Source organism: Pipra filicauda, unplaced genomic scaffold (genome assembly GCF_003945595.2).
Source record: "Pipra filicauda isolate LSUMZ 115617 unplaced genomic scaffold, ASM394559v2 scaffold406_size631624_pilon, whole genome shotgun sequence".
NCBI lineage: Eukaryota > Metazoa > Chordata > Aves > Passeriformes > Pipridae > Pipra > Pipra filicauda.
In genome coordinates, this window is record NW_024104539.1 from 371160 (window position 1) to 489375 (window position 118216).

The 118216-nt window shown below is 53.5% G+C and overlaps 3 protein-coding genes and 1 non-coding gene across 7 annotated transcripts; 1 reads left to right on the forward strand and 3 right to left on the reverse strand.

The window, feature by feature from the left end:
* Positions 1–17317: 17317 nt before the first annotated feature.
* UACA (uveal autoantigen with coiled-coil domains and ankyrin repeats) lies at positions 17318–45734 on the reverse strand. Of its 2 annotated transcripts, XM_027733945.2 has the most exons (19): positions 45634–45734; positions 33910–34043; positions 33330–33418; positions 32816–32880; positions 32403–32460; positions 31842–31912; positions 31630–31736; positions 30602–30783; positions 30120–30157; positions 29692–29778; positions 28489–28596; positions 27420–27452; positions 26836–26934; positions 26598–26634; positions 25644–25696; positions 21781–24459; positions 21025–21174; positions 19912–19977; positions 17318–19080 (listed from the first exon to the last, which is right to left on the reverse strand). In XM_027733945.2, exons 1-19 carry the CDS (start codon positions 45688–45690, stop codon positions 19009–19011), a joined length of 4185 nt encoding a protein of 1394 aa, XP_027589746.2. In that variant the 5' UTR covers positions 45691–45734; the 3' UTR covers positions 17318–19008. The 2 variants fall into 2 exon arrangements, with proteins under 2 accessions (XP_027589746.2, XP_027589747.2); XM_027733946.2 differs by lacking the exon at positions 27420–27452.
* Positions 45735–62449: 16715 nt separating this feature from the next.
* On the reverse strand, positions 62450–78994 carry MORF4L1 (mortality factor 4 like 1). 3 transcript variants are annotated; one of them, XM_039385349.1, is made up of 14 exons: positions 78869–78990; positions 76817–76863; positions 74448–74515; positions 72704–72730; positions 72194–72280; positions 71960–72040; positions 69842–69904; positions 67675–67700; positions 67024–67112; positions 66819–66920; positions 66255–66343; positions 64985–65157; positions 64594–64678; positions 62450–63101 (listed from the first exon to the last, which is right to left on the reverse strand). In XM_039385349.1, exons 1-14 carry the CDS (start codon positions 78906–78908, stop codon positions 63017–63019), a joined length of 1062 nt encoding a protein of 353 aa, XP_039241283.1. In that variant the 5' UTR covers positions 78909–78990; the 3' UTR covers positions 62450–63016. The 3 variants fall into 3 exon arrangements, with proteins under 3 accessions (XP_039241283.1, XP_027589750.1, XP_027589749.1); XM_027733949.2 differs by having other exon boundaries at positions 72704–72769; XM_027733948.2 differs by lacking the exon at positions 72704–72730 and having other exon boundaries at positions 78869–78994.
* A 172-nt stretch (positions 78995–79166) lies between these two features.
* On the reverse strand, positions 79167–79239 carry TRNAK-CUU. The gene has a single exon. It is a non-coding gene; the product is annotated as a tRNA-Lys (tRNA).
* Positions 79240–79910: 671 nt separating this feature from the next.
* Positions 79911–115366, forward strand: ADAMTS7 (ADAM metallopeptidase with thrombospondin type 1 motif 7; the record flags this gene model as incomplete). The annotated part of the gene is made up of 24 exons (XM_027733918.2): positions 79911–79977; positions 80776–81125; positions 82150–82321; positions 84268–84464; positions 85569–85652; positions 86354–86478; positions 87499–87648; positions 88436–88579; positions 92281–92425; positions 92572–92664; positions 93249–93394; positions 95275–95444; positions 95620–95753; positions 96448–96568; positions 96931–97175; positions 98388–98529; positions 99969–100095; positions 100625–100838; positions 103249–105075; positions 105359–105511; positions 105794–105967; positions 106403–106549; positions 106781–106940; positions 113841–115366. Coding segments are annotated over 24 exons (5442 nt in total), but the record flags the coding sequence as incomplete, so codon positions are not given.
* Between the last annotated feature and the right edge of the window lie 2850 nt (positions 115367–118216).

Genomic DNA, 118216 nt, shown 5'->3' on the forward strand with positions numbered 1-118216 from the left:
AATTATATGGCAGACGTGCATTTCTCTACAGCTCGTTTGTTTCTTCAGCACAAAAACTCCTCACTCTAGTGGACAAGGTGGCTCTCGGCATCCTCCTGCCTGGCCTGGGATGTGTCCTCCTGCTCCTGCTTGGCGCTGGGGCACCGCAGGGCCCTCTGAATCCCCAGACTCCTTCCCGCGCCCCACAGGAGCTGGACGGTGGATGTGAGGTGCTGGAAGGGACTCGGTCAGTTGGACAGGCGGGGCTGGCACTGAGGTGCCGAGCGGGAGCTCTGCAGGACGTTGTGCTGCCGTGGCTGTGAAGCCTCAACGAGCCCCACATTTCTTCTTTCTCGGCAGCCCGAGAGCCAAACGTCCTTCCCAGAACGGGAACAGCTATTTCGGTGTGACGCCGGGAATAGCTGCTCTCCCCGAATGTGACTCGACAAGCACAAGATCTTCCCCAGCCCTCCAGCAGCCTGAGCTGTAAAAGTCGATGCAGATATTGTGACCTTTTAAGAAGGCAGAGATCTGTGAGGTTTAAATAGCACGCCACGACGACTCCCAGGCACAGCCGCTGCCAGACAGCTCGTACAGGCCGGTTTCCAGGTCAGCAGAGCTGAAGCAGCACAGTGACCCCCCGGGAGCGAGCAGGGCGAGGGCGGCCGGGCCGGAGCCCCACGGCCTCGGGCACGGGGAGCTGGAGGCGCTGCCGCCGGGAAGCAGCCGCTGGAACAGCCCCGATCCGGGCTGTGAGTGTCACACAAACGGGCACCGTCTGATTTGCTACCGACGGTTTTGAGCTGCAAATTAGCAGCCAAAAACTGTTAAGTGCTTGAATTCAAGCACGGCAATCGGAAAGGGATGGGGACAGGGACGAGACACCCAGTCTGCTCCCCAAAGCACCCCATTAAGGCAGAATTAATGCATGTATGCGAGTCGGGTCATTAGAGGACAGGGATGTTTGCACTCCTCCTTTCCCACAGCCCGGCTGGTGGCTAAGCTGGAAAAATCCCCAAGATGGGCAAATGCCAACACACTAAACTGCGGTTTATGTCACCTAGAGCATTCTGCAAAGTCTCAGTGATCTGCAAATAATTAAAGGAGAAAGCAATCAATCTTGTTGTTCAAAACAGCGATTAGCCTGGGAGAACCCGGCATTGTAATTCCACCGGCACCCAGGGGGGAAGATGCCGCATGCATAATGATAGCTGCGAGTCCTCACAAGTTCAAGGACCACGGGGTGTTCTCCGGTTGTGATGGGAATTTCCTACGCGTCTCCGAGGCTGTGTCATCCTGTGTTTCACAAGCCCTTTGCCAAAGGAACAGAGGAACAGCTTTGCCGCTCGTCAGGCACAGCCCGGCTCGGCCTCCCCGAGGACAAGGGCACTTGTTCCTGGGTTTTCCCAGGACGTGACCCAGGAGTGATGCAGAGGGTGAGGTGCAGGAGGTACAAGAGCCAGGGCATCCCCCGGCCTGCAGACTGGCGACAGCTGAAGTGTCCACGTGTGTGGAGGGAGAGAGAGCTCTGGGAGAGGCCAGAACGCTGCACCTGGACAGGTGTGGCCGGCAATGGAAGCCCTGCCCCATTCCAGGGAATCATTTCAGTTGGAAAAGCCCTCTGAAGTCATCAAGTCCAGCCGTTCTCCCAGCATGGCCAAGGCCACACTAACCCATATCCCCAAGGGCCACATCCACATGGCTTTTAAAACCCTGAGGGGATGGGGACTCCACCACTGCCCCGGGCAGCCTGTTCCACTGGTCCTTCTATTCCAGGAAGGAATTTTCCCAATATCCAACCTGACCCTCCCCTGGCCCAGCTGGAGGCCGTTCCCTCTCCTCCTGTCCCTTGTTCCCTGGGAGCAGAGCCCGACCCCCCCCGGCTCCCCCCTCCTGTCAGGGGGCTGCAGAGCCAGAAGGTCCCCCCTGAGCCTCCTTTTCTCCAGCTGAGCCCCCCCAGCTCCCTCAGCTGCTCCTGCTGCTCCAGCCCCTTCCCAGCTCCATTCCCTTCCCTGGACATGCCCCAGCCCCTCCATGTCCTCCTTGTGAGGAGCACACAGAGATGGAGTGCCTCAGTCACACAGGGGCTGAGACCAGCACCAGCCCAGGGATCCAACCTGCCAGACCACCCTCGGGGCTTGCAGGGCGTTCAGTGACCACAGCCCTGTCCTGCCTTTGTCCCCACGTGTGACCAAAGCAAAGGTTGGGGAGTAGCACAAGCACAGCTGAGGGCAGACACACCAAGCAGCACTAACTCCATCTCCTCGAGGCCTGGCCACCCAACCTCCACCCAGCCCCACCCGTCCCTCAGCATGGCCAAAAGCCCAGCAGATCCCTGCAGGAACACCAGGATTACAGCTCTGCTGCTCCGTGACTGGGGGAAGAGGAGAAAGAAACCCTCTCCACGAGCAGCACACACACATATGTAGGGCTGTGTAGCACTTCCTACCCACCTTCTGTTGTGTGTTTGGATGTCAGACTCTGCATCTGTGGCTCAAGCAACCCACAGAGAGCTCGGAGGGATTGCACAGCGCTCGCTGGGGCGAGCTGGGGGTGTCTGTTTTGTGTATCCTCACGGCAAACACCAGCGGTTTCACAGCTCGGAGCTGCCTCACCACAAGGCCAAGAGGAAGTTGCAATTACTTGTTGATGGTTTTTTAAAGCCCTCATCCAAGCCCCATGCACAGGCAGCTCCCCTGAACCCGTGGCTTCCCAGAAGCTGCCACAGGAGCTCGTTGTTGCTGCTCCAGCACGTACCTGCTCCTCTCCAGCACGAGGAAACCCCCCCTGCCAAGCCAATTCCCAGGGCGGCTGTGGGAAGACTTGGCTCGGAAAAAAGTAACATTTCAAAACCAAAAATAAGGGAAAAGTCAGAAAACTTTTCCCTCAGCCCCCCCCCTTCCACATTCCAGGGCCGCTGTGGCTGTGAGGATACACCAGCCTGGAGAAGAGGGGATTTCCCAGCCCAGATGAAGTTTTCTGTGCCCAGAACTGAACTCCATGGAAGACAGAAGGAATTTCCATCAGCCTTTTCCAGAGGCTAGAGTTCATCCGTCTTCAGCACACCAGTGTGCTGCCCCAGGAACAGGGCATTAGATGCTATGGGAATATGTGGATAATTGAACTTGGAACCAAGTCTCACACGTTCATGTCCCTCTGGGGACTTTCCCTGTGTTCTGCAGCATTTGCTGCTGCTGGAGTGTCCCTGTTAGGGCAGGAAACAGAGTCACAGAATGGCTAAGGTTGGGAAATACCTCTAAGGTCATCAAGTCCAACCATAAACATGGACCAAGCCAGCAGCACAGCATGGGCAGGGCTGTCTTTGGCAGGACAGAGGCTCCTCACGATGGATTTCTTTATTCTACTCCATGAGGGACAAAAAGCCAAAAGAGATCTTTACCTGGAAGAAGTTTTACCTCCCGAATATCAAGACCTGGATCAAATAAAGGTTTTGTTGGGCTGATGCTCAACTCCACCTGTCCTTCAGAAGGACCTGCTGGTTGTTTCCAGCCAGCCAGCATGAACAGAAGATGGACAAAGCTCACCATTTAACAAACAAACATGGAACTCCTGAGTTTTGACTGGAGCTCAGAGCTCAGGGTTGAAACCCCAGAGCCCATCACGTGCACGGGGCTGTTGACACAGACCCAGAGCCAGCAAGTGATGCAGGAAATGGCTCTAAGGCAGCAGAGCTCCCAGTTAGTGGAGATATGAGTCAGCTCGAGCTCCACCACAGAGCTGTGGGCCAACCTCAGAGCTGCTCAGAACTCCTCACCCCAACAGACCTTCTGGCTCTGCAACCCCCTGACAGGAGGGGGGAGCCGGGGGGGGTCGGGCTCTGCTCCCGGGGAACAAGGGACAGGAGGAGAGGGAACGGCCTCCAGCTGTGCCAGGGGAGGCTCAGGTGGGACATCAGAAGGAATTTTCTCATGGAAGGGGTGGTCAGGCCTTGGCAGGGGCTGCCCAGGGAGGTTTGGAGTGCCCAGCCCTGGAGGTGTCCCAGGAAGGCCTGGCCGTGGCACTCAGTGCTCTGGGCTGGGGGACAGGGTGGGGATGGGGCACAGGGGGGATCCATGGGCTGGGAGGGCTTTTCCAACCCAAACGATCCCGTGATCCTGTGACAGTCCCAAAGTCTGGCTGCAGAGGTGGCTGCAGGGTCCGGGTATCCCTCAGCTGGCTCTGGGGACCATCACTCCCCTCTGCCCAGCTCCAGCCCCGCTGCCGGGCAGGGCGGGCAGCGCTGCCCGCGCACACAGGGAGGGATTTGCATCCGCGGCTGGAAGCGATGGGAGTGGCGCTGGGATTTCGCAGGAGGCGATGAGAGGGGCCGTCCCAGCGAGAGAGGCTCGGCTGCAATTAGGCAGACAATCTTCTGTAATGTTTTCCTTGGGAGGGTTTTACATGCCGATGGTCTCCGGAGGCGCAGCTCAGGCCTGTGAGGTTTTGCTTCTCAGCCCATCCCTTTGTGTGATACTTAGCCTAAGCTGTATCTGAAAGAATCAGCCTCACTTATTATCAAAGCCACAAACCATCTGGTTCCACTTTCCTGGGGAAAGGGAATGAGTGGAAATCTGGTTTCACTTGGGTTTTCCTTCCCTGGGTTATGGTTTGCTCCATGTTTAATGTTGTTACTGCAATACGATAGTTGGGCAGTGGGTGGCCCGGTTCCCCCATTTGAAACTAATTTACAGCTTTGTCTGGCAAAATTGTTGCTTCCAATCAATTAGCACTGACACAGAAATTAAACCATCCTGGGGTCTCGACACAAAGAAGCAGGTCCTGGTTTGTTGGGAGAAATTTGCTATTCAGGGGGGAATCTGGTGGCTCACCCTTCCCCTCTGCCAGGCTGAATTTGTATTTTTAAAGACCCAGACTGCGTTTTTTTAAGGAAGTTTCACAGGGAAGGTTGAGATCCCTGGTGGATGCTATTTTTGTTTTACAGCCATGACCTTGTTAAGGAGATGGACAAACCAGCCAGAAATGGAACATTAATAACCAAAGCCTGAACCCATCAAAACAGCCACCGCTGCCTCAATCATTCCTTCTCTGAAAACACCCCGGAGCGTTCCCCAGCACCTTCCTCTCCACCATTCCCTGCAGCCAGCTGGGACCAGCTCCTTCCCATCACACACATTTCAGCTCCTTTCCAGTGGCTCCAGATCCACGTGCCCTGTGGATGGAACCATGGAATGGTACCATGGAATGCACTATCCAGAGCTCCCCAGGTTCATCCTCCTCCCCTTCCTCTAATGTATTTTAGACACAAGCCCCCAGAAATACAGGTATTTTGAAGGGTGGAGAACAATTCACATCAGCATCGCTGAGCCGCAGCCCAAGCTTGTCCAAAACTCCCCTGGGGAAGGCTCAGCTCCCTTCAAAGGCAGCAATCCCAGCAAAGCCAGGGCTGAGCACCTGCAAAACTGGGAAATTCGTTGCTTTGTCTTCACTCCCTGGGCAGGGGGTCCAGCCCGAGGCCCTGGGTCACACCTGTGACAGGACAGGGCCTGGCAGGGGACAGGGGACCCTGGGCAGTCAGTTTGTCACATCACTTCTGCAAGTCCTGTGACTCTCCCTGCTGTGCCTCCCCCTGCCCCGGGTCAGATAGCTCCTTGAACAATCCCATCCCAATTCCAGGCAGAGTACCCCTCTGGCAATTCCAGAGAGCTGATGTTTGGAGCCAGGTCAGGACTCACGACCTCACCAGGCACATCTCTGGCCGAAGCTGAAGTCCCCCAGGTGAGCTCAGAGCCCCAGTGTCTGGCACAAGGAGAGCAGGACAGCAGGCTCCATGCAGCCCAGGAATCCAGGGATCTCTGGGAGACCAGCATCCCCCTGCCTTCCCCATGGGACAGGGGACTGAGGCCAGGGCTCTTTACAAGTGCACTGTCGGGGCTTTGGGGGGAAGGAGAACTTCCCTCAGGTGCTTTGCTGAACACCAGCCTTACCCTGAGCCCTTTGCCCTCCCCATCCCTCCTCCATCCCCACGAGCAGCCCGGCACAGGAGCCCAGTCCTGCTGCTCTGGGGCACTGCCACATGGCACAGACAGTCCTGCAAGAGCTCAGACCCAGCAGAGGCCGAAAACTGGAGTTTCTAAACCTTCCCCGAGCATGTGGACCCTCAGCAGTGCTGCAGGAGCGTGGGTTGTTTAGAACAAGCAAACACAACAAAAAAATGGAACCTTTCTCCCAACAGGAAGAAAAATATTTTTTAAAGCCTTGAAGTTTTTACAGCTGGTGAGAGACAGCACAGGGAAGGCTGGAGGGCAGCCCTGGCCAGCAAATTCCAGCCAAAGTAGGAGCATGGGAGAATACCAAACCAGACAGGAAGAAAAGAGATGAAGAAGAAGAAAGGAGATGAAGAAGCTGAGATAAAAACGAGATAGCTGACGGGCTGGTGCCCACAGAGCAGGGCACCAGAGCCTCGTGTCTGGAGATGCACCAGCTAGAGCTGGGAAAATTCCCTGGCTTTGAAGACCAGGTCTTCCTGGAGACAAACAGCTCTAATCCACACTCCTGAGTAATTCTCTCTTTGGCAACACATCATACCAGCATCGATTTAAACCTCAGGGCAGCTGCACTGGCTTTAATCTAGGTTTTATTTTTGTAAACTCCAGTTTCAAGGAGAAGGCTCGCAAAGCAGAGCCGGGGCTGGTGGCAGGGAGCAGAGCCAGAATCACTAATGTCTGCACTGGAAACACTTGAGCTTCTTCAAGTGCAGGGACCAAATGTGAAAAGCTTTGATCCTAAAAAGCTAACAGCCCTGTCAGGGAGGAACGGGGTCAACCTCCTCCACTTCTGCTGGGGCAGCTCCCTCTGCTGCCTTTGCTCACCAGCTGCTCCCAGGGAGGCAGGGCAGCTCCAGATGGGCTCCCAGCAGTGTCCCAGCAACACGTGGTCATTAGTCTCCTCTGTAAAGTTGTCACCTCTGCAGGAACAGAACCCAAAGTGGAGAAGGGAAGCGCCATCCCCGCGAGCTGCCCCGTCGGGGAACCAGCTGGATGGGCCACGGGAAATGAATCCCATCCAGTGGCTGCTGCAAAGGCAGAGGGGAGTCAGTCCCTGTCTCTACCATCCCTCTCACACGTGGCAGGACCAGCCACCAGCGTGGTGGACACATGTTATGGGGCAGGAACGTGTTTTCTCAAAGGAATGCACGTCCACAAAGGCTGGTTGGGTTCTGCCAGTTCACCAGTGCCACGAGTAGCAGCCACTTGGTCCCGGCTTCCTCCAAAGATGCTGCTCCTGCTCATCAGCAGGAAGAGGTCCTGGTCTTGGGGGACACGGCAGGAGGCTTCACCTCTTTCAGAAGAGAAAAATATACCCCCACAATTACAATTAAAAATTCCAATTAACACTTCCCTAACTGTGCTCAGCTGAGCAGGTCCACTGGTTCCAATATGAACAGAGCCCTTACTCCAGGCTTGTGCTGGAAGCAGCAGGAGGGACCAGGGATTTCTTTTATCAGGACCTGTAGCTGACCCCCAATTCTCACCAGCTACAAGTGCTTGTAACAGGAAAACAAACAGTCAGTGTGACATCTCTGGAAATGAAGAGATCAAGTGTTCCAGCCCTGTGATAGCTGTGAACCATGGCAGATCTCTGCTGCTCTCCAGACAGCCTTGTTTTCTCCATGAAAGAATAATTCAACAGCCTGCCTGACTGTCCTTATGGATTTTTAAACTGTGTGGAACACTGAGATTGAGAGATTAATAGCAGTGTCTCCAAGGATATTCAGAACCAGGGGAGATGCTCGTGGAGCAGCCAAAACACAGAAACACAGAATGATTAAGGGTGGAAGGGACGACCAGAGGGGTCAGTTGGTCCAACCTAAATAGAGACAGGATGGATAAGGGATCTGACATGAAACCTCTGGCACCTGAGACGGATGGCAGAGGTGCAGCTCCTTGAGATATTCTCCTTCACAGGGCACTGCAGAGCAAACCTTGGTGCTTCCATTGCATCCATCATCCCCCTCCCCATGGACGAGGTCCAGGATCAGACCTCCCCAGTGCTGGAACAGACACAATGCACAGTGATGAAGATAGAAAGAATTTTCATATACAGTGGGGGACCTTTTCCACATCTTAGTACCGTTTTCAGTGCTCCTCCTGCTCCAGGTAATATCCTCAGCCACCTAAAGCAGTTTTGTAACAGCTTTCCCTGAACTTTGGAACGCTCTCAGTGCAGATTTCTTCTCAATTTCCGTTCATTTCCCAGCGTTACCTCTGGATTCTCCCTGTGCTCCCCCAAAGCCGGGCTGGGGCAGCAGCTCCGCAGCACATCCCGCGCTCTTGTCCCTGTCTCTGGCACCATCTGGAGGTGGCAGCGCCATCGGCAGCACAATTCCCTCCCGAAGGAAGAGCTGAAGGACGCATGGGAAGCAGAAGGACCTTCAGACCGTGTGTTTAACCCCAGAAGAGCAGCGGGCTGATCCCCCCAGCCCAGCAATCCCTGAGGAATGCTCTGTCCTGTTCCCGTGCGAGTCCCCCCCGGGCTCGTTCAGGGAGGCAAAGGGAACCAGCAAGAGCATCTCTGGAAAGGGCAGCTTGGGGCTGTCAGCAGAGAGCTCTCCCTGAGCTCGGCCAGCCCCAATCCCATCACATCCAGCTCTCCAAAGATCTCCAGCGTGTTCCTCCTCCTGCCCCCGGAGCCGTGGGAGCACTTCCATTGTCAGCGCCCGGGTAGAGACAGAGCTGGGAGAGACCTGGGCACAAACCAGACCCTGCCTCAGCCAGCCCAAAACCCTCCCTCCCAGCTTCCCCCACACCATCCTCTGGGACAGAGAACCAGGGTGGCCTCTGCAGATCTCTCAGCACGGGGTAAATAAACGTTTCTAAGGCTTGAGGTGACTCGTGGGGCTCCCACACCCCCTCCTGGGCACACACCCAGCTCTCACCAGGGCTCAGCAGGAGCGTCCACAGGCCAAAACCTGCCCACGACAGGGTTTGTAAGTCAGGGCTGAAAGATGTCCCACGAGGTTCAGTCAGTGCCAGGAGGAGGAATGTACCCACTGACAGAGCCTCGAGTCCCAAATCAAGCCCAGGAAGGGTTTTTCCCCCCTCCCAGTAACGCTCTCTGTTCTCACGTCCAAGCTGCAAGTGAAAGGCCAAGTAGAAGAAAGGAGGGAAGAGAACATTTTGGGGAGAACAAGCCCATATAGCCCTCCCTTGGACCTTTCCTCCAGCTGCACATCCTGTGGCCAAGCCCACGGGCAACACTTGGATCTGAGCACGTCCAGGGGTCCCCAAGCCCACTCCATGGTCCCCCAGCCTGGCAGGTTCACCTGCTCCGTGGCAGATGCAGGCTCAGCCTCTTCCATGGAGCAGGGATGAGCTTTCCAGCGCCAGCTGGAGGCACATGGGAGCACGTGGGAAGCACCTTCCCTTCACTCACACCCTCGGCTGTCGCAGCCCCTGCTGACAAGCCACTTACTGCAGAGATCAGGTTTTGGCCCGAGCCCGGAGAGTTTATTTCTCATTCTTTGGAGAAGGAAACAGCTGTGAGAGCTCTGGGGAAGGAACTGTGGTGAAAGGCAACCGCCGGCACGGGGCTGGAGAGTTCAGGAGGTCGGAAGTGCTGGAAGGCCTGGTTTGCTCAGGTCTGGTGTGATCCAGGGCACCTGGCTGCCTGCCCTGGCACCGGGAAGCCCGGCAGCGGCACCGATCCAAGCCCACGGTGCGAGGCAGAGCCTTCACAGGCGCTTGAGCGGGCGCCAGGTCCGGCTCCCATTCCACGCTCCGGGTGGGAGAGGGGAATTCTTCCCTGCCTGGCTTATCTGAGAGCCCCGTGTGAGCCAGCCAGCACCTCCCACCGGGAAACACAAACACGGGCAGGCGCTGGAGAGCTCCTGGCTCCGCTTTTATCCTGGAATGTGCTGAAGGTTTAACAGTTCTAGTTCTGCTCTTCTGAACACCTGGAAGTGGTTCCTCAGGTATCTACTCAGCATAGCTCAGCACTGAGGAAATGCCATACCTGAGATCCACGTCGAGCCATCCTGCTCATCCAGGGCCTCCACCATGCATTAATTAATCCGTTAATTAGCTGTAGCAGCACAGATGCTGGTTACCAGTCTTAGAAGAGAAAGAACCCAAGCATGGGAATGAAGAAAGCCTTCATTCCACAGACTTCACCGGTGAAGAGATTCCAAACGCAGCATTCCCAGCAGGATGAGAGATGCTGCAGGATTGGCACATTTCCTTCCTGAAGATTTTGCAAAATATCCTTTTTTTTTTTTTTTTCTTTTCCCCTGCAGCAAAATCAAAGCCAGACTCGGCATCAAATGATTAAAGGTTAACTAAGACTTCAAACAAGCGTCACGCGATGGGTCGTTCTCCCAAGAATTATGGGACATGAACTGGGCTTGGGGTTTGGGATCTGCATTTAATTACGGCCGTGTCGGAGGGCGATGAGCAGGAAAAGATGAGCTTTGGTGCAGATGTGAGATTTGCTCTGGAAATTCTTCAGAAAGAAAAATATTGCTGCACCTGTTAGAGGCAAAATCCTGACCTGGGGAAGTGTCCCGAGTTTGGGGTGAAATGGAATTTGAGTTATTTTAAAATAAGATTCCACTGAAATACACTGGCTTTCTTCTTTTTTTTTTTTTTGGTTCTACGGAAAACAAGGTCTGCTGGCTCGGGATGTGAGGATGCAAACACAGAGCAGGCAGGAGGAGGTTCAGGCAGCTCTGGCTGCACTGCCAGAGGGTGGTTGGCACTGACCAGGCTCCCCAGGGCAGTGGGCACGGCCCCAAGGCTGCCAGAGCTCCAAGAGGGTTTGGACAATGCCCTCAGGGATGGGGGGGGGATTGTTGGGGTGTCTGTGCAGGGCCAGGGGTTGGACTGGATGGTCCCTGTGGGTCCCTCCCAGCTCAGGTTATTCTATGATTCTATGAGGTCAGATTCTCCTTGAGGAACTTGGCCTCTGGAAAACAAGAGCAGCAAACCCAGGGAAGAGGAACCCAACACCCCACACTGGGAACCAGCAGCTGCTTCCAGGCACATCCCTTTCACACTCCTCCCCATCCCTCACTGCAGCCTAATCACAGCAGCCTTTTAATTAAAAGAGGTGGCTCCGTGCACCTTTTTCCTATTGATCTGCAGTCAACAAGAACCCATAAAGCAAGAAATTAAAGCCATAATTTACAGCCCTTGGCCGGGCTGCCGGCGAGCTCTGGTTGCCATATTGTGCACGATGGTTTCCTGCCTCTGCCAGGACATAAAAACTTGATACAACAGCTCCAAAAGGAAAAAAAAAAAAATCCCTGCCCCCATTCCCCCGCTACACACACAGCCCTACAAGGCTTCCTCCAGGAACCGGCTCCGAGGATGGTTTTCACTCCCCCTGTGTCTGATGTGGGGCCAAGCCGTGGTTGCACTCCCAGCAGAGCGCAGGGAGATGAAAGGCCAGGCCCTGGCTCTCCCCATCCCCAGCCAGGTGTGCAGCTGGCACCGGGAGCCTCCCGGGGAACGCGGGCCAGGGGAGACATGTTAAAGCAATAAAGCCCAAACGAGGAACATGTGCCTGAGAACGTCGGCTCATTTCGCTTGTTCCTATAAACGAGTTTTCCCAGGGCGGAGTTTTGGGGTTTCTTTAGCGGCGCTCGGTGCCAGGAGCGTGACAGGGATTCCAACACGGCGTGGTGAGCCCTCGGAGAGGTTTGAAATGCCAGCCAGCAGCTCTCTCCGAAGCTAACAGCCTCTTATTTACAGTTGTGAGGGCTCAAACAGCTCACTGAAACCTTCGAATGACACAAACTCCTCGGAGGCAAGATGCCAGAGTTGAGCAAACAATTTGTACGGTATGTTAAGTGCAGGGGAAGCCACGGAGCTCGTAATGAAGCCGTGGCTGGTGTTTCCAATCAGGGCTGAACATGGCATGGGAAGCTACTGAGGGAACCAACAAACCACGGGGGCGGGAGGGGGACGGGGGGAGCAAGGCTGGGTTAAAATATTATTTTCTGTGGCTTGTTGAACAACGTGACGTAGTTACTGCTGGGGGTGGAGGGGGGGGAGCTGGCAGAGAGCAGGGAACAAGCTGCTGCTGCTGCTGCTCAGATTCCCAGGCAGGTTCCAGGATCCAGGTGTTCTGATGATTAAAGAAAAGGGTTTTTAAATAAAATCACTTTTATGCCTTTTGTGCGACCTTTATGCACAACCTGTCCACAAGTGCCTGGAATGACAGGAGAAGGTGGAATAGCCTTAAACTGAAGGAGAGGAGGTTTAGTTTGGGTATCCCTGTTCCAGCAGAGCCACGAGCCTCCCCCTGAGCTGGGAACACCCAGGGAAGCACATTCCTGGGAGTGCTCTGCAGGAGGCAGAGCCGGGGCCGGTTCCCTCCCCCTGCATTTGTTGTGCAGTTCAGGACTGGATCAGAGCGAACAGGGCAGAACAGGGCAATTAGGGCAGGCAGCTGGCAGGAGCAGCTCGGGGCCACAGGGCAGAGGAGCAGCTCTGCAGAGCCCACGGGCAGGAGCCGGGCGAGAACTCGGCAATTAACAGCGTCTAAACAATGGGGGAAGTCTGCCTCTTCCAGGGACAGATCCCATGGGAACTCAGATGTGACAAGGCAGGTGCCTTCTCCACACGACAGTCCAGCAGGCACACTTGCTGAGGAAGCAGCTTTGCTAGGCCAGGTCTAGCCCTTTCTAGTTCTTTATCTTGCCTAGAAATCCATACAACCTTCCTCCCCTCTCTCCCCAGGCCCCAGAAAGGATGTGGGGACAACTCTATCACCGAATAACCACGGGGCCAAACCCAAACCTGCACTGGAGAAACTGCCTCCAAACCTCTGAGAACAGAGATAAGCCAGCTTTGCAACTCAACAGCCAGAGATGGACACATTGGAGACCCTCTCTGAAGCGTTTAACTCCCCTCCCAGCCCGGAGGTGTCTGAGCCAGGATGGAAACGCTCCCAGAGCAGCCCAGAAGTGCTGATCCAGGATAAACTCCCTGAGCCAGCTCAAACACATTCCACGAGTGTCGGCACATCAGCTCTGCCCTGGCAGGCTCAGTGCCAGGGCAGGTAACCCCTGTCCTCACCCTGCTGCAGCTGAGGTGGTGCCAGGGCAGGTCCCAGCTCTGCTCCCACAGCTGGCCCGGGAAGCACAGTGGGAGCTGGGAACTGTTCCTGTTCCAGCGGCTCCGGGATCGGCGATGACGGGATTGCACTGGAGGCAAAGCTGCACTGCTAGGTGATCCCATGGCACGGGCACACTGCTGAGGATCCCTGTCCCAGAGCCAGGAACACCTGGGACACAGCCCCAGGAACACCTGGGACACGGCTCTGCTGCCAGCTCTGCTCAGCCCAGGAGCCAGGGACAAGGGACACCAGGACAAACAGGTACAGCTGCTGAGCCTGGAGGAGAGAAGGCTCCAAGGAGATCTTACAGCCCCTTCCTGGGCCTAAAGGGGCTCCAGGAGAGCTGGAGAGGGACTGGGGACAAGGGATGGAGGAACAGGACAATAGGGAATGGCTTCCCCCTGCCAGAGGACAGGGTTGGATGGGATACTGGGAAGGAATTCTTGGCTGTGAGGGTGGGGAGGCCCTGGCACAGGTTGCCCAGAGAAGCTGTGGCTGCCCCTGAATCCCTGGAATTTCTCAGGGCCAGGTTGGATGGGGCTTGGAGCAAAGGGACAAGTGCCCCAAGTGGCTCTTAGGAGACTTTTCCTTGCTTGCCCCTGCAGCCATGAGGGACCAAGAACAGACTCTCTCATCAGACCCCACAGCATGGGAGTGGGTTTTGCTCAGCTGACCTTAAAAAGAAAAAAAGGCAACAACTCAGTTAGAATGAATAAAAATACCCTTAAACACCCCAGCAGACAGTCAGTGTCGGTGTTTTCAAAGGCACAGGAGCACTTCAGAAACAGATTGGTTTATTTGTTCCACGTAATTTCCTTCCAAATGTGTCCCTGGATTCCCCATCCATTGCATCTGAGATACTGCAAAGGTGACCGGGGAAGTTTTTAAATCACGAGCTCCATCAGAGGCCACAAAGCATCAGCCACGCTGGGGGGGATGAGGGGCAGGGGCTGGGCTGGTGGGTTTAAATAATCCCACTGTGACCTTGGAAAGCCCCCGTTCCAGCTGGGAGCACAGTGACTGCTGCAGCCAGCCCTGGCTGGGAGGCTGAGGGAGCACCTGGGAAGTAGAACAAGGCAGACCTGTGTGATCTGGAGCTGGTGGAGCTCTACATGGCACCCTGGAATGGTTTGGGTTGGAAGGGATCTTAAAGCTCATCCAGTTCCACCTCTGCCATGGGCAGGGACACCTCCCACTAGCCCAGGTTGCTCCAAGCCCCGTCCAGCCTGGCCTTGGACACTTCCAGGGATCCAGGGGCAGCCACAGCTTCTCTGGGCAATCTTTGGACACCACAGAGTGTAGCAAATTATTCCCCCCTTCATAAGGACCAGCAGCCCTTTCCCTGTGGATACACCCCAGGCAATCTCCAGAGCCCTCTCCGTGCACGGGGGAGCTGTACCACCCTCCCCAGGTCTTTTTACATCCTCATTCTGCAGAGGAGAAAAATAGCAGACTGTCAGAATTCAAAGCTGCCCAAATTAATGTATTTTTGGACCTCTCTCCCTCTCCCCAAGAAACGCTGAAAACCCAGGAGAATCCTGTCACCCTTTTCCCAGGCCCTGCTCTCCCTCTCCTTAACCTCCTGCAAGGTTTTGCTTTTTGCCAAAGAACTCCCTCTTATCCCAGTGTGGCATTACTTAAATGCCCACTGATTTTTTATGGGTTTTTTCACCTTTTAGCAAGAGTAGGATGTGAGAGACTTCACTGCCTGGGGCTGCAGGAGACACCAGGAACAGGGTTATCCTATTCCTGCCTGATTTCTTGTCAAAAATAGGCAGGAACACCAAAGGTCCCGTGTTTTCCGAGTGCCTCACACCCACTCTGTGTCTGTGTGGAAGATTTCAGCACAGCACCTCCAAAAAAACCTCCAACAGCTTGAGAGTGTCAGCCTGGAGAGCTGAGCACACACAGAGCTGTCTTTTATCTGCATTTATGGGGGTTTGACAGCTCTGTGGAGCTCCAGCTCACAACAAGCTGCCAACAGCCCAGGGCTCCCCAGAGGAGACAAGGTCACCCCTTCCAGGCAAAGAGAACCTGGATGTCACCACTGGGAAATCCAGGCCCTGCTGCAGTCCATGCTGCAATTCCTGGCCCTTGGAAAATCAGCATTTAAAGGCCTTGCAGCATCAGCTACAGTTTATAAATTCTTGCTTTTTCTTGGTGAATTTCTCATTGACAAAAAGTCATCTACTTCACCTCTCCCATCCCTGCTCCCCTCAGAGGTTCCTTCTCGGATTCTTTCAGAGGAATCTGCAGGTTGGACTTGCAAATTCCTCCCTTTTTTCAGAGCTGGAACGTTTATAGACATGTTTTTTTTAAACCCAAGGCACAAACATTCCTATTTCTCAACTCCCAGGGCTTCCTGAAGACAAGAAGTCCCTTGTCCAAGCCTGTCATGACCAGACCCCACTACAACTTTACTCCCTTTCTACTCACCATTTGTGAGTTTGGCCATTGCTACAGAAGTCAAAACCTCACAGGACCTAAACTCCAGCAAGTTGTGTGAGGAGACAAGACCAAATAGAAGTGCCTCTGTACCCCAAATAATTCTTATCCCACTCCTGATCCTCCTCAGAAAGCTCCCACCTTACTCTGAAATTCCCCCTTAGATTATAAAACTCCAACTTGATGCCCTGCTGAGAATTTTTGAAGTCTTTTCCACTCTACTCTAAAAGTATATAAGCAAAATCCCCAACATTTAATGAAGTGTAAAACTAATTATTATGAAATAAAACTCGCTGTTCACCAAGTGGAAAAGCAGCACATTTTCCTCTCCTATTTTCCTTTACAATGTATTCCCTCCCCCTACTCTGCAAATGTAAAAATAAATATTCCTCTCAGCGTCGTGCTGCTTTGAAGGCTGTGAGCCCACCAATAAAAACCTGCACAGTTTAATGGCCCTTAAATGCTCAACATCTTTTTCACTTCATGTAAAACCCATCTGATCTAATGGCTGGGACAATTACATGTGTGGTTTTTCTATTCCAAGGTAATTTTCTGCGTTGGCAGAGCAACACAAGCACGAGATGACAAAAGCAGCAAACTCCAACTTTCCACACTCAGAGACACTTCCAAGTCAGCTACTCAAAACAAAGAGAGAAGTCAAAATTCCCTTTGAAAAGTGCTGTTACACAACAGAACACTGTGCCAGCAATCAGCTCCAGGCCCCATTACCTTGGTAATGCTGCTCTGCTGTTCCAGGGACAGATCCCAAGGACAGATCCCAAACGCCCTGGGAGGCCTCTCAGGTGCATTTCATTTATATTTGACATTTTGGGGCCCTCCCCTTTCTTCCTTTCACTCCTCAGCACTGTTGTCCATGGAAATGGAAAGCTTCCTTCCCTGGGGAGGGGACAGCTCCTGGGTGATTCTTCCAGCCACAGGGATCATCCCTGCCACGGGAATGTCACCGACACAGCCCAGGTTCTACCTTCACCTCCATGAGTCCATTCACCCCCACATTTTTATTCAGCATTGCCAAGGGACTCGTTCCTCTCTGAGCCTGGAGACACCCCCATTTGTACAGGATTTAGACAACCCACACCTATTAAAGCCCAAAGGTTTGCTCTCTCCACGCTGATTTTCCAGGATCACCCACACCGAGGGAACAGAAGAGTCTGAGCCACCAGGTGTCACCTGGAATAGTGAACTACAGCATTCCCAAGCAAATTCACCTTTGGTTTCTCATTTCTGTGACACCTCAGCTTGCATTGATTTCTAAAGTAGGACTTTCTTCTCAGTTGGGAAGAGATAATGGATGAGATAATCCGAATATCCCAAAACTGAATTCTGCTGATGGTGAAGTTACAGCCCTTCCCTTTCAGGTCCCAGCAAGTGAAGGGACTCTGGAGGTGCCAAGAAATTATTTGCAGACATGGCTCAGCACAGAACCAGCAGCAGGGTAAGTTCAGTGAATATTCTTTCATTAAAAGCAGTAACAAAACTTCCCTGGCTCACCCCCAGATCCAACAACTGACAGACAACTTGCCCTGTTTGGTGTAGAAGTGGCCAGAGTGGATTTACCCTGAAGAATTAACTTGTAGAAGTTCTGGGTCTTCACCAATGTCACCAAAATTTTACCAAAACTCACTCTGAAAACAGACAGAAAAGCACAATAGCCCCAACAGAATTTAAACCCCAAAGGTGTTACCTGGTATTTGGGATCATCCAGGCCACTTCAACACCCTTCACACCCAAACTACTTTGCCAAACTACTTCTGTTTCTTTACCTTTAAGAGAATTGACCACTACGATACCAAAATAAAAAGAAAAAACCAATTTATTGATGATGTAAAATGGGAGAGATTTAGAAAAACTTCCAGAGAACCCCCCGGCTAAGGAACATTTTGATACAATATCAAAATATGCCAGAGTTAGTATAACAAAACAAATCCTCTCCAAAAAGTTTCAAGTGATGCAATCATAAAAGAGTTTGGCTAAAAAGGAACATCTATACACTGAGATGTTTTCTGTAATAGTCCTCTAAGAAATTAAAGGAAAGCAGCAGCAGATCTGTTCAACTACAGACACATATTTAGTAAATATATTAAGTGTATTTCTAGAATAAAAACTGCCCTGCACATCCCTCACTGTCTGGAGCCTCCACGTGGCAGTTGCCTCTTCAATTCTACAAGACTCTGCCCAAAAAGGGATAAAATAAGGAAAGAAACATAATACTACTATAAAAAAGGGAGGCCTGGGAGGTGCAGCTGGCTGGGGAGCCCAGTTAAAACCAAGCAGGGAACTCTGCACTGTGACTTCAGTCCTTATTTTTGAGAACTATGGGAGAGGAAGAGTCTCCTCTGCCTCAGGATGCCAGATTCCCACCTGGTGGTTGTCAGCACAAGCTTTAGCCAAGTAGGCTGAGGTCAGCACAGGCCTTGCTCAGTTTAAAACAGCCCCATTCATTACCAGGCTCATTTTTCAATTACTTCCTTCAAACAGTCCCAAATTTCATGTTTTCTTTCATTAAACTTCCTCGTGGAAGCACCATCCTTCACTTAAAAATGCAGCCTTGTTTAATGGGTAGATTCCAAGCAATTAAAAATTCTCCTTGCATTAATCCTCACTATTGGCACCTTCCCCCATAAATAAGATTACAGTACATAATTTACACCTTAAAATTCCAGGAGCTGGCGTTTGAAAATCCAATACCTGAACTGTTGTGCAGCTTAATGAGCTGCTCAGCCTACACCCCCCAGGCCTAATGAAGGATGAAATCATCCAGCAGCAGGACTGTGGCACTGGAATCAAAACGCTGTTCCACAAACCAGGACACCCCAGTTCCACTCTTCCAGCCTGCAGGAATCAGTATTAAAGCACTCAGGAAAGATTTTGGGGGAGAGGGAAGAGGAGTATTAGTGTTCTGATGGAAACACCTGATTTTTAAGTCTTGTAAAAAGCAAAGGCACTAAATCTTAAGCTTATATATTAAATAAAGGCTGTAACTTGGCCAGCCAAGTTACAACAGACACCTAAACACCTTCTATCTACCTCTGCAGCTGACTTTGTGTCACAGCACACCCTGGCCAGCTAATGTGACCAATTAGCCACCTTCTCTTAATCATTAAAGGAGATACAGCCCCAATACTCAGCCACGCTCCTGTGAACAGTTTATTTTTAACCACACCACGAGAGTTCAAGTCAGAGGGTAAAGTGGAGGCTCTGGGTGTAGGCCTTGCTTTAGTAAGGGTCAATCAGACATTAAAATCATTTAGCTACTATGTCATCATTTTGACAGTCAGTTTGACACCAGTTTTAAAAGATGTTCTACATCTTTTATTCATTAATGCAAAAGGAGTCAGGCCTGAAATGGAGCCCTGTTTTAGTGTTTTACAAGAAGAAAATGCTTCAGCTTTGTAAGTTGTTTCATACTGGGAGGTTCTAATTGCAGCTATATCATCACCATTATATAAATGCCATGGAGGTTCTGCCTCCCACAGCCACAGCAGGTCAGCAAACCAGTCCCTGTCTCATCCGGATGATCTGGAGCAGAGCAGCCTGGACATCCTCATCCATGTGGCCCTGGAGAGGCAAACATTTAGTCAAAAATATTTAAAATCTCATCAAACACCAACCATCCATCACCAGCATTAGGAGACTCTTCAAAATCACCCCAAAGTCTTGACTTATTTCTGTGTTTTTACCACATGCTGGGAAATTCTGAAATACTTTGGGGATCCCATGTTTTTTCCCTTCATGGACCTCTCTGACACAGCAGTTTCCTTTATGAAAATATCATGTGGGAAAAAAATTACTGTCTCAAACCATTCCAGGATTCCCTGGGCTGGAGCAGAATTAAGAACACATCAGTAAGACTCACAAATGACATGGGTTTGGGTTTTTGTTGGATCAGTCCATTCTAAATTAAAACTCTCCACGTGAAAGCAGGCACTTGATGCCAGTTTCAAGTTTGAGGTGACAGAATCATGGAATATCCTGAGTTGGAAGGACCCAAAAGGACCATCCAGTCCAACCACTGGCCCTGCACAGACACCCCAACAATCCCCCCCCATCCCTGAGGGCATTGTCCAAACCCTCCTGGAGCTCTGGCAGCCTTGGGGCTGTGCCCACTGCCCTGGGGAGCCTGGGCAGTGCCCAACCAGCCTCTGGGGGAAAAACCTTGTCCTGAGATCCACCCTGACCCTGCCCTGGCACAGCTCCAGCCATTCCCTGGCTGCTGTCCCTGCTCCCAGAGCAGAGATGGAGCTGCAGCCCCAGCGAGTCCCCCTCAGCCTCCTCCAGCTGAACAAACCCAGTGTCCTCAGCCACCCAAGGGGTGCTGCAGTCAGAAACACCCCCAGGGCTGTCCCACAGCGAGGTGACAGAGCAGGGCACTGCCAGGGACAGTCCTACCTGCACAGCACTGAGAAGGTGCGTCCGATACACCGAAACCACCTCCTGGTGCTGCCTCTTGGCGTCCTGGGAGAGACAGGGAGAGGGGGAATCAGGCATTCAACATCTGCTCTTGCCCACTGCCAACTCTGGGCACTTGGTTTTGTGCCCTGACAGACCAGCCAAAGCTGAATTTCAAAGTTAAAGTTATATCCCCTCCATTAACCAAGAAAAAAAGTCTGCTTCTTTTTTTTTTTGTTATTTCTCACTTGCAGCAAACCAATTTTGCTGAGAGGCTGCCAGAGCCAGCCTGGGGGCTGAGATCACGGAATCACAGAATATCCCAGGTTGGAAGGGGCCTACTGGGACCATCAAAGTCCAACTCCTGGCCCTGCACACTTGTTTCACCACCAGCATCACCTGTTTGTTTAAAACCACCAAATTTAAGAACTCTTTGCCTTACAAGGGTCAACCCTGCAAATAGTATTAAAGATGTGTTTGTCAATCTGTACAGAAGAAGGATAACTAACTTTGCTCACACTCAGAGCTTTAATTATGAGTTCTACTGAAGTCACAGGGGCCAAAAACCTGCGTGTGCACCAAATCCCAGCACTGAGCAGGATGTGCTCCCCCTCACTGGCAGCACTTCATGATAAGCAACACTTCAGGGTTTGCAGCCAAGGGAACACAAGTAAAATCCATTACGAAAGGACCATCTCACTCGTTAAAAGTGAGAAAAAATACATGGCTGGGTTTCTGCAAGGAAGTGTTAAAACTGAGCTTGCATTCAGAAATGGTCCTGGTGTGAACTAGAGCAGAGCATCTTGTAGGCACAAATTCTCTCTCTAAGCACAAATTCTCTCTAAATTGTTTGTGTCCTTTTCACCTGGAAAAGCTCCCAAATGTTGCGACTCAAAATGCAGAAGAAAGCAAAAAATAAAAAAAAGATTAGAGAGAAGCAAGAACTCAGGGGAATTAAAAAAAAAAAAAAGAACAAAATGATGACTGCTGCAGTCGCAAAGCCTCAGCCTGCAGCCACCCCCCGCTCCAGCAGCCACAGCCACATCTCCCTGTTTATCCAAGGAACTGAGCACTGCTACTGCACGTCAGACAACACCTTGGGTGAGTACTTACAGCCAGCTGCTGCTGGAGTGCTTTCACTTGGTTCTGGAGCATTTCCACCTGCTGGTTCTGCCTCTTGGAGGGGATCCCGGTGTACGTGAGCTGAGACAGCCCGTTGAGAGCCTGTTTTAACCGCTCCACGTCGTTGAGCAGCTCCGTGATCTTTAAAGAGAGCACCAAAAACACCTCATTTAAGGATGTCTCACCAAAAACTGATGTTCTTTAATGTTCCTGGTAGTCTGATGAAGACCAGCAAGCGTTGAAGGGTCTTTGTCCCAGCTTGCTAAGAGACTTCACTGAGACAAAGGACTTTATTTTCACGACATGCTGGGTCACATTGTGCTTCCTGGCACTGAGATGTGTCAGGTATGGGCCCTGGAGGTCAGCCAGCAACAGAAGCGACAAAAAAAGTGAGTAGCTAAAGATATTCTAGGCCTAACTTCTAAACAGAACAGTGACCCATCTGAAGGCAAGCCAGAGATGCTCAACAAACACAGCTCCAATGGAAGAGTGACCTGATACCCCAAAAGTCTGAAGCTTTAATAGAATTTAAATACTACATGTGATGTCCAAAATATATGAGGGATTAAAAAAAAAAAAACAACAACTTAGTATAACGCAAAACCAGGACTTCATCTGATTTGGGCCTGTCCTGGGGACCTGATGCTCAGCACAAGGTCGTGCTGGAACACCTCGGGAGCTGCATTTGCAGCCTGATCCCTCCCTGCTGAACTGAGAACATCAGGAGCATTAACTGCCACATCCCACCTTGTTATCCTTGGCTTCCACCTGCTTTGCAGACTCCTGGATTCTCTTCTGCAGGTCAATAATGGTTGTCAGTGATTTATCACACCTTTCCTTCTGGTCTTTGATTTCCTGCTCGATGCTGCAGCTCCGCAGCTGGAGCAGCTCCTTCTCATCCTTCAGGGACAGCTCGCTCCTCCTCGCCTGCAGAGCCTCCTCACACGCCTCCTCGTACTTCTTACTCATGCTGGACAGATTTTCAGCTATGCTGCTGATCTGGGCCTCCAGAGAGCTCTTCATGGAGGTGTACTCTGCCATGCCAATCACTTCCCTGCTCCCCAGCTCCGCCAGGGCCTGTTGGCTCAGCTGGAGCTCAGCCTGCAGCTTCGACATTTCCTCGCTCTTCACTTGGTTTTCTCCCTCCTTTTCTTTCAAGCTGGCTTTGACTGCTGCCATTTCTCGTTCCAGCATTTCCTTCATCTGTGTATGTTCCACCAGAGGTATTGAAGACTTCTTCAGAGCTGACAGTTCCTGCTGCAGCTCTCCTACTTTTAGCGTTTGCTGCTCGTAACATTCCTTCTTACTCCTGAGGGCTTCCTTCAGGTCCTCCACGGTGTGACCCAGAGCCTCCTTCAAGGCCTCCATGTGTTCTCCTGAGAGGTGCTGAGGCTGCAGAGCCCTGGGCTCCTGCAGGTCCCCTCCCTGCTCCTCCTGCCCCGTGTATTTCCGTACCAACCCTCTCAGCTGCTCGTTCAGCTCCTCCATCCTGCTCGCAAACACCTTCTCCATCTCGTGGGATTTCTCAGCCAGGATGTAATTCTGCTGCAAGTCATTCTGGATGGACAAAAAGCCACTTTTGAGCTTTTCATTCTCCTCTTTGAACTTCTTGGTCTCCTCCTCGCTTTCCCTGCACTTCTGCTCCTGTTCCTGCAACTGTGCCCTCAATTCCTTCACTGTGGCTTCAAAGCTCTGCTCTCTGTCCTCAAAGGAGGCAACCGGGGCATATTTTGACTTTATGCACTCTTGAATTGTGTCCAGCTCCTTCTTTTGGGCCTCAATTTCCGCATGCAACTGTGAAATCTCCTCCTGCCCCCTGTGATACTCAGCCCTGACCGCAGCATTGCTCTCCTGCAGCTCGTGCACACTTTTATTTAAAGCACTTACTGTACTTTCGTGATCTTTTAAACTTATATACTCTGTTTTTAACTGATCCTGTAAGAGTTTCACCTTGTTTTTCAAAGCTCCATTTTCCTCGTTTACCTTCAGGAATTCATGCTTTATCTCCCCAATTTTCCCCTTCAGGTCTGACAGCTCCCCGTTGGTCTTTTCCAGGGTGTTGTTCAGGACTGATTTAACCTCCTCGTGTGTCGTAGCCGGCACATACTGATCCCTCAGGGTCTCCCTTATGACTGTGTTCTCAGACACCAGTTTGCACACTTTTGCCTGTTCATCATCATATTTTTTCTGAAGCTCAACGAGCTGCTTTTCAAGCTCGATCCCATTAGATTTCAAAGCTTCCACTTCTTTTTTGTGCTGCTCTGGAGACACATACACAGCTTGGAAGTGGCCAATATTCTCACTTAAGTTGTTCTTCTCTGCCAGCAGCTTTTCAGCTTCCACTTTGCTTTCATTGTACTTCTTTGTTAATTCAAACAGCTTTTTGGTCAGGTCCCCCACAGCCTGATCGTTTGTTTTCTTCAATTCTTCATGAATTTTTAAAGGTACATTCTGGCTTTTAATTTCAGTTTTTAGCACTTGGACTTGCTGCTTCAGCATCTTGTTATCAGCCTGCAACCTTTCGAGTTCCTTCTGCAGAGCCTCGTTCTTCTGCGACACCTCAGAAACCACCTTCCCGAGCTCCTGGTTCCTTTGCTCCAGCCCACTCCTCACGTGCTCGTGCTCCTCCGGCCTGACGTGCTGAGCCAGGGCAGCTTTCTGGCTCTCACATTCCCTCTTCAAAAGCACAGTCTCTGCCTGCAGTTTCTCCCGCTCTCCCTCCAGCTCTGATAACCTCCTGGCTTTCTCATTCACCTCGTTTGACAGCAAACTCTTCATGTTCTCAAACCTCTCTGCAGTCACAGACTGGGCCAGCTTGGCCGCCGCTTCTCTGAGCTGCCCTTCCAACTCCGTGACGTTCCTCCCCCTTTTATCTCGCTCCATCTCCAACTTGACAACTTCCTTCTGCAACCTCTTGTTTTCCTCCACCAGCCTTCCTTCGTCCCTCTTGAATTCTTCCACCAGCAATTCGTTCTGCTTAATCTGGTTCCTCAGTTTTCCCACTTCAGCAGAGGCCCCCTCGTACTTGGTTTTCATCTCCTTCAGCTGCTCCCTGAGCTCCTCTGCCACCCTGGTGCTCCCCGAGGCCACCTCGTTGGTCAGGTGGTCCTTCAGAGCCAGGAAGTGGCTCTGCATTTGCTTCACTTTGCCTTCAGAGTCAAACATCCTTTTCTGAACGTCTTTCAAAGCATCTTCCAGCTGCTTTATCTGCCCGTCAGATTCCACCTTGGTTCTCTCACACTCTGATGCCAAAGCTTTACACTCTGATGCCTTGAGGGACAGTTCCCTCTGCAGTTTGCTGATTTCTTCCTTGGCTGCCCCAAAGCAGCTCCTCAGGTTGTCAAGTTCTTTCTTTAAGGTTTCCTTCTCTGAACTGGGTGATTGGACTGGCAGGGACAGCTCCAGGGGCCTCAGCATAGACCTGGACTGGAGGGAAATTGGCACAAAAACCACATGTTTACAAGTCTGAAAAGTCATTTTCATGTGTTTATTGTTTATTACTATCACATTTTAATATGTGAATTGTCACATACAGAACTGTCTTAAATCCCTGTTCATCTGAGCATAACTTGTACAAGAGATTTCCTTCTCCCTTAAAATTGCACTAAGTTATTCTTGCCCATATTACAGAACAGGCATTTCAGCTTCTAACAGTAAAAATCTTGAATATAGCTCTACATTATTGTTTCCCAGCCCCAGGAAAGTTTGGGTTGGAAGGGACATTAAAGCCCATCTCATCCCACCACTGTCCCAGGTTGCTCCAAGCCCCGTCCAACCTGGCCTTGGACACTTCCAGGGATCCAGGGGCAGCCACAGCTTCTCTGGGCAACCTGTGCCAGGGCCCCCCCACCCTCACAGGGAAGGATCCCTTCCCAATATCTCATCTGAACCTAAATCCAAACTCATCAGACCCCACTGACATTAAAGTGCAGGTGTAGTGTATTCATTCCATTCCCCTTGTTATGCTATTCATATTTAATCACTCATCTGCCTGAACAAATTTAATTTATTAAGAGATTTCCCCCATCCCTCAAGCACGTGAAAATAATTTTATAAGGAACCAGAGCAGCGTATGCCATGGTTAACAGAACCCTCTTGCTGAAAAGACTGAGGAATACAGTCATTTGGAATTCTAGAGGAGCTTGGGTTGGGAAGGACATTAAAGACCATCTCGTTCCACCCCCAAGGGTCTGACGGGCCTTGTTTGCACTGGAATTGCTGCTTTAAAAAGTTGACAGCTACCAAACAGAATTGTCAGGAAATGATCACATAGCTGGCAGGAAAAAGAAATCTTCTGAATATTACCCAAATTTAAAGCAGGGAAAAATCATGGAGATGGAAACCCAATTGCACTTTACTCTGTGACAGTTGATCCGGGTTTGAGAAAGCTCATTACAGACCATTCAGCACCCAAATTCCCTAGTATTTAAAGCCTTGTCACAGACAGGACTCTAGAGGGCACCAGCAGTTAAAAATTAACATGGAAGAGTGAGGATGCCTCAAAATTTTGTGTTCAGAAGCAATGCTCAACAAACTTACATTTATGAGGACATTCAGCTTTCCCAGCATTACTATCTCAGAATTATCTCCAGTGGTAAAATATTTCTTACCTGTGATTCCATGGCAAATGCTTGGCCTTGTTTAACTACTGCATCTTCCTTTCCTAGATTTTCAGAGCAAATGGCATTTAGGTTCTGGTTAAAAACAGTAACACAATCACAAGAACTACGATTTTCCTTCCTAATTTCAGTCTGTCCAATGGGGCCATGCAAGGCTGAAGGTTGGTGTTTAAGTACTTGGTATTAAAACAATTCCTCCTTAATTGAGTCACATAAAAAGTCTGGACAAAGCCCTCCTAAGGAAAAGAAAACCTTGGAAAAATTACTGTTGTGCCAGGCTGGGTAAATTGTTCTGCAGAAGTGTCCTGGAAGCCACCTCTCCCCAGTTGCAGGTCTGCACATGAGCACACCAGGGAAAAGCATCTCCTTGCACTCCAAAGAAATGATTCCTCCTGACAGGCAGCCAAACAGCTCTCAAAATGTTATTTAATCTGTCATGAGCTGTTTAGTTACACAAGTGCAAGGCAGGTCTGTGACCAAGCTGGATGCAAAAGACTCCGGTTTGTGGAAATGGAATTATTTCTGACAGGAGTGTAAACTGAGGGCTTGTGATCTGAAGCCAAACCTGCTCCACTCAAGCCTTGCCACTGACCAGTTTGCTGGTGCTAAGCCAGACAGGAGCATTGTTTGAGGGATGAGGGATGGAAAGGGGAGCTCCACGGGGAGCAGGGATCTTGCTCAGCTTGTTTTTCACGTTATTAGGAGATGCAGCAGAGTCACAGTTCACATTTCACAAGGCCAGTCACTGTGAGACTGATGGCAGTGCCCTGGCACCCACCCACCAACACACCCGTGCCCAGCTCACTCTGCTCCAGGGCTCGGGGGGACACCATGCTTGGCTGATTTAAGGCCAACATTATGAAGAGATGACAAAAAAAACCCCTTTGTCTGTGTATTCTAACACTGCCCCAGGCATGGAAAGCTTTAATAATTTACTGTACTTACTAGTTCCAAAGTTACTTCCAGACCCCACAGAGTCCCCCTAAAATCAAACAGCAAGAAACGCAAAATGAAGCTGAAAATTTGCTTTAAACTTTTGGTATATGTTAAACTAGGGATTAAAGGGGAGGGAAGGGTCTTACAAGGCAATAACCACTTAGGACTTCCAACAGTTTGAAGTGTTTAAAGTATTTACTGCTGCACATATCAATTGCTCTATCACATTTCAAATCAATGAACGTACTTCATAATATTTGAGCTTGGCTTTGAGAGCCTCAATAGTCCTCAAGCTTTCCTCCTGCTGCTTCTCCTTGGCAGTGAGGATTTTCTTCAACTCTTCCTTCTGAAAGAGAAAGAAGTGCCAAATAGCCAAAGCCACAAGAAGGGACAGATTTGTAAGATCTCAAGCAACTTTTAAAAAGAGTTTAGGGAGAACTTCAACCAAGATCAGCACTGAGAGAACCCCTAAAATTTTATGTTGAAGCTCTTCCACAAGACTGCTTCTCTACAAGAGGAGTCTTGAAGAATGAGTCAAGAATGTGCACCAACATAATCTGCTGTTGCTTAATTTATTCACACTTATTAGTTTTGCATTACTGAAAGTCACTAGAGGTAATTATAACATTAATTTTGCTTTAAAGGTGCCACAGGAATGACATATATTATCTGTAGTACTAGAAATGCTGTGCAGCTGTACAAACTGACACAGAGCAGCAGATACTTCATTTAGCATTTTTAGACAGCTTTTATTTCCTCTATAGATTTAAATACATTACTGAAATGAGAGAGTTGCTTCCCCTATTTCCCAGTGCAGGTGACATATCGTACCTCATTCTCAAGATCATCTGCAAACATTTGCTCCTGTGAAAATAACAAAAAAAAATCCCCCCCAAATCATTTTGTCAATGATGTTTAAGGGGCTTGTACACAGTTCAACAGCTGAGAAATCCACCCCAGTTCCTAATGCTCCCCATCCAGCTTTATCTCCCCTGCCAGAGGTTAAACAGGAGTTAGGGATGTCTGACAGAGCTGTGTCCCCATAAACTGGAACATTCCTCAATTATCTGAATCAGACACCACTGAGGCAGAAAAGTACAACTTCAGAAGAAGTTTGCTGATTTTGGAAAGTGACTATTAAGAAGTTTATTTTATAAAGGCAATGCTGAAGAGAGAAGCTCAGACAAGGCAGTGATTCCAAGAAGAAATTCTTTCTATCCATGTGCTGCATTCAGGAAGAGCTGCACAAATGTACCTCTACAAAATGTACAAAATGTTTGTTTCAGTAAAGAAACAAACATGAGCCTCCACAAATAAAAAACCAGCAAAAAAAAATAATCCTGGCTTTATTTTCTTTCTGCTGGTCATGCTCAGCTCTAAGGTTTTTTTAAAAACCAAGGTTTTTAAAAAAAAAAAATTGTGTGAGAAATTCCCATTGAGAACTTTGGGTTTGTTTTCTTGCCAATTGAAGATTTTTTCCTCTCTGCTTCCACTTACAATAACAGCTGGAAAATCAGCAGATGGTAAAGTACTGCCACACACCACCTACATTTAATTGGGCAGATGAGGTTCAGTCTCCAAATTACAGCCTGCCAGGACACCCCGAGGCTCCTCCTGCACTGTGAGGCAGAGCCAGGAATGTTATTGCTCAAATTTGTGGGTATCAGTGAGTGATACTGCAACAGGTCTGCTCGCAGTTTGGATATTACTACAAGTCCTGAATATTACTACCAGACCAAAGGCTTTTGCAGCAGCAGAAAATGAGTGACACAGAGCAGTAATTCCCAGAAAAGGAATGAAGACCTCGTCCTAATTTCACGTACTTTTCTTTCTACTCCTACTGTCAGCACCAGGGGCTTATTCCAGCTTTCAAGTCAGGTTATTCCAAGCCCTGGTTTACCTCATTCAGCTGCATTTGTAGCCCACTGATTCTGTCCAGCAACATCCTTTGCTCCTCCTGCACTTCTCTCATCCGATCTTTCAAATCTTGGTTTTCCAGCTCCAAGTCCTTAAAAGTAAAACATGAGGTCAATAAATACATAAAGACCACCACACTGCACACACCTTGGGAAAGGTAAAGAACCTGAACCAGCAGTTTTAACAGCCACTAAAGGCTCCAAGCCTTGCCTAAGGAGTCCTCTGATGGTTCTGTGGCCTCTCTCCAGGTCAGGAGCGTTCTCAAGGTTTCCACAAGCACAAACTCCTGAGCCTTCAGGCCCCTGAGCTCCAGACAGCTCATTCCTGTCAGTGCACACACAGGTTGTGGAAGGAGGAGCAGAGTGGGGTCACCCTGGGTGCTGACAGCCCTCAAGAGCTGCTTATCTGTGTCTGTTAACACGTACAAACAGCTCCTGTTAAACCAGCTCCTGACACCAACCTCTGCAGCCAGAGGTGCCCTGGAAAAGCCTGTGCAGCAGAGCAGCCTTTCAGTGTGAAACTGTTCCAGCAGCCACCAGAACCACCCCAGTGACATCCAAATCCAACCCAGTGATGGGTCTTTGTGCCTCAGTCAGCCAGTGCTCACATGCCAACACAAAGCACCTTTAACTCTTGCCTGAAATCGCTGCCTTAACTGTGGAGCTGCTTCAGCCCCCCAGAGAACAGAGATCTTTATCCTCCCATTACAAAGCATTTCAGAGTGAAGGCCTCAGTTTTTCAGGGCTTTGTTCCCCATGGCTTAAAACGCTGTTTACCTTTTTGAAAACTGTAATGACATAGGAAGGGGATGGGAAATTAATGCTGGTTGGTAGAACTGTGACACAGATTACTCTGAGTATGACACAAACATACATCTCTTGAGAGTGCTGAAAAAATAAATCTTGCTGGTTTGTGACTCTGATGTTACTGCAGAGACAGAGGTAGGAAAGGTTATGGAGACTTGCAATTATTTATTACACAAAAAGTATTCTTCCTGAAAGAAGTTTACAGCTTATCTGCATAATTGCCACATTCCACAGTCAGGCAATTAAGTTTTAAGTAAACAGCAATATATGACCTTTCTTAATGGAATCATTAGTGCTTCCTTTGCAAGCTCATCTTTCTTTAGTTCATCTGGTTCATTATCCACGTGGGAACACCCAAGTCACAGGAATCCTCCTCTTACCTGAGCACTGTGTTCCTTCTGATACAGTTTGACATTCACCTCCTCCTGCACAAACCCCCGACTCCACTTCTGTGACATGTTGCTAATCTGTAAATACAGCAGTGAAACATGAATCTGTGCTCCTGTTGTGTCCTGCAGACACCCTTTTCTGGGGATAACAGGCTGCTCCCACACCCCTTTCAGCTTCCACGGGGAGCAATCCTACAACATTCCCATTTTGACAGCTTGCTTCACAACAAGAGGTCACCCATGATCTCATCCCCACACAAATGGGAGGCTTGTCAAAACTCTAATCCTGAATATGCACATCATGGAATATTTTTCACACAGAACCAGCCACACCATCTGATCCCAGCTACAGATAAAGTTTAGAATCATAAAATACTGAATAGTTTTGTATCACAGCACAATCCTAATCAGATACTTACCTTTTGCTCAGCCTGCCCTTTCTTCATGCTGTCTCTTCCTAAAAAAGCACCACAAAACCAGGAAGTTACAAAACACATTTCATTCAGATTCAGGCAACAATGCAACACATTCAGCTAATTCTATCCACTTGCCATGCTGGGAGGACATTTCAAAAAAAATAGTTCACCACCCCCCAGTTAATCAAACTTGGAAACATGCACAAAAGCAAATTTTTTCTATAAATAAGGCTGAAACCTCCAGTGATCAATCCTGCAATGCCAGGTTCAGCAACGTTAACCCCTCGAGGCATCAGAGCCTGCATTTACCTTAAAAGCTTTACTACAACCAAACACAAGCCCAAAACCTTTCTTTCCCCACCCAAAGAGGCAGTTTATCAGCTTTGTGGCCAAAGGACCACAGCAAAAGCAGTCCCTGCAGACACAGCAGTGGGGACACACAGTTCAACCCAAAGAGCAAAGTGGCACAACCAGGTTCCTCCTACCTTTGCCGGAGTCCTCAAGGGCAGCTTTTATTAAAGCCAAAATGTCAATATTGTCCCCAATCCTGGCATAGTAAGCACAGTCATGCCCAAGGCCATCAGTCAAACTCACATCCGCACCATTCCTGAGCAAAACCTCCACGGCATCCCTGCAGCCGTACTCACAGCCCAGCATGAGGGCAGTCCTGGGGGGAGAGAGGGGTGAGCTCTGGGGAGCCCTCGCTGGAGGGAGCAGCTCTTACACAGAGAATCCCTTGTGCTTTCGTGGCTAATCACAGCCAAGACACCTTCCCTCTATCCGGAGAGGAAACAGCTTTAAAAAGTCATTTAGCCAACGTTTAAATATTTGTTAAAAAGCAAACAAACCCACTACAATAACAGTATTTTCATGAAGGCAGCACAAATGTGCTGCCTCTGAGAGTCTCCCAGTGTTTTGAAAACTTTGGCTTCCTCTATTAGATACAAATCTCAACAGACACAACAAACATGAGCTGAGGAGTTTAGACAAAGTCTGGAGAGGGGAGCACCTGGGAGCCCTGGCAACGCTTCCCAAACACTTCCCAACTGCAGGATGTGCCATGGGAGTAGCCAGGCTTTGTCCCACGGCAGCCTCACGTCCCTCAGCCACCAGGCAGGAATCCTCCAAGAAATAACTGGCAGAAGCAGCAGCTACAAAGAGAAACCCCCTCCCCTGGCCCAGAAACAAACCCCTCAAGGCCCTGAGGTCCCTTCAGAGCTCCAGTGGACTCAGGAGTTCTTGACAAAGCCCCCCTTTTGTCATGACCCATTTTGCACATTGATCCCAAAGGGTGCAAGATGCAGCTTTGGACACAAACTCTCAAAACAACCACCTACAGGTTCTCTGCTGGCAGGAACAAGCCTGGGTGTGTTTTAGATGCAACGAGAAGCAATAAAATAAGGGTTCTTTCTCCCCAAATTTAGCACATGTATTCTGCAGCCTGAGAGCTAAGGGGCAGCTTTCCACCCTTCAAACACCAGCAGTTATTCCAGCACCCCTCCATGTGCCTTACCTGTTCTGTTTGTCCCTGGCATTGACATCTGCTCCTCTGTCTATCAGCAGCTGACAGACTGTGGGACGACACATCTGAGTGGCCAGCACCAGGGGTGTCCTCCCATCCTGGAGACAGGGAGGGGGAAAGACATGAGGAAAGGGAGAGGAAGCAGAGGAAGCACAAGAACTGCCCCAGGGTTTGTGCAGGAGAAGGGGGAGAGCAGGACTCACTCCGTCCTTGGAGTTCACCACGGCGCCGTGGTCGCACAGGAGCTGGATGCTGGAGGAGCAGTCTGACATGGCTTTGGAGAGAGACAGAGAGAGAGTCACACTGCTGAGAACAGCCCTGGGAACCCCAGACACCTCCCTGGGTGGACTGGGCTCACAAAACCTCACACAGCTCAGTTAAAGCACTGCAAGGCTCTGTAACTTTGTTCTCCCGCCCCCAAAGTGCCCGAAGGAAACCAAACCCTCCTGCCCCTGACACTGTGCAGCACCAGGAGGGGGCAGAAAACCCAGAGGGAAGGGATCTTATCCTCCTGACAGCTCTGCTCTGAAACTCTGCTCGTGATTCCTGCTGAGCATCATACTAGAAAATTCACAGGCAGCAGAAGAGACTCTCACACCTCCAGCCTCCAAGACTGTTAACTTCATCACTGAGGACAAATGTCACGAGAATATAAATCACCCTCTCCTACTACAGTCACCAAAACTAAAAGAATTCTGCCCATCTGAAAGTTAACCCATTAATTAAATCTTAGTTTCATATACTGCTACCAGAAAAACCTTCACCTGCATCATGAAGAGCAGTTCTTCCCTGGAGATCCACATTCTCCGTTGGACAATTGTACTGTTAAAATAAGAAAACGTGCCACTTATATCTGCATGGAGACGTGCATCAAATAAACAGAAGTTTAAAAGAACCCATTAAAAATTTAAAAAAAAAAAAAAAATCAAATGAGCATTAACTGACCAGGAATAAATGAAGCAAAAATAAATATCACACAAACCTAAGACAACACTCAATATTGTTTCATTAATGAAAGATTAAAGCTCTTTTCCCCATGACTGTCTTATTTTTTAAAAAGACTCTAATTGGTTAAAAAAGAAATCACAGAAGAAAGGCATATCCCAATTCTGAATCAGTATATTTAAAATCTCCTTTCCCCTCTAATTAATAAAAGACAAGCTGGATTTTTCAGTACCTGCAAGAGCTTCTGCAAACACAAGGCATGTCCATATTTTGCAGATAAATGCAACGCGTTTCTCCCTGAAAACAGATCAACAGCAATCCAGGATTTGTTTTGAATGGACTTTCGATGAATATTCACATCATTTTAGATACAACAGTCCCTCTGTGTCAGTCCCCCCCCCCATTGTCTATAACCAAGTCATCCCTTTTGTACACACCTCACTATTTGTCACAGTCTTTGCTTATTTTAGAGAAACTGCAACCACGGGTTCAAGTTCATTAGTGAGCTTAACCTCAAAATACTGCAAATGGCTCCACAAAAGCATTTCAAAAATAAATTGTCACATGAAAGGAGGAGGCCAGGTTAGTTCTGTAATTCTCCTGTTTTCAAGTCACACAGAAAATCAACTTTTTGCCAACTGTAGAAAGGAGAAAGATCTATCCTGTGGTTCAGCTTAACTCTATTCCAAATTAAACCCCAGGTGAGAACATTTTCAAGCAGCCCCTGGAGCCCTGAGGGAGCCCACCTGCAGCATCAGTGGCCGTGATATCAACTCCATGGACAAGGATGGTGTTCAAGCAGTCCAGGTTTCCCTTTGACGCTACAACATGGAATCTATAAAGGAGAAAACACCTTGCTTAAGCACAGCTGTTTTGTACATAAAAATGGCAATATTAGCCAGGAAAGCCAAAGCCAGCAGCTGCACACTGAAGGCATTACACAGCACAAACCCAGCTTTGGACAGTGTCCAAATCCAGGTGAGAGTTGTGCAGATATTACTTTAAGGAACAAGACAACTTTCTTGAGAAACAACCATTATTTATCTAATCAGTGAACCAGGTGAAAGATCAACGTGGCTTCAATTTCTCTTTAATATTCAGACCTGGCAAGAGCAAGTGTTTGAATACTGATCTTCACTTGGAAGCGAAGGCAGTTTGAGGATTTCCCGTCCGAGCCAGCTGGTGTTCCAGTTTAGTATGCTGGAATTGAACATGTGGTATTACACAGATTTAGGGATTCAAAAAAGCTTTCAGAGAAGCAGAAGATTGGGAATTGAGGAATTTTCAGTAGCTTCCAGCACCTCCTGGAGCACTGCAGTCACTTATGCGGATCTCCCCTCCACATCCAGCTTCGTGGGACTGACTCCTTTCTTGGCCAGGATGGATGAAACCTTCTCCACATCTCCCCTTTCAGCTGCTTTCATTAACCTGTCATCGTATTTGTTCCAGTCTGGGTTCAGCTGTGCAGGAGAGGAGCAGAAACGTGAGTTTGTGGGGCACCCTCAATCCACTGAGGGCACCTCCATAAGAGGCTGAACCTTAACACGAATGGGGGAGACAACAAAGCATTGCTTGGTCTGCAGAGGGAGTCACACCCATCAAACTGTTCACAGCTATTTGTGCACAACATCACTGGCACATTTCAATCAGCTCTTAGAACTGAACAGCGCTCAGAGGCAGCCTGGTTAAGCCACTTTTGTCCTAAAGGAGACCTTCAGGATCAAACTTCCTTTGGTTTTCCTCATCCTGCTTCATTCTTTGCTCAGTTTTCACATTTCAACAACAAATGGATGCTCTAAAACCATGCACCAGGACACAGCTTTTCCTGGCTGTGTCACACTGTGCAGTGGGGCAAGAATTACCCGAGTGTGATGGTCAAGAGAAGTGAGCTGTAGAAGAAAGAAATTCAAAGTTCAAAGCCTGCAATTCCCAAAGCAATGGAGAGGGCAAAGGAAGTCCAAGGCAGTTATAAATAGACCAGCACACATTCAGCCCCAGACAGTCGTCATCCCCCACTTTTCCCTTGTTTACTTCAAATTTAGAATTTCAGGCCACAGGCCAAGCCTCCCACCCCAAAATACAGAGTTTGTTCTCTTCACTGCCAAACCACCCCTCCTGACTGGCTTTGGGCTTTCCAGGAATTTCTGTTCTGTGACAGAAACCTCCCGGCCAAGCTGGACACTGAAGAACAAGACTAAAAAGGAGTATTATATTCAAATCTAACCCTGCACAGCAAAAGAATTTGTTGATAACAGTGAGACACAAGCAGCCTGTAGGTGCACAAAGTTACTTATCACTGTGGATCAGAATTTCCACACCTCACCAAATAAAGAACATTAAAACAGGTAACCCCAACCCAGGGTTTGACAGGGAAAAGAGGGTACACAAAAAAGAACAGAACCAAAAACCCACTGCCACCACCTGCAACTGTAGTGATTTGTACACTGGAACTGCACTCATGACCAGAGAAGGCTGAGAGGGGATCTCATCCATCCACACAAACATCTCCAAGGGTGCCAGAGGATGGTGCCAGACTCTTCAGTGGTGTCCACTGACAGGACAAGCAGCAATGGCCATAAACTAAACCACAAGAAGTTCCACCTCAACATGAGGAAGAACTTCCTTCCTTAAGGGTGGCAGAGCACTGGAACAGCTGCCCAGGGAGGGCGTGGGATCTCCCTCTCTGGAGAAATTCCAAACCCACCTGGATGAATTCCCGTGTCACCTGCTCTGGGTGACCCTGCCTTGGCAGGGGGTTGGACTGGATGATCTCCAGAGGGCCCTTCCAGCCCTAACGATTCTCTGTGATTATCTTTACTCCCCTTTCTCACAACAAACAAGATTACAGTAATCATGAAGGCTTAGCAACAGCTTACTCAGTACAACACTTGCTAAAAGCGACATGAGGTAATAAAAATAGACCACTAATGACATTACCACCAGTGTTGCCCAGCTGAAGTGCAGAACTGATTTGTCAATCAATTAAAACATCCATTAGCCTGAAAGCCAAGCCAGCCTGGCCTAATGAAGTCACAGTGTTGGTGACACCACCAGTCCCAGCAAACTCTGCCTGCACTGCCCGGGAATGCCGGTGTCCCTTCCCAGCTGGGACACTGTTCCTCTGCAAAGCCACCTCCTCAGGTTTAGGCTTTAATTTCAAACACCTCAGAGACTGGGCACACACAGCATCAAGCTCTGTGCCCTCTAAATTCTTCTGCACATGGCACATTCCCATCCTCCCAGGAAAGGAATCCCACCCTGAGTGTCTGTCACCGGGTCAGGACTGCCCAGCTGCATCTTTGCAGCTCACACCTGCCACCACAAACTCACCCAAATCTACAGAAAATCCTCCCCAGCCCCTCCCTGCTCCCATTTAATAAAACTTCTGACTAACAAATGCATTACTTTAAAAAGAAACCCAAACAAATCCATCACCTTCATATTTTTCCCCTTTGGTTATAACACTTCAGTAAATTCTATCCATGGCCTGTGATGTTCTACATTTACAGGGCCTGGAGTGCCAGGACGAGGGGGAATGGCTTCCCACTGCCAGAGGGCAGGGTTGGATGGGATAGTGGGAAGAAATTCTTCCCTGGGAGGGTGGGGAGGCCCTGGCACAGGTTGCCCAGAGAAGCTGTGGCTGCCCCTGGATCCCTGGAAGTGTCCAAGGCCAGGCTGGACGGGGCTTGGAGCAACTTGGGCTGGTGGGAGGTGTCCCTGCCCATGGCAGGGGGTGGGATGGGATGGGATGAGTTTAAAGTCCCTTCCAACCCAAACCATTCCATGATTAAATCATTACCCATTTAACAAATGCATCTCACATTTAAGGAAAATTCCTCACAGGAAAAGTTGTTTAAGAGATACAACACACATTAATTAAACAGTACCCGCTATAAAACATTTACACAATTCAAGCTTTCCCATTTTTGCAGTTGTAAATGACTGCCAGGGATATGAAAGCTCAGATACCTACAGTGTCTTTAGCTGCACAAGAAAACCAACAGATCATCCTGAACTCTGAGCCTGGTGCTGCCAAGAGGGATCAGTTTATCTCACATCAGCTCCCGCCGCTCACAGCGCCCCGAGCTCACACAGCCTGCTTCCAGAAACGGCTCCTCTCCACCGCCCTGGATTCATCCTGCTCCATCCCTCACTTAGCTTGGATCCCCGAGGATATTCTCCCCATCTTCAGGATCATCTTCAGACTTCATAACTCTTGGAAACCTCCCGGCCAGAGGAGCCGTGTGCGGGTCCGGCCGCGCTCGGGGCTCCCCAGAACCCTTCCAGAGCCCTGGGTCCTGTGGGACAAACTGCCAGAGCCACTGGGGCTCCCAGGGAAATACTGCCCAGACCCCGCAGATCTTGTAAACAATACGTAGACAGTCTCCTGAGGCTGATCTATTTTCTGATAGCCCAGTCCTTGCCAGGCAGGATAGAAGCGCTGGCTATTAGTGCATTCCCGGCGTGCCCCTGCCCTGAGTAATGCGGGGCAGGTTCGGTGTTAACTGAGGAGACAGGCACGCAGGAAACCCTACTGCGGTGTTGTTGTGCTCTGCAGACAGGCAAACACTCGCTCTAAAATAACAAACACGTTAGTCAAATTAACTGTGCACTGACATGGGGGGAAGGTCACGCTTATCACCACTAATAACACACGAGGACTGAAATACTCCCAGGAGTCACTTTTTCCCTATTCCACCAGGCCACAGAGCTGAAACCAGACTCAGGCTCAGACTTCAGACAGTTACAACTGCGGAGCAGATGGAATGCATGAGCCTATTTTGACAGAAATGTAACCCATTTCAAATTAGAAAACACACATGCCTCTGCTTTAAAAAAATTCTCCTTTTACAGCACTGAAACCCTTTCTGAATAGAACCTGGTTTCAGCTTACTGCTGCTGCCAGTCTGTCTCCCAACATGAGAAACGAGAGGAGTCACAGAGGTTGTGAAAACATTCAGTGACAGCGCAATGATTAACAGGAGGGGAGAAGGAGAGTCCCCTTTCACAAGTTTTAAATTTAAATGGAGATCTCCCAAGTGCCATATTTAGAGGAGTAGGTCAACAAGGCAAGCAATGCACTGTTTTGTCTGCAGGAGAAAAACCTGGTCCAGGGCCAGAAAATCCACACACACACACCCTGGAGGACACACAGGAGAGATTGCAAATAGCCTAATAAATGGATCTTCTCAGCAAAGAGGTTTAAAACCAATTGTTCATATTTGGCCTAATTCACTCCTTCCCAGTAATTCCTGAACTATCCCACATCCCCTGCTGTGAGCAGCAGCCTTTGCCTTGCAGCATCACTGTGTTTCCCAAAGAAAGCTCCAAGCCCTCTCTGCAGTTAGTACCCATGTGACAAAGCCACTCCAAAACAGGGCAGTGACTGTGTCGTCTTCTGACCAGAACCAAGTCTGTCTCCTCAAACTAAAAATGGCTTTTTTTGGGGGGGGAGGGAAAAAAATAAATACACTTCACAAGTGACAGCAACAGAAAAGGCCCATTTAACCAAAATCAGTTTGGTGAGAAGTGTAGGTAAGACTGTGGCTTCCAGGTGTACAGTCTTCTCCAAAGTATTTATCCCAAAGGTTTCACTTGTCTCCACTTTATCTGCCTGCAGGCATTCCTGTGACTCTGAGCTGCAGCCCCTTTGTGCTGGAGATCCTCCTGAGACAGTCCTGACCACAGGATTTAGGATTGCTAAACCACATTCCCCAGCCCTGCCCAGCTCCAGTCAGGCACAGAGCAGCTTCCACGGCTCCGTCAGCACCGAGCAGCACCAGGAAACAGCCCAGCTACAAACTCCCACTGACTAAACTGTTCTCCAAGGCACTGAAACCAGGGAGCTTGAAGGGTAGAAACAACTTAAACATGCTCATGTTGCGTTCTTTCAGTGTAACCAAAGTTTAGAGCCCGTTCAGAGTTGTTTATCAGAACAAAGACCAGAACCATCATCAGACACGAGCAGTGCAGATCCCTGGAGGTGCTACCCTGCCCACCACCCCACAGATGCCTGGCCAAGGCCAATATTACAGGGGTTTTATTAGCACAGAGCACCTGTTTTTTTAAGCTCAGACTGCCAGGAATCCTTCCCAACTCCAGGTCTCCAAAGATAAGGAGTATCCCACCTCCTCCATCTGCCAGGATCAGAAGCAGTCTCCTTCCCAGCAGTTTGCGTCTGGTGTGCCCTCGGTTTGAGGGATTTATCTGAAGCAGACATGCTGGGTGTCTGCACACTCTGTGCATCCATCTGGGATCCAACACCCTTGGGAGGGATGGAGAGACATCACAGGGTGTTCACACCACCCTGCTCAGAGAGAGAACATGAACTGAGCAGGAACAGGATACTGCTCCAAGTGCCCTCCTGGCTCTCAGGGAAAGACTGAAACTTCCAGGCTAGAGGGATTCTACCTACATGCCAATGATCCTGAACCAATCACTGTATTGACTTCTCCAGTTTTTCCTCAAGTCCAGGTGAGCTTTGAGCATCCTCGACAGCCCTGGGTAAGGAACTGTACAACTTAACTACATAACAACATGCAGTGACAGGACAAAGGGAGCGGCTTCACACTGAAAGAGAGGAGATTTAGATTAAGTATTAGGAAGAAATCCTTCCCTGGGAGGGTGGCGAGGTCCTGGCACAGGTTGCCCAGAGAAGCTGTGGCTGCCCCATCCCTGGAAGTGTCCAAGGCCAGGTTGGATGGGACTTGGAGCAACCTGGGCTGGTGGAAGGTGTCCCTGCCCAGGGCAGGGGGTGGCACTGGATGGGCTTTAAGGTCACCCAACCCAGTTCAGAAATACCAGCTGTAATTCAAAGCAGCTCTTAAGCCCTTCAGCCTGCAAGCTGGGCTAAAGCTGTGAAAGTGAGCCCTGTCCTGTCACAGCTGGGCTCAGCAGCTGATCCCATTCCCAGCAAACCCCAAACGGGACACGGCCCCGCTAATGCCATTAGTGGGTGACATAAGCACAGCACAGAGCACAGCTCTGGGGACACCCTGCCAGCACCACCACAGCAGGAACCCACAAACCTATCAACAGGCCTTTATAGAATCCCAGACTGGTTTGGGCTGGAAGGGATCAAAGCCCATCCAGTCCCACCCCTGCCATGGGCAGGGACACCTTCCCCTAGCCCAGGTTGCTCCAAGCCCCGTCCAATCTGGCCTGGGACAATTCCAGGGATCCAGGGGCAGCCACAGCTTCTCTGGGAAACCTGTGCCAGGGCCTCCCCACCCTCCCAGGGAAGGATTCCTTCCTCATGGCCAACCTAACCCTGCTGTGTCTCAGATGCCAGGGGCAGGCTCACACATCTGTCAGGCCGCACACTCTGATTTCCTGCTCCTTCTCCAGAGGTCAGAGTACATTTGTAATCAAAACTAAGGTCTGGCAGACACACCCTGCATTTCATACAGCACTAAGTGACAAATGCTTTTGAAGTAGTTTGATTTATTTGGAAACTGCACAGACTGACAGAATGAAAGGGTAAGTTAGACTAGTGAAACTATTTTTTTTTTTCAAAAGATGTTCAGCAGGTGCAGTTTCCCCTGCACTGCAGAGGCACTTCACTATTACCCATCTATTCTGCAGATTTTGCCTTACCTGCACTTGCCTAGAAAAATCCTGCACATACCAGCTACAAGGAGCAACAGGTCCCTCCCAGCATTGCCAGCCTCCCTTTTCCTCATGGCTGGGACAGGAGAAAATTCATCAGCACCAGCCACAAGAGCTCACAAGGTACAGTGGAAGTGTCAAAGGACTCTGCCTATAACCCTCGAAGGAGGCAAACCCTGATAAAAGAATTAAAAATAGTCTCAATTTTGTTTTGAAACAGCTTCCTCGTGTCTCATGGCCAACATACAACCACAGTGCACTTTACTGATAAAACAGCCTCGAATTCCCAGCCTTGAGACACAGACTGACTTGGACACCAACAAAAGTGATCAGAGCTGCTTATGCACTCTGCAAACAAAGCAATGGCTCTGCAGCTCCTTTTAAAACTCTGTCAAGTCCATTTTATGGTGACTGAGGCCAGCCTCACACACAGCAAAGCACATCACACCCTCTACAGTAAAGGAGAGCACCACAGCTCCCACCTCACAGGTACAGGAGCCCAGGTCCTGCTGCTCCATCCCAGCTTCACCCCACAGCTGCCCAGGGGAAAATATTTCCCTTTAAGCAGGGAGAAAGCAGGAGCAAGGTCAGAGTCCAGCTGCCTGCACTGCCAGGAAGGGCAGCACATCACCTGCCTTCCCAGGACTCCAGGCACAGCATTAGCTGGAATTATGAGCTCTCAGCAAGGCCCCATTGATTTGTGTGCTTCCATTTATTAACAAGGCATCAGGAAATATCAGGGGCTGATGAAACACAACGTGATTATTACACTGATACACAGGGATCAGCCCCAAGCACATGTGCCCAGGGAAGGGATAACACGCTGCAGCCTCAGCCCTGTTCTGTCACCACTAAGTGATGAGAACATGGAGACAGTATCAGCCTCAGATGTTCAAGCATTTGCTTGCTCATATTAATATTTAAATACTGACAAAGTATTCCACAAGTTGCTTCTACACCAAAGGTCAGATGAACTCAAACCAGATAAACCATGGAGCTTATCTGTGTCATTATGTCTGCAAATCAGCTCAGGGTATTGAACTCACAGGCACTCACTAAACCCCCACTCTTTTAAATATTTTTAATTGCTACATTCCAAAGTGATAAAGCATTAAAACTCTCTTCTACGGAGCCTGAAAATTACAATGCACCTGTAAACAGGCTGCACCACGAAGCTTTTGCTGGACCACAAATTGCCTGTTGTGTTCCTTCAGCATCAACCCCAAACATCACTGGAACAAACACCCAATTCCAGTTAACTAAATGCAGACGAATCACAAAGGGGTTTTTCCAAGGAGCACACACGTCAGCAGGAGCCTCAACAAAGCTTCCTGGAACCAAAGGTGCTGTGAAGAACAACCCCAGCCCGGCCAGGAACGCCACTGGAATATTGCAGTGCTGTGGGTTCTCCAAGATGCCACCACGGAGTCACCCCAGGCTGCCCGAGGGAGGCACAGGGACTGCTCTGGCCAAGAGCAGCAAGGCTGGAAAAACCCTCCTGCTGCCTCCCAGCGCTGTGAGCAGTGGCTCCCAAACTGCTCTGCCTTTGCACGGGGCAGTCACGACAAACCCCCCAAAATCTCGCTCCTGTACAAACCACCCCGTGCCACCAGCAGCACGAGGCTTGCCTGTGCTTTCAGAAGTGATCTTCAATCTTTAAAGGCTTAAAATTATCACACATCTATTTTTTATTTCATTCCTTCAGTTACCAGTGTGTGTTTGGCAGCACACTGGGGCTACAAAGCATTTTTAACACATTTCTGCTGCACATACAAAGAGATGGTGCTGCTGATGAATTAGCAAATTCAAACAGTATTCTTCATTCCCCTAATAAAATGGGTCAGACCAGAACAAGAGGTGGTACCTGCCCTCTCTGGTGCTGACAGGGCAGGAGTGGATGTGTAATTGTGTACTGGGTCACCCCACAAAGCTCCACTCCTTCCCTAGAGGAAAACTCATCCATTTAACAGAGCTGGGCAGCCTCCATGGGGAAAAAAACTGTTGACACAACCCTGAGCAAGTTCAGCTGTCACTAACTACAGAGCCTGTGCAGATATTAATTTAATAATCACAGATCATCATAGCAGGGCAAGTGTTCAGGTGTCCACCTTTGTTCCTTGCACAATGGTTTCCACTAATTATAGACAAGGTTCGGGTTCTCTTAATTAAACAAAACCCAGCATCACTTTTCCCAGAGGAGAAAGGATTGGTAGAAGCTTTCACAGGGTTTCATATCTGCTCACTGCCACCACGTGCAGGTGATTCCCATCTCTTGCAGGTGATTCCCATCTCTTGCAGGTGATTCCCATCTCTTGCAGGTGATTCCCATCTCTTGCAGCACTGCTGCTTTCTGAACCACCTGTGGGTCTCACACCAGCTCCACCTCACACCTTGGGATGCAACAATTCCAGAGGAAAAAAGACCTGCTGCTGCTCAGTGGCAGCTCTGCTCAAAGCACTGCCAGGAATCCCGTGTTTCCCAGGAACTCCAGGAGCCCCCTTCCCTAAATTCCAGGCCCCATCACAAAGGGCAGAAAGGTTAAAACCCCACACTAATGAGATAACACAGCTCAGATTTAACAGAACACCCCCACAGCTACTTCCCAAGTGTTCCCAAGGAAGCACCTCTTCCCCTGCAGAGCCACAGTCAGAACCTCACCACTGAAAGTCCATTTGCAAAGGTCTGAACCAAAAATAACGTTGTAGAACAACAAACCAAACTGTCCCCAACCATCTTCTCAAGAGGAGCCCACCAGTGAGCACTTCATTTGTACAGACAGCTGCACACACAACTTCTGACTCTGCTGGAAGAGCACATTTCCTAAACACAAACCAGGTCACAAACTCACATTTATAGCAGCAGGATGTATTTTGGAGCCTCAGAAACACGGGCAGTGTGTGCTGCTGTGGGCACCCAGTGGGACTGACTACATTAATTAAAGTCTTTTCTGTAACTGCTGGTGAAAGAGGCATCACCTCTGACCTCATGGCTTTGTGCTCCACAGAGTCTCACATTAAAGCTTCCAGCCTACACTCCTGCTAACGACAAGCATTTGTCTCACTATTCAGAGCACTGAACAGGCTGCTCAGATGATTTTCCAAGCACCATCAGCCAGCTGGAGTTGGCAAAACCAGGTGATTCCATTTCAGGCACAACGTTCTGGATAACTGTGGAATTGGTAATAACTATTGCTTTTGCTTTTTGCTGCTTTTTGTGGCTTCCCTCCATCAGGAGCCCAGTAATGAAGCCATTTCCAACAGATCTCCATCAGAAGGCACGTAATTATTCCCTTAACCTGGAGGAAAATTTCCAAAAGCAGCACGGATTAGGTTTCTCTCCACCCCCCAGGAAATAGCACTGGGTGGGGAGAGGAGAGAGGGATGAAGTTTCTCAAACAGGCAACTCTTTTACTCCCCTTTGAGCAGGATCTGTAAAGCTCCCGCTGGCAGGATTCCCACCCACTTCCCTCCTTCCCCAGCAGCAGAACAGAGACCCGGCTTCATCCCTTCGCCCCCCTTCAGCCTCACTGTTAACACCCCCACCCGCGGGGATGGATTCTTTCCCCCCACGTAGAAGGTTATAAGTTGGTATTTGATGAGCTGGTGGAGTGATCGTGTAACCAAACTATGTAATAAACAGGGGAAATGAGTTTATCATGGATACAAAGCCCCGTTTTTAAAGGATCTCGCTGAAAGCTATTTCCCTTCACATGTTTTAGAATAACTCCAGCTCTTAAAAGTATCAAAACTACTCAAACCTCCTTTGAAGACGAGGTTTGTTGAGCCCTCACCTGTGGAAGTGAAAGATCTCCATGCCTACTCAAAACAAATACGGGTGCTGTCGGTCTCTGTTGAGACTTAATTATCGTGGGCTAATTTGAGAATGACAAACAGCTCTGAAGTACAGGACAACTGATGAGCACAAGCCAGCGCCAGCCTACACATGACAAATCATCATAACTGCCCCGTGAATCACTGCCGTGCTCCGGGAATGCTCCGGAGCCCTCCCTGGCAGGGACCGCACTCAGCGCTTCCCAAACCTCGGGATTCACGCCTCTTTCCAACGAGTTGTTATTTGCAGGTAACAGCTTCGGATCCGAGGCAGATTTTAAAGACGGCCAATATCTCAGAGGACAGCCGATAAAAGGCAGCGTCCCACGTTCTCCTGCCCTTTTCCCGCTATCCCGCGGTGCCAGCGGCAAGTTGGGCAAAGGAAGGCAGGGACGAGCTCGGGAGCGCTGCCACGGCGGATGCCCGGGGAGGCGTCCGCGGAACGGGCACAATTAAAGGTGATTTACCACACAAAGCGATTTCCGAGCACAGCTTTCTCCGGTTACAAAGACCTCCCCCACCAAAAGTCATCAGCAGGGGCGACCGAAGTAAAAATAAAGCCCAGCAAAAAAGCCAGTTAACAGCAGCCCGCATTTGGGAAGACACAGAGAACGAGGCACAGACAACTGCACCATCGCAAAGGTGCATTTCCAGAGGTTCTGCCTCGCCCAGGCCCAGCATTCCAGCCCGGATGATCAGGAATCACAGCTGTGCAGTGACCAGCTGCCCTGAGAGCTTTTTGCCCACTTTCTAAGCAAATCCTGCTTCCCAAACGCTCCGGTTTCGCCACACGAATCACTCCGGCGGAGCTGCTGCCCGTGCCGTGCACACACGGGAGCCCCCGGGCTGGCTGCCAGCCGGGGCTGCACCGGCTCCAGGGGCTCCGCTGGAAAAGAGAGGTGTTAATTCCTGCCGGGGCCGGGCAGCAGAGCCCAAGGCAGCGCTAAATGCGCTCGCACGCCCGTGTTCCGAGCCGGGGGTCACGCCGGGCGGCCGGAATGAGAGCCGGGGGCAGGGAATGTCATCTCCCGGCTGCTGTGCCCCCTGCCCCGGCACAGCCCACCGCGGGGCCCTGCCCCCCAACCCCCGGGGCCCCGGGATCCTCCAGCGATCCCAGCCCACCAAAGTCGCTCCCTGCGCATAGCGGAGCCCCCGATGCCGGGGAGCCGGGACCCCCCCGCTGTGCCTTTCCATGAACCGGGACCTTCGTGCTTTGCCCCTCCAGGAGCCAGGACACCAGCACCCCCTCCCCGAGGAGCCGGGACCCTCCCGGGGAGACACAACCCCCGTGTTGTGCCCCTTCAAGAACCGGGACCACCCGAGCTCTGCCCCTCCACCAACCGGGACCCCCCGAGCTCTGCCCCTCCAAGAACTGGGATCCCCGAGCTCTGCCCCTCCAAGAACTGGGACCCCCGAGCTCTGTCCCTCCACCAACCGGGACCCCCCGAGCTCTGCCCCTCCACCAACCGGGACCCCCCGAGCTCTGCCCCTCCAAGAACCGGGACCCCCGAGCTCTGCCCCTCCAAGAACCGGGAGCCCCGTGCTCTGCTCACCCCGACCCGGGACCCTCCACAGCCCCCCGGGTGTCCCGCCGCCCCCTCCCTGCACCCACCGCGCTGCCCCCAATGACGGCTTCATGCTTCTTGAGGCGGGACTTGAGGCTCTTCATGTCGGGCCGGGGGCCCCGCTCGGCTCCGCTCCCGCTCCCGCCGCCGCCACGGCCGGACCGCGGCCCCGCCCACCCCAGCGGCGCCCCGCCTCCCGCCGGGCATGGCCAATCGCCGCCCGCCCGCGCGGGCCCCGCGACCAATCAGCGAGCGGGGCGGGGGGGAGGGACTTCCTCGCTTGAAAGGGGAGCGGTGGGGGCGTGGCCCGGCACGGAGCCGCCCGGCCGGCAGGGGGCGCGCTGCGGGCGGGGCAGGGCGCGCGGAGGGAGGGGCGGCGCTCTGGGCCGGGGCGGCCCCTCAGGACACCACAGAGACGGCGGGGGGGGGCTCCTGAGGGAGTGGGACAAGGACCGGGATAACTACCGGGATAACGACCCGGAGTGGTCCGGGCCCGGTGGACCTGGCCCCAGGAAGCCCTCGCCTCCGTCCGTGCGAGGGCAGAGCTCCCTGTGTCTGCGGGAGGGGCTCGGAACCCTCACGTCCGCCTCAGCGGGCAGTACAAACCCACGGCCGCAGTGCAGACATCCCCCTTAATGGCACTGATGTGCAAGAGAATAAAGGGATCGCACCAGAGCTGAGCAGAGGCAGCATATTAAACATCGCCATTCACTGCCAGCCTCGGCGTGTCCAAAGTGGAAGTTTCCATTCACTTTTGTTCATCCCGAGTCTCATTTACCATCACTTTCTCACCCTATTTTACTCACAGCCCTGCCACGCAACACTGGCCACTCAAGGTTTTTGGACTTACTTGAGACTCACTTAGTTCCAGCCCAGGAGCTGTGTTTAAAACCTTGCTTATTACAGCTGGAACGGGGCTGTTCCACCAGTGTATCTCCAATATAAGCCGGTCTGGAGATAAATGTCACTGCTTTTTAATCAAACCATGTTCAAACACTTCGGTTCCTCTACAGGTGGCTTGTTTAGAGGGAAAGAGAGTGGTGTCTTTGAACACAAACTCTCATTTTGTGCACATCGGGGTGGCTGGGGAGCACCAGCATGCTCTGAAATTAAACCCTTCTCAGAGGATCTGACCCCGACCTAAACTCATCTAAAGGGATTAATCCCAGATCCGGGCTCTTGGGAGGCACGTTCATGCCCTGAATGCCATTTAAAGCTTTTGGTGTTTTTCTCCCTAAAGAGCTGTGTTTCAGGCAGCCTCTGTCCCTTCAGGAGCCATTCCCCCAGGGATCCCTCTGTGCTTCCCAGGCACCGACAGAACCTCCAGCACCTCCTCAGAGCAGCTCCGACAGCTCCGGACACCCCTGTCCCTCAGCCAGGCAGTCCCACACGGCTCTCCTGGCTGTCAGTCCCCTGGGAACCCCAATTCCCACTGCTCCAGCCTGGCACTGCCACCCTGGCACAGACAATCTGAGCTGCCTGGCACAAAGCAAAGCCACTGCAGCAGCAGTGGAGATCAGGATTCCCTGGCTGTTTTCTACCCTGACAACACAAGTGGTTTCCTTTCTTCTTTCCTTCCTATTTCCAAAAGTATTGGACAAGCAAATTCCTCGAGCGCACCTGAGGCACAGCACGTCACAGGGGTGTTTGCCCAGGGATGTGCACAAACATGAGGCAGCAATGTTCACATCCACTCAGGAATCCATGGGAAAAGCCCAGCCCCAGCACCAGCCTAACCTGGGGCAGATGAACTGCTTTGAGTTGTTTGGATCAGAACCATTGTCTGCCGAGTTGTCACAGAAAATAGTTAGTTCATTAAAAATAAGCTTTTATTACAAAAGTTTCAGCTTAACAACATGTTGTCTGACTCTCAGGCCCAAGCTCACAGCAGTGGCTTTCTCCTCTTCCCACCAAATTTGTGCTGTTTAAAGGAAGCTCCTTCTGAGTCACCCCTCTACTGGGAAAGCAGAATCTTAAAAATAACTCCTTGCTCTCAAGTCAATGCCAAGAACTGCACACAGCAGTTCCAAGTGCTCGGCCAACTCCAGAGCCAATTCCATTATCCCTGTCCCCAGATAATCACACACATCCATGTGTTTGCCCCAGCTGGGTCTCTGTGCATTAAGAGGGTGGCATCTGCCTTGTGATCCAGCTCCCTCCCAACAGAGTCAATCCTGAGGGAAGCATGTCCCCGTCACACCACGGTTCTCACTGGCCAGCTCCAGGCAGGGTAGAGCCATCAGCCAGCTCAGCTGGAGCAAAGCATTCCCATGTTTTCCCTGCTGTCAAAGCTGAAGTTCCCTATCTGAACACCATTCTCCAGCCCTACCTGTCAGCACAAGAACAAGGTATTTCACGTTAAATTCCTGGAGCCTACCTGGTCTGTGTGAGTGGCACTCTGGCCCTGCAGCCTCAGGGAGCACAGATAACCCTCCTGGAGCTCCACCTCCAAGTCTCCATTCCAGCCCAGGCCAGACCAGTGCAGTCTGGACAGATGTCCCTGTCTGGCCCTTCCCTGACCACGGTGCCAGAACTATTCCCTCATCCTGGACACATCTCCTACGGGCCCTTTATCCACACTTCTCACTTTGCTCTCCAAATTAATTCAGGCTGCTGCTGCTCAGACTGTTGGCATGTAGTTCCCACTACATCACCCCTCTCCACATCCCATCCCCTCTCGCCTGTTAGCTAGAAATATAGAACCATGGAATCACAAACTGGTTTGGCTTGGAAGAGACCTTCAAGCTCATCCAGTCCCCCCTGCTGCCGTGGGCAGGGACACCTTCCACTATCCCAGGTTGCTCCAGGCCCCATCCAGCCTGGTCCCGGTGCTTGTGTTTTCCGCAGCGTGCTCACGCTCTCGACTCTCGCGCGGGTCGCATCTCATCCACTCCAGTCCCCCTGTTCTGGGCTCCTGTTTCCCCTCCATTGTCCTGGCCCAGACGTTCTTTCCCGACGCTCCCAGCTCTCTTGGAAGTGAGACGAGCCAATACAAGCCAACGTGCTGTGGCTCGCGTTTGCTGTGCGTGGGCACAAAGACCGGAGCACAACCTGAGGGTGGTGAGATAAGGTCACTTCACACTTCCCAAACAGAAACCTGGAGCTCCTGCTGGAGATTTGTACCCCCATCACCCCAGTTCTATGATTTCCTTCTCTGGATTTTCTCCTTCAACCCACGAGTGTCCTTGGAGCAGTGGCTGCCACTGCACATCTCCTGGTGCACCGACTCAGGGCACGGTGGCCGCTCGTGCCTCGGCGATTCCACGATCCCAGCAGCCGTGTCTGCAGGGATGGTGGGAGCTCTGGGCACGGCTGCCTGCACTAACACACACTTAGCGCCGTCCCAGCCACCAGGGCTGGGATCTATCTCAGCAAGCAGCTTATGCAGCTCCCAAACTATCACTCTCTGTCTGCTCACAGGGTTCATTTTTGTGACAACCTTCGCTTGCAGCAGCACAACAAAAGGGCTGCTTATCATGCAGTGTTTGCGTGATAAGTGCCGAGTTAATGGCACACGAAATTTGCTGGCTGGTCCTCTGCAGGCCTGGGATCTAATTAATCTCTGGCAAGTCCCCCTGAAATAGAAGCAGTGTTGGCCTGCACATGTAGCAGTCGAGACCAACTAATTGGAGCCAAACTGTACAGCGAGACAGGAGGGAGGACTCGCTGCAGCACGGTGGGGGTTTTCACAGTCACAGTGCTGCAGCCCGAGTTTCTGCTCCATTGGAAGAGCACCATTTGTGCCATTCTCCTACCCCAGTCAGAGCTCAAGAAATATTTGAGTCAGAGTCACAAACATCCTGCAGCCACACAGGAGCTGGCTGGGAAGCAACCTCCAGACAAATCACCCCGTGGCAACATCTGTCTCCAATAAGTCTTAACAAGCTTTGGTTCTCAGCAGTTTTATACAACAGAGAAGCAGATCAGCGTGACTATATTCCACTTTTCAAGGGGTTCCACTTATCGATCAGTTCATAATGGGCCATAAACATCAAACCCCAACAGGACTGAAAGGGAAACACACTCTTTGCTTTCTATTTCCACCGGGGTCATTAAATTACCCAGCCACCTCCTGCATCACTGGCTGCCTTAATCATCTGGATAAATTAATCCCCATGCCAGGCACACACACAGAGGAAGATATAATTTTATCTCCCTTTGCTCTTGGACCCATGAAGAGTCACAGTCTTCACTGCAAAGATATAGGAAAGCCTTGTTCTCTTGGGGTGTCTGACCCCCCACCTGTGCCCGAGGTCCCACTGGGGGCAGTGCCCCTGGCAGGGACACATCTCTGTCCGGTGCCTCCCTGACCCAGCTCCCAGGATCACACCAGGTACTCCCGGGAGCAGCGATGGCCACACGGAGCACACACACAGCCACTGTCCCACTCCCAGCCCCTGGAGCCTGGCTGGCTCCCTCCTTCCCTAGGGCAGCTCCTCCCCATCCCCAGGAGCACCAGCCAGGAGTGCACAAACCTGCCCACTCATCTCCTGCCCCTGTGCTGGGACAGGGAGGGACAGGGCTGCAGGGACCTACAAACAGGTGGGGGGAAGGCTTTAACAGCTCATAGCCAAAGCAATCTGCTGTCCAAGCTGTACAGAATAATGGAATTATAGAATTGCTGAGATTGGAAAAGACCTCTGAGATCATCGAGTCCAACAGTCAACCCAGCACCACCACCACGTTCACACCAAAGCTTGGCCTCAAGCGCCACATCCACGCGTTTTTTGAGCACTTCCAGGGACGGTGACTGCAGCACTGCCCTGAGCAGCCTGTGCCAGGAATAATACTTTTTCATAATGTCCAACCTAAACCTCCCTTGGCACAACTTGAGGCCATTTCCTCTTGTCCTGTCGCCTGTTCCTGGGGAGAGGGGCCTGACCCCCCACCTCACTCCACCCTCCTTTCACTCGATGCCTTTCACCCCAATTTTATTCTGCGTTCCCAGGAAGGGTGAAGGCAGGAAGCACGCTGAGGCGCAGTGTCCGTGCAGGCAGTGTTTGCACACTGTGCTCCCGGGCCTGCCCGGCCTGGCGCCGAGCCGGGCACAAACAAAGCGTGTGCCAGTCTCCTGGGAGCTGAACTCAGCCAGGGCTGCGCTGCCAACTTGGCTGCTCTCCCCGGCTCCTCGTGGCCGCTCCGGAGCAGCGCCCGGCAGGCACAGGGAGCGCCCAGCCCTGCGCCCGGAGCACAGTGCCCAGACCAGGCCTGGCATGGGCTCACGGGAGCTGCCAGTGTGCAGCCAGCGGGGCAGCGATGGGAACGGGAACAGGTGGGACACGACTTTCCAAAGCCGTATGTCAGGTCACAAGTGGGTGTAGAAAGTAGGGCTGGTGCCTGCTGCCAAGACAGCCCACAGAACAGGCTGTCCTGTGTATCACGGATTAAATCACACCCCAAAGGAAGAAAACACCCCAAAGGAAGGGAATCTGGTTTGGCAGCAAGAGAGGGGAAAACTCAGGTTGTGGATGAAGGCTGAAAACAGCTGCTCAGTTTTTCCCCACTCGCACGTGTTTTCAGGGAAATGGTGAATTTAATTTTCAGTGGACTCTGGTGCAGATGAGAGGGTAAAGTTCTGGAATGCCACTAGGGAAGATGTACAGTGAAGGCATCCTATCCTGGGGCCCTGAGCCTCGCCGAGCACCTCGGCTGCTGAGAGGCAGCAAATACACTTTCAGAGGAGTGAAGTTGTTGTGCTGAGGCAACAGCAGTGAGAGCCAGCCAGAAAACCTGTGCTGTAGCACTGTGGTCACAGCATCTGTGTGATAAATGATATTAATTAAGCAGCACATTCCAACAAGTACAAGGGAGCTGAACTTCCAAGAGAACCAAAGGCAGCGTGTCCCACACAGACTGCGGAGCCTGAACTCTGTAACACGTGCTGTGGTCGTACCCGAGGGTGGGAAGGAGAATTAGAAACAGAAGTGGGTGCAAGGAACATACCAAAAACTTCTCACATTCCCATCAGGAAATTGTTGCCATTAAATTCTGGTTCCCCACACCACAAAAAAAAAGTGGGGTTTGCTGCTGCCTTTGTTTCCCAGCAGGAGCAGGAAGGAGTTTCAATCAGATCATGCAGCTCCTGGAATGTGGGAGCAGAGGCAAAGGGAACCTCGGGCCAGGGCTTCTGGGGCTGCACCAAGTGACAGAGCAATGGCAGGAGAAACCCTCATCTCCCATGGACTGACTTGGTCACAGAGATAAAGCCTTACCATGAATATGGTCAATGGGAGGACAGACAAACAGAAGGGATAAGGAGAAGTGATAAGGAGCCTAAAGGAATGTGAGGATCAAAAGGAGCTTAACCAGAGCTGAATGCCTTCCTGCACAGAGCAGACCAGCCAGGGAGTGACCATGCTCCAGTTTAACTGTTTCATTTGCAGCAAGAGAGAGAAATGTGTCTCTGTGGGAACAGTGTGCAAATCCATCAGAACAGTGGCAGAGCTGCAGACAGGTCTTCAGAGAGACCATGCTTTGTCTGTGGGGAGCCAGCCCAGAAAACATCTCAAATAGCTGCTGCCATCAGCACGTCCCTGTCCATCCTCATGGATGGGCTGGCTGGCTGCACTGGAAACCAGAGCTCCCAGGCAACCCCGGCCGCACTTTCCAAAGCTTTAGAGTCAATAGCAAAGGCAAAGCTCTTCTTAAGCTTCTTATCCTTGTGTGTGATGTCTGGAGTTGGACCATCAACAGCTTGGAGCCTTGTTTAAGCTCAAATGGATCAACAGTGAAACCAGAGCCCCTTGACCTTCAGTAGCTCCCTCGCCCTCTGTCTCTTCTTGGGCACTCCTGTCGGCACCGGAGAGACGCTGCATTCATTTTTAGGTTGATGAGGGGCAAAGCAAGCAGGGTCCCAGGTTAGCAACCATCCAGGCATGCAGGATTTGCAATATTAGCAACCACAGCGTCTCCCACAGTAACCCCAACCAGCAGAGTCTCCTGCAGCCACAGAAACACCACACAGCTCTCCAGGCCTCACAAATTAACTTCGTTATCTTGGCCGTGCTTTCCCTGTTCTCCATCTGCTCTGAGCAGTGGGAAACCAGTGGGGTTTGAAGCCCTGCCTGCTGCTGAGGGAGCAGCTGGACCTGCAGCAGCCAAACCAGCCCGGGGCTCACAGGAGGAGCCAGAATGAGCTACAGCAGAGGAGAAGGAGGAGGAGGAGGAGGCTGGGGGATGAACAACCCCCAGGGAACCACAGGGGGAACAGGGTTCCTGGGGTCACCCGAGGCTGGTACATGACTGTCAGCTCACACCAGTTACTGCACCCCTGAGTTCGTGGTACTCCTGCAAAACAAATCCCGTGCCTGCCTCCCCTGCTCCCTCTTGGATGCTGGCCGATGGCAAGCGGGGTCTGAATTTCCTGTGAATGGGATTGGGTTCTGGAGAGCAGCTTTGGCTCGTGCTGGGCAGCAATCTGTGCCCAGATCCGGGAGCTGATGGAGCTGTGGAGCAGAGGCCTCAGCCCTTGGAGCAGTCCCAGAAGAAGGGGCAGGCTGTGTCCTACTGCCCCTGCAGAGTGCTGGACCCGGGCAGCAGGCAGCCAGGCAGCCAGGCTCCAGGATCACCTGCAGAGGGGTCGGCAGCTGGGAAACGTGAGCCGGCTCCCTGTGGATCTGCACTGCCAGGGCTATCCAAGGACAGGTTTTCTCAAAGTCTTGTCATTTCAAGAGAGGGGAAAAAATACCCGTGGGTCAAAGCATCCAAAGCCTGGGAACTACTCCAGGAGAGTCCTTTGCTCTGCCCTTTTGGAGTGCCCGGGTGCAGCACTGGGAGCAGACACCAGACACTGTCCCAGGATGGCACTGTCCCAGGTCTGCCCCTGGAGAGGATGTGTGCCCCCGGGCATCCCACCTGGGATCTCTGGGAGCTGGCTTCCCTGGCTGCATGGGCAGCTCCTGTCCTAAATCCAGGGCTTGTTTTAGCTGGTGAGGCTCCAGCCCTGCTGAGCAGTGTCTGTCTCCATCGTTCTGTTATTTGAATACACTTGTTTGCTCAAGTGCAGTGACCAATCTGCGTGGCAACTCCATCCACAAAATACTCTCTGTCCTGCTACAGGGCAGCTTCCACGCTCAAATTCCTCCTTGCATCCAATCTGGGAGGCATTCCAGAGTGGTCTGTGCTGCAAGAGCCTCTTGAACAATCAGCTGTAGAGCAGTGATCCCAGCGTGTGTGTGATTGCACACTCTGCTCCCTCCCCAGCCCCTGCAGGGCCCAGGCAGCCGTCCAGGAGTGTGGAAGTGGGGGAAGAAGCACAGCTAAATCCAAACCAGTTCCAGGTGTGCTGGAGTGGGGTGAACTCTGCCGTAGGGATTTCCCCCATGTCACACTCCACAGCATATCCCATCTAGCCCTGCCCTCTGGCAGTGGGAAGCCATTCCCTGTGTCCTGTCCCTCCATCCCTCGTCCCAAGTCTTTCTCCAGCTCTCTTGGAGCACCTTTAGGCCCTGGAAGGGACTCTCAAGTCTCCCTGGAGCCTTCTCTTCTCCAGGCAAACACCCCCAGCTGTCCCAGCCTGGCTCCAGAGGAAAACAGGAGAAGCTTGAGTTACTTCAGAAATATTATCTGTAAAAACTTCGTAAACAAGGGTCAGGATTAAGCAAGCAGGAAAAGCACTGAAACCAGGAACTGAATGGTCTGATACAAGGTAATACTGCATTAAACCCAAAAACCCAGGAGAGCCCATTCAGGCATGAAAAGCCAAAAATCCACAAAAGGTCCTTCAGGAGCCCCACCTGCCCCCCAGGCTGCCCTGCCCCTGCAGCCCCTCCCTGACACCAGTCCCTGGCTCAGGGAGTCCCGGGAGCAGAGCTTGGCCGGGATGTTTGTGCTCTCACTAATGAGCTGCTGCTTTCCTGTGTCCTCAGCAGAACATTCCAGGCTCCTGCACATCCCTGTGTCCTCGGCAGAGCGTTCCAGGCTCCTGCATACCCCGTGTGCTGAGTTACAGCTGCTCTGGGCTCTGACGTTTCTGGTGTTTGCGCTGACGAGGAAAGAAAATTACTTGGATTTTAAATTACAGCTTAAATCCTGGAGCACGAGACCCAAACATCAGGGAGGAGAGCCTGTTGCCAAGCCACCCTAATCCCAGCCCTTTCCTCCTCTGTGTTTAGCATTCCTGCTAATGGAATTTGGAGTATGGCTAATGCTGATTAACATTTCCATGTTAGTTATTTCACATAATCTTTTCTCCAGCTATGGCACAGGCTAGAAACACATCATTTATCCTTGTTCAGTCTCTGCTTCCCAAGCTCTTCCCAGACAAACCACTGGGAATGAAAGGCTGCTGTGTTTAACTGCTCCTAACATGGATCAATTCCTAAACTCAGGAATGGCGTCCTTTCCCTCTCAACCTCTGCCTGGATAACAAGATTTTGATTGCAGGCTAATCCTGGGGTGGGAACGGGGCAGTGGGTGATTGGGAGGCAGGAGTGAGGACACGAGCAGGACATTTTGGGGATGGAGCACTGGTAACCGCCAGCCCATAAATAATCGGGCTAATTTTACACCTGCACTCATTCCTCCCTGCAGGGAATCCAGCACGGATAGACCGACGCCTAAAATTAGAGCAGGTTACAGACATGATCTTTAACATGTTAAAAGTAGAAACATGCCAATGGATGCAGCACTCTGATCCCAGCACTCCAGCCTGTTTCCACTCGGGGCGGCAGGAACATTCCAGGCACCGCTCGGGCACCTCCCGAGTTTGGTTACAGCGCTCGGGCAGCCCCGGGGCAGCCCCGGCTGCCACTCGCGAGGGCAGGGGGTGTTGCGTGGCACAGGAAGGTGCCCAGGCTCTGAAGGTCAACCACCGAAACTTCCAGTCCCCTGTGTCAAACACCGGCTCTGCCGGGCCAACCTGCTGCGCTCCCGCCCCAGCTCCGCCTGCTCCCGGCATCCGGCACCGCGGGGAGGGAGGCAGGAGCCCTGGGATGGGGAGGCAGGAGTCCTGGGATGGGGGAGGCAGGAGCCCCGAGGTGGGGATGCAGGAGCCCTGGGATGGAGGAGGCAGGAGCCCTGGGATGGGGGAGGCAGGAGTCCTGGGATGGGGATGCAGGAGCCCTGGGATGGGGGAGGCAGGAGCCCTGGGATGGGGGAGGCAGGAGTCCTGGGATGGGGAGGCAGGAGCCCTGGGGTGGGGGTGCAGGAGCCGAGCTTGGCTGAGCAGGGATGAGAAGGTCCCCAAACTGACTGCTGGCAGCTCCCCAGGACATGAGCTCAGTCCTACTGCATGTTCTCCTCCACCTCCTCCTACCTCCATTTCCCCTGTTCCTGCAGTGCTGATTCCATCTCCTCCAAGGACTAGCTCAAGCACCAGCTTGGGATCATTCTAGGCTAACTGGGTTTTCTGTTGTTTAAAAACGAAATCCCACTTTGTGACACACCAGTTCTTAATCAAAATTAATTTTTCCGTATCATTAATTCTCCCAGGGTGAAAAAAAATATCACTAACTTGTGTGACTGCATCTGTTTGCAAAGTAAAATTAGAGCCCACTGTGATGTTGACTTTACAGAGGGAGCAGCACTTTATTCCCCTCAACCTGCAGCAGGTGAGGCTGCCCAGGCTCAGCTGGGGCAGGAGACACTTCCGAGCACATCACGGGGTGTCTTTCACAGCTTCTGCTGGGAAACTCCCGTGAGAAAGAAGGAGCACGAGGAGCTCCTCCCCAGCCGCTCCCAAGGGCTAATTGCTGAGTGCACTGGACCAAGGAGCACGCGAGGATGGCCCAAGTCAGTGATTATCCCTCCTGGAGCAGGATCCTCACCTCGCCCGCGGAGGGTTCCAGCGGGGGCTCGGGAGGTGCTCGGTCAGGGCTCCAGCACAGGGCTGGGCACTGCCAGTACGTGCCCTGGGCTGGTGGGGGCTGCCAGCAGCAGGAGGAGCTCAGCCAGCCCTGGATTCCTTACTCCCAGGGTACCCAGGGGTCCCACGCCATCACTCATGTACTGAGCAATCCGGGGAGCGAGCAGGGAGAAGTGGGAATCAGCACAGTGCAGTCCCTGCCCTGCAGCTCTCCTGCTCTGTCCTGGTGTCCCTCAGATGTCAGCGGGCACTGGAGCAGCAGTGCTGGGCAGGGAGGGCACCGGGAACCTGCCCTGCTGCTTTACAGCACCCACAGGTGAAGGGACAACCTGGCCCTTAAGGACAGAGCATCCTCTAAATCTGGGGAGAAGACAGGGGTGGGAACATACCCCCAGTCCGGGAAGAGGATATAGGGATCAGAGCAGGGAAGGGACAGGGATCGGAACATCCTCTCAGTCCAGGGAGGGAACAGCTGTTTTGGTGCCAACTCAGAGCCCCGAGGTCTGTCCCACCCCCGACAACACCAGCATGGCTGTGGGCTCATCCCGTTTCCATGGAGAGCTCAACGGAGAAGAGAAGAGATGGAGAGAGGGGTGGAAGCTTCATTAGTGAGATTCAGAGCTCTGGGGGCCTGGATAAGGAATCCCTCTTGTTTGTACGGAAAGGGGACGCCGGGTTTCCACTCCCCACCCAATTCCAAAACAAAGGCTGTGACCACAGCAGGACCGGGTGGTGACGCGGCTGCAGCTCCACAGGGAGCCTGTCCCGGCCCTGGAGCAGCACACACTGGGATCTCTGGGACACAGGCATGTTCCTCTTACCTCAGGTGCTCTAGAGGGCTGTCCCAGGGCCAGGAGCCAAGGCAGGAGCCAAGGCAGGAGCACTGCACCATCTCCCAGGAAGGGTTTCCCGGGTTCAGCTGTGCCCATGCCATGGACCCAGACGTGCTGTACTGGGAGCTGGGAAAGCCACACTGGGGCCAATGCACGGGGAAAGCACAGCAAGAGGAAGGCAGGCAGGAAAGGGGCCGTGTTCCATCCCAGACTCCAGCTCAGTGCTCCTGAGGAGCACAAGTCTGATTGTGCTGCAGCCTGAGAGCCTCAGGCTCGACAGCAACAGTAACAACACCCAGCAGCAACAAATGCAAAATATCCTCAAAACAGCAGCTTTGCCAGGACCTGGCCCCAGTCAGGGACCAGCCGGTGTGTTTGCTCCCAGAGCACACACTGACAGCACATCCATCCCCCTGTGCCCCTCTGCCAGGGGGCCTTGGCCACCAGCTGCCCTTCCCGGGCCACCACCAGCCTCTGCCCCATCCCAGCTGATGCCCATCTGGGCATTCAACTGCTGGCACAAACCACCTGGGACAGCACGGAGAGACACTGAGCCACAGACAGCCTTCCCATGGAGCCCCCCAGCCTCACCTGAACGTCCCCGGTGCACTGAGGGCTCCAGCGTGGGGGACAGGCAGCTCCAGTCTCAGGTGACACCAGCCCATGGCTTTATGGCAGTGTCTCTGCCAGCCCCAGGGTGGCCCAGAAGGCACCTGCCTCTTCCCTGTCTGCTGCCCCCAGTCCTCCCAGACGTGTTTCCAGGCAGGAGCAGAACAGGGTGGAGAGGGCAGGGACCCAAAGCTGAGGTTGCCCAAGGCATCGCTCCCAGCACACCCTGCCCTGGCTGGGAGGAGGACTGGCCTGCATGGAGCCTGGGCAGGGACACTGCATGGTTATGGAGTCCCCTGGCCAGCAACCTTTCCCAGCCCTCCTCGGGCATGGACACAGCCCCACAGGGACACACCTGAGCCGCTTCTCCCCCTCTCCTGGCTGGTGGCACCACAGAGGGCTGGGAGCAGGCAGGGTGGGCACACTGTGCAATCATCCCTGGCTGAGTCCACCTGGGTGAGGGGATGAACCAGGTCCACACCAAAATGGCACAATGCGAAACCAAGGCTGTTTGAGGGCACAGCAGCAGCTTGGGGGCTTTTCTGTCTTTTAAATCTCGTTTTGCTATTGAGGGAGCCAGGACTTCCTCAGCTGGATCCACGTTCACCAACTATAGCTCTAAAACCTCCAGCACAGCCCCTTCCCCACACTCTGCCTTCCTACAGGGAAGCATCCCCAAGCCCCTGGGGATGTGGGTGGACCCTACCCTGCTCCCCAGTTCCACCATCCCAGGAAGGAGCTCAGCTCTCCCACCTCTGCCACCACACCAGCTCCCTCCTTCCTGGGAATGGCAGCTGAATCCAGCACCCAAAATCCAGGTGGAAAACGGGCCGTGTCAGAGCACGAAGAGCAGCTGCCAGGAGAGGCCCAGACAGCCACGTGCCTGGCACAGCATCTCCTGCCCACGGAAAGGTTTGAGGCAGAGTCACAAGGCAAGCAGAGGAAGGAGAGGAATGTGGGCAGGTCGGGGCACCCAGAGCTTTCGGCAGCTCAACGCCCTCGGGAGCTGCTGCCCAGCCCCAGGTGCAGCCCAGAGCTCCTGGGAGCTGGAGTGAAACAGGGACGAGCTTTTACCTCCCCAAGGCTGCACAGAGGGAAAACATCTTGGCTTGTCTGCTGGTCCAGCTCTGCCGGGATTCCCACTCAGGAAGGTCCCAGGAGCCAAGTGCCTCTGGTGCTCTTGGAGCCTCATCCCTTGGTGCGGCTGGAGGGAGCGGGCACAGCTTTGTGTTTCCAGCTCCACTGCCTGACCCGATGCAGTAATGACATCCCTGTGCAGCCCTGGCAGAGGGAAGCCTTTCCCAGATGACTGAGTCGCTCCTGAAAGGCTCTTTTAAAGAATAAACTAATTAGGCAGCAGCCTTTGCTGCTGCAGTGAGCAGCCCCTCGGTGCAAATTAAAGGTGGCAGCGGTGTCTGAGCCAGAGCCGCTCCTTGGCCTCACCGCCCCGGCTGCTCCTCGAGCTCCTGCCAAGGGTGGGAGCTGTGTGGCTCCTGTGGGACTCCCACCCTCCACTCGCTCATGTTGCCAGCGGGGGCTGCCCGGCCAAGGACTCCCAGACCCACTGAGCAGCTGGTGGGGCTCGGGGGTGATGTGAGGCCATGGGAATACCATGGAAATCAAAACCTAACAGTGCCACCCAGCAGCAGCCGCTGGGTCCTTGAGGAGACACAGCTCCTGGCAGCCCCTCCCGGCCCAGAGCAGCTGCAGGAAGCTGATTTACCCCGAGAGAAGCTGATTACAGTTCCCTGACACCCAGGAAGGCCACGCAGGCAGCAGAGCCACGGCGGGGCTGGAGGCTTCAGAGCTGTGTTTGCTCCAGGGGCATCAGTGGGTCCTTCAGGAGATGGGCTGGGGGAGCATCCTCTGTGCTGCTCCTGCATCTCTGCCCCAGTCATCTCACTATTCCAGGCACTAATTAACAGCAATGAGTAGGCATGACCTTGGCATAATCCCAGTGTGGCAACAGAGCATGGAAAGCCCAGAGCACCTGCACTGCAAAGCCTATTGCAGGTAACAGGGAGTCACATGGAGACCTAATGGGCTTTGACTCCAGCCCCGCGGCAGGACCCATGAGCTCCTCATTCCCTGGGGTAAGCTCCTTATCTCTGCAGGGAGCTCCAGAACCCCTGGCAGCTCAGACAGCCCCGGCTCCTTCCCCTGGCCACAGCAGGGCCGAGCCCCCCACTCTGGCACAGCCCCAGGACCACCGTGTGATGTTCCTGCTCCACCACAGCAGAGCCCGGGAGGGCACAGGCTGCTCCTGGCACGTCCTAGAGCACCACGGCACGGGCAGGACACGGCCAGAGGGGACAGCAGGGAAGGGTTTCTGGGGGAGCACTCACCTGCACGGATGCCATGGCCCAGCCTGGGCAGGGATCACTCTGCTGCCTCCCCTCCGCCCCATCCATCCCGGGATTGGAGCAGGGCCGAGGCAGCCGAGCTCAGGGCGAGGGACCGGCCCGGGGATGGAGGAGCGTTGGGATCTCCTCTGGCACAAACACTGCTGTGCCCGGCAGGCTCTGAATGGCAGCAGAACAGGGCGAGGATGGACCCAGCCCTCCGCACCCCCCGGCACAGGAAATCACCCTCAGACGGGAACAGAGGAAGGAAAAAGGCGACCCAGCGCGGGGGGCAGGAGGCACAGCCGGGCTGCTGACACTGCCCAGCACCACCCTCCAGCCGGGACCACCCCGGGGGGACAGCCCAACCTCTGCCCAGCCACCACCTCCAAACAAAACTGTTTCTCACCTATAAATACACCTTCTGCAGGAGGAGCTTGGCCAGCCCAGGGCACCCACAGACCCCAAGTTCACCATCCACCTCTGCAGGGATACACGAACCAGCCCCACAGACACTGGCACAGCTCCGGGCACTCCATCCCACACCCAGCTCAGGAGACTTGGCTGAGGAGGGGATGAGTCCCCAGCATGATCCAGCCCTGGAGCTGTGAGGGACAGGCCACACTCGTCCTGCAGCACTGGGAGCAGAAGGAGCTTTCATGTGCTTGGGTACCAGGCAGGTGTTGTAGCCCCTCACCTTGCAGAGACACAGCCTGTTCTTCAGCAGGGCTTCACCTCTGAGCTTGGCACGGCAGGATGATTGGAGAGGCCTTTTCCAACCTAAAGGACTCTGGGAAATTGCTGCCTGGAAGCTGATGATTGATGCCTCAGACCATCAGGGGACACTTCACCCTTCCCAGGAGCTGGAAGGAGCAGAGGCCTCCCAGCTTGGAGAGGCCACACAGCACCAGGCACATCCCCTCCCTGGGGAGGCCGAGCATGGCAGGAGCAAAGCCCTCAGAATCTGCCACTCCTGCATCCAGAACACCCCTTGGCTGGGGAGGCAGAGACAGGACTGAGCCTCCCACTCCCTGCCTCACCTCCCTTCCCTGCCTGTGGACAGCCTGGAAAACAGAGCAGGTGGTGCCTCCTGAGCTCAGCAGAGGAGCAGCAGAGCAGGAAAGGAGGCCCAGCAAGTCCCTCCATGTGAGGGGAATGTGGCTGTGACCCCCCCAGGATACAGGCCTTGCCCAGGGGGCTGTGGGCTGGCACCACCTCCAGCTCCTGCTCCCACCCTCACCCTGGCTGTCCTGCTCTTGATTTTCCAGCAGGACACCAGGGAGCTTCCCACATAACAACAGGATCCCCAGAAGATCCATCCAGGTCTCGGTACAAACACCGTTCTCTGAACACAAGCACTGACAGCGAAAGGTTGTTTTCCCTCTTGGGGCAGCTGGCAAAGGATAAATCCATTGTTCAGCCCAGAACACGGTCCTGGCTCTGGCTAACACGGTGATAAATAACGAGCAGTAGCTAATTAACCTCATGAATCTGTGAAAGAGCAGACAGTGACTGGAACAGCCCCAGGAGCCAGAGAAGCACCCACCTTCCCAGGGCCTCAGGGCTGCTCCCTCTCAGCCCGGGGCTGGGCAGGGAAGGCACAGCCCCCATCCCTACTCTGCCTGCCCTGGGCAGGATTCCTGGCAGGAACCCACCTCGGAAGTGCTGCGGCAGCTCCCAGCCCTGCCTCAGTTTCCATGGCAACTTCCCCTCACATCATTGCTCAATATTGTTCTTTTTCCATTCAACAGCAGATCGTGCTGCTCTTTTGAACAGCTCGTTATCCTGCCGGACCGTCCCTGTCCTGGCCCCGCCCTGCACAGCTCAGCACCCGCTGGGTGGGTCTTTGTGCTCCGGTACAGGAGGGCACAGGGGCAGGGTGGGACACGACCCTGCTGGATTCCTGTCCAGGGAATCTGCTCACACCTTCCCTCAGCCCATCTTCACACACAGGCAGCTCCTGGGAAGGTGCAGCCCATGTCTGGGGACATGTGGGTGCAGGACCCTCCCGTTTCTCAGTCCCCACAGGAAGGGCACGATTCCACCCCACCCACACCAGAACAGCCCTTGGATCCCCAGATACTGTGATTTCCTGCAGTAACATCTGTGATTAAAACCTGGTGTTTTGCCTGGAAATAACAGCTACTCAGGCCAGAGCCAAGTCCTGCAACACCATTAATACACGTCCCCAAACCCCTCATTCCCTTGGCTCGTCCTGGCCAGGACACTCACGGGGCAGGGACTTGACAGGAACACAAACATCAGAAACAACATCTGAAATTAAAAAAAGTTTATTTGCAGCTCTGTAAAACAGCTCCATGAAAGACCAACATTTCCAAACACTACGAGATGAGAACACGTTTTCCTACTGTTAGAATATAAAAAAAAAGTCACAGTCCTTCAACTACCCCAAGAGAAGCGAACATTTACGGACCAAACATGGCACTTGCACCACCACCGAGTCACTGGGTCGAGTCAGACAGTCAATAGCACCAGCACAGGTGACACAGCCCCGGGGGTCTGTCGGACTATGGAATAAAGCAGGTTAGTGAGGCCAAGCCTCGTTCAGAGCAGCCCTACGAGCACGGAGTTCATACAGAGACACACCAAACACATTCCTTCACACCCCACCGACACAAACAGCGAGCCAGGAACAGCACAGAGCTCCAGGGAGCTCCGGGCGTCCACCTGGGACAGGAAATCTTCAGGACTTTACATGCCAGCTCCATTTCACACACACAACTTTGTTCACCTTATGTTTACAGGGCCTGTGCAAGAGCTGTGCAGTGGGGAGGTGAAGGACAGATGCAGAAGTGGACAGTTGCAGGGATCCAGACTGGGATTACACCGCTTTCCGGTGGTACTCCGGAGGGGCCACTTCATAGTCACTGGCACTGAACAATGCAGAGGAATTCTTTGCTAAATACCTACAGAAGTAATAAATAGATTAAATTACTCTCCTGCCCAAATTCTCCACCGTTCAGAACCGTGTGAGTCCTCAGGTGTTAGCCCAGAGCACACGACGGGATTTGAGCAGCACAAATCTCACACAGCTGTGTCAGGTTAACTCCACATTTGACAGCTCAGGCCAAAAAATCAATTAAAAACCAAAATCAATTCCAAGCAAGCTGTCAAACTGCTCTGGCTCCAGGTGAGGTCAAGATTAATAAGATGAAACAGCTGACATTTGAGGTTCAGGCAGCTGCAGTACATCCACTACTGACCTACTCAAAGGGAGAGGGAACAGGACCCCAGGGAGTTCTGTCTGCACAAACAGGGAACCTCAGGGGCTGAATGAATGATGGCAAAACAAGGGATGGCCAAAGATAAACGTTATGTGCCCCTCAAATCTCATCAAATGGATTCAGGGATTTCTGGTCACTGGCTTCACATTTCTGCCTTTACAGCCAAAGCTCTTCAGACCTGCATTCACCTCAGACTGACCCAAAAGACCAGGATCTACTCAAGGCTCTCAGGCTATTCCAAGGCAGCTTTTCCCTGGCTTTCAGGCTGATCCATTCCAAGCCCTGCTGCAGAGCCATCCTGGATTTACTGAAGGTTTTCTTTCAACGTCCAATTGCTTATCCAATCACATAATCCTGGAATGGTTTGGGTTGGAAGGGACCTTAAAGCTCATCTCATTTCACATTAAAGCCTTTTATTATCATTCAGGATGGTGTTTTCCTCCCAGATATCCCACAGCCACAGGGCTGCAGCACAAGCACACTAAAGCTCCAGTGACTGTCTGTCCCAGAAAAAACATCCATAAAGTTCATCAGTTTTTAAATATTTGCTCAATTGCTGTTGAGTAACTGTTGTGTAATTCAACAGCTTGCTGGAATTATCATCATCTGCTTTTTATAGCAACTAGAAATAAAAGTTGAAGCATTTATTTTGAAACAAGTAGCAGATTTGGGCAGTTTAGAAGTGCAGATTAACAGAATCCTGGAATGGTTTGCGTTGGAAGGGACTTTAAAGCTCATGCCATCTCACCCCCTGCCATGGGCAGGGACACCTCCCACTAGCCCAGGTTGCTCCAAGCCCCGTCCAACCTGGCCTTGGACACTTCAGGGATCCAGGGGCAGCCACAGCTTCTCTGCCCAACCTGTGCCAGGGCCTCCCCACCCTCATAGCCAGGAATTCCTTCCCAATATCCCATCTAACCCTGCCCTCTGGCAGTGGGAAGCCATTCCCCCTTGTGCTGGCACTAGCAATAATCTCAGTGTAACAGGAGAGATTTAAAACACAGTAGTGCTCCTGTACAGCAGTCAGAGCTTCACTGGGATCCAACACTTCACTGCGAAGATCCCACACACAGGCCCCAAATCATACAACTATTCACTGAAAACAGGCAGCAACACAACAGCCTGTGCTTCCTGAACTTTGCCTTTCTTGCTGCAAGACCTTCCCAGTACTTACTTTAAGAAGTCATGCAAATAGTTTAACAGCAAGGCCAGACTCTTCTCGTCCAGGGGCGTGTAGGCGAGCATGGCTCCGATCCGCACTGCTCCGAAGGAAGGAGCACTGGTTACTCACAGAACACCTTCACAAGGACTGCAGCACAGCCCACAACTTCACAGTAGCACAGAAAAGCAGCCCAGCAACCTACTCCAATATGCACAAGCTCAACGGGACTGTTAAAAGCCCATTTCCACCCCAAAGCCCCCAATGGCTCTGAGCATTTTGGATACGTGGAGTGAGGAAAGAGTGAACCCACGATCCAGAGCTGCCTGTCACAGACTCTAGAGGGGAAAAGAAGTATCTGAATCCTTCCAACTGCTCTTCCTCACCCTCCCACGGTGGTACTCACCAAACAGCCTCAGGAGGTGTGGGGCACCATAGACCTGAGACATGGGAGCATCCGGGTGATCCGCCAGGATTTCGGCGTATTGGGGCCTCTCGAACTTGTAGAGCAGCTGAGTTCCCAGCATGACGTTGAAATACTCCTTAATTCCAGCCACCACCTCGTTGACAGCGTATTCCCTGGGGACAGAGCACACTGCCAGCCTTGCTCCAAGGATGGGATGGACACAGGGGGAGCCCTGGCTTGGTGAGACCAGCAAAATCCTGAGGATCTTGGGCAGGCCTTCAGATCTTCCAAGGAAATTTGTCTGGAGACCTTACAATGTACAGCCACGGGGAGTGGTGCATTTCCAGACCTCCCTTGAAAATGGGCTGTTCTGAACTCAGGATTCAGGCAAACCAAGAGCAGCCTTGTTTTTAGTCACCCACTCAGAGAGATGAACTCTTGGAGCAGCCCTTCCAAAGGAACAGGCAGGATTTTAGGGACACTCACCAGCTCTTCTCTTTTCATCAAAGTTCATCCCAACTCACAACACTTTAAAAGTACAGTATTGAAGTAACTGGACTGAACTCCTGCTTAAAGAGAGGGACAGCCCCCAATATTTCAGGCACCTGATCCCTTCTTCCCAGACCTCTCCTGCCATATTCCTGCAGGCCTCCAAGTTCACCCTGCCTGGACAGGAATTGGTGACACTGAGCAGCCCAGCCCTCACTCCACCCTGCCAACACATTCAGAGCAGACATCGGGACAATTACAAAGGAGGTTAAAACACCCTGACAAGTCAACAATCTGCCTCCTCCTGAATGGCAGAAAATAACTTCCCCTTTCTGTTCTCTCTCCCTTTCAAACAGGAAAGCTTCCTTCAGAATAAACACACCTTGTTTTGGTCAGGGCTGACTGCTGGGGTAATTACAAATGAGTAATTAGCTCTGCTCATCTGAATGTTTTACCAGTCCTCATGCACCTCCCTGTCCCTGTGCCTGGGAGGGAGCCCAGCAGCTCTGAGCTCACCTACCAGGCAGCTCTTCTGGGCTCTTTGTATCATCTTCCCTCAGGAGAAGGCTTGGGAAAAGGGGGAGAAGCAGAAATAATACCCAGAAAGCAGAACTGCAGCCTGGAATTACCCCCTCAAGATTTCTCAACTCCTCCATCACCTTGGTCTTGGAACAGGATGCTGGACACTGGGCTGGGCCATGGTTCACAAGTTTACTTGATTTTTCCAAGTCCAACAACAACAGCAAAAGAAGTGTTTAAGGCTGGAAATGGCCACACTCACTTGTTATCAGTATTTCCTCGGGATTTTTTGTAGTTTGCATAATCCTCTAAAATGGAGTCAACATTCTTCTTGGCAGGAAGGTAGAAGAGCTGCAAAGAAGTAAAACAGAACAAATACAAGTTGCCTAATTTTTGCAGACATTTATACCTGGAAGCTGCATTGAAACCAATGCACACAAGGGCATTTTCTAGACTGAAAACAGCAGGTTAAGTGTTATGTGTTATTAAAGGAACACCCCAACTGTTTTAATGGACATACAAAACCCCAACCGACCTGAGCACCCTGGGCCATGGAAGGTGTCCCTGCCCATGGCAGGGAGTGGAATGAGACTGGCTTTCATGTCCCTTCCCACCCAAACCATCCCAGGATTCCAGGACTATATCCATGTTTCCATTTAACTCCTGTGCTGCTCAACAGCAACCTGATGATGAACTCCTGAATTAGAGTTAAATAAAGTCATGCCAAGAGTCACAGGTACACAGCAAGGCACACACGTGCCCCCCCAGACTGGACCATGAGTTTCACACCTCTGGGATGGCTCAAACTGTTCTCTTGCCCAGTCACCTGCTTCTGCCTGGTGATCAAATCCCAGTCATCTACCAGCCATGGCTTCAGCTCTTCTGGGATCTTCACCTTCACTTCAACTCTGTTCATAAATGTTTCTTCCTGAGAAAAGCAAAGCCACACTCATCACTCCCAGGTGCTAATGGTGAGCACAGCCCCCTTCCTGTTTTCCACCCAGATCCTGGGAGGGGATGGCAACACTCACACTTTCCACCGTGGGATCTACTCGAGCCCTTTTCTTCCTCGGGGGCTGGGGAGTCTCACTGGTGCTGCTCCCCTCTCCAATGCCTGGAGCTGTGCACAACACAGACTTCATCAGTGAGAAACACCAGGGAAGATTTACCAGAAGGATTTAAGACTCGGATTTCTCTCAGATCACCTTTTGGCTTGGTTGGTTTGTGTGTGACATGTTACTTGTGTGCTGGCAGTCCCACGTTTGGGGCACTTTAAACTGCACCAACACGTGCCTGAAGGTGGAGGTTTCTGCACTAAAACCAAACCAATGTGTCACTGTCTGTAATATTCTCTACCACAATTTTTGGGCCCAGCAGCTCAGCTTTGCAGCTGTGTCCCACCTCCAGCTCAGTAAGAAAACACAAGTCAGACTTAGGAAGTTATTTCCACAGATCCAGGGAGATCTCACTTGGCTTTTAATCTGCAAGAGGTCAAAAAATCCTGACAGACTGAAACAAGTAGATCTTGTGCAAAGCAGAAGAGTGTGCACCCCTCCTGGGCAGGGAGGGACTGAGGAGTGCAGGAGGGACAGCACAAGGGAACAGTAATTACAGATTTAAGGTCTTTCCAGCTAAGAATCCTTCACTAAGGGGATCCACTTATATACAAAATATATACTTACTTTTCTGCTTGTTCTTTTTTGTTTTCCTGCAAAGAGAACACAAATTATTGCAAATATGAAGAGAGTGGTACTTCAGGAAGCCAAAGCAGAAAGCCAGAACAATTGTCCACTAAGTTCAGTGCAAGGAGCAGATATTCCAGGGGCCTGGGGAGTGTTTAGATAAAAACACAGGAAAGAAATATCAGCTATGACTTCACAGTTATAATACTACAAGGTTTTTCATGTAACAGGTTAGAATTCACCTTTTCTTTGGATGTTTTGTCCTTCCCAAGTGCTCCTGGAGAACTACACTAGATTTGTAGGTGTTCTAATTCTGTATTTCAAACAGAATGTGGGACAAGGAAACAGAAGTGTTGGGAATTACCAGAGAAATCTCAGTCAACTGAATCAATTTCCAGTAAAATATTAAAAATCCCCCCAAGTTTTACCACTACAGCAGCAGAGGGAAGTTTCAGTAGTACTTTGTTTGCTACCCATTTTCATAAAGTTTTAACTGGAGTACGACCAGTCACGTCTCAGTTTTCTCCCTGCTAAGAGCAGGCCAGTTCAACTGCTCCAAAAGCAGTTTGTGTGGACAGAACTCATTACCAGTAAGAGATTATTTCCTTGCAAATTCACCACCACCTCAAGTGACTCATTTTCAGGCTCTGAGCTGGGTTTATCTGGGCCAGGAAAAAGGCAGAGTCCCCAGGAAGGGCTGAAGATAGGAAGAGTAAGGGTTGTTTGGTTTGTTTTTTTTTAAACTTCAAGTCAAACAAGCACTAGGCTGAAACTGGGGCCAGAATAAAGCTCATCTCTCCAGAAAGAAGGAGCAATGGCCAAGTGAAGCCACTGATAGTGGACTGGTGTATTGAAGAGAAAGGCTTTTCTTCCAAACCTAAAGTAAACAGGAGGAACAGGGAGTTCTTCCCAGAATTAAAATCACAAGATAAAAATTATGTTAAGCATTAGAATTGAAGCAGAGTTTTAACCACTGGAACAGAGGGGCAATATAATATAAATAATGTAAAGTCCTTATCAAATATAAAGCTGAACAGCACCAAGCAGGTGCCTCATGCTGCAGATAATCCTTTCCTGCAAGGACAAGTGGAATGCAAGTCCTGAAGGGACACAAGAGATTGAACTTACTTAGGACGGGTTAAACACATCCTTTTGTGCCACTTCACAGCCACATGGGAACAGAAGCCCCAAACTTGCACTGCCTTCTCTTTCCACAGCCCAGCTGTGCATTCCCCTCTTTCTCCCTGCACTGCCACTTTTCACTGAACTGGACAACAAAACTGAAAAGCACCATGGAAGCCTCAAAGAAGCTTCTGTGGAAAGAATTTTAATTAAAAGCCTGAACAGAGGTGGGAGGTGCTGAAGATCTCACAGCTCAAACTCAGAGGAGGAATGTGGTGGGGGGGTCACAACAGTGAAAGGTGAAGCCTGAAGAACTGAGCAATCTTTCCCCAAGACAGATGAAAAACACCAAAAAGCCCCAAAGCAGCAGACATTAAAATGACAGGAGTCATCCTCCTCCTTCCTCACCTCTTCAAAAAGAGAACAGGCTGCCACAAGATGATGGGGAGGCCAGAAGTCCAAAGGGTTCAGAAGTTACTGGATAAATATAAGACAGTCCCACACAGGGACATTAAACCATCACAGGGACACAGCCTCCAGCTCTGAGGCCCCTCAGTCACAGAGGGCTGGAAGCACAGAGGTGTTTGGGGAGAGCATCTCTGGCCCTGACTCACTGGTTCCCTCTGGGAATCCCTCTGGGCACACGTTACTGGTGGCCAGAGAGGAGGAGGGGAAGGAACCTCCAGCCTGAGCCAGTCCCAGAGCTGCCCCAGCCCTGCACAACTGGCAGGGTTTGGATGGTGTTTGGCATTTGGAGGGCCTGGAGTGCCTGGGAGAGCCACAAGCTGTGCCCAAGGGAGCAGGGGATGCCCCGAGCCAGGCAGACAACACACCTTGGCACGTTCAGGTCAACAACAAGACTTGTATTAGCAGAAAAAACAGCTAATGCTGGTTTTAAATAAACCCACCACCAAACCAATCCACTGCTGCCAAACCTACGTGACCCAGCTGAGGACTCTGAGAGTCTGTACAAGAAGTGTAGGGAAGCAAAGAGGTTTGGATTGCAGGACAGGCCCCCTGGTGTGACAGCACAGCCCTGACTCACCGTGTGGAGATGGCAGGGGTCTCCAGACAGCAAACAGTGTGGGCTCCATCCCGGCGGAAAAACCTGCGGGTAAGGACACAGTGTCAGACCTGGTGTTCAGCCTTCAACTGGGTCTAAGCATTTCCTCTCCCTCAACCTCCAAGAAGGGGAGAAAAATAGGGAGGCTTTGTTGGAAGCAGCACCGAGGGAAGCACTGGATGTGGTTTGAGCAGCAAGCTCAGTGTAACAACATGGGACCTGTTCTAACCCACCTCCCCCAGGCCAGGCTGCTGCTCCAACAACAGCTTCCCTCTCCCCCTTCACAACCCAAAATCCATCACCAAAGAATTAGTTTTTCCAATCAATGAAACAGAAGTCTCAGAGAACTACCTTATGTCTGCCTTGCTCTGCTGGAGACAGCCACAAGAGCTCAGGATAGTGGTGGCAGCAGAAAGCCAAGCCAGGCCCTTTCCAAAACTTGTTTCAACCAGGAATGAAGTCAGGCCTGGTAATGTCTGTAAAGCTTTACAGTTTCACAGGGGCTTAAACCAAAGTCATTTTTGCTGTTGGGTCTCCCTTGGACACAACATCAGGTGTGGGTGAGAGGATTAGCCCACGTCTGACTTTAAGCCCAGGTTAACACTTAGTGTTTACTCAGCCAGAAACAACTCCCCCCTGCTCCCAGCTGAGCTGCCTGGGTGACTCAGGCTGGAACCTACTCTGCAGTTACTCTTGCCATGCTCTCTGTAGTGCAAACTACACACTTACAACTGAGGCATCCCTGCCTCTGCCAGACTTACACCTGGGATTAACCCTCCTCCCACTGACTCACATGTGAGACGGCTCTGGTGTGACAGCCCCTTAAGCAGCCAAATTAGTAATGGTCATAATTTAGACCTGGTTTAATTAGACTTTAATGACAATCATTGTCAACTATCTACACAGAGAGGTGGGGTGGGCTTTTGTCACCCCCAGGAGAAGACAAGCAGTGCCTGGTCCCTGTCAGAGGCTGGTGCTGAGCTGACAGAGCACAACCTGAGCTGGTGCTGGAGCCCCTGGGAGCCCCCAGCAGAGCACAGGGGAGCACCCCCAGCACTGGGCATCAGCCAGATCCACTGGCTCCCCATCCCAGAGACCAGGAGCCAATTACAGCCTGGGCTGGGCTTTGCTAATCCCAAAGTGAAACTGCTTCAGGATGCAGAGCAAACACCAACTAACTGACCCCAGTACTGCTGCCTTCTCAAACCAGTGATTCACAGTTCATAACAAAGCTGCCCACAGGTGACACATGAAATCTCAGGCTGCTGCCAAATCCACTTCTGAAGAACTGATGCCATTTCAGCAGCTTCCTCATGAACACCAGAATCACAAAGGGAGTCAGGAATTCAAAACATCCCATTAGCAATGACCATCTTCATAATTAAGTGAAACACTGCCCCAAACAGAGGAGTTTGGTGACAACTGAGCAAAGCAGCAGAGCTGCACTGACTGTGTGAGAATCTACCACACCACCTCTTCTGAAAACCAAAAGGATGGAGTGAAAAGTCTGACAGTTACAGCCTCAAATTGATTTTTTCCAATAAATGTCTGAGCTTGCTTCTGGTCTCTTAAGATGCAAGCCCATTTTTAATAGAGTATGGGTTTAGTTTTGTCAAAACCAGCCAAGTAGACTCTTATAATGCAGTTTTGATAATTCTGCAGTGAGAAGGCATTGTAAGGATTTTATTCCCAAGTGCTTGCAGAGCCTGGAACAAGTGGGAAATTCTGTATGAAAACTGATTTCACTGAGATACACGAGACTTATGAGGAATCACCACTTTTTGAGTGTCAGGTCACCAACTCAAGAGGAACAGAGTGCAAAAAATGTAGGATGTGTTTACTCAGTACCCCCATTCAGTCCTGAACTCTTCACCATCTAAAGGTAGTTTAATAAAATACTTCAACAAAGGCCTTTTTGACATCATGTAACACAGCTTTTGCATGGGCTGTGTCACAGGAAATGGAGTTTAACCTGCAGGCCCATTCTAAAAAAAATCCTACAGATCAACAGTAAAACAGACAAGCAAAGGTTTAAGAGCTGCTTGGTGTGGGAGGTTGGGGGTTGTTTTGTGTGGTTTTTTTAAATAAAAACCTTCTTACACTTCAACATTCTTCTGCTGCAGACCAGAAGTTTTCTTGCCTGGAGCAGCTCCTCTCATCTTCCCCTCTGCATATTGTTCCCTTTAAAAAGAGGAAATTCATAAATGAGACTTTAATGGAAAAGAAGCTTGCTTTATTTTTTTTAAAACTCATTAACTTCCCTTGATATGTAGCTGTTGGATTGAAGCTCTTAAAAATATTTACTGAGAAGGATTTTCTACCAAAATTACTCACTGATTGGCCTTTTGAAGTTCTTTTTGTTTCTGCAGGTTGGTATCCACGTATTTGAGCACTCTGCTTTCTGGAACCCATTCATCCCAGCTGCAAAAAAGCCAAAATACCAGATGATCACTCAAAAACTTCAAGAACAATTGCATTCTACACACAACAGTCAATTCAAAACTTCACAGAATTTGGGACTAAACTGCTTTCGTGTCAAGTCATGGACTGGCACAACTCAAGGTGTGAGTTACCAAACACATTCCCCACTGACTGAAGCTGGAATGGTTTTTCTAGGGAAGTGTAACCCTCAGGCATTTCCAAAGAATTTCCCAAACTTGAAGATGGGCAATTCAGGAGGGAAAGGACTGACTTTAACTCAAAAGAAGCATCACAGGAAAAAAAAAATAATATTCCATGCTTACTAAATTACGGGACACCTGCAGCCATAATATATTAAGAAGCAAGTTTCCTTTATCTATTCCAACATTTTATAGGTTAACAAATTCAGCAATAAGATCTTACTGTAAGGAGAAGAGCTCTGATTTCTGTCTGTGAAGGAAACCAAGATGGAATGAATATTTGAAGAATCTGAACGATTTAAGAGAAGAGGTGTTGGGGAAATTGCCATTACGAGCAGCAGTTCCACTCTGACAAAGAGTGGGTCATCTGAGCAACCAGTTTATTTCAAATAAAACACATTAAAAGTGGCCAAGATATTCTAAAGTTAAAGCTCTTTCTATGGAGTTCTGTGTCATTTTCCAACAGCTGCCAGTGCTGGAGGGTGGAGTGGCCAAACCAACACTGCTACAGGAGTACCAGGGCTTCGGTGTGAAGACAAGGCAAGCTCAGCATCCAAAAATTACAGAAAAACCACTCCAGCTGTAACCAAAGCTCATGTTTTTAGGCAGTGCTTTGGTAGCTCTTTAACTCCCTCCCTCCTGCCTGTGGAGCTGCAGGAGACGTTCCCAAGGTGCTGTGTAACCAGGGGACACATTGCACATGGGCAAGAAACCTTTTTGTGTCCTGACTGCTGACACTGGCAAAAAGCTTAGGAAGTCAAGCAATTAGCAAAGGCCCACAGCCAGAGAAGCCCAAGTGAAGGGCTCACAGTGCCCCAGAGCTCCCTGGCTCTTGCAGCAACGCCACTTTTAATGCTGTTAATTGGAAGCTTGAAGGCAAAGGAACTCAGCACAAGCAAGAAAAGCGGGATCGGGACACCAGTTCTGGCCCCTCCCTCGGGGTAAACCAGGGGAGGAAGGACCAAATGTTTGCTGCCTCATTAACAGCCAGCACTGGAGCTGATTGTGCTCCTGGAGCCGTGCACACTGAGCCAGTCCTGTCCTCTAGCAGGAGGGTGAGCAGCTGCAATTAAAAGTTACACAGAAAACACCAAGTTCTGCTTTGAGTCACATCAGTGAGATCAGCAGAGCTGTGACTGAAAGTCTTCAGCACTGAGATGAAACAAAACCAAAGCAAACAGGAAACTGCTCCCTGAGACTTCCAAGGCTGAGGAGCTGAAGCTTTTAATCACTAAGGAAAAACTCCACTTTTCCTGAGTTCGAACTGAGTGGCAGAACATAATTCAAAAACAGGGAAAAAAGGGCACCAATACAACAGCCTCCTGAAGTTTTCACCTTTAATGGCCTCATCATTTATTTTACAGAGTCACCTTTCATTTTCAGCAACCCCTCAGCCAGAATCCTGTTATTTCTGCAGGAGGGAAAAGGATCTCCAAGTTTGCTTTATCAAGGGAGGCTGGAACCAAAGCACAGGCTACCCCTGCCCCGTGAAGAGCTAACCCAGCCAGCCCTCCCCTGCTGAACACAGCCCTCAGCAGGCTGTGCTTCCCCAAAATTTGCTGCCAGACGTGGTATAAGAGTCAAGCACAGGGTATCTGAGTGCAGTTTTGCTCCACCTCAGTAGAGTTGCCTCTTCTACCAACGCATAACAAGGAAGTTTTCACAACAGACATTTCTGCCAGGGAGGAATTACAGTAAGTATTTGCCCCCCTGAACAAACAGAATGCTACAGAGCATTCCCATCACTCTCCTGACACCCCAGGCTCTGCAGGAGATGGTTAGTTTGGCAATGTTTTCTTTGTGCTACTATAAATCATCAGCTCAGGTATAAAATCATTTAGGTTGGTCCCAGAGAACCTCCCCACACCAGGGGCATTGGCAGTGCTGGTCCACCCAGCTCACACTCAAACAAAGCATCCTCCTCTAAAGGACAAAGGAACTGTGCTTTCATTTTGTGCAATACTTACTTTTTATTCCAACCACTGTAATGGATAAAGTATTTCACTTGCTTGTCCTTTATGGCAACCTTTACACACTGGAAGAGAGAGGAAAGGTCAGTCAGCCCCAAAGAGAACAAGGAGACTGGAATGAGTTTTGGTTTTTTAGCTTTCAGTTTAAACAAAGATTTCCGTGCAAGCACCTGGAATCCTGGCAGCTATCCCACAGCAGACACTGCCCTCTAACCCACATTACTGCCCACTGAGGGACTGGGAAGGGCAAAGCAAAGCTCTCCAGAGGGATTCCTTCCTTCAGGAGCAGGACCAGAACCCCTGAGGATGCCCCAGGAGTAGCCAAGCAGCTGCTTCCCTGCTCCAGGTGAGCCAAAGCCATTCCCTGGAGCTCATTCCCATCCAGCCCCCCCTCACAGACAGGTCAGCTGCTGGAACACAGGAACATCCCAAGGTAAAATAAATAACAGGGGCGTCCCCAGCCACAGAGAGAGCCTTGTGTTCAGAGAGAGCTGCAGTAAGGGCTAGTTTTGGGTTAAGAATCTAAACAGGAGGTAAATAAGCACAGTTCTTTCCATCAGAAGACTGGCCTAGGGATACAGCTCAAGCAACCACAGCCACATTAAAAACCCAGCCAGGGGCAGGCCTCTTCCTGAAAAAACAGCCCAGAACAGAAAGTACATAACCCCAGCTAAGTCAGTCCCTGAACTTCTTGGCTATACAAATTAAATCCACCAAGTTCAGCACTTCACCCCCAGAGTCACAGTGGTGTTCTGGAGATGCTGAGACACAGGTGCCACTTGGCAGTGACAGAACAAGGGTGCTGTAAAACAGGAACAATGACCCTCTGTAGCTCCAGCTTTTAGTTGCCTTTTAAGGATTTTTTTCCCCATTGAAGTAAGAACTACTCAGAGAAGTTATAATTGCTGTTTCATTGCCATGCTGAATCACCCCTAAGTGTTATATAGTGTTCTGCTATACAACTCAAGAACGCAGTGTGATGTACCCTTTTTATTTAAAAAAACCTGCCAACAGAGAGGAACATCATATTCCAGTAACCATCTCCAAAATGCCACATATGGAACTTAAACTCAGGCTCACTAGACTTGCACCCAGGAGTAAGGTTATGCTGCTCCTGCTGGAGCCAGTCCTGCACCAGGGGCTCATTCTGACAGCCTGAAGTCAAACCCAGCCAAACACAGACTGTGCCCGTCTCTACTTGTCTTGAAGAACAAAAGGGCTGAGCACAAAGCAAAAGATGACTCAAGTACATTTCTGTACCAAAATATTCTTTTTGCTGGAGGTTAGAAGTGTTTTAAGTGACTCTCATTTAACTCTGCATTGTAGAGATGTACGAACAGTTCCCCTTTGCCACAACTCTTCACACTCCTCTAACACACACGAGTGCTTCCCTGACCATCCTGCTGTGGGACACCCCAGATGTGGTCAGGAACAAAACAACCCATGAATTGAGAGTCACTGAAGAAAAACAGATCAAAGGAACAGGAAGAAAACAAAGGTTATTATTAATTACTACTTACAAAGCACCTTTTAATATTAAATGCTTCTAAGTAAATAAAGAAAACATTTTGCAATTAAAATTCAAGTTTATTCTGCCAGGACAGGAACTCAGAAGGATCCACTCTTATACAAACAGCCAGCCAAAAGCTTCTTGCCCGCTGGGAAATCCCTTCCAGCACCAGGCTGGCAGAGCCAGACCCTGCTTAAATCCCACTCTGGATAAAGGAGAGGGACACATCATGGAGAAGACCAAGTGCTTCCCTGCCACCAGCCCTCTGAAGCTGCCCCATCAGTTAACATTCACTGACACTAAATCCTAATGGATTTAAATCCCTGTTTGAGGTGCCCCAGGAATTTCTGCAAGTCCTCTAACCCAGAGAGCTACAGCAGCCCTTTTTTCCATTTCAGCAGGCAAATCCAGAGCTGCACCTCCAGCAAACCTGAGGCAGCAGGTTAACCTCCACATCACAAATCTGCAATGCAGGTTCATGTGGTTAAAAAGCCAGAACTGGGAAGCAGAACTGGGAGTGCCACTTCCTTTAGGACTGTAACCCAGCAGCTCCAAGTCCTGCAGGTGCAAATGCTTCCCAGTGTTCTGGGAACACGGCTCTGTCGGATATTCCAACATGTGGAACCACCCAGCCTGTGGGAGTTTACCAGAATAACTGCAGCACCACTGGGCTTCCTGATTTTTTTCAATATTATAAAGCTCCAGGATTTAAAATTTCACACATCATCAGGTTTTCATTAATTTTCATTTCAGCCCTTGATCCCACCTAGTGAGGCACAGCAGGGAAACTAAAGCAATTCCTTATTTTCCTGGGGGGCAGTGAGAACCACCTGCAGCAACAAGCTGCCACACTTACCTTTGCTTCATAAAGGAGAGGTCCATGGAAACAAAGCACTCGCTCACCTGGAAGAAAGGTCCAGATAAACATCTTAGAACACCCCAGTGCCATCTCCATACCACGTGTCAGCCAGGCCAGCTGCACACAAACCACGGCCAGGCCTGCCCAGAGTGGGGCACAACAGCTGGGACTTTGGCAGGGAACTGCCACCAAAACTCACATCCCACACCCCACTGCAAGGCTGGCACACACGACTCCCTCAAAGCCTCCAGTTCTGGCTGCAGACCCCAAAACACACTGGCTCCATACAGCACACTGCAGTCCAAGTGCTCACACAGCACACAGGGAAAACTGCCTGGCTCTGAGGGATCCTTCAGTCCTCTGACACTACACTTTGGTCTCCACCAGGACATTAACTCTCCTGAGAGATCCCACCTCTGCACCTCAAGCTTCTGACACATGAAAGCCACTGTCACCTGTGCACCTTTCCCTGCAGGAAGAACAGCACCTGGTATTCCCAGTGCAGCGCAGTCAGGAAGAGACACCCCCCCACACTTCCCCATCTGATGTGTGGGATGGAACAGTGCTGGGTCTGTGGAAGAGCAACAAAAACTGTTCACTTTGAGGGTTTTATATAGGATGAGACTGTTCTTCACCCTGTTTTTTTTCTCCTCAATGGCAAGGCCTTACTGTGTGGTTACACTGTGGGAATTTCAATGTACTTCACAGGATACCTGAGCCCAGATGTTTCCTTCTGGAAGCTGCAGTGCCTCACATGTTTTGGGGAGATGAGCTGCAGAACTAGAAAATGCTTCTGTGCATCAAGAAAGCAAAAGATTTAGAAAGGTTCTCACAGAAGTGCCCATTTTGATACATGACATGGTCAGTACTTTTATTTAAAGAAAGCAAATGTCAGTATAATTAAGGCTGACAATCAGAGGTGACATTATTCTCCTCCTGTGTCACCGTGCTTACAAGTGCTGGTGGAAACACCTCTCTATTTCCATTGTTGCTCAGTGTTTTCTAGGTGAGATGTCCGCAGCTCCTGCGAAATACTTATTTTTGAAAATCACACAGCCGTTTGGCGTTCTTTGTTTCCGTGATAACCTGGCAGGCTCTCGCTCCCTCACTGCAGCCTCTGCCGTGAATCCCCCACACTGCAGCGACACAGCCACACCTATCCCTGATCCCAAAGGCCACCCCATCCCAGCGACACAGCCACACCTATCCCTGATCCCAAAGGCCACCCCATCCCAGCGACACAGCCACACCTATCCCTCATCCCAAAGGCCACCCCATCCCAGCGACACAGCCACACCTATCCCTGATCCCAAAGGCCACCCCATCCCAGCGACACAGCCACACCTATCCCTGATCCCAAAGGCCACCCCATCCCATCGCAGTCCTGCCCTGGCCAGGGCCACCTCCCACTGTCCCAGGCTGCTCCAAGCCCTGTCCAACCTGGCCCTGGACACTTCCAGGGATGGGGCAGCCACCTTCCTATATTATTTCTCTTATTTATATCACTACCAACAACAATCGTAAGCTAAAAATCGAAATACATGCGGGAAAAGCCTGGCAAGGAGCCCGATTCACCCTCGTTCCCCTCAAGCCCCGGTGCTTTGTGGCAAACATGGATTCCGGCCCAGCCGCGACCCCGGCGCTGCCTGCACGGATCCCCCTGCGCTGAGCTCCCTCTCGGGGAAAAACAAACCTTCCACGCGCGAGGAAACGATCCCCTGACAGCCCCGGGGATCGCAACAGTTTTAACGCCCAGGAAGGTCCAGGCCCTTCAAAGGGCGAGGAACCGAAGGGCCTTCAGAATAACAGGGGGTGGGAAGGGCCCGCGCGTCACTGGGAGGAAAGAGCAGGCACAGGAAGAGACAAAGACTGCGGGAATTCGGCTTTCCCACGAATTCCCAAATCCTCAGGGCTGAGCAGCGAGGGATTAGAGCGAGATCACCCTCAAGGCACGAGCACTGGGTGCAAATCGCCGCAGCGGGCAGCGACCGGCGGCCGCCACACCCCGGGCCCCTCGCAGGGCACCCCACCCGCTCCCCTCGCACTCACCCTCCTGGAATTTGGGCTTGGGATCCTGCTTGGGCGCCATTTATAAGGGCCGGTCCCTGCTCCGCCCGCTCCCCGCGGGGCCTCAGCGCCCGCGCCGCATCCCGGCCCGGCCCCGCCGCGCAGCCGCGCCCCGGGCATGGCGGGACATGGAGTCCGGGCCATCCCCGCCCCCGGCGCACGCCGTGCGGGGGCACAGCACAGCGCCGGGTGTGCAGTGGTGGCCGCCGGGGCCGCGAGCAGCGAGAAAGGGGGGAAAATAATGAAAAAAAAAAAAAGGAAAGAAGAGGAAAATTTCATGCGCCCAACGTGGGGCTCGAACCCACGACCCTGGGATTAAGAGTCCCATGCTCTACCGACTGAGCTAGCCGGGCGCTGTGTTATTCGTGCGCCGCCCTCGCCACTCGGCATAGCTCCGCGCGACCGGCGCTGCGGCCGCCAGGGGGCGCGCGCGGTCCCCGCTCGTTTGTATATTACGTCATCGCTTAATTAAATGTACATCTCCCTCTCAAGGCCGGCAGGGGCGGAGAAGAGGGAGACGCGGCCCTCCGGGGAAAGCTGCAGGGTGTGGGGGCCACGAGCGGCACCAGGAGGGGTGTTTAATGGCGCCAAGTTACCGCAGGTTTGCGCTCCCTGTTCGTTTTAACCTGAGAGGAAATAAAGAGAGGCAGCGAGGGGTAGCACCGGCTGGGGGGGGACACGGCAGCGTCAGCCAAGCACTCTTTCCCATTTTCAACGAAAATTCGCCGAAATGTTTCCTTTTCCACCGCAATCCCTGCGGCGGAGCACAGAGCGCAACGGGAGCGCCGCCAGGGGGCGCCCGAGCGCCGCGCCGAGCGCCGGCAGAGCGCGCTGCCCGCCCGGAGCCCCGCCCCCGATGCGCGTAGCCCCGCCCCGTGCTCGTAGCCCCGCCCCGTGCTCATAGCCCCGCCCCGTGCTCATAGCCCCGCCCCCGATGCTCATAGCCCCGCCCCCGCCGCCCCTGCCGGCGGGCTCCCCCAGCGCCGCAGCCATGGCGGCCCCGGCCGGGCTCCTGCCCCTGCTGCCCCTCCTGCCCCTCCTGCCCGGCCTGGCGCTGGCCGCGGGCACGGCCGCAGGGACCGCGGGGACAGGTCCGCGCGGGGACCGCGGGAGGGGCGCGCGGGGTGTCCGCGGGGATGCGCGGGGATGGATGCGGGATGTCCGCGGGACGCGGGGATGTCTGCGCGGATCCCCGCGGGATGTCCGTGCGCCGTGGGGATGTCCGCGGGGATGCGCGGGGTGCTCCGCGGGGCCGTAGCCGGGCACCACGGTGCCCCCCGCCGCTGCAGCCCTTCCCCGGCGGGCTGGGCAGGGTCGGACCCGGCTCCCCCCGGCACTCCCCGGTGCCCCCCGGCTCCCCCCGGCACTCCCCGGTGCCCCCCGGCTTCTCCCGGTTCTCCTGCGCTGCGCCCCAGCCGGGGAGGCTCCGGGGCGCTCAGTGCCCTGGGGTTGCTTTGCCCCCGGAGACGGCGTGCGAACACCGTTTCCAAGCTGGGATTTGATTTTTTGCGGGTTTTTTCGTTGTTTGGTTGGTGGTTTTTTTTACTGGCAGCTGGAGTTTAGCAGCGGGAGTGTGTGCATGGAAACCGGGACCAGCCCCGGCAGAGCGGAGCTCTGGAGCTGCCCGATCCCCCCCGTCCCTCCCCACCCGATCCCTGACCCTGACCATAACCCTGTCCCCATGGCAAACCCCAGCCCTGACCCCCCGGGGGCACGAGGGGCAGGTGGGGGCCCTGCTCTTCGCTGCTCCGTGCCGTCCCAGTGGACACCAGTGACCTGATCCAACTGGTGTTTGGGTCCCTGCCGCGGGAGTTCACCCAGCGGAAGGAAGGGGTGGGAGAGGACAGGTGAGGAGCCCTGCAGGTAACCCCTGCACCCCCTCTCCCCAGAGCCGCCCCCGCCGCCCCCGGGCAGCGACATCGTTCATCCCATCAAGGTTGACGAGAGCGGATCCTTCTTGTCCTACGACCTGACCCACCGAGCCCTTCACCGGAGGTCTCCTGCCTCCAGGAGCAAGTTCCCTGCCTTCTACGAGCTGCATTACAAAGGACAACCCCTGAAATTCAACCTGAGCCTCAACAGGAACCTCCTGGCCCCGGGCTTTGTCAGCGAGAGGCGGTTCGGGGGCATCGCCGGCGCCAAGATCCAGCCGCACACCTCCAACCCCTGCCACATGATCGGGGAGGTTCGGAGCCGGGCGGAGGGAGGGCTGGCTGCCCTCAGCACCTGCGATGGCCTGGTAAGTACAGCCCTGACCCATAACGATCCTTAATCCACAAGGAAACAGGAGGAGCCAAGTCCCCCTTTCTGCTGAAAGCGACGGCAAAACTCCCGGCGGCAGCAGGGTCAGGATCCCAGCACGTAGGGCTGATGTGGCCGTGGATGAGCTGACTGTAAATTTCCCATGGATTCCAGTGGTTTGGGAACCCTCCGGGGCTGTGTTTCCTTGTTTGTGTCCAAATTCCCAAAGACAGCAATTCTCTGCCTTCTAGTACATAACTGTGTGGTTGTGAGCACAGTGAGGGGCTCGGAGCTGGAGGTGTTAATGACAACACAGCTCGTGGGTACTGAAGCTACTCCCTGTTTCCTGAACTCTCCCCTGCCTTGTTCCAAAGGTGATAGTGTGGAAGAGTAACAGTTTTGGGGGAAGGGTGTAAAATCTCCCGTGGGTTCACAGAAGTGGTACCACGTAACTGGGGATGTGCAGATCCCCGTTCCCGAGGGGGCTATGGGATGATAGGGGCATTGGGGTTGGGAACCCCTCTGTGTCCCCAGCACGGGCACGGGACAGAGGGAGGGATCACCAGCAGTGCCTATGCTGGTGTCTCCCAGTTTGGAGGGATGACAACTCCATGGGATCCTTGGTCTGCTGCTGCTCTCAGGTGGGGGCTGTGTTTGCTTTTTGAGTTTTCTGTGTTTGAATAAACGGCTTTCCACTGCCAGAGGGCAGAGTTAGATGGGATATTGGGAAGGAATCCTTCCCTGGGAGGGTGGGGAGGCCCTGACACGAGTTGCCCAGAGAAGCTGTGGCTGCCCCATCCCTGGGAGTGTTCCAGGCCAAGTTGGACAGGGCGTGGAGCAACGTGGGCTAGTGGGAGGTGTCCCTGCCCATGGCAGGGAGTGGGATGGGGTGAGCTTTGAGATCCCTTCCATCCCAAGCCATTCCAGGATTCTGTGATTCTAATGGTCACTCCCAGGCCCTTCAGTGTAACCCTGTGCTCAATGCAGGTGCCTTCACAGTGCCCCCTTGTCTCTCCTGCCAGAAAGGCGTGTTCCGGCTCCTCAACGAGGACTATTTCATCGAGCCGGTGTCCAGCAGCCCCCGGGAGGACGGGGCAGCTCAGCCCCACAGGATATACAAGCGCCAGGCCCCCAAGGACGGGGCAGAGCAGGGCAGGAGCCCCCCACCCCCCCGGGAAACCTGCGGCGTGCCAGGTACTGCCCCTTCCTCTGGCAACGTTGGTGCCACCAGTGACTCAGTGTGTGCTGAACCCCTACGTGTGCCTCTCGCTCTCCTCTCCTCCCAGCCTGCTGCAAGCAGGGAGATGATGGGGAGGCTGAGCCTTTGCTTTCATTCCCTTGAAAACTTCAGTTTAGACCTGCTGGGGTGTTGGACTTCGGGAGTGAAGTCACTGCCCAGGGAGTTCCTGCTGCAGGCAGAAAGTGTGTGTGGCTCCTTCTCTGTCCAGAGCACATGGGTTGGATAAACTCCCAAATGCAGGATTTCAAGTGCTGAGGCTCTTGAGCTCAGCACCCCATCAGCTGAGGCATCCCCAGCAGCTCAAGGGCACTGTACTCCTCAGTGAAGCTGCACCTTCCAGGCAGCACATCTTGGTTTGCTATTTCCTGGAGCTCTCTGCTTTCAGTAACTGGGGGTTTTTTGCTATGATCAGATTATTTTCAGGCATTCTTCTGATAATCTAAATCAATTATTTAATCTGTAGTAATAATCTTAACGGCTTCTTCAAGTCTTTGAATTCTTTTCTTGACTCAAGTCTATTCTTGACTTTGAAGTGTATCCTTGAAAATTCATTTCTTGGGGTGTACTATGGCCCATGTGGATCTCCCTTGCAGTCAGGGCTAGCAGGGTGGATGTGCTGGGCATGCCCTGGAAAGGAATCCCAAAGTCTGTAGGATTTTAGTGACTGCCACCCTTCCATCCTGCCCTGATGTATTGCTGGTTTACTTTGCAAAGCATCACAACAGCCAGATGGTGCTGGGCTGCTGGGTGTTGTTTAGCTTCTGTCAGTACGTGGTACAGCCTGTCTGTACAGCTGGGCAAGTGTTTGAGAGGGATCATCCCAAAGGAAAATGCCCCACGAGCCCCCCGGGACCCCTGGGCACCCTCTGCTCTGCAGTACCCTCACGTCCTGGCTGGAAGCTCAGCAGCCAAGGACACAATGGAAACAAGCTCCAAGGAAGCCACTGCGATTAAACTGTCACAGTGGTATTAGCAATTCATCAAATTATCCAGATAGTTGGGATTTTTCAGGCTGGGGGATCAAACGCCCTTTCACAGCTAACGTACACTATAGTCCATAAAATGTAAAAGTCCATTGTTAGGGAAGAGAGGCTGAGCCTCCCAAACTGGTCGTGAAAGCGATTCCCACTGTGTGGGATGAGGTTTGTAAAGCCTTCACCCAGCTTGGGGCTGACCCTGACCTTGATCTTGGAGCAGCGTCACAGGGAAAGTCTCCACTGGAGAATTCCCAGTTGCTGGTGTGCGTGAGGAGCTCTCCTCCGCCTCCGGCCCCTGCTCAGCCCACTGAACATTCCCGTTGTTTCTCCTTGGGAAGGAGCAGAGTTCAGTCTCCATGTGCCTGAGGAAATCTCTGTGCTGTCCTGCCAGGTCTCGGCTCGCCCAGGGCACTGATGGCTGTGGGATTTGGCTCAAGACTTCAGTCCAGCTCTGGGGGCACAGAATTTATCCTGCTGGGAACTGTGCCTCCCTGAAAAATATAGATCTGGGATGATAATCCGAAATGTTGAGCCACCAGGGTTGTTTCTCAGGGTTTCTCAGGTTGTTTCTCAAGCATCTCTGCAGGGTTGCCTGTAAATTCCCGTGTCAGTACAAACCCTAAAACTCTGCTCTGGGAGGCTCCGTGTTCCTTGTGGAATATTGCAAGCCCTGTTCCAGTCAAAGAAATTACTTCAAATGCTTTGTTTGTTTTTCTATCATGCTCATGTGCAGCAGACTGAGCTCAGAGTCTTCTGGAGCACAGAGCACAGCAAAATGCACATAAGTTATGGGTCTAAGTGTGGAGTCTTCTCCACACCAAAGGTTATTCCTTTGAACTAAAAAAAAAAAATAAAATATTTTATCAAAATTGCAGACATTTCATCAAGAAAAAAAGACCTTTTTTCCCCGTCTAATCCCTCAGAATCTCAGGAAAGCCTGGAGCGGTCTGAGAGGCGCAGGGAACGGTGGGAGCAGAGGCAGCACAGGAGGAGAAGAATTAGGCAGCGCTCCATCAGCAGGGAGAAGTGGGTGGAAACACTGGTGGTGGCAGACACCAAGATGGTGGAGTTCCATGGCAGTGAGAACATCGAGAAGTACGTGCTGACCGTGATGAACATGGTGAGTCCTGGCCGGGCAGGGCAGAGCCATAGTGTGACACATGGAATCAGGGAATCAGGGAATGGTTGGGCTTGGAAGGGACCTCAGAGCTCATCCAGTTCTACCCCTCTGTGGGCAGGGACACCTTCCACCAGACCAGGTTGCCCCAAGCCCCGTCCAACCTGGCCTTGGACACTTCCAGGGATGGGGCAGCCACAGCTTCTCTGGGTAGAAGACCCCAGGGCTTGCCAGGACTCATCCCTGGTGGCACCTCAGCAAAGCTCTCACCACTCAGGCTCTTCCCACTCCCCTTGGCTTTGCTGCCCTGCTCAGTGCTCTGACCCCACGGGAGGACGGGTGGGTGGCAGCAAACCTGAGGGCAAAACCTCTGTGCAGGTGAGAGCAGCTCAGCCAACACCATTTCACCTTCCTGTGGGGCTCAAGGGCTGCTCCTTTCTGCTTCCCTCCATGGGATGGGTGAAGTGGCCTCCCAGGGAGGTCCCCCAAAGGGAGACATGCTCCAGGGAAGGGAGGTGGTTGGTGCCAGAGCTGGCACTGTCTGGGTTAGCAGGAGAGATGGGAACAGCTTTTCTGGGAAGGAGCACCAGATTGTGGTGGGAATGTGGAGGAGTCTGCTGGTGCCACAGAAGAAGCAGATAAGTCAGGGTGAGTTGGTTCAGTCTGTTCCCTCTTCTGCTGCCGGGGCAGCACCTCTTTGCATTCCAGAAGAGAGCTTTGGCTGATGCCAGGAAAGGGTGGGATTGGGCAGAGGACCTCAGGTAACATCCCTGGATTTCTGGGGGGTGGTGAAGGCACCCAGAGAGCACCGAATTCCTTTGAGATGTTAAACACATCTCTTGGTGAGAGCAGAGGGGTTCCCCAGGCGTTTCGGGATGAGTTCCAGCCTCTGCACAGATCATATCCAGTGCAAATGGAAATCATCACAGGCCTCGGTCCAGGCCCGTGTCTGTTCTTGCCTTGATTTGGGGAATTCCCCGAGATGTGTCAACAGCCTCCAGCAGCTTCCCCTGGAGCTCCTGTTCCTGCAGAGGGACGTGCCAGCAGCCGTGTCCCGGGGCTGGGCTCTGTCCTGAGCCGTGTTTCCTTGGCATTCCCGTGTCACAGGTGGCGGGGCTGTTCCACCACGCCAGCATCGGGAACCCCATCAACATCGCCATAGTGCGGCTCATCCTGCTGGAGCACGAGGAGGTGAGAGCGAACAGCGTGACTCGCCCGTCCTGGCAGCCAGGCTGGGATGCACTGGGAGCTGGCCTGGAAAGCCAGGCTGGGATGCACTGGGAGCTGGCCTGGAAAGCCAGGCTGGGATGCACTGGGAGCTGGCCTGGAAAGCCAGGCTGGGATGCACTGGGAGCTGGCCTGGAAAGCCAGGCTCCCTCCCGTGCCGTCTGCGTGGCCTGGAGGAGTTTGTGTAAGAGAAATCCAGCATTTGCGCCCTCGTCTTGGCCAGAGGAGTCAGGGACAGCGTGGCCAGAGGAGCTGCTGAGTCTGATTTTTAGGATGGTTTGTGCTAACTCAGCATGGGTGTGGGAGCAGAGGGCTGTGGGTCGCTGGGTGGCCGTGTCCCAGCTGCAGTGGTGGCTCTGAGGCCACTCAGACGGGCTCCCAGCTGTGTCCTTCGTCCCCAGCCAGGACGGGATATTTCCCTGCAGTGTTTCTTAACCCCCATTACTGGATGATTTCATGTTTTGGTTGAATCACAGATGAAAAGAAAGCAGGAAAAGGACTTTCTTCCCACCCGGCCTACAACCTATAAACATGGAGCAGTTCCATCTGGATGGCAGTCACTGCCGATTCCACTCCCATGTGTCTGAGATCAGACCCCTCCCCTCTCCACCCCAAAACCCAAACAGCTCCAGCAGTGATAGGACAGCAGGCTTCTTCTCTTTCAGGAGGACCTGAAGATCTCCCACCATGCAGACAACACCTTGAAAAGCTTTTGCAAGTGGCAGAAGAGCATCAATGTGAAAGGAGATTCCCATCCCCTGCACCACGACGTCGCCGTCCTGCTCACCAGGTATCGTGTCCTCCTGATGTGCTGCTGTAGGTGCTGCTCTGTCAGGAAGAACCTGCCCTGGCTGCAGGTAGAGGGGCAGGCAGAGGAACATCCCGGGGGGAGCTGGTGAAACCTCCCTGTCCACGCCTGAGCCCTGCCTGGACACCTGCACCTAAGATATGGAACATGAAATTGGGAGATATCTGGCTCCTAACGGCTGGAACTGTGCTGGAAGGTGTCCCTGCCCATGGCAGGGGGCTGGAATGAGATGAGCTTTAAGGTGCCTTCCGACCCAAACCATTCCAGGGCTCATTGATTCTATGAACTGGTCTCAAATCTCAGGTTTCCAGCTGAAGTTTCCAAACCAGGCCCTCTTGCCAAGCCCCAGAGCGGCTGGATCCTCCCAGGAGTTGTACACAGGGATTAACTCTCCTTTTTTTCCTGGAGGCTGGGCTTGGCAGAGGAGCCTCTGGGAAGCCCCTGACCTCCCATGGAGCCAACAGGAATTCATGGCTCTGGCCAAGTTTATATACCTTACAGTCAAGCCCTGCTCTGAGGGTTTCAGGCTGCCGTGCCTTGGCTTTTGGCAGCATTGTGGTGGTTTGGGTGATGATTCACAACCCACAACAGCTTTATCTTCTCTGGGAAGTTGCTTTGTAGCAGAAATGAGGCGCTTCAGGCCTTGTACTTAATGGAGTTGTTCCTCCTGGGTGGCTGGAGCCGCCCTGGACCACAGCACCCCTGGGCTGTGCTTCCCCATAGGAATTGCTTTATTATTCCAGCATCAGTTTTATTTATACAACGGAATAAACGCAGGCAGCAGTTCCCATTAATCAGGCTCAATAATGAGCTGGGGATACGGGGAGAGGAAAGGGGAAAGGAAAGGTCGTCAGTGTTTCCATTGTGGAGGCCGTTGGATGGCTCCATTCTCACTTCTGTCTGGCCGCTGTCCGTGTGTCTGGGCCGTGTCCCACACTCTGTCCTGCCGCCTTCCAACGCCCTCTCTGCTCTGTGTCTGTCTGTCTGTCCCTGTCGCCCAAGGAAGGACATCTGTGCTGCCATGAACAGGCCCTGTGAGACGCTGGGGCTGTCCCACGTGGCGGGGATGTGCCAACCCCACCGGAGCTGCAACATCAACGAGGACACGGGGCTGCCCCTGGCCTTCACCGTGGCCCACGAGCTCGGACACAGGTACCACCAGCTTCCTCCTCCTCCTCTTCCTCTGCGCTGCTCAGTCAGGGCTGGACAAGGCACGGGGGGAAGTTGGGAGAAGGTTCCCAGTGGTTCCTCACTGCTGCAACCTCTCCTTTCTCCCCCAGGGATTTCATTCCAGAGTTTAGTTTTTGGTTGCCCCATGTTTAATGAAAACCACATAATCCAAGGCAACCTGGACAAATTGTGTTTATGTATTACCCTGTGCTAGTTTGGGAAGGCTTTGGAGCAGCTTTAAAACAGGATCTGTCTGTAGAATCAGCAACAGATTTCAATCAAATTTTGACAAGATCACTTGAACACCATAGTTCCCAATAGACATCTGTGTGGGGGAAAACACCCACCAGTAAGTTTAATTAGATGATCTTGTTCAATATTCCTGAGTATTCAGTGGGAAATAAAAGCACAGGACAAAGTTGGGGGCAGTGTCCTTGGTATCAGTAAAACGTCCCCCAGGGCCAGGCCCCTGTCCCTGTCCCTGCCCATGTCCCCATGGTGCTGGATGCCCTGTCCCTGCCCATGTCCCCATGGTGCTGGATGCCCTGTCCCTGCCCTGTCCCTGGTGCTGGATGCCCTGTCCCTGCCCAGTCCCTGGTGCTGGATGCCCTGTCCCTGCCCTGTCCCTGGTGCTGGATGCCCTGTCCCTGCCCGTGTCCCCGGGGCTGTGCCGGGGCCGTGTCCGGTGTCGCGGTGCCGGGAGGCGGCGGCTGCATGGTTGTGGTGGCCGTGGCTCATCTCCCCTCTGTGGGACTATGCTCTTACACAGTTTTGGGATTCAGCATGATGGAAGCAGCAATGACTGTGAGCCAGTTGGGAAAAGACCTTTCATCATGTCTCCACAGCTCCTGTATGACACGTCCCCACTCACCTGGTCCCGCTGCAGCCGCGAGTACATCACACGGTTCCTCGAGTAAGTCCTTCCTCCTCTTCTTCCTCGCTGGGCGTGCTGGGGGAGCTCGGGGCCGGGGCACAGGGGGATGCTTTTACCTCTCAGAGTTTCTGTCTAAGAGCATCTGGGGGTCTTTTACCCAGAAAAGCTGTGGCTGCCCCATCCCTGTGAGTGTCCAAGGCCAGGTTGGACGGGGCTCGGAGCAACTTGGGCTGGTGGAAGGTGTCCCTGCCCATGGCAGGGGGTGGCACTGGATGGGCTTTAAGGTCTCTGCCAATCCAAACCATTCTATGATTCCATGACCTCCCTGGGCTGCCTCCCCCATGCTGTGGAGAGGGTTCAGGAGTGTTTGGGTGGCACAGGGGCTGTGGTTGCACAAGCAAAGCCAGAGTGGTTTCCTCGATGCTCTCGGCAGTCCCTGCACGGGCTGGATGTTGTCACCCTGAGGAGGCATCACGTGGGGAAACGAGACCCAGCCAGATTCCTCCCCGGGTTTGTTTATTTTTAGCACCCAGGACTGATTTTTCAGGCTGTTGTTATGAAGTTCCAAGGAACACAGCCCAGATATTTACGTCTGTCAGTAACTTGCACTGGAGGAACATTTTCCTTCCTTGCTACGGGAAGGTTTGAAAACAATGAGGAGCAGCAGTGGGAGAGCTGGATGAGGGGCTGGTGCTCCGTGGTGGGGAGGCTGCCAGGGCTGAACTCCTGCTCCTAAACCCCAGCCTGGGACATGTGGGCTTGGCCCCGTGCAGGGGGAATTATTGTTGATTTATGGCTTTCAGAGGAATGGAGCCTTTCTGTATCTGGAGTGCTCTTGGCCCTCTGCTTTTAACCTTCACTTTTGCATTTAGAATTTCCTGCTTGTGATGACCTTGGGTTGCTCTGAGCTGGGATGGGGGAGAGACAAAGCAGCTGGGTGCTCCTCTGGTTGGGTTTTGGTCTCTTTACCCCCCCAGAAGGGGCAGCTCTTCCTTCAGAAGGAAGCCAGCAGGCATCTGTCCCTGGCTGTGACATCCCCGAGGCCAGGGAGAGGCCAGGGGCCAGCACAGACATGAGTTGTTATGATGTGGTGTTGGCAGGAGGACAGGAAGGAGTGAGCCAGAAAATGGGACCCTGCTGACCTGGGGTTGCTGGCTGTGCTTGGAACAGGCCTCACGTTTGGAGAAAAGCCACTCTCAGATGATGATTATTATTCTTGTACAGAAGATTATTATTTTACAAGCACTGCTGAGTGTTTAAGGATCTCCAAGTGATTCCTGGCAGTGGCACAGCCCTGGCACTGCAGGGCAGCCAGGGCTGGAGACCCTCCTGGGTCAGGGTCTGCTCAGACACCCAGGGGCACTGGAAGAGGTCCCTTCCCTGCTGTGGCAGTGGTGTCCCCAGGGAAGGACCCTCCCTGGCTCAGGCTGATGTGGGATGCCAGCACAGGCAGCAGTTCTGGGATTTTCCCCTCTCCCCACTGCAGGATGCTGTAAGGCTCTTTGTTCCCCCCCTCACCATGGCACGAGCTCTTTCCCAGCCCAGCTGGTGGAACATCCTTGTCAAACAGGATCTGGTGTCTCATGGATGCCTTCCCTGCACCCTGATCCCGGGATGGATGGAGCAGCCTCCCTTCATTTCTGCAGCCCTGGCACAGCTGCAGTCTCTCCCTTCTCCCTTCAGTCTTTGCTCTGCATCAAACAACCAGTTTTTCAGCCTCTTTCCACAGTGCTGGAGCTCTTCTTCCATCATCTCCTCTTCCCAGGGCCTGGGGCTGGCTGCTCCTGCCAGCTCCACCAGCTCCTGGCTGTGCAGCTGATTCTGCCCAAGCTCCAATCGCTCCAATCCTTGCCTTTGTTTTTATTGAATTCTGTCCTGGCTCTTTCTAGACCCTTCCTCCAGTTCTTTCAGAGCTTTTGGAATTTTAATCCTGCTCTCAAATGTATCTGCAGATCCTCCCAGCCTGCTCACAGATGGGGATTTAATCATCCTTCCATCCACTCCATCATCCAGCTCGTTAGGGAAGGGCTGGAACAGGCAGAGGCAGCTCAGACCCCTGCGTGTTTCCCTGCGGAGTGGATTTACTGCAGATCCCTGCAAAGCCAGAGGGAAACTCAGGCCAACTTTTCCTGCCTTACAGATGTGTTTTGGCCAATTGAAGAGACCAGTAGAACAATTGTAAAGCATTTCATGAAGAAGTAGGTTCTGACCAGAGCACTGGAAAGCTGGTGCAGGTCTCAGTCACCCCCGGGTTGGACAGGGAGCACAGGGAGTGCCCTGAGCAGCTCAGGGGGCAGGAGGGTTGGGGCAGTCTGAGGGGGCCATGGGGTCCCATGTGGGACCCAAACAGGCACAGCAGCACCAGTGTCACACATGTGGCTCAACCAGGATGAAGTGCTTAAGCCTGGACTTCTCCTAGTACAGACACCATTCCTTCCATTTTTAAAGAAAATACTCCAAGTGTTTTCCACCAGCAGATAAAGAAAACAGGGCAAGGGAAAAGAAGACAGGACAAGAGAGAATGGCTTCCCAATGCCAGAGGGCAGGGATAGATGGGATATTGGGAAGGAATTCCTGTCTGTGAGGGTGGGGAGGCCCTGGCACAGGTTGCCCAGAGAAGCTGTGGCTGCCCCTGGATCCCTGGAAGTGTCCAAGGCCAGGCTGGACGGGGCTTGGAGCAACCTGGGCTGGTGGAAGGTGTCCCTGCCCATGGCAGGGGGTGGGATGGGATGGGCTTTAAGGTCCCTTCCCACCCAGACCATTTTGGGATTCTGGGATTCAATGGAAATAGCTGTGGGGGTGCCATGCAGTGACCCCCTGTGTGCCTGGAACAGGCTGCACCCTGACACTGTGTCCAGTTGCCCAATCCATGCCCAATCCATCTGGGCTCAGTCCTGCATTGCCCACTGCCATCCTTCCCTTCCCACTGGGCTGGGAGAGGCAGGATGCTCCTGCTGTTGGGAATCTGGAAATGAGGCTCTCAAGCCTCTGGGCTGCTGAAATCAACCTGTTTCCTGAATTTTCCAATAGGGACATACAAGCATTTTGCAGTAAGGATATACATGGGACGTTAGGGGGCTGCCTCCAGCCGTGTGAGCTGTTTGCAGGTGTCCAGCGTGGAACTCACTGGGTGGGATGGGAAAGGGAGGAGGGGGTGCTGGTTCTGCCTGGCATCGCCCCATGGCTCTGCCAGCACCCCAGAGCAGGAGCTCTCCCGTGCTTCCAGCCCTTGTTTCCGTGTTGTTGGTTTGGGTTAAAAAGGAATCTCGTTTCCAGTTAATTCAGAGCCGTTCCCAATCACAACAAACCCGAGTAATCTAATCTGCCCCGGCCTCGCCAGAGGCTTTGCCTTGCTGGAAACGGGTTTGTTTAAATCAGCACTGAAGGCTGAACTGGTGACAACTCCGTGCATGTTTGGGAAGTATCGCAGCAGAAGCGGCAGGAGCGGAGGGAGGCACCAGCCCAGGGAGAAGCCGCTGCCTTTGTCCCTTCTCCTTCCCGCTGTCCTGCCAAACCCGGGGGACGCGGGGTGATCACTCTGGGGGGCTCCCGCCCCCAAAATCAGGTACCCGCACGTGCCCGTCGGTGCTGGAGCGGCTCCAGGGCTGGTTGCAGAGCAGGAGTCCTGTCAGGGAGAATTGCTAATTGCTGATTGCTCCTCACCGCGGCGGGACGTTAATGAGCTGTCGCTCCTCCCTGGCGGCTGCCCCGGTGACACCGCCCTGCCCTCTCTCTTTCAGCCGGGGCTGGGGGCTGTGCCTGGATGACCCCCCAGCCCGGGAGGTGCTGGACTTCCCCCTGGTGCCCCCGGGGGTCCTGTACGACGTGGGCCACCAGTGCCGGCTGCAGTACGGCCCCTACTCCACCTTCTGCGACGACATGGATGTAAGCTGGGATCCCCCCGCGGAGCAGGGGCTCCCGGGATCTCTGGGGTGGGGGCTTTGCTGGGGCCACCCTCTCCTTGTGGGTTAAATCTGTGCTGGAGGGCTGGCTGGGCAATAACCGTGTCCTGCACAACCTGTTTCCTGCAGAGCGTCTGCAACACGCTGTGGTGCACGGTGGGGAACACGTGTCATTCCAAGCTGGATGCGGCTGTGGATGGCACAGCCTGTGGGGACAACAAGGTAACGGGGAGCAGACCCCTCTGTGGCCTCAGGGACCCCCTGTCCTGCACACAGAGGAGCTTCACAGGCTCCAGCACAGGGACAGGCTCATCCTGCTGCCCATGCTCTGTCCAAACACCCCCTGCTCCCAGGAGGGGCTGCCTGCAGGGAAGCTTAGAAATCCTTGAGAAGGTGAAGTCAACAGTTAATGACCGTGGCAGGAGAGCACCAGGCTGGTTCTGCTCTCTGTCTGCTGTGGTGGTGCATGCTCATCCCTGGGATCTTCCCCACCTCTGAGCCTCACTGGCTCTTCCCTCTGGGCTGAGATTGGGTTGAGAATTCCTTTAATGAGGGGTCTCAGTGGAGATTTGGGTTTGTTACCTCAGACAAGTCCCAAACAGCCCAGCATCTCTGTATTTCCCATTGTTTGAGGTGCTCCAGGCTCTGGCAGAGCCCAACTGACCCCAGGTACCTCTGTGCAAGCAAAACATGGATTTCCATGGGTCAGCGTGTGTGCTGGGTGTCCCTGCACCCTGCACCGGGCTCTCAGACTCGGCAGCAGTTCCTGCATCCTTAGCCTTGTTCTCTCTGCTGTCCCTCTGCAGTGGTGCTTCAACGGGGAGTGTGTTCCTGTGGGTCACCGGCCCGAGCCCATCGACGGTGGTTGGAGCTCCTGGAGCTCCTGGGCTGCCTGTTCCCGGAGCTGCGGGGCCGGAGTGCAGAGTGCTGAGAGGCACTGCAGCACCCCCACGTGAGTGCACCCCAGCCCATCCCATCCCATCCCATCCCACCCCAGCCCATCCCACACCTGCCATGGGCAGGGACACCTCCCACTAGCCCAGGTTGCTACAGGCCCAGTCCAACCTGGCCTTGGACACTTCCAGGGATCCAGGGGCAGCCACAGCTTCTCTGGGCAACCTGTGCCAGGGCCTGCCCACCCTCACAGCCAGGAATTCCTTCACAACATCCCATCTATCCCTGCCCTCTGGCAGTGAGAAGCCATTCCCTGTGTCCTGTCCCTCCATCCCTTCTCCCAAGTCCCTCTCCAGCTCTCCTGGAGCCCCTTTAGGCCCTGCAAGGGGCTCTCAGCTCTCCCTGGAGCCTCCTCTTCCCCAGGGGAACCCCCCAGCTCTCCCAGCCTGGCTCCAGAGCAGAGGAACCCAACTCCTCCTTATTCCCTGTAAAGCCAGGAGCCATCATCTGTCCAGTGCAGTCCTACCCCGGCTGTGTCACACAGCCAGGCTGTGCCATCGTGCAGTTATTGGGCTGAACGATGAGCTTTCGGACACTCAGGGCATTTATTTCCTGGGGTGACCCCCGGGAGCCTCTGGAGAGGCCGGGTTTGCTCTGGCTCCCTCCCAGGGTCATTCCCGGTCTGTGCAGGCAGGGAGCGGTTGCAGGGACTCAAACAAAGGGCAAAGACTCAGAGATGTAAAACACATCCCAGTGTCCTTTAGTGACAGAACAGCAAACCAGGCATTCTTGGAGCCTGATTCAGAGTTGTTTTGGAAAATCCTGCTGCAGTTTGTCAGCCTGCTGCATTCCATGAGCCAGGGCTGGCTCCCGCCTGGAAGCATCGGGGCAGTGCCAGAGGAGCCTCCTTCTCCATCCCATGATTTCTGGGCTGATCCATCTGCTCCCCAGATGTCCCCTTGGTCACCAAATTGCTGTTGCACAGGATTCAGCCCAATGCCCCGGCTTGCCCAGGAGTTGGAGTGCCCTGGGACGGGGAGGAAAAGGGCTTTGTGAGTGATGATCCAGGGGAATCGCTTTTCCATGGCATGAGGAGCCCTGGCAGCCCCAGGAATGGGGTCCTGATGTGCCCAGACGTGTGTTCTGCCCATCCTCTCCCTGGGGCACGTTTGGCACGTGCTGTGGGGCTGTTGAGGGAAGTGCTGTGTTGTCTCAGACCCAGGTCAAGAGCCAGGTCTGGTTTGACATGAGCTCCGTGGCAGAAGTGCTGTGGTAGTTTATGGAGTGTTCCAAACACAGCTGTGGACAGGCGGGAGAGCAAACACTGGGAAAGCAGCGGAATTTCCCGGGCAGTTGTTTGCTTTGGCCACCGGAGGTAAATCTCCAGCTTTGCCTTTGGGATGGAGTGAGCAAAACGTGTGTGCTGGGCACCCCTCCTCCCACAGACATTCCCTCGGGGCAGGGCATGTAAACACAGCCCCAAAATAATCATTAACTTCATTCTCTTCAGCAAAGTGTGTCCTGGAGAAGGAATTTCCATGAGGTCGTGGGGACATGGGCCATGGAGAGTGGTGTGGCCAAAGGGAAAGGCAGCATGGCAGGAACCTGAGAGAAAATTATTGTGGCTTTTCAAGTCCCTCTTAGTTTAAAAAGACCAGTGGCAGCTTTGCTGTTCCCTTGGGCAGTAGAGGAGCAGAGCTGGAGGGGTATCTTGGGTGGGATGGAGAGCAGCTCCTCCAGAGCAGCTGCAGGACGGGCACCAGGCTGGATGGAGCTTGGAGCAACCTGGGATAGTGGAAGGTGTCCCTGCCCATGGCAGGGGGGTGGAACGAGACAGACTTTGAGGTCCCTTCCAACCCAAACCCTCCCAGGATTCCATGACCCTGAAGTCTCTTTCATCCAGACCCTCCCTGATTTGCCTTCCCCTGCCCTGGACAGGCCGAAGTACGGGGGCCGTTACTGCCTGGGGGAGCGGAAGCGGTTCCGGATTTGCAACGTCAGGCTGTGCCCCCCGGACAAGCCCTCCTTCCGCCAGGTCCAGTGCAGCCAGTTCAACCCCATGCTCTACAAAGGGAAGCTCTACAAGTGGACACCAGTGCCCAACAACAGTGAGTGGAGGGCAGAGACCTCGAACACAGAAACCCTCAAACGCGGTCCCGCGGAGGGTCCGAGCGCTGTTTGTGCCCGAGACTCGCCTGCAGTGTTTGACACCAGTGGGCTCGCGGGGTTGAGGTGTGTTGCCCCCACTGCTGGGGTTCAGTGTGTGCCTGTTGGGTTCCCCAGTTAACCCCTGCGAGCTGCACTGCCGGCCAGAGCACGAGTACTTTGCGGAGAAGCTGCGGGACGCGGTGGTGGACGGGACGCCGTGCTACGAGCGGGACGCCAGCCGGGACATGTGCATCAACGGCATCTGCAAGGTGGGTCCTGTGCTGCTCCTCCGGGAGCCAGCCCAAGGACGGCCCTGCCTGGGAAAACACGTGACCCATCCCTTGGGGAACCAGCGTCCCCTCCCTCCCGTGCTGAGGTGGTTCCCATTGTCGTTCCCCACTTGGAAAGCGTTCCTGATTTCCTTGGGGGGTGTCGTACACACGTGTTCCAGCCTCTGTGCTGCCCCAAGGATATAGAGCACAACCCAGGCCAGGTGGGACAGGGCTTGGAGCAACCTGGTCTAGTGGAAGGTGTCCCTGCCCATGGCAGGGGGGTTGGAACTGGATTGTCTTTAATGTCTCTTGCAACCCAAACCACTCCAGGATTCTGTGAATCCGTTAGAGATGGTGCAGTTGATGCTGCAAATGGTCTGGGAGATCCTGGTGTGGCTGGGGAGGCTTTACCAAGCTGTGCCCTGGGTCCTCCAGCTGCCTTTAGTGGCAGTGAACCGATCCCTTTATCTGTTTGCCTAGGGAAACTGTCCCAGGGTTTGGGATGGAATAAGCACACGTGAAGACGTTGGATTTCTGTTAAATGAGGGAGTGGGTGGTGGTCTGTGGTCTGCAGGGCAGGGTCCCACGTGGGAGGCATTAGAGCTCACGGCCACGTGCCCCTGGGACTCGCAGGGGTGGGAGGGGAGCCGGGGGTGTCCCCAGCCCTGGGGCTGACGGGGGTCCCTTGCAGAACGTGGGCTGTGACTACGAGATCGACTCGCACGCGGTGGAGGATCGGTGTGGGGTCTGCCACGGGGACGGCTCCACCTGCCACACCGTCCACAAGACCTTCGAGGACAGCGAGGGGCTGGGTAAGGGCACAGCACTGTCCCCAAAACACTGAGTGCCTGGTCCATGCAGAGCCAGGCTTGCTGCTGCTGCTGCTGCTCACTCCCAGGGAAGCTTTTAATCCCAGCTTGTCAGGTTTTTTGGGTTAAGACAGCAGGGGATGCAGCTGGGCTCAGTGCAAGGTGGGGTCTGGTGCCCATGGGTGCCTTACAGAGATGTAAGGATTGGCATGATTCTGGCACTCAGTGGACACTGCCCCCACCCAGGAGACAGTAGCACCCACAGAGGGGACACTTTTACCCGCTCAGGGGACACTCATCCACCCAAGGGCACAAATTGTCTCTGCCACATCTCCCCCAAGACCAACACTCGGTTCCATTCCCAGGCTACGTTGATATTGGGATTATCCCTGTGGGAGCCCGGGAGATCCGGATTGAAGAAGTCGCAGAAGCCGGGAATTTCCTGGCGCTGCGGAGCGAGGACCCGGAGAAGTATTTCCTGAATGGTGGCTGGACCATCCAGTGGAACGGGGACTACAGGGTGGCAGGGACCACCTTCACCTACAAGAGGACGGGGAACTGGGAGAATCTCACCTCTCCAGGGCCCACCGTGGAGCCCGTGTGGATCCAGGTACGATGGGATACACGGCAGGGAGGATGGGGGGACAGAGCCCCCGGATCTTCTGCCTTCCTGGGCAGGGCTGAGCTGCCACGGTCTGTCACAGCACCTCCCTGCATCCAGGGGTGGGGCTCTGCATCTCCTGGCTGAGTGTGTTTCTCCGGGAGCCAACACTGGAGCAGCCAAGCACACGCCACCGGCCCGGCGAGCGCTTCCAGCCCACAGCACTTCCAGCTGAGCCTCGTCCCCTTCCCGCCTTCCTCAAAATATTTACACGGGAGAGGGAGCGTGAGGAGAAAGAGCCGTTTCCTGAGGCCCTTCCCATATCTTATCAAGAGCAGGGGAAGAGCCCTTGGTGCTTCTGGCTGGGCTGGTCAGGGGTGAGGGATCTGCCAGTTAACACAAAGCTGTTGGGAGTCAATATCCTTGTGCCCGTGGGGCCAAGCTTTGCTCTGGAGAAGCCAGTGGGAATCGTCCCACAGAGGATGGCACAGCCAGCTCCAGGCTGAAACCCCTCGTGGTGCCAGGTGTGGTGCAGGGGCAGCGATGGCCACGGAGCTGCATCCCATGGACCCCCAGGACCCTCCCCTGCCCGGCGGTCATGGCTCATCCCGACACACTCTCCGGAGCACCAGCCCCTTTGCACAGGCTCTCCTGGAGCTCGGCCTCCCTGAGCAGCCAAAATCTTCTCCTTCCCTAACCCTTCCCTTCCTCAGTGGCTGAGCAGCAGGATCCTGGGCTCGCTGCCTCCAAGAGCTGCTGTTAATGGGAACGCTGGCGCGCTCGGCACCCGAGAATCACTTTCTGGGATTCGTAGCCTAATTAAAGCCTTTGGACAAGAGTGTTTCAATATTCATGGAGAGGTTTTGGAAAGACGCCCTGGCTTCCGCCAAAGCTCCAAGAACAACAAAGCTTTGGCAATAATGGGAGTGCTTAGGCTAAGAAAAACAGGGATAAACTCCTGGCCCTCTCCAGCGTGGGTGCAGGAGGTGCTTTGTCAGGACTTGTGTCAACCGCAGGAGCAGCGGGAGCCTGTTCCCAGCAATTTAGGGAATTCCTCCAGGCAGGGACATCTTCCCTTAGACCAGGTTGCTCCAAGCCCTGTCCAACCTGGCCTTGAACACTTCTGGCCGTGCTGGGCAGGTCGTTCTCCCTGGGGAGCCCCCGGGGTGTGTGTGATGCCACCCCCCCGCCCCCTGCCCTGACCGGCCCCTGTCCCCCCAGCTGCTGTTCCAGGAGACCAACCCCGGGGTGCGGTACCAGTACACGATCCAGCGCCCGGCCGACAGCGAGAACGAGATCGAGCAGCCCGAGTTCCTGTGGCGCTTCGGCTCCTGGACCACCTGCACGGCCACGTGTGGCACCGGTGAGTGCGGACCCCGCGGCACACCCGGCCCCGCCCCGCCGAGTGGCAGCTGGAGCAGGTGGAGCATCCCCAGGGACGCCTTAGGAATTCCCGGGTCTTTGGTTTCAGGGGGTCTTAGGGGGGAAATAAAAGGGCCATCTGCCGAGGTCACGGCTCCGCTGCCCCCGCGGCGCTCACGGGACCCGGCGCTTTATCAGCGCTTTGCTCCCGGCGCGGTGTCCTGTTACCGCCCGGCCTTCCTCGGCGTCGGGAGGGAGACAAAAGACCTTTAGAGAAATCCGGGAGTGTGGAAGGGCTGGTGTCCCGCCTGGCTGGGCCTCTGCGTGGGGGAGCACATCCAGGGTTGTACAGAGAGCGCACGGAAGGTGCCTGCTGTGGCTCCATGTGTCAGACACTCGCTTCCCTCCATCCTGCCCCGCTGCACCACCGGGGTCCCCGGGGCGGCTTTTGGGGCAGCTGATGGAATGGGATGTTCTTGGCACACTGCCAGGGGGAGCAAGCACTTCCTTGAGAGCGGCTGGCACTGGAAGAAAGGGGAATTCAAGGACACTCGTGCTTTCTAGGTAGCACAGAGTGCCAGGAGATGGCTTTTATTTAAAACCAGCTTTGCTTTGCACGATTTGAGTACTTGCCTTCCAGAACAGAAGGGAAATACAGGAGTGAATCTGGCAGGAGTCGGGTGAGGGTAAGCAGCTGGAGGAGGGCTGAGCCTCTCTCCCTGGGCTGGATGATGGAGTGAGCTGAGACATGGATTTGGGAGAGCTCAGGGTGAGCCTCTGGTCAGCCCCAGGGGCCTGTAAGCTCCCAAGTGCTTGAGCCAGAGCCCAGCTCAGCAGCCTCAGCAGGGCTCTGTCAGCCTCAGCTGGTGGCAGCGGGTCGGTGACAGCTCTCCAAGGCACAGGTCAAGTATGTGTTACAAAAACGGGGCCAGAAGCCGGATCGAGGCAGCGTGGTGAGGTCACCCCTAAAAACATCACCCCCGAGTGCTTCGAGGACACAAGGCTTCAGCCAGAGATTTGTCCCAGAGCCGTGGTGGGGCAGGGCTGCCAGCAGAGCTGAGTGCTGCCTGCTGGCTCCCTTCAAACACAGCCCCCAAAATCCCCCGTGCACACAGGCTCCTGTGGCTGGACGGGGCTCTGGGCAGCGCTGCCAGGCCGGTGCAGCACCTCCACAGTCACCCCTCCTGCCCCAGCTGCACTGGTGCCTCGGGGCTCTGCGAGGGCACTGGAACCTCGGCACATTTGGGTCTGCAGCTTCAAGTGGTGGTTTCCTTTCCTTTCTCCTGTTTTGGTGGCTCAGACTTACCAAGGGCCTCTTGTCACCTGCTGGCAGAGGGTGCTGGGTGGTTTGGTGTGGTTTCCAAAGCCGAGCCGGTGCCTGTGTGGGTGGTTTGGTTTCCCAAGCCCCTGCAGAGCCCGTGCCCGTGTCCGTACCCACAGGGGTGCAGCGGCAGGTGGTGCACTGTGTGGAGAAGCTGGCTGGCATCGTGGAGGAGCGGTTCTGCGACGCACTCACCCGCCCCGACGACCAGCAGCGCCCCTGCAGCGAGGAGCCCTGCCCGGCCAGGTCCAACCCTCCCCTTCCCACCCCTCCTCAGCTCATCCTTAGTGTCCAACAGCCCTGGGGGGTGACCAGAGTGGGGGGACCTCGGTCACTGCCGTGCCAGATTGCCCCAGGATGTGTGCAGCTCTTCACACCTCTCCTCTCCCTCATCCACAGGGATGGATCCCAGACCCTGTGCTGGTCCATGAGAGCATCCCTGGGGTTACCTGACAGCTGCAGGGTGTTGCTTGTCCTCAGGCTACGAGCTGCGTAGCAGGTCCCATCCTGGCAGGACGCTCCTCTCTGTGCACAGAACCATCCCTGGCACAACTCGGGGACTGACCCATCCCTGACCCTCCATCCGGGCTCCCTGACCTTGGGCTGACGCACAGGCTGCAGTTGGGATCCTCATTCCCCCACGGCCCCACGGGATGGGCCACAGGATGGAGCCCAGCATGTGGGTGCTGGCTCTGGCTGAGATCTTTCCCTTCCCCTTTCCTTTTTCCTTTCCCCTTTCCTGTCCCCTTTCCCCTCCCTGTCTGTCCCTGTGCAGGTGGTGGGTCGGGGAGTGGCAGCAGTGCTCGGCCTCGTGTGGCAGCTCGGGGCTGATGAAGAGGACAGTGCTGTGCATCCAGAGCGTGGGGCTGGACGAGCAGAGGGCCCTGCAGCCTGCAGCCTGCCAGCACCTCCCCAGGCCCGATGCCACTGCGCCCTGTCCCCGGGACGTGCCCTGTCCCTCCCAGTGGGCTGTGGGGAACTGGTCCGAGGTGAGGAGGAGCGCCGGGGAGGTCCCAGTGTCTGGCAGAGCTGGTGGGAGCTGGGGACAAGGTGCCCCCAGACACCCTCAGCGATGGGTGTGCCTGCTGCTCACAGGGAAAACCCGTGGATGTGTCTGTGTGGGCTCACCAGCTCCCGTGGAGAGGTCTCAGAGTGAGGAAGGAGCAATGGGCTGTTTAACTGTGCCCACCTCTGAGCCTTGCTGCTCCCTCAGGGTGACAGCCACGCTCCCTGGGCAGGGAGGGCAGAAACAAGAGGTTTTCAGCTGGATGGGGCTTGGAGCACTGCTCTGGTGGGAGGCGTCCCTGCCCATGGCAGGGGATGGAACTGGATGATCTTTAAGGTCCCTTCCAGCAGAAACCATTTCATGATGTGATTTATGGTCACACTCTGTATACCCTTGATTTATTTTTGTATTTCTGTGGGTCAGCTTAACCACAAGTTGAGGGTTTCAACCAGAAAATGATAACTCCTAATTTAAGCAACCATTCCAAAAAGTGTTCAGCGTGAAGGCAAATATCAGGAGAGAAAGGAGAGAACCTGGGAACGGGGCTTGTTGCTAAGGAACAACCAGGATCGAATGTGAACAGAGAATTTGAAGGCTAAATGAGAGAGGGAGTTAGAAATATGAGAGAGGGAGTTAGAAATATTTTTCTAGGGGCCCACAAAAGCCAAAATTAAGGGCTGAGAGAGACGGATGCAATGGTTTAACGGGAAAATCATGGCTTGGTGGTGGGTCAGTGCTGGGCAGGGCCAGCCCCAGCCCTCACAGTTGTCCTCTGTGGTGTTGGCATGGACAGATCTGTGAGCTCAGGAGAAAAGTGCTCAGGATTTTGGGATTCTGTCATTTTCCTGTCCTTTAATTTAAAGCAAGAGCTATCTTTTTTTCTCTGTTTCCACCACCACTGTAAGTAGGGGAATGAGAAGGGCTTTGAAGTTTCCCAGAAACGTGGTCCTTCTGGCAGCAGTCCCTAGCAGGGGTTGGGGCTGGTTCTGTCCATGCAGACCCTGGGAATGCATGTGCCTGTCCGGCACCAGAGCACCCAACACCAAAGGGGTTCTCTGGGGTTTGGGTAGCCCAGCAAACTGCTTAAACCAGGACTTAGTGCCTTCAGAAGGACCCTAAAGCAGTGCACATCCAGCTTTACGGACTTTCCAAGGAAGTTGGTGCAGTCAGAAGGATGATTTGTTGTCCATTAGTTCCCAAGGGGGAGCGTCTCTCTCCTGGCAGGAGCATGACCCAGCAGGCTGTGGTGGCTCCTGCTCAAGGCTGAACCCTCCTGTGAGCTCTGTGTGTTCCTCCACGAGGCTCCTACCAGCCCTCATTCCTTATCTGTGTCCCAGAGGCTTCCCTGATAACCCAGCCTTGGCAAATAACCCCCCTGCTTCCCCCCTGCAAGCACTGCCATACCTGGAGTTTATCTCCTGGATGGAGCTGGAGGCCTTTGCTGGGAAATTTTAGCTTTGTGGGAGTTGATCTGTTTTCCCTGGGTTGGCAGTGCCATCCCAGGGGGGGAAGCAGCCTGCTTGCAGCCCTCTCACAGATGTTGGTGTGGGGTAATGTTTTATTCCAGCTGGTGGAAATGCCTGTGGTGGCCACATGGTGTTATCAGAGAATCCTGGAATGGTTTGGGGTGGGAAGGGACCTTAAAGCTCATCTCATGCCAACCCCCTGCCGTAAGCAGGGACACTTTTCACAAGTCCAGGTTGTTCCAAGGCCCAAATGCAGCAGAAAATGCTGCTGATCTTTCCAGCCTCTTGGTTTCTTTTTACTGACCCGTCTGAAAGAGCCCATTATGGTGGGGCCAGGGTGTCCCTCACAAAGCTCCTTACTGACCTTTGCCTTTTCCCTACTCAGACAACACCCACGTTGTTATTCCCTGCTTCAAAAAATGCTTTTCTAGAAGAAGAGATGCAATTCATGGTGATAGGTCATAAGAGAGGCCTATTAGATCATCTTATCCAGTGCCCCTCCCAGTGCCCATCTCCCGGGAAAACTTTCTGGCTGGAGTGCAGGTCAAGGATCACCCTGAGCAAAGTACCCTTCAACACCAGCCCTGCTAGGGACGGTCTCTAACAGGACACAGCCCCAGAATTCAATTTGGGCAGCAGTGGCACCAGTCCTCCCTGCTCCTGACTCCTGGTGCAGGGGACCCCCTGCCACCAGTGGGAATGGCACAGGAGGCACCTGGGGACCCGGGTGGGTGGTGGGAGTGTGGCAGAGCAACGTGGAGCCCCTGTGCCCAAAGCATCGTGGCACATGGGACAACCCTCTCAGAGGGGGGCTCTGGTGAGGGGCACGGGCGCTGCTGCCAACCCCCTCCCCATCCCTGCTCCTCCTGCCGCCCCGCAGCCCCCGTGCCCCCATCCCTGACGTTTCCCTCCCTCTTCCCTCCCCAGTGCTCGGTGACCTGTGGCAATGGGACCCAGCGGCGCCCTGTCCACTGCAGCAACAGCTTGGGGGCCGCGTGTGACCCCGCGCAGAGGCCCCGCCCGGAGGCTCCCTGCTCCCGGCCCCCCTGCCAGCCGGACACTCCCTGCTCCCGGCCCCCGTGCCAGCCGGACACGGACACTGCCAACACAGACTGGTCTGGCAGCGGCTCCTCCAGCAGGGAGATATTCAATGAGATCCATCACGTCCCCAGCAACCACATTGTGAAATTTAACCCCCTCATCCCAAACGTTCCCGAGTCCAACGACGTCAATGTCATCCCTGAGGAGGACTTCCCAGCCGGGAAGGGAAACGTCTTTGTCGATGATTTTTACTATGATTATAATTTTATCAACTTCCACGAGGATCTGTCTTACTATCCCTTCACGGAGAAGGAGACTAAAGGTGAGGAGGCAAAGCCAGAGCTGAGCAACAACGACGTGGAGGGGCCCTGGGAGATGCCCACTGATGTCCTGCTCACCACCAAGCTGGGAGGAGAGAGAGAGCACCATCTGGGCACCAAAGCCTCTGCTCCTGTGGATGAGGGGGAGATGGAGCCTGGGGATTTAGCCAGGAATGACTTCCTGAGCGTGGTCCCAGAGGATGCAGGATCAGCCACTCCCAAATACACCATCCCTGGGTTCCTGGGTGAGGAGGAGGGCCCAGTGCCAGTGCCCCGTTCTGAGGACCACCCACCCACCCAGCACACCACGAGTCACAGCTCTGCCAACAGCCACGGCCACCCGGCCCTGGATGAGCCCCACGGAGCTGTGCTGACAAGGACAGGTCCTGGGCAGGATGCTCCAGCCCATGGCCTCAGTCCCTGGGGTCCCCACCCGGCTGATCCCCCCACTCCACTGCCCACAGCCCGGGGCAGTGCCGGGGGGGAGGTACCCGACATTCCCGGAGTGCCCGGGAGCCGCGAGGGCCCTGCGGGCAGTTTGGGGCCGGGTCACCCCGGCAGGGAGGGGCACGACGGGGCCGGGTCAGCGGGGACAGGCCTCGAGGACTCCAGGGAAACGGGTCTTGTCCTCCCTGGTGACACTACTGGTGACACCACGGAGCAGGACAGGGGGGCAGAAGTGCCAGGATGGGTGGTGGGCACAGAGGCAGTGCCAGCAGATGGTAACGATGAACATCCCCGTGGGACAGAGAGAGCAGATCTTTCCTTCCCCACCCTGCAGGGACCAGGGTGGGAGATGGGATGGAGTGCTGGCAGCACCCATCCTGCCCTGAGTCCCTCTCCCGTGGGTGCTGTCGGGGGTCCCACGGGGCAGGCAGGGCACCAGCCAGAGCTCCACACCCCCACATCCCTGAGCTCAGCCCCCTGGGTGGCCACCACAGCCCTTCCCACAGCAGTGTTCTTGTCCTCCACTGTGCCCGGACCAGCCACCCAGCTCAGCTCCAGCAGCCTTACCCAGCAGGATACCCTGGCACCAGCCATGCCCACAGCCCCAGCTCACAGCCCAGCTGCACACCCAGCGGGAGCATCCCCCTCCCAGGCCCCCTGGGAATGGTGGACCCTGGGGATGTCCCACCCCCCAGAGCCGGCATCTCCCCGTGCTGAACAGACCTCCCACGGGACCCCACTCAGCATCACCGTGCCAGGGGAACCCAGGGCACCCCCAGGGACATTTGCCTTCAGTGACAGGGGGCACAAGTGGTCCCAGCCCTCCCCTGCTCCCCCACCACTCTGGGAGAAGAGGATGGAGGAGGAGGAGGAGGCTTTGCTTCCACCATCGACCACCGTGGCAGCCACTGCCATGGCCAGCTGGGAAGTTGGGAACTGGAGTGAGGTACGTGTTGAGTCCCACTAACATGGAATGGGGTATGGGGGAGGGTTTTCCCTGAGGGCTGCCTGGCGTGGGACTGCTCAGAGAGGAGCAGCCTTCAGGAAAGCTCCTCTTCCCACATCATCCCCCAGCCCAGTTTAACCAGCACCGCTCCCACTGCCCGTGGAGGAGCTGAGTCCACAGGGACCTTTCTGCTGGGCCACCCTGCTCCACCCTCGGCCAGAGGCAGCCCCGGGGGTGGGTGTGGGTGTGGGGTGGCAGAGGAGCAGGTTGCCCTGTGTTGCAGTGCTCGGCCACGTGCGGTGTGGGTGCGATCTGGAGGAGCGTGCGCTGCAGCAGCGGCAGCGACGACGGCTGTGCCTCGGCCGACAGACCCGTCCCTGCCCGGAGGTGCTCCCTCAGACCCTGCTCCTCGTGGCGTGTGGGCAACTGGAGCAAGGTACACGGGGAGGGAGGGTCCCAAACACCCCTCGGGCCAAGGCAGGTGTGGGGTCACCCCTGCTCTCAGGGTGGGCTCTTGCCCCACGGCTCACAAAGGCAGAGGGTGAGGGTTTGCACTTGCCACAGAGTTTAAACTTCTTCATCCCACAATATTTCCATTTTTCCTGCTCTTGGGCCAGGAATTTGCAAAAGCTAAATAAAAGTGGCTTGAAAGGTCAGGTTGGGTGGGCTCCTGGACAGCCTGGCCCTTCCCCAGCGTGATGCTCGTGTCCTTTCCCAGTGCTCCAAGAACTGTGGTGAGGGGACGAAGGTTCGGGATGTTCATTGTGTCGACACCAGGGACCAGCGGCTGCTGCGGCCCTTCCACTGCCAGGCCGTGCTGCACAAACCCCCAGCACAGCTGCCCTGCCACAGCCCGCCCTGCCTGGACTGGTACACGTCCTCCTGGAGAGAGGTAGGGGCTGGGGAGGGGGCTGAGCAAATCCCACCCCCTGCCATGGGCAGGGACACCTTCCACTGGCCCAGGTTGCTCCAAGCCCTGTCCAACCTGGCCTGGAACACTTCCCGAGGACTTTCAGGGATGGGGCAGCCACAGCTTCTCTCGGCAACCTATGCCAGAGCCTCAGCACTCTCACAGAGAAAAATTCCTTCCCAATATCCCATCTAACCCTGGAAGCCATTCCCCCTTGTCCTGTCCCTCCATTCCTTGTCCCCAGTCCCTCTCCAGCTCTCCTGGAGCCCCTTTAGGCCCTGCAAGGGGCTCTCAGCTCTCCCTGGAGCCTTTTATTCTCCAGGTGAACCCCCCCCAGCTCTCCCAGCCTGGCTCCAGAGCAGAGGGGCTCCAGCCCTGGGATCCTGACGGTGCATTCCGTGGTTTGTGTCCCGGCAGTGCTCGGAGTCGTGCGGTGGAGGGGAGCAGGAGCGGCTCGTGACGTGTCCGGAGCTCGGGCGCTGCGAGGAGACGTCGCGGCCCAACACGACCCGGCCCTGCAACACACAGCCCTGCACCACCTGGGTGGTGGGCTCCTGGGGGGAGGTGAGGGGCTCCTGGGGAGGTGAGGGGCTCCTGGGGGGAGGTGAGCGGGCACGGGCTCCCCTCCACGGGATCTGCAAGAAACACAAGGAACGGGATGGGAGAAACCCAGCCCTCCAAACCAACGTGGGGCTGCTGCCACAACCACCTCCCGGGCTCTGGGGTGGCCCTGGGGTGGCCCTGAGTGGCACAGGGAGGGGTCCCCCAGGCTTGACGGGGTCCCTGCTCCCGCAGTGCTCGGCTCCCTGTGGAGGGGGCATCCAGAGGCGCCAGGTCAAGTGCATCAACACCAAGACAGGGGTGGCCGAGGAGGACAGCAGCCTGTGTGACCACGAGCCCTGGCCCGAGAGCACCCAGAAGTGCAACCCCCAGGACTGTGACAGCTCGGAGCCAGGTAAGTGAGCGATGCCAGGGCCTCCTGCCTGTGCTGCCACTGAGTGCTGTGTCCATAGACTGTGCTCCCCAGGAGCTTGTGGAGCTTTTGGGACAAATGCTGAGTTTTGAGGGCATGGTGGTGATCTTGGGGATTGGTGTGGGAACCACCCAGGCTCCCGGTTAAGGACTCTTAAGAACTGTAGGAACACGACCCGTCCTGGGTCCTGTAACCAGGGATGGTTTTTCTAGCCAAGTTTAGCCTCATTCTTTATGTTTCTCCCCACTTCTCACTTCCCATCCCCCCAGGATGGTTCATGGGAGGACACCAGAAGTGGGGACAGAGCAGCTCCACTCCATTCACTTTTCCAGGGCAGGTCATGGCCTGTGCTGTCTTGCTCCTGGGAAGGGACCCCAGGAAGGGACTCCAGGAAGTGCTGTGCAACCAGTGCTGGTGCAGGGTGGGATGGGCTGAGTGCTGGGAGGATCCAGGGGTCCGGGCACAGGGAAGGGTGACGGACACAGGGTGCTCATGGTGCTGCCAGAGAACGGGGGCTGCTGCAGCAAGGAGTGATCAGGGAGGATGGAAAACCAGTCTGAGAAGCAGTGTGGGAACTCAATGGGAAGATGGGAGGGGTGTTTCATACATGGGTTGTGTAAGGCTGGCTTGACTAATCGATAATTAAGTGGGAATGTTATAACCATCTCTACGTGTCTGGAGCATCCGTCTCTCCGGGGCCGAGCGGGGATTTCACTGGCTCAGATGGGGGCTGGGATGTGCTTGTCAGATGCAGAAGTGTCCCCGAGCACTGGGACAACCAGCACCCGCCCCAGGGACCCTGTGGGGTGAAGGGACCTGGTTCAGGGGTAACGTGGCGTTCAGGCAAAGGAAGGCAGAAGGAAATGGCCAGTGATGGAGCTCTCAGAAAGCTGCCTGGTGGTAAAGTCCCAGAACACAGAACTTAGGGAACAAGCTGGGCCAGCATTATCAAATCAGATAAAAGGCCAGTTCTCCAGCCTCTTCAGGTGTGTCTGAGCAGGTGCCTCAGGGTGACAGCCCCATTTCAGCCCACCTTTCATTTCCTTGCCCTGGCTGCAGCCACAGTACACCCCTTCACTCCCAGAGGTGCATCCCCTGGCACCAGGCAGTTCCCTGTGAGCCAGAAACCGGGGGCTGCAAGGGTTAATGGCACTTAAAGGAAAAGCTTTATGAGGAGGGATTGGATGTCATTGGTATGAGCATGTCAATCATTTATCAGCTTTATCTTTTTAATGTGTCTGTGCAAAAAAAAAAGCTCTTTGTCTGCCCAGAAAGTAATGTTAGCCCCTCAGGAGGTCTGTTGGACAAAGAGAGGGCTGAGGGATGGAGCAGGTGGGCAGGAGGGCAGCAGTGCCCGATGCCCAGGGTGCAGGAGCTGGATCCATGGCTGCTCCACACCTCGGGGCAGATCCCCTCTGCAGCCTGGGACACCCATTCCCACCCTTCCAACTGTGTTTATCCCGTGTCCAGCACGTTCCTCCTGACTCCTCTTGCAGAGAGGGCAGGAGTGTTGGCTTTGGTTCAGAGGGATTTGGGGACTGGCACCGCTGGCTATTGGGATGTTTTTAGCCATTAAGCAGCTCCTTTTTGGAGCCTTTGCAGGGCCGTGGGGCTCTCCAGCCTTTAGGAAATGATTAGTCAGCCTCGCTCAAGAAATGATGTGCGGTTCCGGCTATTTTTATAAAGGGAAAATTTCCGTGCCGGGCTTGGTGATGAGAGCCATGGAGCCAAGGCTGGACCAGAATAACCACTGAGATGTGTAGGAAGCACACAAATAAATGTTAAAATCCTGGATCAAAAATGACATAAACGCTCTGGCTGCAGCCCAGGGCAGGAAACGCCTCTTGGAAATACAAACCTTTCCAGCCAAAGCATGAAGGGGGACAAAACTTTCACATGGCAGGAAATCCCAGATGTGTAAATCCACAGGCTCCCAGAAAGGCATGAACGTAACTGCAGCCCTTTCCTGTGTTTTAAGGGATCTTTACTGCACAAGATGGATGCAGGCTGGAGCCATCCATGTTTTCCTTAGGAGCACAAGGAGCCTCTCCCTCCTCTGGCACGAGGTGCTCCAGTACCACAGAGCCATGGCTGGGTCTGTGAGCAGTTGTGTCCTCACTGGACACAGAAATGCCAATAGCCCCAGCAGGGTTTGAATGTTCAAACCATTATCAGATGGATTTTGAGCCGAGATGGAACAAATGAAGCACAAACAAACATCTCACAGCAATCGGCTCCTCAATTAAAGGAGGTCGGGATTAATTAGAACCAGAGTCCTGTGCTTCTGCCAGGTTATAAATTAATTGAAGATTACACCAAGGTTATTTTTGAATGTGCCTGTTGTCTTCCAGCTGCAGCCAGCTGTGAGTGTGTCCTCAGATGGCTCCTGGGGAGCATCAGAGCCCGTGGGCACCCCGATGCCTCCGTGGGATGTCCCAGAGGCTGTGGAGGTTTATCAGGGAATTGTTTACAGCATCTTGGAAAGGAGCTGAGCCCCAGGCTCAGCTGGAGAAACCAGCACCAGTTTATGCAGCAGATCAAATAGTTTTAACCCAGAAAAGCAGGAATTGCTGTCTGTGGGAGAGGAAGCCAAGGGGTGGACGGAGCTGGTCACTCTGCTGGTGTGGGGTGGTGGCCGTGCCAGGACAGTGGCTTTTGGGCAGACCCTGGTGATGGTGACACAGCCCTGCTTGGCACAGAGCACAGGCAGCCCCTGGGGGGTTCATTGGGGTCATGCCATAAAATTCATCATTTCCCTTGTGCCCATTCCCTGGATCCAGTACTGGGGGCAGTCTGTGAGCTCCCCAAATTCTCTCCAAGCAGGTGTCAGGCAGGTGATGGGGCCAGGTCTTGGCTCTACTGTCCCACAGGTGTCTCAGCTTGGAATACCAAAGGGATGAGGTAAAGCCTTCAGCTGGCTCAAGGACAAGTGTGTGTGAACTGGTGCAGTTGCTGTGGGAAGGGGACAGAGCAGTGGGTGGAGCTCAGCCCTGTGTCCCTGGACAGCCAGCACAGGATCGTGTGGGGTGAGGGGACACCGGGCCCCTGACCTGGGGCTGGCTGTGCTTCTGGTTGCCTCAAGATTAATTGGCAATTAAACGTTGTGTTCCTGCTTGCTCTGAGTAAGGAAATGGAATTGTTCATGGTTCTGCATGTCGCTGAGTTTGTCCACAAGGGATCCATAAGGGAAATAATTGCAGCAAATTCCAATTTTCTCTGTCGTTTGAGCGTGGAAGTCCCTATCCCAGGGGCAAGGCAGGGAGGTGCTGCTGAGTGAGGCATTGAGGGCAATTAATTAACTGCTAATTAACAACTGGAGTCAGTGGGAAAGGGATGCTTGAGAAAGGACTCCCTGTTTTGATGAAATGTGGGAGAAAGATGTTGCCCACAGCAGGGCTGACACCTGAGAACTGGGGGGGCTGTGGTTTTCTCCCAGTTTGGCCGTGTCAGTGCCAGTCTGTGCAGGCAAAGCTGGCACTGGGGGTGCATCCCATGCATCCCATCATGCTGACCAGGGACCACAGGGGAGGGCACCATGGCCCTGGAGCAGGACCTTGGGATACTGTTTGTTAAATTCGGCCCTGGCTTTGAGAGCATCCCGAAGGCCAGAGGTCAGCAGCCTAATTCCCTGGATTTGCTAGCTCAGCTCGAAGCTCAACCTTTCCTTGTTTTTACAAAACCTGTTCCAGGAAGTTTATTTTTCCCGAGAATAGAAGTAAAGGCTTAGGTCTGGGTGGCAGAAGCTTAAATGAAATTTAAAGCAAACTTCCAAGCTGACCTTAAAAAAACAACCCCCAAAAAAGTGGGGTTTTTCACTCTCTAATGTGCTGACTTAGCCTGGATTTTTAAAGCCCCTCTTTAAGCTATTTCTTTAGCTTAAAATTTGGCATAGACTTATGGTACGAGTGTCCAAATGAAGTGTGAGGATTATATAAAACAATTGTTAATAGAAAAAAATAACAGTAAAAGGATTAAATGGAAATGGAAATCAGGCCCTCTCTGAAGAGCTGACAAATCAAGTGCTTAGTACAGCTTCCCTTGCCCAAGACCAAATTCCAGGGAGGAATCACGAGCCCAGCCAAGATTGTCAGACCTGAGCCTGACCCCACACACATCCACCCTGAGACGCTGCCTCGGCCCCGAGCACGGGGCTGGGAAAGCGATGAGAACTCGGCAGCTCAGAGACTCCCACTGGCCTCACTGAGCTCTGGGAGCGTTTGGACAACGCTCCCAGCACAGGGTGGGATTGTTGGGGTCTCTTGGGCAGGGCCAGGAGTTGCACTCGATGATCCCTGTGGGTCCCTTCCCATTCAGGTGTTTTGTGATTCCATGAGTTCGTTTTGCTTCGGACCCAGAGTCCCGCAGGGGTCTCCTGTGAGGTCAGCAGAGCCTCCAGCCAAGGGAGGTGGCTCTTCCCCACCCTCTCCAAGCCCATCCCGGCTGTTTCCACAGTAACCTCATTCCTGTGCTGATAAGGTGGTGCACACAGAGCAGTGACTGCAGGCAGGATGGGCTCCTTCTGCCCGGGCAGCGCAGGGACGGGAATTTCCTGCCCGTGCCCGGGGTGCTGCCCTGCCAGACAGGGATCAGGACAGGGCTGAACCCTCACTCCAGTCCTGGAAAGCGACCTCCCAGCACGAGCCCCAGCAGCCTGCAGGGCTCTTTCAAGGGAAGGCAGGAGGCAGCTTGGTTGGGATCCATAAATAACTTCCTAGGAAGCTGCGATAAGTGGAGTGAGCAGGAGAGAGGGCTAAAAATACCGAGGGGCTCCTGGGGGTCTGCCTGGCCTGGGCACCCCCTGAGCAGGGATGGGGACATCCCCACCCATCCGTGGGGTGTTTTCAGCCGAGTCCTCCTCGCCCTGGGGCTTTGCTGCAGCTACACCCGAGCACACCAGCAGTGTGTGCACATGGGGATACATGTATTGCTGTGCTGCCATGTCCCAGTGCAAAAGGGCCCTGGGGGTTCAGGGAATGCCAGGTGGAGCCATAAGGTTGCTCCCAGGGAATATTATCCCTGAGACCCTGAGGGATCATCGCATGAGCAAATGTTTCCCTTTTCCCTCCGGCTCTGGTGCTCTCATGGCAGGTTTGGGATGTGCTCCTGGCCTGGCCCTTGCTGGGCTGTACAGAGATTTTTTATCCACTCTGCTCAACCAGCAGGAAAAATCCACATTGTCCCAGCCCCCGGGGGTTGGAGCGAGCCCCCAGGCCGGGGGGCTGATGTGAAGCCGGGATCCACTCGGTCCTTCTCCGTTGGCAGCCGTTGGATCCAGCAGCGTGGGGGATCCATGGCTTTGGGGGGCACAGAGAGCTGCAGCTCGGGAGGAGGAGAGGAAATACCTCAGCTGAAATAGAAAATTAATTTTAGAGTGACCTCCTCACTGCTGGGCTGGGGGAGGGGGCTGTGGCTGAAATCCCAAATGGGGGGAGAAGTCTCTGCTCTGCATCTGCCGCCGGGGTCGGCTCATCCCGTGGGAATCGGGGCAGCAACCTTTCCCTCGGCACAGCCTTTGTTCCCAGAGGGGACATGGCGAGGGGCAGTGGTCAGTGAGACCTCCCCTGGCTCGGTCCTCGTGTTGCCTGAGCAGAGAAGTGTCCTGAGAAAGAGAAAAACCCATTTCCTGCCCCACTTCTGCCCCTGCTCAGTGTGGTCCTGGTGGAGGTGCCCGGGGAGGGGCAGTGTGAGGGGACCAGGGGGTGCCAGCCCAGGGGAGCATCAGCTCTGCCCTTTTCCAGAGAAAAGCTGTCATTTATTTACGTTATTTGTACAGGAGGCAAAATCAGACAGAGCTGATGTAATTCAAGCGAGTCTTGCCCAACCGGGTGAGATGCTGCTTGTGTGGAGATACAGCAGAAAAGGAGGAAATTAAAAATGAAACCAGCTGTATACCCATAGGAACAATTTGTGTTTGGTGATGGGTCTCTGCTGCTGTGGCTCAGTTGAGGTGCAGCCTAGCTGAGCCTGGTGGTGGAGCTGGGAGCTGCTGATGGTGCAGGAGAGGGCTGTCCCCTGTTTGCCACATTCCCACACCATCCCATGGGATGTATGCCCTGTGCTGTCCCATGGGGTGCACATGGAGGCAGGTGGGAGGGTGTTTCAGGGTGCTGGGATGTTCCACCCTCTCACACCCCAAGGACAAGGTCTCTTTGGGGCAGCACTCGAGTCTCCCTCACTGTGAACTCAACCCCCCTGACCTGGCACTCCTGGTCCTGGACTGGGATCTGTGATTTCCAGACTGTTTGCAGAGAGGAAACAGCTCCTGCAAAGTTTGCTCAGCCCGTGGGTGACTCAGGGAGGTGGCTGGGCTGTGGCTGTGGGTGACTCAGGGGCTGTGGCCACCACGGCTGCTGCTGCAGCTGCCCGGGCACTGCCCCCCAGCAGTGATTCCCAAAACAAAGCCTGTCCTTGGAGCAGCACCAGAGTTGTTTTGGGGTCTGCAGGACACCTGCAGGAAGCGAACCAGATGATGCAGGTTCTCGAAATAACCCAAACAATGCCCAGAAAAAAGGAATTCTGGCCTTTCTGCTGCTCTGCCAGCACTGGGGGGGTCTGGGGAGGAGGAGTCAGTTTGTCCCCCTGCACCTCAGCCCCACTCCCTGGCAATGATGCTGCCCTGGGAGGATGCCATGGAGCTGCAGGGAGCAGCCCAGGTGTTGTTGATGCTGGGAATGAGGAATACCGAGGTGCAGGTGGGCTCCGCGTTTGGGGAGCTCTGTCTGTGCCTGTGCCAGCTCCCACAGAATCCTCCAGTGGGTTGGGTTGGAAGGGACCTTAAAGACCATCTCGTTCCGACTCTTGCCACGTGCTGGGAGATTTTTCACGTCGGCAGTGATGTGACACCGGCACTGACACTGCCCTTGTCCCCTCCCTCCCCTCCAGGTGTCCCCTGCGAGCGCGACCGCCTGACCTTCGGCTTCTGCCAGACCCTGCGGCTGCTGGGCCGGTGCCCCCTGCCCACGGTGCGTCTGCAGTGCTGCCGGAGCTGCCGCCGGCCCGGCCGGGACCGCGGGGACGAGCGGCTGTCCAGGAGGTGACAGGAGCGGTGCCAGGGGGCTCCCGGGCACAGCCGGGACCGGCGGCTCCGCCTCGTCCCGGGACAGCCCCGGTGTCTTCAGTCGTGCCACTCTGTGACGGTGCTCAAACCATCGGCTGGGCTGGGCTGGGCTGGGCTGGGGCCGGGTCACTGCCCTGGGCGCCCAGCGGGGGAGCATTTTGGGGAAGGGAACCAACGCAGCAGTAATTCGGGGGACACCTCCCAGAAATGCTTATGGTGCTATCATTTGACCTTTTCAGCCTCTTGAAGGTGTTGGCTGGCCAGCACAAACCTTGACTTTTTTTACTGTTTTTGTATCTCTGAAGCGAGCATCCAGCACTCCACCGGCTCCGCCCACCCTCTGGGGTAGGGACTCTTTTCTTCCTTAAGGGACTTGAAGCTGGCAACCCATTCCTGTAATTTTCATTAAAATGTTTACTGAAGCTAAATACATTTAATGTAAGAAATGGAAACAGGGCAGAGGAGTCGAGTTTTGGCTTCAGTCAGGGCTGTGCTGGGCTCCACACCCTGTGTCCCCACCGCTGGCTTTCTCTGCCAGAGCCACTGCCTGGGTCTCTCTGGAGCAGAGGGGATCATCAGGGACACCAAGGTTTGGAGTCCAGCAGCACATTCCCTTGCGTGTCTTTGGGAAGGAGAGGGAAGCTGCTCTGGCCATGGTGGTGAGCAGCACATCCCCTCCCTCATGGGCAGCCAAGTGCTAACCCCTGGATTTTTGTATGTGTAGCAGCGTAATGGTTGTTTAAGGTGTTTTTCTGTGTTCTTACAAGCTAACCCCCTTTTTTCCTGCTTATCTAGAGTCCCCTCTGTTAAGGTTAGCTGACTTTTAACTAGAATATCCAGTATTGTATGAGGCACAGCTCCTTTCCCGGAGCAGCGTGTGGGAATCCCTCCCTGTCTTGGGAAGGGTTTGCTGGTAGGTCGGTCCCTGGAGAAGGGCAGGAGCATTCAGGTAGGAATTCCTTTCCCTATTACTCTTCAGGCTGTGGAGGATGCCCAAAAACTGGGGGATCAGGAGGGTAACCCTCCTGGCACTGAGCAGGGCCAGGCCAGAGCCCATCCCGGGTCACAGCTCCAGGTGTGTTTAATCACCTGTCTGGAGCAACACTCGGTCCCTAAATGGAAATTCCTGTGTGTGATCTGTATGTAAAACACACCCATGACTTCACCATCTGTTTTATTCCTTTCCAACATGGTGTAAATTTTTTATGTTCCAAGAGCCTGTGTTCAGTCCTGGTTTCCTTCTCCCTGGCTCCCTCCGTCCCCTCCCAGCTTTGCTGAGGGACAACCCCTGTGCTGGGGTCTCATGGCCACAGCTCACCAGTGTGGTAAATTAAACAGTTACTGAAGGAAACAAGTGGGTTTCACAGTTTCTCTTTCCCTCAGGGAATTTTGAGGGGGTTTTCAGTTGATTGGGGTGATTGAGGCCCTGGCAGCAGGAAGGGGGATTGGTTTGCATCTGAAAATCATTTCCAGCGGCCCTCTGCAACTGGGATTTGTTGATTAAAATGTGAGCTGGGTCGATGGGGTGAATCAGTTCTGCAAATCAGTTCATTTCAGGGGTACCAGCCAGGTGAGCCCCTCCTGCAGTGCCTGTCCCTGTGCAGGGTCCCATCCACAGCCGGGATGAGGGCACGGGATAATCCCTCCTGTGAGAGACTCAGCCAAGCCACTGCACCAGTCCATGGCAGAGCCCAGTGCCCACCAGCACCTCGTGTCCCTGTGCTCCTGGCAAGGCTGTGTCTCTTTGGCACAGGGAACTGCAGCAGCCAGGGGGAACCTATTCCTTTCAACCAGAAACCTTTCCTTTTCAACCCCAAATCCTTTCCGTTTCAACCCCAAATCCTGTGTGTCTCCAGAAGGGCCGACCCCGCCGGGCTGGGAGCCCTGGGGTTTGCAGAGTGGTGACCCCAGCCCTGCTGTGACCTCCAGCTGTCACAACACAGCCCTGGGCCGGGTGTCCCTCTGGGAAGGGCTGAGCCCTTTCCCAAGCACTTGGACCGGGAGCAGCAGGATTGGATTTAATGCACAGCACCCTGAACCTGACAGTGGCCAACATATGGAGGTGTCAGGTGGGCACTGAGGCTTGGAGGAGGCTGGATCATAGTGTGGGAGTCTGTTGGAAGGGCATTTTGTCTGGTTTGTAGCCACATAACAAGCCAGGCCTCCCACCAGCACAGAAACTGCATTATCAGTGAGGATAACACACATCTTGCTTCATTTTCTTTCCATGAGACACTTACAGGGAGTCTCTCTGGAGAGAGACTCTTTACAAGGGCCTGGAGTGACAGGACAAGGGGGAATGGCTTCCCACTGACAGAGGGAAGGGTTAGATGGGGTATAGAAATGCCTTTTTTCTTCTTTTAAAGATGCTTTTATTGTTTCAACACGAGCAGGATGTTATTCAGACACAGCTGCTGCAGTGGGGGGAAAGGAAGGAGGAAAGGGCTTATGGATCAAAAGATGTTTGAAATAGGGTCATGGAATGGTTTGGGTTGGAGGGACCTTAAGGATGATCTTGTTCCACCCCCTGCCATGGGCAGGGATGCCTCCCACTATCCCAGGTTGCTCCAAGCCCCTTCCAGCCTGGCCTTGGACACTTCCAGGGATCCAGGGGCAGTCACAGCTCCTCTGGGCAACCTGTGCCAGGGCCTCCCCACTCTCACAGCCAGGAATTCCTTCCCAATATCCCATCTAACCCTGCCCTCTGGCACTGGGAAGCCATTCCCCCTTGTCCTGTCACTCCATTCCCTCCCAAACTGTTCCATGATTCCATGATCTCCTGAAAACCTCTCTGAGAGGAGTCAGAGGCTTTTGGCTTCAGATCAGAAATCAGACCTTTGTGCCTGCCTTGGTCACCTCCAGACATTTCCATCCTGGAGACAGGAAGGAAGGGAGCTCACTACTTGGGAAGCAGGAGGCACTTATGGAGGAGCTTGTTTGTGTCTGGGATTCACGGGAACACTCAAAGCGCTTCCGCGGCTCCGGGGGCAGTCGGGTCTCCCTGCAGAGCACCTGTGGTTTGCAGCTCTCAGACCTCACCAAGTGCTTCTGTCTGGCCCAGATGGTCTCAGCTGGAGGATTTGAATTCCCAGAGAGCCAGAGGGGTCATCAGTCCTTCATCAGCTGCAAGGACGAGGGAGGGACCCTGGTCCTGCCTGTGACCTGAGCACGTGGGGAGGCAGCGAGGCCAGTGGGACCAGGAACAGCTCCCAGCTCCCATCTGTGCTCTGTAACAGGGAATAGGTAGGAATAAGAGATGGGTTTGTGTTCTCCTGGTCTTAAAACCTCCTTGTGCTACACACAAAGGCTTCACAGGCACAGCCCCGAGGGTCAGCAAAGCCAGGACGGCAAGGAGAGGAGCTGAAGAATTTTGCTGGTTTATCTGGTTTTTGGCTTTTAATCAGCAGCTGCTCTGGGTGGGAACAGCCTCCATCCAACCCCTTTGGGGTGCTGATCCCAGCCAGTGCTCCAGCAGGTCACAGCCACCTCAGGACTGCCCATTGCAGAGGGACATTCCCAGTGGGAAGTAAAGCAGCAGAAAACAGGCGGAGGGAAATGAGCTGCCTCGTTCCTCAGCTGGTACCAAGGCACGGCCTGTTTGCTCACCCGGAGCAACCGTTTCTGTTGGGAAGGGAAATAAAACTGTTTCACATGTGCTGAAGGAGGGGAGGGACCCTCAGAGGGGAGGGAGGACCCACAGCCCCCACTCCCCCAGCCCCAGACCTGCATCTGCACTTGAGGGAAGGCTCAGCAGGCTGGTGTAAATATTTAGAAGTATCTATGGGCTAAAAATAGCTCTGTGTCTACATGCAACAGCTCCATTGCCATCTCTGGTGAGTAACAGTTACTCCCCCGTGTAAAGTGTTTGCAGAGGAGCCCCAGGAGCCCCTCACACAGCCCTGCTGTGGGTGAGACCCCCAGGTGTAGGATTCAGCCCCTCCACCTCTGGGTTTGCTCCTCCTTTGCTGGGACTCAGCCTGGGGATCTGGGGTTGGAAACGGGATTTTAAACCTTCTATTCCAGAGGCTGCTGTGAATCCCTTTGCATGGCAGGGGAGCCCAGTGAAGGGGCAAAAGGACGATACTGCTCTTCCTGGGAGGATTGGAGGGGGGAATGGTCTGTCTTCGTGGTTGTGCTGAGGTTTGAGGCAAGGCAGGAGCTAAGCCTGGGCTTGGGACGCTCCCCCCTTTGCAGGGTGCTG

Bases quoted from the DNA above. Each gene is read 5' to 3' on its own strand.
- UACA (XM_027733945.2), bottom strand. From the start codon at position 45,690: ATGAAGAGCCTCAAGTCCCGCCTCAAGAAGCATGAAGCCGTCATTGGG. The intron at 33,419-33,909 runs ATAAGTGACTGC...TCTCCTTTATAG, and splicing joins GATGTGGAGGGGAGATCCGC to ATTCCATGTTGTAGCGTCAA. The intron at 31,913-32,402 runs GTGAAGGTTTTT...CTCTCTCCAAAG, and splicing joins AACTGCTCTTCATGATGCAG to CCATGTCAGACTGCTCCTCC.
- MORF4L1 (XM_027733949.2), bottom strand. From the start codon at position 78,908: ATGGCGCCCAAGCAGGATCCCAAGCCCAAATTCCAGGAGG. The intron at 66,344-66,818 runs GTGACTGGGCAA...ACTTCTTTGCAG, and splicing joins TGATCACCAGGCAGAAGCAG to CTCTTCTACCTTCCTGCCAA. The intron at 65,158-66,254 runs GTGAGTGTGGCC...CTCTGTCCCCAG, and splicing joins CGAGGAAATACTGATAACAA to GGAATACGCTGTCAACGAGG.